The sequence below is a fragment of the Amblyomma americanum genome, chromosome 10 (genome assembly GCF_052857255.1).
Source record: "Amblyomma americanum isolate KBUSLIRL-KWMA chromosome 10, ASM5285725v1, whole genome shotgun sequence".
In the NCBI taxonomy this organism is placed as follows: Eukaryota; Metazoa; Arthropoda; class Arachnida; order Ixodida; family Ixodidae; genus Amblyomma; species Amblyomma americanum.
In genome coordinates, this window is record NC_135506.1 from 119,069,536 (window position 1) to 119,201,076 (window position 131,541).

Sequence of the window (131,541 nt, forward strand, 5' to 3'; positions counted from 1 at the left end):
GCCGCCCACCAGACGCATCGGATCACAGGAGCACACTCCGCGGGTATAGTTTCAACCTACACCGACGGCAAGGATCGGCCATCATCCCCACGCCATGCTCCACAGTAGGCCGGCGGCCCCACGGCAGTGAGTGCCCTGCAGCTTTTCACCCCGAGCAAGGACACAGCAGCGTGCTTGGCGCTGTTCCCACAGAGCGCCTCTTCGCATCGTGCACCAGGTACATATAGACCGCATAACGTGATCCGGCGCCGCGCTCGAAAACGGGACTCCTCTGGAAGCGCGATCGGCGTTGGCTCCGGCCTTCTCCCAGGAGAGGCGCCAACAGGCTGCACCGAGTGAAAGCGGAGTGAGAGGTCCCGAGTGCCTGGTCGCCTCCCATTCACCTCTGCTGCCGTGACCCACCCGACGAGCCATGCACGTGTCCGGGCTGTACCGCTCACTGGTGCGGTGGCGCCGCAACCAGCTGGACCCGCTGCTCCGAGGAGGAGCCAAGAAGTTTTCCGGAAAGCCAGGTAACGACGACGGCGCCGTAATTCAGTGTCGCCCGGCATACGCGAACGCTCGGCTCTGTTGCCCTGTGAAAGCGAAAACCTAACTCGTGGTCAGGAAGAAGTCAATATATACGGTTCCTTGAAGGTACAGTGAGGACCAATATGCAGGTGAACACTTCGGGCTTACGAACTACTCGGTTTAAATGGTTTTACCGCGCTCTGCTTACGCGGGGATATTAACAAAACGAATAGCTGTCCTCTTGCTTCCGCTATACGTCTCCGTAACTTTCGACGAACAGCAAGCGGCTGTTACCCCACCGGAGTTTCATTAGTACTCTTCGGCCTTCGAGTACTCTAGCCGAAGAGTACTCAGTACTGAGCTTATGTTTGGAAACGGGTCTCTGACCCCACCTTGAGTAGCAGAGAAAATCTTGTGCCATGGCGCTCTTTGGCCATAGAAATTCATCATCCCCAGGCGAAGGCCTACGGCCGGACCACATTTATATTTTGACTGTACAGAAAGAATTCTTCCCTGCACAAAATAACGCCCGAAGAGATGAGTGCTGATAGCTGCTATAGGAAAGCCAACCAGTGAAGCTAGCTTGTGGGTGTGACTGAACGCGCTTGAATTCGCTGCAGCAGCGAACACAACAGCTATGATTAACGGCATGCTACCAATCAGTAAATAGAAGCGCGCGTTAAAGAGTAGCAACTAAAAAGTTGACCACTAGAATTCAGCAATACCTGCACAATACACAAGAATCACCTCATAGCTCGCATACTTTTAGATTCCCGGCGGGTTTACAGGAACACTCCGTAAATACTAGCTGGTGCAATGAGAGCAACCTCTGAAAGAACAGGGCTTGTTGCGCTCTTCGCTGTTGCGTTTAACCCAGGGAATAAGTACACTACCGCATGAGCGCGGGTAGCATTCCGCCGCCTGCTGTGCGAAGGCCATGCTGCGATGACCATGCGCCAGTGGTTTCTGCGCGTTAGGTGAGATTATTCCGCGAGACAAAGCGAATGCGAGCCACTTGCTGCACTGAAGGAGTAAACGCTCCGGTGTTCTCGGTCGCACCGATAACGCCGTCATAACTGTCGGAACAATCTCGGGCAGCCGCCGCCGTCAAAACGTAGAGATCGCAAAAAAAAAAAGAAAACTGCTACCTTCAAACGCGTTCGCGCGCATCTACAGTGAAATGCAACTCAATAACGATCCCGCCAATGCGCCTCCAACCAGTAACCACCCAGCACAAGCTTGCTATAGCCTGCACCCGATAGCGGCCTTCGCAGCTAAGTTTCAAGGCGGTTGACCGTGACGTCGTGAGATCCGGTCCACGCCACTGGCTGAAGGGCCTCCTTTGAGGAGCATCTGCCGCTTCGTTCTTAGAGTTGCACTCGACTGTAAGCAGCAGGTAAGACTTGGTTTTCCCAGAAGTATACGACAGTCACGTGTGATGGCGCAGGCTTTCCTCGCAAGGGTGGCCAGAAGTCGGCGGTGACCAACTCGTTCGTGCTCTACTCGGCCGTGTTCGTGGGGGGCGCCGTGGCCACCTTCATGCTGGTGCTGGCCATCCTGACCCCGACGGGACGCTCGACCGCCGGCCGAAACCGTCTGCCCTTCGCGGCCGCCCAGAAGGTGGTGAAACGCCCCGTGCTCTTTATAGAGCCTGTAGCGATCGCGATCAGCTCCTCTGCAACTCGGTCTGACAGCCATATTAACAAAACCAGATGCTGTATAGGAGCGGGGGCACGCGGATCACCGACAGGCAAACGCGCGTTACGTCCATTATATATCTTCTCCATCCAAGGAATTCGGTAGCCACTTCTCCAAAAAAAAACAATCACTCAGAACGAGCTAGGAATCAAACGCACAGTGATCTCACGTGCTAACCTTACAATCAAGAGCAACACAAGAGTTGGTCGCGCCCAAAAACGAAACACGATTCGCCGACAACGTATGCCGAGGTTATCGCGGTGGCTCAAATGACACAAGTCACAAGTGGCACAAGTCAGTCGGCTACTAACCATCGAAAGTCCGGCGTATCACCTGTGGTACAGAGCGTCAAGTGTATAATTTTGGCATCTGCTCGCACATGAACTGCGAACACAACTGCAGGAGGTAATCTGGAAGACGTTCGTGCAAAAGCTAATCCAAACGGCAAAACAGGCCAAAATTTATGTAGTCGGAATGCTGCACTGGCAGGCGACGGAACACTTCCGAACTTTGCTCCTGAGTTACCGTACGTGCCTACGTATTTATGTACAGTCTTATCGTGGTTAGACATTAAAAAGACACTAAAGGGGAATAACAAACTGATAAATATGGAATTATTAAAATATCGAATTCTTCGGAAACAATGGGGACGTTTTATTTTTCTCAGCGCAAAGGTGGCCGCGTTCCTGAGAAAATCGCGAGTGAAAATCAAATCTTCCCGCGGTAGCAGGTCCGCTATTTCGTGTGACGTGGCTGGCTTGAGCGCAGGCCCACGAGCGGACCATCCGGCGCTCCCGCGGCATAGTCTTCTCTCGCCAGAAGGGGGCGGCCGCGAGGTCCAACGAGGAGGCCCCGCTACTGTGCCTCTACGACCGGAACACGGAACGCAAGAAAGAGCCGGTCCACTACCAGCTGCTCAAGCACCTGCCCGCCAGGCGAGTCGTCTTCACTGGCTCCGCACTGCAGCCGCGGCGGGGGCAAAGTCCAAGGACGGACACACATACGCACATCAAAAGGAAACGACGCACAGTTAGACAGGGACGGAATCGGCAGACTGAGTCTTTACATCCCCCGCCGCTACTCACGAACTCTTTTTCAGGCATTCTGTACAAATCTTCAGACTGGGGCACGGGCTACGCGGAAAACCCCGAGTTCTCGATCGGTACTCTTGCAGTTAGCTTGCTACTACGTCATGGCGATTAGAGAGACCTGTCTACACTTCATCTGACAAGTCCTTTGCAGCGCTGTGAAGGCTACGGCGACCTGAGCCAATGAGAACGGTGTGCGCTGCAAAACGTGTTCCTCCGGTCCCCTCATCCCACGAATGGTGGCTCCATCCCTGAGAAGGAAACAGCACCAGTGTCGAGCTGCAGCGCGCCGAGAACGCCACGTATACCAATGGCGGCGTACCACATCGCGTCAAGCCTCCGCAGTGCTTTGTTCGTGGGGACCTTCTCTGCCAGTTTGATCAGTGAATGAAGCTCTCGCTGTGCTTTCAAGACACCGTGCTTGACTACCTTTTCAATTACTGCAATAATTGTTTAGAAAATAGAACACTGCCCAACTATTCGAGGGACTAATCGTTGTCCTCCTGGCCCCGATAGGCCGAGAGGGCTCTATCCTTAACAGCGCTGCAAACAACTTGAGATGGAAGTGCATGCACGACGCGAAGCATGAACGCAGACATGCCCGTCCACGTGTGCTTCGATCAGCTTGACGCGGCACAAGGTCAGGTTGTGAAGTGTACAGCTCTTCTTCTAGGTTCTGCACGCACCTGGTGTACGGCTTCGTTAGCCCCTCGGACCTGAACAATGGCTCGTCGGGTGGCGCCTCCCAGGCGGGCTCCGTGGCCGACGCCGACCAGCGCATCCGCCAGATGGTGCAACTTAAGCAGCTCTACCCCGCGCTACGAGTACTGGTCGGTGTGGGAGGGCCCAAGGCGAGTATTCGCACGCGGCTCGCCCGTGTGGGCTTAGGGGCGAGACTACATAACTGTGCACCGTGCTTTCCTTGTGAGCTGAAGGCAGCGGGAACCGCTTAGAGAGGAAGCTATACACTCTAAACAAGAATTAGTCAGCCAAGTATATGAGAGTAAAAAGGGTGTAAGCTATCTCTCGCGCACTCCCTTTTAAGAGCAGGATATGCGGCCCAAGTGGCGGGGTAAATTTCGATCGCTAATTATACGGAATGCTTACCTTTCGCAACGGGGGCATATTCCAGCCGCAACTTGATATAGCAATGGGAGCTCCCATTGCTATCTGCATCAAGTTGCGGCATCCGGTGCTGCATTTAAAAACCTAGGTTTTTAAATGCGGCACCGGAAATCTAGCAAACACAGAAGACCGAAACCTAAGCTAAAATGTCAGTAACTGCTAGAACTTCCCATGTTTTCAAGAGGGAATTTGTTTCCGCAGCCAACCGTAAGTATTAAGTATTTTTTGTGATGGAAATATACCCCACGGCTTAGGCAGAACACCCTGGCCCCTAATAGGGAGGGCAGATTACACCTTTTCACTCCTGTATAAGGTAATTCTTATTTAGAGTGTATAGCTAGAGTTCCTAAGAAGCGAAATAAAAACTTAGACAAGCGCACTGGAGCAGACCACAACAGCGAATAGCTACGGTAGTAACGATACAGGCTATAATTGGCGACGTAGAAGGCAAATACTTAGCTAGTTGACTGGCTACACGCAATCTAGGGGCCCAGATAATGTGTCAGAGAAACGCAGGAGCAGGGCATTTCTGAGACGTCGGGGACACTACGCCACACAGTGCAGTGCATTACTCCCCAGGCCTTAGCATCGCGTCGAGGTCAGCCCGAGATCTTCGCTCTCTGCTAAGAAACATCCACGCAGCAAGACACACCTTGCGGCCCGCACGGAAGATACCCAGGACCGGTGTCCTTCTCAGCCATCGCGCAGATGGCGTGCAGTGAGCTCCCCTTCCGGAACCCGCGCAGGTGGACTCCAAGTCTTTCTCGGACGAGCTCATCACCGAGGGTCGGCGCGAGCACCTTGCGCAGCGCAGCGTCCGCTGGATGCGCGGCCGGCACCTGGACGGCATGCACGTCCAGTGGATGTACCCGGGAGAGGGCAACGGACGGCCCTCGGACCGAGAGAACTTCCCCAAGCTGCTGGCGCAGCTCCGGAGCGCCTTCAAGGCGAGTCGCGCACATCCGGCCAAAGGCGTGCACGCCCCCCCCCCCCCCCCCCCCCCCAGCTGTTCTATTCCTGAATATTTATCTCTTATTAGCACTTCCCCGATTGATAAACGACATAGAGGCGGCCATATTAAACAAAGGACTGGCGCTGCTTTCGTAACGCCCTTAAAACCGTTTCCTGATGAGAGCATATTTATGTCATCTGGTGTCAACTAGTGTTCGTGTATTAATGACTGTTTTACGACCTGCTCAAAGACCCTGCTCCTTGTCAACGATTCGATAATTAATGCATATTAGCAAGCGGCCATGGGAGGAAAAAAAATCCTCAAAAGTATTCACGTGACCTCACAGGCGCCATTTTTTGCCACTCCGAGCAGCGTCAGAGCAGTGTAAACGGGGGGGGGGGGGGGGGGGAGGAATCACATGATTAGATACGCCTGCAGTTTTTCGCGGTGCGTCATGCACCACAAAATGGCGCCCACTGTGACGTAGCTGCAAACTTCCTTCAACCTAATTTCGCGCAAAGGAAAGGACAACAGAAAAGAAGGTGAACACGGGCTTTTATCGTCCTGTCAGAATGCCAACTATAGCCCAACAGTAAATTCTTTGCAAGCACACTACCTACACTCTAAACAGAAAGGAGCAAAAAGTGAACAAGCTGTCTTCTAGCGCGCCCCCTTCTATAAGAGAAAGTGCAGTAGAGGACAGCTTACTCCCTTTTTACTCCCATTTAAGCGTATTCGTGTTTAGAGTGGATATGCAATGATTCTAGGAATTCGGAATGGCACGTCGGACATTTCTCTAGAAACAAGGGACACTCGCTAGGAAATGACAGGATATATAGCTGTCCACAATTGCCCCGGGGCAGTCGGAGAACAGCCGCTGGCACCTGACGCTGTACCTGCCTCACGAGGACGAGCGCGTGGACCGCGGCTACGAGCTGCGCAACGCCCTGCGATCGGTGCACTACGCGGTGATGGGCTCGTTCGGCTACGTGGAGCCCGGCCACGCCGAGGTGACCAGTCCGCTGTACAACCGGCCGCCCGCCGTCGGGGGCCGCTCGCCCATCAACAGCGTCCACGAGCTGGTGGTGCTGCTGGCGGACAGGGGGGCGCCCCGGAGCAAGCTGCTGCTCGCCGTGTCCGCCACCGGATACACCTACGCGCTCGCCAGGTAACCGCCCGCCAAGGGCCGGGGAGTGAGATAAAAAAGTTGGCGGTGGTTTAGCTCTGGTTAAACCTGGAGTGACGCGATAGCTACAGCTGGCCGAGTGCAACTTGGTCACGTGACCAACCATGTGATCAGCCACGGCGCCGCGCCGCCGGCAGCTGCTCCGCACCACGGGACAGCGTGGCGGCGCAGCCACAGGGCGGCAGCGCAGCCACAGGGTGGCGGCGTCGCCACGCTGAAGGCTCGAAATGCTAGTCTAATGTAGCTATCACTACAAAAAGGGCGAAGCGCTTTCATATTTTACTCGTTTAGAGTAAAAGGTGAAGGCTTTTTTGACATAAATTCTCTGCTCTCACGGGGAGGCTGAGGTGGCTTCCTAGAACTGAGACAGTTAAATACAGCGCCTTAAAAAAACAAATTTTTCGAGGCGTAGTACGTACAAACGAATAAAAATAATAAAAGACCAACGAAAATTAATCAGCCAGAGCTGACTGCCATTTCTGGCGCATACGCCTCCTCTCCCGACCGGCGCCTCTCCTCCTCTGCGGTTGATTATCGTTCTACACGTGGCTGATCAGGCGCCGTAAGCGTGCATTCGTAAGCGCCATGGTGCATACATAAAATTATTTGCTTTCCCCTTTGCCTTGCTGCGTACGAACTTAGCTAGTTTTCAGCAAAGTTGTTACTGTCACAATTATTGCAAGCTAACTATAGTCGGATATGACTACAAAACGAACAGGCTTTTCTCCTTCAAAGGACCCTCTTCCAGCCAATGGTGTCGGCTGATTCTCATGATGCTAGCATGACAATGCAAGGCAGATGAAAGGGGATGGTGCTCTTCCTCCATGATCGGGGGTAGTCCCCTCCTCGCACTGTCACGCTAGCAGGCTCATGAAAATCAGAGGAGTCCTTTGACGGGGGAAAGGCCGCTTAGTTCTTGAGTTGTATCCGACTGTAACAGTTACGAAGACTTTTAACGGAGGTTTTAACCTCCTCTGTTCGGTAACATCAAGACTTCCGGCGCCGCGTTCAAAACCTTCCTCTTGTTGCTAACTACATAAAGTTACCATGCTTTACAGTGGGAATATGCCTCGGTTACCAAGCGTAAGCATTCCGTATATTCAGTGATCAAAATCTACCCCGGGACTTCGGCAGCGCACCCAGCCTCCAAAAAGGGGTGCACTAGAGGGCAGCTTATTCCCTCTTACTCCCATCTAGACTTATTCGTATTTAGAGTGCAGTAAGATAAAAAAAAAGCGAAACGGGCCGACAAACGTGACCCAGTCTGACTTGCGCCACTGCTAGTTGCCGTCCAAGACCACCTCATTGCCCGACCGCAGTGAGGCACCATGTGAGGATCGACTCGTCAAACGAGCGGTCTCGCCTTGTGCGTGCAGGGCCGACACCGACGTGCGCGCCCCTCTGCGGGGCGGGGACGGCCGCGGCCAGCCGGGCCCCTTCAGCCTGACGCCCGGCCGGATGGCCTACTTCGAGATCTGCTACAACGTGTACCGGAACAGCTGGGCGCGCGTGTTCGACGCCGCCACGTCGTGCCCCTACGCCTACCGAGGTCAGGAGTGGGTCACCTACGACGACGCCGACTCAGTCAGGGCAAAGGTACCACGCACGCAAAAGATCTGTCCGTCTCGCTAAAGAAAATGACCGTCGGTTTAGCGTTGGTAAGCGCGAAATATGGTGCGAAAACACGGTTTTTTCGCAAGTGGACACCACTGTCACGTACCTCAGAGCGCGACTGAGGTGTCCACTGACACAGGAACCCAGCTATGCACCTCTACATTCTTCAAAATCAATAGAATCTAAACCTCCGCTCAGTGGTTAGGGCGCTCGGCTACTGATCTGGAGTACCCGGGTTCGAACCCTACCGCGGCGGCTGCGTTTCGATGGAGGCGACACGCAAAGGCGCCCGTGCGCTGTGCGATGTCAGTGCACGTTGAAGACCCCCAGGTGGTCGAAATCATTCCGGAGCCCTCCACTATGGCACCTCTTTCTTCTTTCACTCCCTCCTTTATCCCTTACTGCGCGGTTCAGGTATCCGCCAAGATGTGAGACAGATACTGCGCCATTTCCTTTCCGCAAAAAACAATTTCCTAAACTCTGCTACCCGCCGCGGTGGCTCAATGGTTAGGGCGCTCGGCAACTGATCCGGAGTTCCCGGGTTCGAAACCGACCGCGGCGGCTGCGTTTTTATGGAGCCAAAACGCTAAGGCGCCCGTGTGCTGTGCGATGTCAGTGCACGTTAAAGATCCCCAAGTGGTCGAAATTATTCCGGAGCCCTCCACTACGGCACCTCTCTCTTCCTTTCTTCTTTCACTCCCTCCTTTATCCCTTCCCTTACGGCGAGGTTAAGGTGTCTAACGATACATGAGAGAGATACTGCGCCGTTTCCTTTCCCAAAAAAACCAATTATTATTATTCTTAAACCTTGCTCTGGTTCTGAGAAAAGGAAAGGAGCATAACTGCCTCAATTTTTAGGTGGACACCACTGCCTACTCAAAGCGGGACCGAATTGTCCACTGGCCAGGCGACCGAATTAAACTAGCTACTCAGAAGCTTCACACAGACACCGCTGAAAACCGGGGAGCATGGCTAGAAGTGCCTTCGAACTAAATGTCACGCAGGTGCAAAATAGTTTGCAGTGATGGGGAGCGAGGTGCAATCTGGAGTCCTACACGAGCACTCCGGAGAAGTAGCGATTCTCACTAAGGATGAGTTGCGCACCATGTGCGGCCAAGGCTGTCTTTTTTTACGGCTACAGCTCTTCGTTTGTAGCCATATTAACTATCGTCGCTATAAAATGTGTGCGATAAGTGTGAAGCAAGACTGAACCTTTGCAAGTAGGGACGTCTCAAACCATTGCATATACTGTGTCTTGCGCTGCTGTTCCGAACGGCTCGGTACTTGACTGCATAGCCCCGTAGAGTTCGCAGAACTTCTTGCTAAGCGAGTTGGTACAGCCGTTAATCGTAAATAATTAAAGGTGCCTGTGCTCCTTGGTGCCTTCAATTATTTACAAGTTCGTAACACGTCTCAGGAACGCGTGCGGAAGCGGAAAGAGGCGACAGTTAAACCACAAGCGAGCTTGACTACATGCCTAAGGGCATAACGACCTTGCACCACTTTTAAACATCTATAATTTTAGTACAGAAGGTGCCGTCAAGAGGGTAACACTTGTCCTGCACATCGTTTAGTTTTTTTTTACTGGTAGTATGCCCCTGAAGATTAATAGGTAGAAAAGGTCCCAGCTGGCATGTTCTAAGGGGCATTTCGTACAGCATTCATATAATATGGCATAAATAATTATAACCTTCCACGTAAGCGATGCTGCAGCTTGATGTGTGCAACAAACTAACCGTACGTGCTGCAGAAGTCTACGGTATTTCCCGCTCAATTTAATCCAAACGCCAGAATATTTCATCTGAGTGCCATTCAATTTAATCCAGGTGCCGCAGAAATTAATCCAAGCGCTAAAGCATTTAATCCAAATGCCAGCGAATTTAATCCTCACGCATTCTCACACTGGACCACTCAAACTTAAAACGCGGTCTACAAATCCCAGACGTGTTATCGATGAGTTGTTACTGACGAAGCATTAGACACCAAAATGAGCAAGTAATAATAACAACTTTCTTTAATCATATCAAATATGGGCTGGGTATTTATACGACCCACCACATCAACCTAAGTGCAGGGTGAGCGCGAAGCATATTGCAGATATGCATCGGTGGTGTCCTGCAACTCGCATAATTATGTCACACCTTTGTTATCCTGATAAGATGAGCGACTCACTCTAAGGTTATGACTAAGATAAACTCCCTGTGATAAGCCGATAGTCCACTCACATGACTTCGCATCACTTGCAACCCACTGCACAGTTGCGATAACGTCCCGTCATGATGAAAGTAGGCTCCTTGTGATGTCACAACTTGTAATGACGCAGCGAAAGCGTTTAGAGTTAGCGATAGCGATAACATTGCAATAGCGACTTGATGTGATGCATGATACTGCAAGTCGCGTGAGACCGGAGAGTGGACTCAACGAAATAGCTGTGTGCAAATGATAGCCGTATTGTCCAGGGAAATCCGATACCAATGTTGCTGGGTCACGAAAGTGCCTCCCCTTTCCTGAAAGTCACGTGACTTTATGAGGGAAGAATTGCACATCTTTGTGCAGTTTATCAGTGTCATGTAGGAGCACAGTGAATGTGCTGGCTTAAGGTGTGTCAAAGTGATAGCGTCATTACAATTGACATAACGTTCCGTTCCATACCCCTCATGACTTTGGTTGAGAATGTGGGACGTTGGTTGCAAGTGATGCGAAGTCATGTGAGTGGAATATTGGCTTATCACAGGGAGTTTATCTTAGTCATAACCTTCGAGTGAGTCGCTCATCATATCAGGATAATAAAGGTGTGACATGATGGTGCGAGTTGCAGGACACCGCCGATGCATATCTGCACTATGCTTCGTGCTCACCCTGTACTTCGGTTGACGTGGTGGGTGGTGTAAATACCCGGCCCTTATTTGTTATGATTAAAAAAAGTTGTTATTATTACTTGCTCATTGGGTGTCTAATGCTTCGTCAGTAACAACTCATCGATAACGCGTCTGGGATTTGTAGACAGTGTTTTAAGTTTGAGCGGTCCAGCGTGAGAATGCATGAGGATTAAATTTGCTGGCGTTTGGATTAAATGCTTTAGCGCTTGGATTAATTTCTGTGGCACCTGGATTAAATTGAATGGCACTCTGATTAAATATTCTGGCGTTTGGATTAAATTGAGCGGGAAATACTGTAGTATTTAATTAAAATTCCTAAGCACAACGGCTGTGCGACCGTGGCTGCAAATGGGTGCCTCCATATGTGAAGCATCCCCAGCCTAAATATGTCACATGCATGGCAAAGGGCCCTCCCGCGCCTGTCCAATCAACCCTGTCCTCTGCCAGCTGCGACCACCTTAACCAAGCAAACTTCCAATCTCATCCGTCCACTTGACTTTCTACGCCCCCCCCCCCCGCTTTTGCGCTTGCCCGCTCTATGCCCAGACACCTGATATTCATTGGTGTGCGATACACTGCATTGCGCATACGCAAAGGTACAGTCGACCGTCTTCTGGTTTCGGGCTTCCAGTTGTCTAAAAGCTTTTTAAACATTTATTTTAGCTCAAGACATCTCAGAATGCAACCTAAAAAGGGAACTCACACCCTGAAGGGAAGGGTAAATTTTTTGCGTGTTGAGAAATGTTCCTGTAGGATAAAAAAGACCAGAAAAAATTGTTTGCGACACAAGGGGCAAGAAAAGAGAGAAAAGGTCGGTTACCATTAATGGGAGTCGAACCACTGTCCTAAGCGTTCAAAAACAACACCAACACCAATCCATCGGGCACCAGAACCAATGGAAACAGTCGCTTTTAACTGTACTATTATCCATTCTCACAAATGCTTTACGCATGCACAGTGCAGAGTGCCAGGTCCATCAACCGGCGGAAACAGCGCCATCGCATCTTACGTCGCAGATCGATGTCGGTCCATATACATGTGCTAGCTAACCTGAAGTATATATGCATGTGCACAAGAAACTGTTATTTGTGTTTAGAGTTAAAATATGAAGAACCTTTACTCCAGTACAGAAAACTACGTTTTTAGCTCTCTCAGTCATGTATAAATTGCGCTAAATATATATGTATATATGTGTGTGTGTGTGTGTGTGTGTGTGTGTGTGTGTGTGTGTGTGTGTGTGTGTGTGTGTGTGTGTGTGTGTGTGTGTGTGTGTGTGTGTGTGTGTGGTTGCACTATAACTGCCCCTTTAACCCTCAAAACTTAATCAGTTCGGGACACATTAGGAGGCAGCACACATAGGCTGCCCGCACTAAGCCTGTTATACCTAGCACGGGTAGCCCAAATGGCCGATATTGTCCGGCCCTGGAACTGCAAGGTAACTACATGTGGGCTGCCGACACCGAGCCAATACGACTGATCACTGCAGTCCCAGGTGGCACACGATGTGGACCCTTGTGGGTCCCTCGTGGGCACAGGCAGCCACTCAAACACCTATATCGCGACCCCTTGTGCGCAAGCCAGAACAGGCCTTGCCCTTGTAGAACCTACATCACTCCCATGTCGGTGTTGGATAGGCTAGCTAACATGCAAAACTGGTATTTGTCCTCATGGGGTGAGCTGGTAGAGTGAATCCCTTGCATGGGTCACTGTGCGCTCAAGTTGCAGAACACACATTAGTCCCACGTGTGCTGCCCACATCGAACGCACAGGGGTTCCCACTTCACAGCTCACTTTGTGCACGGACAACAAGTGATAATGTAAACAACTTTCGGAAGAAAACGGTTCTTTCTAAACTCGGTTCTATGTGTGTTGTAAAAGCGAGCATTTTTCCCTCCTTGTACCCAGGTGGCCTTCCTGCGCAACCAGACGCTGGGCGGCGCGGCGCTGGTGGATGTGGCGGCCGACGACTACATGGGCATGTGCGGGCCCCGCAACGTGCTGGCGCGCACCCTCCGCTCTGCGCTGAAGCACTACGCGGCCCCGCAGCCCCCCGTGGCGGCCCGCGTCAGGAAGGCGGCGCAGCGGCACCCACGCTCCGCCCGACAGCTCTTCAGGCATCGGCGGCGCTTCGGCTAAGCCACCACCACCACCTTCATCCACATCAGTGTTTGCACAGAGTACCTTCACCCCATTTCAGCTTTTTATTTTTTGTGTGTTCACATTTCGTTTCCTTTGCCGGAAATAAAGAACGTGCTCACTACTCACTTCATCGATCATCTTCATTAAAACACCTATTTCAATCAAGCACTTCTCACTGCGCAGAGACGAGGAAGACCACGTGCTTATCCCAAGGGAAATTGGCCAATGGTTTCTAAGTCGTCGGTCTTGAGTTGGTAGCCGATGTGCACTGCCGTCTAAATTCGGGCCAGCGTCGGGCGACGGCTGGCAAACTGCTGTGTCGGCCAATGGTTCGCAAAAGACAAGTAACTGCAACCACTGGCAAGTGCCCATATTATGCATCTAAGCTGGGGTAAAGACGAACCAGTGCGAACGCAGTGTAGCAGAGTGGTGGTGGTGGAAAACATATATTGTTAAACAATACAGAGGGGGGAAAACTCCCTAACATGGCACGAGGCAACCCTTAGGGGGCTGCCCTTACAGGGCAAAGGACAGCCCTTGGAGGGCTATCTTGCTTCAGGGCGCCAGTAATTATCCGGCGCAGATTAGCAGCAGCGGAGCTGGCCAGGGGAGTCCCCCAGTATGACTCCGCCGTGGTTGGGGATGGAGGGTGTGGGAAGGTAGGACATGTAAGGAGGACGTAAAGAAAGTGTTCCGGTTTCCCACAGAGCTTACAGGAGGACAGCAATTGACCGGGGTAGCGGGCATGAAGGGGAGTAGGGTAGAGAGCAGTACGTGTCTGGAGACCGCGCCAGTGAGGCCTCGGTTAAGGTTAGGGAGGGAGCCGGCGGTGCAAAAAGGCGCTGGGTATCTCAGTAGTGGGTAAGAATCTCTGAACATAAGCAGACGCTCCTGGGATGGCGGAGGAGGTCCAACTCCAGCGCGGAAAGTGAGACCTCAAGCGAGGGAGTGGACCTCCTCATTACCCGGGAGGCCTGCGTGTGTGGGGGGTCCAGATAAGGGTTACAGGGCAGATGGGTGCCAGAAGCGTAGGAGCCGAGCCGCGGTGTGGGATATCAGGCCTTTGGCGAAATTGGATAGGGCGGATTTTGAGTCTGAGAGAATTCTGGTGACACAGGTGGAGATGAGAACGAGGGCAATGGCCGCTTCCTCTGCAATTTCGGATCAGTCTGTGGTGATGGATCCTGATGCGATTAATCAGGCCTGATGGTTAGTGACGGCGAGGACCATGCAGGAGCCCGACGAGTACGCTGCCACGTCCACGTAGGCTACCTCGGAACTGTCGCCGTACAGCTTGTGCAGGGCTTTTGTGCGGGCTACCCTGCGTTCTCCGTCGTGCTCGGGGTGCGTGTTCTTGAAGATGAAATGGAAGCGTAGGTCTGGAGGTAGGGGAACCTCCTCGGTAGGGTTGGTGATCGGGGCGATGCCTAGCTGACAGAGTGCGGCCTGCCGCGGTACCCGACAGGCGAGTCAGCTGTGCTGTTAGGGTGGCTTCTGCCAGCTCCTCAAACGTGTTGTGGGTACCGAGGTTGAGAAGCCGGGCAGTAGAGGTGCTGGGGGGTAGGCGGAGGGCGACCTTCGTGCAGCTCCTGAGGAGCGCGTTTATGCGGTCCCGCTCCTTCTGCTTTAGGGGGAGGTAGGCGAATCGTGATGTAGACTTGCGTGAGGTGGCGAATGTTCCGTTCTCGCAGACCCGCGCGCCGGTTCGCCACGCGACGAATGAGAAGGGTGGCTTGCTGGGTTTGGGTCTGAAGAGTTTGAATGGCATTGCCATGCGCGCCGTGACAGTGAAGGACGAGGCGCAGAATGCGAATCTTGGAGACAAGGGGAATGGGGTGGTTCCCTATAGTGAGTGAGATGGGAAGGTTGGCGGGGTCGTGCGGCCTGGGGCGGTAAAGGAAGAGCTGATTTTGAAAGGGAACAGGTTAGGCCGCGCGCGCGAGCGTATGAGTCAATGATGTTGAGGGCCGACTGTAGGTTGTGTTCCATGTCGGCATCACTGGCTCGATTAGCCCAAACACTGATGTCGTCAGCATAGAGGCTGAAATGAATGTCGGGTACTTGGGCGAGTGGTGGGGAGTTACGTCCGCGATTTCCTCTCCGAACGCACAGCCACACACACACCAGGCGACCACCGGCTGCCCTGTGTCCCACTGGGGGCACGGGGAACTCCTCAGAGTGCTGTGCTTTCTCCTATGGTCTTTAACATAGTGTAGTAGAGTGACTTGAGGCCTTTTACGCCACAGCGTATACAGCTCGTTCAGAAGAAAAGCCATCCGCTTCATGTTCACGCCTCCGAAATATTCCTTTCGGGCGTCCACTGAGATGTGAGACAGGCGCGTCATTTCCTTTCCTCATAACCAATTTTCATTTCATTTCCCTTTCCTTATGGCACCGTTGGGGTGTCCACCGAGATATGTGAGACAGGCATCATTTCCTTTCTTTGAATTGTCCAACAGGCGATGGCATTCCCTGAACTCCTTGGCAACGCTGCAACACGCTCTCGCATCCCACTCTTGAAGAGGAAGCTTAAGCGTACTCCAATTTTTAACTGTTCCCTTATCATGGGGAAAATGACCATTTTTACAAAAAGCTATTGCATTCAAAATTTAATGCAACACAAAAATCTAAATAAATGTGCTTTTTAGGAATATAAGATTGAATAACAAACTGCGCGTTGCAACACAACTTCCCAAAAACGAGATCATAGGAAAAAACTGAAAACTTGTAAAGACACGATTGCATCTAAAAAGAAAAAGTTACGAATTTTCTTAAATATACAGAATGTTTGTTATTCTATTGGCCCCTATCGGTGAAAAATCAAACTTCTATCTTGAATAGTATTCTGGCTTGCGCTCTGCCATCGCGGAATGATACGTAAATAAAAGAGGCCACGCTCACATTCAGATCATGCTCCGAGTTATGAGTCCGGACTCACGTTCAGATCATGATCCGAGTTCTGGTGAGTCCGGGCTCACATTAAGGTCATGATTGAGTCGTGGTGAGTCCAGGCTCACATTCACAAAATGATCAATTGTGGTCAGTCCGGTCGAGTTTCTAGTGCACTCGTAATACTTACTACGCTTCTGATCAAGATGATGATGCAAAGCAATTTCATTGTTTCCTGCTATGTAATTTCTGCAGCTGTTGCACTCTATATTATTAAAACACGAGAAAAGTTTATTGGCTGCCACACTTGGTCTCGGATATTACCTGTGGCTTGCTGTAACGCAGTTGCTGTAGTTCTTCCTTTGCTGCTCCTTAATTGGTTGCGGAACACATATGCAGCGGCCTCAGATCTGTCCCGCGAGCGCCAGCTACAAGCCTCTAGGCTTCTTACTTTGCTTGTGCGAATACTGCGCTGTAGCCAGAAAGCCACGGCAGGCACGCGTGGCAGAATGCGTGGCAGAGACACGCCGCACGCGAGTGGCGTCATCATTATCTATGGGACTGTCTCCTTCCGAGAAGGGCATGGCGACTTCCGCGATGATGGAAACAGGTTTGTGGGCAGCCCCTCACTCAGACAGCAAAGCAGACCACGCTCAAGATGAGAACTGCTCGCCCCTCCACCCCCCACACCCCCACCCCCTCCACCGCATGCACCGAGCCAGCTGTGGCACAGGGCCACTGTCCCACTCCCATCTGATTTGATGTACATACATGTAAACAGTACAGCACATCGCCTCCACGGGATACGTTAGAAAATACGATGCTACATTGGTATATCCAAATAAGCGCAGCTATAGATTACAAAAAAGGGAAAATAGTCGCCGCCGCGGTGAGTTAGCCTTCAGTTGAATCGCTCGCGTCTACATCATGAGGCGGGACAGCAAAGCTGGCCAGAGGCAGCAGTTAACTGCCGAATAATCGGCTATTGGAATGACTATTGGAAGTGAGCTGACGCAGCAAAACAACATTCACCTCTCAAGTAAAATGAAAATTGGTTGTTGGGGAAATAAACCTGCCGCGGTGGCTCAGTGGTTAGGGTGCGGCTACTGATCCGGAGTTCCCGGGTTCGAACCTGACCGTGGCGGCTGCGTTTCTATGGAGGCAAAATGCTAAGGCGCCCGTGTGCTGTGCGATGTCAGTGCACGTTAAAGATCCCCAGGTGGACGAAATTGTTTCCGGAGCCCCCCACTACAGCCCCCCACTACGGCAACACTTTCTTCCTTTCTTTTTTCACTCCTTCCTTTTATCCCTTCCCTTACCATGGGGTTCAGATGTCCAAGGATATATGAGACAGATACTGCACCATTTCCTTTCCCCAAAAACCAATTATTATTATTATTATTATTATTATTATTATTATTATTATTGGGGAAAGGGAAGGGATAAAGGAAAGACTGAGAGAAGGGAGAAAGAGGCGCCGTAGTGGAGGGCTGCGGAATAATTTCCACCACCAGGGATCTTTAACGTGCACTAACATCACACAGCACATGGGCGCTTTAGCGTTTCGCCGCCGCGGTCGGGTTCCAACCCGGGTACTCCGTATCAGTAGCCGAGCGCCCTAACCACTGAGCCACCGCGTCGGGTCACCTCCCAAGTCCCCGACCACAATTCAGCAACAGTCAGTGCTCTCGCACTTAGGCATCATAAGATTGTTTAGGTGCCCGCATAATGGGGGCCTGTTTTCGGAGGCGAGCCTCTCTCTTACCTGCAGATGTGTACGAGCCGTACCGCTGCACAAGCATTTGTTTGTCTGTGGTGGATCGGTGAAGCTTGGACCCAAGGTGTTTGGTGGGCAGATCCCACATTAGAAGCCACAATTTTTACGCGCGTCCATGAAGTGCAGATAAGAACGAAAACTGCAGAGGACGCAACCCTAACAATGAGTCGTGAGACGAAATGAATGAGCCCGATGAGTCGTGAGTCAAAATGAGTGAGCTTAGCTGAGTCTTGAGTCCAAATGAATGAGCCCAGATGAGTCGTGAGTCTAAATGAGTGAGACCAAATGACTCGCGAGTTGAAATGAGTTTGTGAGCCCAGATGAGTCATGAGTATGAATGAGTCGAGCCGTTATAGGCTGTTCACCCCTGATTTGTGAATCTGAGTGAGCCCAAGTGGGTTGTAATCCTAAGTGAGTTTGAGGTAATGAGTTCGAGTGAGCCCATGCCTCGTGAGTGGGAGTTTTAATAAGCATGTAGGCTGACTAAATTTTTGTGAGTGAGCCTTGCCGAGGCATGCTCACCCATTTCTAGACCCCTCCTGTACCCCAGAAGAATCAGAGGAAGCTGCTATAGCATTGGCCATCGCCAAAACCAATACGGCTTATACAACTTTTGTCCGTAAAGTATCGAGGCTGATTTATTTTCTTCTTTAGAAATGGTTCCCTAAAACGAATGTTAGTGCATATGTGTAGAACCATCTTTCAAGGCTAACATAAGTTATTTATGATAATTGCTGTGGCAGCCACTAGATAGCACTACATGTAGAAAAATACATAATCACTAGTAGTCAGCGCATTCTACTGTGAGTGAATGTGTAGAGATGGACGTCCACCTTGAACAGCTTGTAAACATAAAATTCTGTGTGAAGCTTGGCAAGACAGCCACAGAGACGTATGAGCTCCTTCGTGACGCTTACGGCAATGAGACATTATCACGTACGAGAGTTTTTGAGTGCCACAAGAGGTTCGTTTCGGGGAGAACGTTGGTGGGAGACGACACAAGGCAGGGGTGCCCTTCAACTTCACGTAATGAAAAAAAATGTGGCTCGGATCAGGGAAATCGTATAGCAAGACCGCACTATTACGCTCCGCATGCTATCAGATGCTCTCGACATTAGTAAGACAACATGCCACAAAATTTTGTATGAGAACTGAATGCCAGATTTGTGCCGCACTCCCTCACACAGGACTAGAAGGACACGCAGGCATCAGTGAGCGCTGATTTGCTCTCCAAGGCAGAGAAGGATGCTGCATTCGTCAACGGCATCATTGCTGAACACGAAACATGGTGTTTTCAATACGATCCTCAAACAAAGAGGCAGAGAGCCGAATGGCGGTCCACAAGCTCTCTGGCGTCGAGAAAGGTGCGCCGACAGAAGACCAAAACAAAGACGATGCTGATAGATTTTTTCGATGCCAGAGGTGTCATGCACTGCGAGCTCGTCCCACAAGGGCAGACGGTGAATCAAGTGTTTTATATCCGCGTGCTCCAACACATGCGTGATGCGCTGCGACGCCGTCGCCCTGACTTATGGCCATCTGGACAATGGAGCCACCTCCACGATAATGCAAGGCCGCACACTGCTCTCATCATGACAAAATTTCTCGCCACAGACAGCATTACTGCACTTCCCCATCCGCCATACTTGCCTGACCTCTCCCCATGCGATTTTTTCCTGTTTCCTCATGTGAAGAGAGTCCTAAAAGGTCACTGGATGGGGAGCGTGGAGGCCATTCAAGATGCCAGGACAAAGGAGCTGGCAGCCCTGCCAAAGGAAGCGTTTTCCAACTGTTTATAAGACCTCATAAAGCGTTGGAAGCTGTGTATAGACTGCAAGGGGTATTTCGAACGGGTGCTGCACAGATGATTTCAATGTTAAATGTATTTTTTTAATCAACTCAGTCTCGGAACTTTACGGACAAAGGTTGTATATAGTTAGCGATTCCAAAACATCCATTCTTAACTTCGCCTGCGGACGCGTCCATCCCCCCGTGTGGCAGATATTGAGAATGTGCACACCAAATTCCGATAGGCGTATTGAGCTCGTGTGGGTACCGGCTCACTCTGGCAATCCCGGAAATGAGACTGCTGATAACATAGCCTGAGGACTTATTTGCCAAGCAAATGGCAACCCCAGCCGGGATTTCTCGAGGGAGCGGGCACACACGTTCTCACAACCCTCACAAGAAGCACGCCTCGCCCGTCGACTCTACCCTCTTCCCAGCCCCGCCTATCCCACTCCCAACAAATCCTCTGGAGGTGACACCAGACCCGAAGTCTTCTCACCCCTCAGGTCGTATCCTACTTCCTCCCTGTTTCCACAGAGTGCACTCTCTGCGGAAAATCGCATGCCACCCTGGACCACATCCTCTTCGGCTGCCCTGCCTGTGACAGCCCGCCATCGGAACATGGGAGGAATGGGAGGCCCTCCTTCCTTACGCTGCAGGAGCCGGACAACCAACTTCTCTATGTGAACCGGGGTGCCAGTGCCATGGCCTTACGTGGCCTGGACACATTCGTGCCATGTAAGGGCTGTGCGGTGGGAATGTGTAGATCGAGTTCCCGCGGTAAAAGACGAGTTCAGATTCCTCTTTAGTGCACCTTTGAGGGCATGACACGACAACGTAATGGATAAATTCCCACATCTGCAGAATGTTATTCTCTGCTTTACATTCATAGATCCCTGGGAGTCCTCATAACCCTCCTGGCACAGTGGTGCAGTGGTTAAGAAATGCGCTGCTGCCCTGTAATGGCAGGTGCTCCCAGCAGTGGGCCTTGTACCATACGGCCCAAGTTGCTCTTCCTGGGTGACTAATCATTAACTGCCACTTGCCACGGTGGGGAGTTTGCTCACTATCAGATTGGCAGGTTGTGATGGTGCAATGTCACGTGACCACCTGTCAGAGCCACATGCCTGTAATTTTTCACTCACAATGGCGACGCTGCAGTTTCTGAGTGACTGGGTCTTCAATGCTGTGGTATTAATACGAGCGCCTGGCTCTGTGCTCTGGCAACCCGCAGAACGCCAGAAGTTTATAATCAAAGAGGCCCATTGATTAAATGATGACAGGGTGCCAGACCTTGCTGTGAGTTGTGTTTTGGCGATGATGGTTAACTTGAACAATGAACACTAAAAAGCTACTCTATGCAGTTTGAAGAAATTTTGCACACTTAACAAAATATGCACATCCCACAAATGTGCGAAGTATGTATGTGTTTGGTCAATTAGACGGGAAGCTATTGGGCTTATAATACGCGTAATTTTAGTAATTTTTGGTCTTTTTGAGAGCATTGGTTCTAAATTACTATCCACTGGAGCTAAAAACCGGTCTCAACATATTGAGATTAACATTTCCCTCTTATAGGTGCAGTAGTTTTCCAAAACGAACCCTGCAAGCAGGCAACTTGAACGACAGCATTCTTTTACGCACTACGTTGTTTGCTCAGTCCACTCGTATCAAAAATTATTGCTATAACAAAGCACCCCACTGAAACGTAAATACATTTATCTTTCTATTAAGCTAAATCATTTTTTTCTATTATAAGCGGGAGGCCTACAGCGATCGCGCAAACATTGTGATGTGAAAAATGGCCCGTGGCTGGAAAGCATGAGGTCCCTGCTTTGAAAAAAAAAAAAAAAAAGTTTTTCCAAGCTTTATTCTTATTTGAGTGCATTTGCCGGCCACTCCTTTACTTGTGCAAAAGAAGCCAACTTGAAGTCAGAGAGCAATTTACCTCTTCAGCTGCTGCAGGAAAAAGCCGGGTTGGGCCTGGTCTTAATGCCGTGGGCCTGGGCCAGGCACGGGCTTTGAGTCTCAGGCTCAGGTCGGGCTCCAGCCTGAGAATGCGCGAAAAGCCGCTTCGTTCTGCAGGTGTATCCGACTATAGTTGCGTGACCACCATCCACGGCTAAGGATGGCGCGAACAGCGCAGAGGTACAGTGAATCAGGTGTGTCGCAGCGTCGCTGACATGCGTGAAGGACACAGCTTTCGGTTCGGACAGGAGCTGATGGTAACTGCGTGTCTCAATTTCAGTGAGTTGTATCCGATTTACATCAGTTTAGCTGCTAATGCACACACCTGACCTGACTCTAACCAGGCGCTATCTGGCGTGCATAGCTCAGAGAGGCTCAGAGCTCACAATTTGAGAGTTCTAGACAAGCATTTTGCCCTCTGTACACACTGAATCGGTCGGCTTTAAAGTTTTGAAGAGATGAATAGAAAGCTTTCCGCAGTGTTCGCGCTTTAGAACACAAAGTGTTGGCCATTGCCTTCCGTGAAAAAGAAAAGCAGACTGTAACCACAGAGCATTTAAAGCGTAGGCCTTAGGCATCTGCTCCTAGGTTGACCACCGGCATTGGCCTCGGCGCAACTGGCAGAGCGAACGAGCAGCACAGTGGATGATGAAAGTACGGCGATCACGAAGGAGTGCCAGAAAGAAAGCGAAGCAGCAGCATGATCAGGAATGCAGGGGAGGAAGGTACGGTGAGATTAGGAGAGAAGGTTGCAATGAAGGAGGAGGATACTGCGAGAGATGTGCTCCACCTGCGGCGAAACTCACCTCCTGATGAGGGGTCCAGCAGCGGATAAAAACCGAAGCCGAAACCCAGAGCCACCTCTGTTCGGCACTGCATGTTCTGCCTGCGGTTGCCTATGGTTCAGATACCAGTGTAGCTGCACTCAAAGATCGCATTATTGGGAACCGTAATCGTCATCGAATTTTTTTTAAGCAAAAAAAATCGGTGATCTCCCTGCTCAACTACTTCTCGTTTGCAGTTTGCTGCCTTCTTTATTCACATTCGTTTGTTTGAACATTGGTTAATTCGAGCTGTGATGACGTCCCTGGGCAATTCGAATTAACAAGCTTTTAATTATTAATGTGAAAGTATTATATGCCTCATGCGAAGAAAAATGGTTCACTGAAAGCTGTCCACTGAATGTGTTTACAAAATGTGTCCACAGCAAGTGATACCTTTCACGTGACCTTATTCAAAAAAAGAAATTCGCACGGCATTGGCGTTCGAACCCAGGCCTTCTGCATGCGAGGCAAGCACGCAACGCATATGCCATTAAGGGTCGTTGGTTCAAGCGTGTTAGAGGGGCATGAAGTGAACGCATTGTGGTGTGTACGGCGGTAAAGTGTGTTGGGGATGTGTACTGATGTTACACAACGATGACTTGCAAAAAAAGTTGCTGCTGTTCAAACCCAAATGCTGTCGCATTTCTCTACTGCAGCAGACTGCAGTGCTCTCAAAATTCTTTGGTTCTGCCTGTGTTTTGCAAGCAGGCATTGCAAGCAGGAGCAACGGACAAAATCTCTCTTAGAAGCAACTTGCCAGACATACTAGTTGTGCTGTGTTTGGCAGACATTGACACTTGCCGGCTTGTTAGACTGAAGCAAAAACAGGTTATTAGTGCACATGTTGAATATTACATGGGTTACATGGTTGAAGGCCGAATTCCCCCAACACTCTAAAAGTGTGAACAATTGCTTCACTGAGCGCTACGCAACGTCATGGTGATGCAGCCAGCCAGTTGGCACAGCACAACCCAAGCCAGCTTTATACCGTCAAACCTCGTTATAGGAAGCAAGTAAAAAATAGTAATATAGTTTGATATTGCTGAAATTAGTAATAAAAATTGCCGACAGAAAACTCTCACTGGTGAAGAGCAATTTTAGTCAGTCAAAGAACGGCAGCAAGGAGAGATGTTTTCCGCAGCTTAGGCGCTGTTTCAAAGCTGCTTGCGGCAACCGCAGGTCAAATGCTAGGTAGGGTGCCTTCTTCACATTAAAGCCGTGTCTCCTCGAAAGCAGCATGCCAGGCCAAACCTAGCGCCGGTTTCATTGCAAGGCTACAACCAACCATGCCGCTGGTTACGGGACAATATGCACAGGTGAGAGAGGTGTAAAAGGGTGCCGACTGCCAGGCTACCAACTGTTCACGCCACAATACATCTTCCGTGGCACTGTTGGCAAGTGCAAGATAAGGTGTGATCCGTGGCACAAACACTTGCCGCACTACCACCAGCAACTTGTGCAGTGAGGCAAAGCCTGCAACCTGGCATTCCACCAGGTGCAGCCTGGCGCTCGGCAGTCCGATATATCCATTTTATGGAAAACCATGTTTGATATATACAATGACAACTGCATGCGTTTGTTAAATATATTTATGAGTGGTTTGATATAGCCCATAATTTGTAATATCCGAGCTTGTTATGTCGCGGTCTGATTGGTACATCATAAGTCTGTTTCGACGTGCCAGAATCTAGGTATCTTGAACTACAGTGGAACCCCGTTCATACGTTTTTCACCGGACCGCGAAAAAAAAACGTAACAGCCGGGAAAACGCAACAGTGAGGAAAGGTCAGAAAATTAATGAAAACAGTGCAGCTTTGCCTTGAAACAATTTATTTCGACATCAAGTGAGCTTAGGTCTTAAAAAAATCGAGAATGGTCGATTGCCGTTTTTTCTGCTCGCTGGAAAACACCACGCGTTTCTCGATGGCCTGGAAAGCCGCATTGCTCTCAGCGTCGCTTTGAGGTGCGACGTACCTGCGGAGGAGGTCCAGAGCCGCGACGGCTTCTCCAAAGCTCGGGTCCGCCAACTCCCCGGAATCATGCGGCTCGTGCTCCTCGTCGTCATCACAGATGAAGCTTCACTCGCGACCGAGTCTGCAACGATCTCGGCGATACTCTGACACTCGGACGTCACGACAGCAGCATCCACGGCGACATAGCCGTCATACGTGACTCCCGTGGCACCCAGCGCATTCAAAGCTTCACTCAGCTCTTGATCATGAGAGGCTGCTTCCGTCTCTTCAGCTTCCGTGGTAGTTTCCTCTCCGCCGTCCATGCGAAAGCCACACCGCGTGAAGCAGTGCTGTGCAGTTGATGCGCTCACTGCAGTCCACGCTGAAGCGACGTAGTGCATAGCGTCCAGTATTGAAACGATCATAGGCTTCTGTCCGCGATCAATACGCGCCAGACAGCGCTTTACGATGGACTTCCTGTACGAGTGCTTTAAGTTCTTTATGACGCCGGCATCCAACGGCTGCAAGTGGCTTGTAGTGTTTGCAGGAAAAAAAAACAAGCTTAACGTTCCGAAGAAACGACGGGTCTCTCGGGTGGGCAGCACAATTGTCCAGAAAAAGGACAACACTTCTGCACTGGGAGCCTATCTTGTTGTCGAAGTAACAAAGAAATTCTTCGAACAAAGAACCCGTCATCCATGCACGACTGTTGCTTCTATAGTGACATGGCAGCAGGCGAATGTTCTTTAAGCACCGTGGGTTTCGGTATTTTCCGATTACCCATGGCTTCAGCTTGTTCGAGCCATCCATGTTGCAGCAAAGGAGCACCGTCAATCGTTTTTTGCTCCATTTGCCTCCGTGGCATGCTTCGCCCTTCAGGCTTAAAGACTTGGATGGCTGCACCCGAAAGAAAAGACCCGTTTCGTCGGCATTGTAAATGTCACGAGGCTCATACCCCTCAATTATGGCAGATAGTGTGGCCTTCCAATCGTCGACTGTTTTTAAGTTTACACTTGCTGCTTCCCCGGACACCGTCTTATACGCGATGTCGTGCCTCTCCCGGAAACGGTCGATCCAGCCATTTGACGCCGCAAAGTCACTGATGCCCAGTTGGTTGGCTATTTCCATCGCCTTCTCGCGCAAGATGCTGCCGTCGAAGTTGACACCGGCAGCGCGAGCTTGTTTAAACCAACTAAGAAGCGACTCGTCGAGGTTTCCATACTTGGCGCCATGAGCCTGCTTAGCATTCGGGCCGAAGAGCGCGGCATTCCCTTGTATCTCGGCACGCTTCGAGACGATGCTGTTAAGCGTCGAGGGTGGCAGACCAAGATCCTTGGCGATGTCAACTCTTTTCCGCGCTGGCTGCCTGTCGACTGCGTTGAGAACATCCAGCTTTTCCTCGAGGGAAAGCGCCTTGCGCTTGCGCGACGCCATCAAAGGACGACAAATTGCTCGCGGTGTTAGCGAGGCCCGACGAGGCGTAGGCAGCGTAGGTGTTGACGGGAGGACACGGACGACTCGGATGGGTTGAACCGCACAAACAAGAAAGACTGGATTAGCGAGGCCTGACGAGGCGTAGGCAGCGTAGCTGTTGATGGAAGGACACGGACGACTCGGATGGGTTGAACAGCACAAACAAGAAAGACTGGATTGCTGCGGGCCCACGGGTTTTACTCGCTTCGGCTGACGAGGCAGTGGCCATCTAGTGGCAATCTCTCCAACTCGCGTGCAGCTTTTTATGGCCTCCAAGATTACCCGCACGCGTGCAAGGGGGTGATCTCGGAGGCCATGGTCTTGTAGCCAATTCCGTAGCCAAGCCTGGCCAAGACTAGTCAAAATGGCGGTTGGCGCGCGTTGCCCGGCCGGGTTCGGGGTGCCAGGTTGCGACGTATCATGCGGGAACGTTTTCACAGCTACAACGTAACAGCGGGGTACCCAATACATTGGATCCTATGGGAGCTATGCCGGGACCGGACGAAAACGACGGAACAGCCGGGAAAACGCAGCAGTGAGGAACGTAACAGCAGGGGTTCTACTGTATATACCTTTGGCCTGCATTGAAAATAACCCTGTATTTTCTCGTGCCCTTGCCCAGAGATAGATTTCATATAGACACTCCGGAATTTCTCATATCGAGGGCTTGAAACCAATACTGCCAAGTCCGTGTAAGCTTGCGCTACATCACCCATAGCAATGGGAGGCTTGTCCAGACATTTTCATCCGTACCTACGAAGTACTCGGCTCAAACAGAGAGTGAATAAACTCACTTTCCGCCATCCGCAAAACGCTGCACACATTTCTTGGATGCAATGTCCCAGATACAGAGAGTCTTGTCGTCGCTACATGTTGCCAGCGTTCGGCCGTCAGGAGAATACCTGCACAGTGAGAAGGGTGAGCGCAGCAACCCATTTCAGTTACATTCAAATTTTTCCTTTTAAAGCCGGGCAGACTTTGTAGACTGCAAGATAGCATTGATAGCTTTGCAAGATTCAGAGAATCCGTGACATGACATGACAAGGCATGCTATAGTACACTTAATGCAACATAACGTTCAGTACACTCATCCGTCATGGTCGCTCAGTGGCATTGGTGTTCACCTCATGAGCCTAATGTTGAGGGATCAACTACCAGCCATGGTGACCACATTTCTATATGGGCGAAATGCAAAAATGCCAGTCTGCAGTGTGAAGTCCATGTATGTTAAAGATTTTCCCTTTCCTAGAAACAAATCTGCAGCCATCCACTGTAGCGTCCAACCCTTGTGCATGAGCTCCTTCGGGATGTTTAACATCACATAGCATGTCATAAAATAGGCGCAGCACATACAAAGTATTTACCGTCTTTGCCAAAAGCGAATGAGCAGCAGCCACGCCGGCGGCTGGAGCAGGCTTGCAGCCAAGCGACGGCGCTGCTACCTTCGGTGCCCTCGCACAGTATGACAGCACTCCAAAGGCGCGGAATTGTTCGCTGCCCACACTACCTGCTTATTTCTTATCATCCAAGGAAGGAGGGCGAGAGCGTGGTCCTACGTCACCCGGTTTACACTTGCAGCGGGGGAACAGCGGCCAGAGCCAGGAACCACAGTGCCGCTGCTTGGCTGACAGCCTGCTCCCGTTGCCGTCGCGGCTGCTCGGTTACTTTTAGCAAAGATGGTATTACTAGTATCGGAAGCAAAAGTTTATGGAACACGAGCATTCAATGCAATCACATAATCCAGTTCCCATTAACGTATGAGAGGACGTGCATGCTATATTCTCTGATAACAATACCATGGCAGCATAGAGCAGCAATATAATATTGGCCAAGTAAATGCATGCCGTAAAATTTTACTTCGATATAGCAAATCTCTGAACTGGCAACGTCTACTTTAGTGCAACAAGACGCTGCAACAGAATAAGAAACGGAAGAAAAAAGGCAAAGGGCAGCATACTGAGCAAAACCAACCCTGTGACTGTCAAAACTGATGCACCCTGAACAGATGCTCATGCAGCAGTTTGTTCACCTTTTTCGAGGTAACTTTCAGCTAATCCACCATGTGTGGCACATAAAAAGAGATGTCAGTTCTTGTTGCATTCCATTGTGATGTTACCCAATGGTCGGAACAAAAGGCTTCAGAAAAGCAAAAAATAAGGCAATCGGCTCCCCCTAAAACAGCAAAACCAGCACTGCATTCACTCCTGCACTGCCCAGTGGCAAAAATGCCACAGCTTCTCCCTCCCCTGTATCACCCAACATCCTGGAATGGAGCGCACCGTCCACTGTTGCCGAGCTACAGGAGAAGAAGGCACTCACCTGACAGAGTGCACCCAGTTGGTGTGCAGCGACACCATGTTCTGCAGGCTCTGGCGCTGCACAGACCACACCTGCAAGGAGAGAGAGAAACAGGAAAAGGAGAAGCAAAAATTGCAGCAGAGGTAGACCACCTGAGAACACACAGAATGCTTTGTCCCTGCTGGTGTGACAAGGGGAAGTGGTTCTACAGAATGCTCTGAAAGCAAAGATTTGAGTTCCATGTAATCAGTTGACACTAAGGTAGGAGACAGCACGATCATTCGAAGAGCTAGGAAGCCAAATTTTTTTTGCAGAGGAGAATTTGGAACTGTGAAAATTCAGAACAAAAACTTCACAGTACTCCGCTGGAGATGTAACATACGTAAAATGAAAATACAGTAAAACCCATTTAATTAGGATTTTAAGGGACTGGGGGGAAAATGTACAATCTGTTCGAACATCCAAATTACAAATGCCTCCCTGCCCTCCCCCCACAAAAATGCCAGAAACCGTTTGCATCAGAGTGAATTTATTTGGCGAAAACCAGGACGGCGGTTGTCTGCTTTTGAGATGAAAATTTTCTGAATAGCAACAGATGCATAATGCGTGCACATGGTCGTGATTGCAACACGCGATTGCACTAGATTGTAAAGGCCTCTGCGGCCTCCTTCATGGTGCATGCAACGCAGTAGCAGGGGAGACTCCTCACAAGTGGCATCGTCGCATGTGAAAGGATACCACTGCAAACTGCGAACAGCGCTCGACCAGTGTGCAGTTTCGGCCAAATAAAAGAATCGAAGAATTGTGCGGATGAAACGGAAAGAAATGCACTGGTGATGGAATGGCAAGACCCCTTCTGGCGAGAAAATGAAAAGAGCAGTGACGCACCAATCGGTGTCCGAAACTGCGCAAAACTGTATTCAGCTGGCTGGCTGATGCACGACCGGGCTGCCATTGCGGTGATCTGGAGTGAAACTTGGAAAAGAAAAACCGGAACTACGCAGCTGCACAATTTTTCAGCGCCATTCCCTGATGTAAGAGGTGAGCAGGCATGTCTCTGACGTGATATTTGGAATGACACAGGATATTAGCATGATCGCTCGCTGTCATTCGTGCAGCAACCCGGTCTTCGGTTGAGAGCACATCCGAGTTAACCGGTGCTGGACCAGCAGCGCGCAAATTAACAAGCATCCGATGTCATAGACTTACACAGGTGTTAGGCAGGGCAACATCGGCAGCCCGAATTGCCCAGATTTTAGAATTAACATGCGGTCAAATTAACAAGGCTCCGTTGAATAAGCTTAGCTAAAAAACATACTACACTTCCTCCAAGGTAACTTTCATTAGAACTGAATGTGGGTACTGCATTTCAGCGTTATATTTTCTCCTCTCGAAGAACGAGACCTATATGACACAATGCCCACTCAAGTCAATGAACTGCTCTCACAACGCCGTGGTGCAAAATCCCACACCTGCAGCAATGACCGTGCTTGTGAGCGGGACAGTTCTACACAATTCTGGCACCTGCACGAACCCCTCACTTTCATATTTAGACGGCCCCAATACGCAACAAGAGGAAGAACCCGGAATAAATGCTGGGTGCTATTAGAAACCAAAAATGTTTATTTGCCACTACTATTATCCTACAACCCCACTGTTAAGCTTCTCATCGGAGTGCACAAATACTAGCCGGGAAACACAGAACCCAGGAACCACACGTGAAAAAAATTTTGTACATCGTCATCTGCCATTTCTTTTCTTCTCCTAAAGTGAAGGCAACATGCTACTCTGGAATGTGCAAGGTTTTGTGAATTGTGAACTGTGGGGTTTACGTCCCAAAAAGATGCATAGGCTACCAGAGACGCTGTTGTGGAAGGCTCTGCAGGTCATTACATTGCAGTGTCCCTAATACCACCTGTGGCTCTTTAACGTGCACTAACATTGCAAAGTGCATGGGTGCCTTTTGCGTTTTGATGGTCACCGCAGCCAGGATGAACTCTGGTCCTCCGGCTCAATAGCCGAGCGTCCTAACCACTGAGCACCTGCAGCGGGTGCAAGGTTCTGTGGCTCTCGCGATCGTTAGCATGCACAAAGTGTCCTCAACGCTCTGTGATGGCTCTCCGTCTGCCTGAGAAGCTGCTGTTAGGAGAGAGGCAGCAGTGAAAAGGAGTGGCACTTGCTTTGGTAACACTGTATCTTCCTACAGTCTCAGCTTTAACACCCACCTTGACATTCGTGTCGTCTGAGGCAGTGGCAAGTGAGAGACCGTCGGGGGAGAAGTCGAGGGACCGCACGGCCGCAGTGTGCGCTCGCAGGACCCGGCTCTCGTCCTTCCTGGGGGAACATGAAACAAACAATACATTTTAAAGGCAGTACTACCACTTAACAACTTGATCCTCTAGCATGTGCACAACATGCATACCTATGGGCCCCACAAGCGCTTGGTGGAATGTACTGCGTTTATTTTGAACACATGTATACATGTGTTGGAGACTCTTCTAGCAAAAATGGCAATGATGATGGGGCTGCTAAGCAGACAATCGTAGGTGACAGGAAAGAGTGAGAAATGCAGAGTTGCATAACAAATACTAGACACAGAAGTACTTAAACTGCATGAGTACACATACAGTAGAGCCCCTCTATAGTAAAGTGACTTGGAGCAGCAAAAATCTTTACTACATCAGTTGTTGGTGGCGGCATGGCTCTGAGGACGCTCTCTGGTAATTCATTACCTAGTTTATAAACACATCGTGGGTTGTATGAAAGAAACACTCACAGATACCTTCCATCCTGCTCTTGTTGTCCCTTTATGTGATAATTATTTACTTTGAGTCACCACATTTCATGCTATCCTGTTTTCAATTCTGTTTACATCTGTAGGAAGTATCCCATTTGCAGATATAATGTGGCTACGAATATAACACGAGTTTGATTTCATGTGAAAACAAAAGTTAAAGCGTGAACACGGAGTCATATTAAGAGGCAAATTAATATAGTTATACGCGCGACACAGTCGAGGCGCGGCAGTACCGTTCACGTTATACCTTGCCGCCACCCATCCGTTTCTTGCCGCCGCTTCCCTGTGCTTCGCGCTGCTGTGCTACGAACATGCGCCCTCTTCTTCCCTTCACTGCATTTTTACTGTCTTCCTTTTTTAGGCGACCCACGCCTCCTGCTTTCGCATTCATAGCCCGCGTTACTTTTTTTTTCCCGTGCATGCCACGCGCTTTGCCTCACGGCCCCAAGGACTTTAAGAAGTTGGCTTCTCGCCATAGCTTCCAAATTTGGTGGCGAAACTATCTCAAAAAGCCGTTTTATCGTCTTTGGCATGCAATTACCTCCGAATATCGGCTTCGCGTGCACCGTGTTGTCATGATTCTGCGGGAGGTACATGCCAAGGCCAGACCCTCTTTACTATAGCCGTTTTATTTCAAAAAATGTTTACTGTAACCTAAAAAAAATGTACAGTAGTCTATAAGAGGTGAAATGGGACCACCGTTTCACTTTATTATATCAGAGTTTCAGTTTCACTGTACTTTATCCGAGTTTACTATAGTGGGGTTCTACTGTAGCATAATATGGCATACAACTCTACGGTCATGAAAAGAAAGCATGGAATTCTTAATATGCGCAGGCCACCATACCAGAGTTCGTTTCAAAGGAGTTCCTGATCCCAAAAAATCACGATGGGCTGCGCTCCAGGTTTTAAACATGAAGTCCCAGTACAGCCCCTAACAATTTTCTAGAAGTTGAAAATTCGTAAATCGCAATTATTCAGATTGCTTCATGGAACCACCCATTCAGTTACCAAAGGGGTGCATTTTCTTCTCTTGATATATTGCACACCATTCTTTTCCCCTCAAGTCACAAAAGTCTATCACGTCTTACTGCAGATTTTGCATAAAATTGTCAACTTATTCCAATTATAATATCAACCAGAAAGCTATGAACGTAAAGGGAAACCACTTTCTGTGGAAAACATGGGCATGCCATTACTAGTTACAACTTACGAGCACACAGAACAATGTCCTTTGGGTTGCCACAAAACGTTCAATGTAGTAATGTAACATAATAAATCTGAGCAGACATGAGGAGTGCCATATTGAAGGGCTGTGCGCTAATTGTGCGCTGAGGCCAGAAGAATGAAAGCCCCTGAACTAAACCATCTCCAAGGTCATCCTCTACTTTAAATTCAGAGATCTCTGGGTGTCCTCATAACCCTCCTGGCGCAGCGGTTAAGCGATGCGCCAATGCCCTGCGATGGCAGGTGCTTTCAGCGGTGGGCCTTGTGCGGCCCAGGTGGCCCTTTCCAAGCAACCAATCATTAATTTAACTGTCACTTGTCATGGTGGACAGTTTGCTCACTATCCGGTGGGCAGGATGTGATGGTGCCATAGAGTCACGTGACCTAGGTGGGCCACCTGCCTCCTAGGTTGCTCTCAGGGGACCACTTGCCACAGTCATGCCTGTGAATTTTTGCTCACAATGCAGATGCCGAATTTTCTGCGTAAAGGAGAGTTTAAAGCTATCGCGTTAATAAGTACTCAGGTGTGTTGAGGGAATTAAGGAACAGGATATGACATTAAGCAGACCTGAAAGTGTTGGGTGTGGTGATGGGCACAATGAAGGTGGCCTTCACTGGCTTGCCAATCTAGTGTGGGCACAAAGTCTTGCGTGAGGCGTGCAACGCTGACGCTATGATCGCAAGAGAGGATCTGTGTTCTTATTAACTCCCTGCACGAGTGATTCTCGTGGCCAACGAGAGAATGAGCCCACTGCCACTCACCCGTTCACCATCCAGAAACGGACTGTGCAGTCGCGGGATGCAGACGCCAGAAGCTGGCCCGAGGGGGCGAATCGAACACCGTAAACGTCGCCCTGAACACAGCAAAGAAGAATGGCTTTTGTGAAGATTCTTTCGAGAATGTGCACCACTAGCTTGAGTCATCCCGTGCAGATAAGTCAGCATAGACAGTCTTGTATACTTATACACAGTGCTTATGCAACTGACACTCAATGATTTGATCTTCAAGAAGACCAAAAATTTGTGCAAATAATGCAGAGCTCATGCTGCCTGCAGAGAAGAAAATGCACAAAAATTACTGCCTGCATCATTACTGTGGTGCTGTGACTAATTCCTCGCCACGCTGTATGTCCATGTCATGTTGTATGAAAAGGATTTTAAGAGCAGCCAGGGTGCCAAGGCATCATCAGGCACATCTTAAGCCCGCCTTTCCGAGACAATTCTCCATTCAATGGGCAAATAAGGAAGAGTGCTCCATAGCAGGACACATGCAGTGTGTGTACAGAATTACTACACTAACAAAAAAAAAATAATCACAAGAGAAGAACTTAAAAGGCAGAGGAATGACCAAATAATCGCTCCCAATGGATAAATACCACGTAACCAGCATTACAAGCTTCAACTACTGCTCAGCACTGGCCCAAGAACAGCAACCAAAACAGAAGTACAATGCAATTACCTTCACGGAATTTCATGAGAGGCTTAGGTAATGGCTAGGGGCTTTTTGAACACCAAAAGCAACATCAGGGGCAAGAGTGCTGAACACTATAGCGGAGGGCTCCAGATTCATTTCAACGACCTATAAGGTTCCTTAAATCATGCTGAAGTCTCAGCTCTTAGTATTCTTGCATATTGCCTCAATGAAACTGCAGCTGGGATGAAGTCCACAAGCTCACGCTCAGAAGCCAAATGCCACTAGCCCAACACAGAGCCCATGTATTGTAGGTCCTATGAGAGAATGGTACTTCTTTCTTTTAAAATAGATGGCAACTAAAGGAAAAATAAAACACAGTGCATTCCTATAAAGAACTCCCCAAATTTATCAGGAAAAAAAAAGAATTAAATAGGTCCGACTGTGAACGCCTGAACAAGAAGGCAGTGGAAGCAGAAAGATAAATAGGGATGAAGCTGAGCTCAATTCTTAACGGGCCGTAACTGCATTTGCGTTATGTAAGAGAAACTAATGCAGTTGTTAATTATTGTTTTCTGACAAGTTAAACCTTTTGTTTTTGAGTTTAAGTACCGTTGTCGTCATTTCATTTCTTTGGTACAGTGTGCCAGCTCATGCCTGCATTTTAGTGCACCGTTCTACAAGCTACCATCAACTAGAGCGGCAGATTAAACCTAGAAGCGACTTCCAACTGACATATTCCGGAAGCCCTGCCACCTTTGAGCTGTTGTCAAGCCCTATGGCTTACCTGCTGGCCTATAACCGCAATTTTCTTAATGCACTGAAGCAACCACCATTGTCAGTGACGACAGAGGACAAGAAACAACCACGCTCAGGTAAACGATCAGCACAGACAAACAGAACTATAATTAATGAATGCAAGCCTCATTAAAAAAAGTTGAACAGAACACAGCCGGAATTGACAAGCACATTGAGGGCCAGAAGAGAAGTGCCTTTCAAACTTTTCTCACCGTGTGTCCCTCGAAGCGCAGTGCTCGCTTTTCTTCGTTCAGGTGCCACAGCATGACCGAGCAATCGGCCGAGCTGGCCGCTGAGTGGAGAATAAAAATGGCAAGAGGGCAATTAGCCAATACACACAGACAACACAGCAGCTTGAGAGCAATAAGCAAGACATGATGAGAATGCGTTGAACACCATGTATATTGCAGCCAAAACACTTGAACGCTACACTGGACACCTTTTGTTTATCGAGATTTTCTGGGTAAGTTCAACACCCATCACTGTTGCCTTCTAGATGCTGAATGAACCCACAGCAAGCATCTAAAGGAAACATTTCTGGCTATAGCGCCTTCTGGTACAGAAATTTTCCCATGCTGACACTTGAAAGGGAGTGCCCTCCACAAAAACTATTCACAGTACAAACACAGCAGTCAGCCACCTTTCATATCCGTGACTATCCTTGCCCTACTGAGCTCTTCACACTCCAGGCTGGCTCCCAAGGAGCAAAAAGCAGCCACCTTGGCAGAGATTCAAGGAGCTACTGTGCAATTAAAGAATGACAGCTTTAAGTACATCATTGGTCAAAACTTCCCATGCCACAGGGTCTGCTTTTGAGCAATTCACTCGGGCAGTTACAACACTCCTGGAGTTCAAACTCTCTGCAGAGGTAAAAGAATGATAAGTGTTACGCGACCAAGACACGAACAGATAGGACAAGCACACATAGCACTAACTTCTAGCAATGGTTTATCGCACAAAGGAAATGTGGTAGTACTATATATTCCTTCTTATAATGTACCGACAAGCCCAAGCGTCTACCCTTTAGAAGTATCATACACATCTAAGAACCTTGGTGGCTTTAGTGGCAGCTTAAATTGCCAGGATATAAAGACGAAAAGCTGACCCTGTGGCCTGGAAACTTTTGACGCATCCTGTACATGCTGCATGTTTTCAGTAAGGTTAGAGATGAGAAAATTAAAAAGACTGGGCTGGCCAGTCGGTTTATCATTATGCAGTTTATCAGAACCACACTACGATGTAGTCATGAAGTGAAAGCAAAAGAAACATGGCACTCTCTATCCACACTTGGGCCCGTATCACATCTTACGTGCCGACTGAAAATGTCCCTCTCGGCAAACCCTGATCGGCCGAAACGCTGGAAGTGGTGGCTTGGATCCATCACATTTGCTTTCGGTGTTTCGACCAATCACATGTCTCCAAAAGGGAGATTTTCGTACTGGACGCAAGTTGGGATACGGACGCTACTTTTGTTCTATAAAAACTTTTTACATCATCATCTGCGGTAGCTGCTCTTGCCGCCACTCTCAACACTCCAGCAGCACCACAGCACAGCACTGAATAAAAGGAGACAATAGCCAGTGGACTATGTTGGGCCAGCTAGTCTGCCAAGGCTAGATTGAAAACAACACTCCTAATGTGTGGCCACTATCTCTGTCTTCTCCAGGAGAACTTTGTTGAGTCAACAGCCTGGGTTCAAACACTACCTGCCCAAGTATGACATGTGACTGCACGGGGGCATAGCTGACATAAGCCACAAGGCCATGATGGCACCGTAAAGGTCCTGGAGCACACTGGTGTGGTCCGCTGCTTCAAATGATGAATTCTGCCTGATCACAACATGCAACGTTTATCAGCACTAAACTGCACACAGCATGGTTAAACAAGGATTGCGTTGGGCTGCTCCGGCTCCTTCAATAAGCCAAAGTTTTGGGCTTTGCAAAAAAAAAATTTTGCCATCCTCCAAGGCTTCAAGACAACAGGAGGACCACGCAAAATATCCTTTATCGATCTTCACCTCCAACAAAGTACAGTCGTGCTGCGTTAATATGTACAACCCCCGGTAATACAGATGACTTGAATTATGGACAGTCTTTCTGGGGAGCACACTTTCCATTGCGTTTACGCCTCATTAATATGGAAACTTGTCCTGACAATAGACAGGGTGAAAATGCTCGGAACTCACTGGGGCCCATGCAATATTTTGCAAACATGGACAGCGATGAGACCAAACCTCGGTTATCCAAACCAGATATTCTTTTTCCTGCATTTTTGAATGCAGGGAACTAGGAAAAGGCAGCTTGAAGGTGCAAATGTCTGAGTAACAGCCAACATATTTTGTGTTTTAATGCTTTATACTGCTAACATGACTGCCTGCCGTGCGTTATTATTTGTCACACTGCATGAACAGCTGTCAAGAATATGCTCTCTACAGCTACTGCAATGTTGAGGGGCAAATGAGTGTACATATGCACTAGTGGTGTGCAGGGTGTGGAAAATCGTAGTATTAAATCAGCCACCACATCCATCCTCGGTTTTGCTAGAGAACCAAAGCGTCCACATTAATGAGGCACGACTGTACATTCAAAAGTTTACTAAGAGTTTGTCACGTGGAAGGCTTTGAAACTTTCAAGAACTCTCTGTTTATAGTGTGAACAAATAACAGAGACAGGAAAACCAGGAGAGGCTTTGCAATAGCTCTTAGAGCAGAAAATTTTGCATTCCAAAGCAGCTGTGAAGCCGAAATATAATAACGCTAAAACAGTAATACAAGCATTTCGGAACACCTCGGAGCAAATAAGTAGTTGAAATTTGGTTCAGAGGCGCTCTCAAATTCCTTGAAAACGCTTCTAAAAAAACTCAGCTAGATGCATCATAGCACAGCCGTTCGTGAAGAAAATAAAAGTGTCGATAAGAAAAGAGTTTACCACAGCTTCAGAGCAAAGTAAAGAAGCACTATTATTGAGAAAATAGCTCTGAGGTGCTTTAGATAACAGAAAGGGGGTGGAAGCTACGCCTTGCTGAAGGCACGAGCGCCATGGGGCTCCAGAACTGAAGCCGCTGTTGCAGGAGCAACACACTGGGGTAGTCAGTTGAAAGCAGCAGAGCGGGACGACAAAGAGGACGATAGGTCCTGCATCATGGGCACTGCCACGAGATGTTGCACTCTTTAAGATTAATGGGAACGTCTCCAAGAGCTTAACGTGGAATGGTGCCACTTCGGTTAGCACAAAGGGTGTCCCCTGAGGTTCAACATCTATCCTGTTTTCGCATAAGCCGCGTAGCTGACGACCACAGCTATACGGAAGTGAGTAAAACAACTTAATTACGATGTAGTTAAGTGCCCAAGATTATTTGCTCCAGGGTCACCAAGGTCAACTGGTCCGTGATAAAACACGTGCGGAGGTGGTGCTGAAAACTTTCATTGTTAATTGCGGTGGGGCGGTGACCCGGGCGAGATGATGATCTTCTGCAAAGCCTGGATCCAAGCTGAGCAGAAAGGCCTCCAACTGTTCTTTTCTGAGAGTATTAGTTCCCTTGGGAGTGGCATTTTACCACGAGTAGTAGATCATAAATGTTGCCGCATATTCATGACAGACCGGTGATGGGGCCAGGTGAGGCTCAGAGAATGAAGGGGGGATCGCGTGTTGTTATTTTTACATTCATATTTTACTAAACAGAATCGCTTACAGCAGCAAAGCTATAGAACTGCGGCCAGAAACTCGTGTCGAAATCGCGTGATTGGCGCAGCAAAGATCCAAAAAGCAAAATTAGCGCAGATGTCATATCGAAATTAACGGGGGGCTAAAAAATATCACTCGCAACATCAGTGCGCGCGTAATCGGTGCTTCAATAAAAAAGAAATTACGGACTCACACAATAGCGTGTCATCGGGACTGAAGTGGACGCCGGTGATGCGCCCCCTCAGGCCCTTGAGCCCGCGTTCCAGTGAAGGTTCCATGCTGCTCACAAGCTGCGGTAAAGAAACGTATACGCTGGAACACCGCTCGAGACGCATCGAACGCGCACATTGATCGAACAATACAAACAATGTTTTCAAACCTTGCTGCATGCAGATTACATGAGAGATTTCGCGCCTCCGCGTTTGACTTACTTTATAAACTCGGGTAGAAATGAGAACACAGGCCTCACGTTGGGTGAAAATAAAGAGCTATCGAAAAACAGAGCTGCTCCCTCCAGATTTCAAATATGCCGGCAACGAAACTTTCATCCGCGCAAAGGAGGTATAAAATAGAACAAAAAGCAAAAGCTGGCTTATGTTGACTTCTAGTAGCTTCGTATGGCAAATCCCGTAAAACTTTTTTGGAAAAAGATGGTGAAAGAAGTAAGCGCTTTAAATCGTTTAATCTGCTGCAGCTCGGGAACAATGAGAATGAGTGCAAAGCATGGAGGAAAGAAGGATACAAAGCTATTCTGAATGTAGAAACCCATTTGCTTAGCCACCCAGTCGAGGCAAACAAACCGATTTTTACAGAAAATTGTTTTCGATTCATTTTTGATATCAAAAGTTTCTTTACAACAATATTCCTTGCGCTGCGCTTGTCGCGCGCGCTGATAAAAACACACGCACAACAAAAGCCAGTTGGCGCCCGACGGCCTTTAGAGCGGAGAGGCGGCGTATCGCTATCGCCTCGGGGTCTTGTCGTTTTTGGTTTTACGGCGCAAAAACGATAGTCTTGCGTCGCTTGAGAGCACGTCTATATACTTCTACAGCCAGCCGAGTGCGGGAGCGGAAGCGAAAATGATGCGAGCGATCCAGGTGCACAAATTCGGGGGGCCGCAAGTCCTTCAGGTGGCGACCAACGTGCCGATTCCCAAAGTGGAGCCCGGAAAGGTACGGCTGCGTCGTCTGCTGTAACATGCAAACTGCGTCTGATCGTTTGTTGATCTATCGCTTGTAGTTCGGCGCTTTAGTGCGATGAATGTGCGAATATGTGAGCTTGAACTGCGCAAATTACATTGGTAGCGGTGAAATAGGGTGACACACACGCATAAAAAGACGAAAACAGCTGTGTGCAGCAGTTGCTCCGTGTGCGCTGTAACAGGTGCGCATGTCCGAATTGGTGTTCTACGTATACGCCCGGGTTCGAACCCGACCGCGGCGGCTGCGTTTTTATGGAGGAAAAACGCTAAGGCGCCCGTGTGCTGTGCGATGTCAGTGCACGTTAAAGATCCCCAGGTGGTCGAAATTATACCGGAGCTTTCCACTACGGCACCTCTTCTTCCTTTCTTCTTTCACTCCCTCCTTTATCCCTTCCCTTACGGCGCGGTTCAGGTGTCCAACGATATATGAGACAGATACCGCACCATTTCCTTTCCCCAAAAACCAATTATTATTATTACTTGCTCGCGCGCACGCGCAAAAGTAGTTTGCGTGTGTCAGGACGCCAGCGTACTGCAGCTTTTGCTGCTCTTCTGTTAACTTAAGACTTGAGGTTTTGGTGTTCTGCTGCGCTTTGTCGTTAATAGGAGCTCGCGTAACGTCCGACATATGCATTCGATTGTTTTGCATGCGTTACGTTGCCCACATTTTAGTCGGCCCCTGAAATCTGTTTTCCGTATCCACTCACTCAAAAGTACCGGGCGCTGACAGCCATGCAGCAGTTGACGGCCCGGGCGACGATTAACGTCGTGCGCAGATCGCTACCATGTACGAAAATTATTGTACGAGCTGGTACCGAAAGTGTTTTAAACTACATGGTTTAAAGGACGCCACCAAAACGGCTAGGTCTTTGCTTCGGGCGAGCTTAATAATCGGACTCGCAAGATTATTCCCTCGCTTGAACGCCCTTCTGATGGGAAGATTTTGCGGGATTTTGACAGCGTGTACCCAACTTTGAAAAGTAGATCTTGTCATCGCTACGTTCCTAATATCTCTGTTTTGATATGTACCTGTTTTTCATATTAATGGCCTAGGTGTACTGCATTATGTAAATTAGGCAAGTAGCTGTCAGTACCTAACACTTGTGCCTAAAGAAGAAAATAGTGCAATCAGATATAGTAGATGGTGAATGCAAGCTTATGACAGTGCAGTATATATGAAGTCACATCACCATAAATTACAGGCTCTCCATGCTTGCAAAATTTCACATAAAGAAAGGGGCTGCTGGCCCGGAGGACGCATATGTTCAATCCCACTGCCACGGCTGTTGCATTTCTATGGAGGTGAAATGCTAGAGACCCTTGTATTGTGCGATGTCAGAACCTCAGGTGGTCGAAATTTTCTGGAGCCCTGCACTACAGCGTCCCGCGTAGCCCGAATCGCTTTGGGACGTTAAGCCCCATAAACCAAATCAAACCAGTTCTTAAAATTTCGTGACATATCTGACTAAATTGTGGTTTGTTGAATGTGTTCCCATTCAAGGTCAGGCTGCATATAGTAGTACCTGTTTTCGTGTACATATGCAGGTCCTGGTTCATGTTAAAGCAGCTGGCGTCAACCCTGTGGACACGTATATCCGTGAAGGTTCCTTTGGCTATTCCTACTCGGCACCCTACACGCCGGGAAAGGATGGGGCTGGATTGGTGGAAGAAGTTGGCGAGGGAGTCACCAGCGTCAAGGTAGCATGGTAGACAAAGGACTTCAATTAACGATACAATGCGCACTAAAAAAAAAAAGGAAACGTAGGCTATTGAGACAGGCTAGAAAGAAAGCTCAGTGATCCACTTGTTTTTTCAGCCGCACACATGGCTGTGTAAAACCTTGCATTAGAAGACTTCCTAATAGGGCCGTCATCCTGACTGCAACTGTAGATAAGCTGGCTGTCAGCTTTCTTTTCTTTATTTTCACTGAGCTAGCTGCATGAAGGGTGGTTTGCGAGGCACATGCCACTCTGACATGAATGCAGCAGGGAGCACGCACTCCTGAATTGTCGGCCTTGAACAACGAATGCAATCTAAAGTGTTACGGTAGTAGAGTGTCTGCCAGCCTGCAAGCTGTATCAGTGTCCATATTGGAGTAATTCATCTGAGGCACCTGTATTGCCTCACATTCATTTCTGAGGTGTATTAATATTGACTTCTCAGTTTGAATGTGTTTTATTTTTTGATTTTCTATTTTCCTCTTTTTAACAGCTGTAAACATATTTTTTTGCAATTATTTTGCTTGTACACAAATGTATTTTTCATGCATTCACCCGTGCATGGGCCCATAGTGGCTATAGGAGCTAATACGCAACCTGTGTAAGGCCACCGTGTTCTCATGGTCCCCAAACCTTGTCAACAATAGTAAGGTGTCAAACTGTGGCTTTTTGACTGTGCTGTAACATAAAACATGAAGGACTGCGTAGCTTTGCTGCAATGCACTCAACTCAACGAACACAAACTCTGTCCTGAAGAAAGGTTGACATGCAGTGTCAATAAACCTGAGACACTGCTCTTTGTGTTCCAACACAAATATCAGCCCACCTTCTAGCACAGGGCTTCTCAAACTTTTTGGCCTTGCAAAATACCACCAGTTATCAGAAAGTGCCCAGGAACCGAGCATGCCATGACATCTTTCCCTTCCTGCCTAACATGCCTGGTAAAAACATGTGCAAATTTACAGCCCTTAAAAGAAACTGCCCATATTCAGATATTAATGACTGGCTGCATAGGGGAACAGTCTGCTTTTAACAGTTCCAGTGTGATTAGTCTCAAATTAAAGCAGATGAAAGGAAACATGGTGATGTTGAGGCATGCATGGGTTCTGGTGCTTGGGGAACCCACAACAGCACACCTAGGAACCAAAGGGTTCCACACAACCCAGTTTGAAAACCCCTGTTCTAGCTCTTTTTTTCAGGGCTCCACGCGCATTATCTGGGAAAGCACTTCTTGACTGAAAGGTTGACTGAGAGGTCGACCTCATGACAGCAACGCCCATGCCTTTTTTTCAGCTGAGCCATTTGCGTTCTATGCTTTCCTACCTTCACAGCGCGGTGACCGCGTGTTCTTCTCCAACCGGAACCGGAACAATGTGCATGGATCATACGCACAGTACAGCCTGCTGGACGACGTAGATGTCTGGCCACTGCCGGAACGTGTGTCCTTTGAGAAAGGTGCGGCCCTCGGTATCCCATACTTCACCGCCTACAGGGCGATCGTGCTCAAGTAAGGCACCGTCCTTTTCGCACATGCATCTCCCAATTTGTGGCAATTTATTACATTAAAGGGACACTGGGGACTACTCATTGTTTGCCTATTGAAAACATGTGAAAGTTATGCAAGTGGGATCAGGATGGCTCTGCTCCTTTTGGTAGCCACAGCCAGTACTAAACCAGCAACAAATAATGAACGGCTAAAATGGCTGCTGAGGTTCGAGTCTCTTCTGTCTCTCATCTGTCTGCATGCAGGAAATGCTAATGTCAAGAAACTCTGACAACATGACTTAAACAGGAAATAGCACAAACCTACGGTGCTAAAAATGAGACGGGACATGAAAACGCAGTGTGGGAGCTTCAAGTTTCACCTGCCTTTCCTCAGTGCTACCTGTGTCAAGAGATCAGAAATGTGTGCACAAAATCACACAGTGACCTGCTGAAGTAATCTGCTATATCTTTTCCTCTTCAGCCTGCTACCTATTTCCTTCTTGAGATAAGGGCACTAGATAAGAGTGCTCTCAGTTATCTGCTTTCTTTGACATTTCCTTTCTTTGTTCTCTTTGTTATTTATAAACCTGCCTATTGGGAGCATAACACCAGCCAGAAATACTCTGCTTATTATCCTGCTCAGGGTTCACTGTGCTGCTTGGCAAGAGTCTACTTTACTTTATCGTTTAAGTGAGGGCAGCCAGATTGGAGAAGATAGGCTGGAGTGTGGCATGGTTTTGCCCATTATCAGATGCCTTCCTCCTTTTCCAAAAAGTGTTGTATTTGCAAGCATCGTTTTTGAGTAGGGCGGAGCCAAAAGTGAGTTCAGCACTTGTGCTTTTGGTGTCCTCTGTTGGGCATGTAAATCTTTTTTTCTGTGCTGACTCTTAGTTTTGTTAACTTGAGCCAGAGCTTGCGAATAGTGGCTTTCTGGTTCAATATGAGTTCGAAGCAAATACCATACTAGCAATTTTTCTCGAATTATTTGAAAGTGAATATTGTGAATTCTTCTGGCACACAAAAATGATCGAGTGCCAAAATAACCATTTTTGTGCATTTTTGTAACACACAAGGAGAAAAAGGGCTGTGGGTGCTGCAATCAGCTCAGACGCATACCATAAAAGTCAGGGAAGGGAGCCATGTCCTACAATCAACGCATGCTGTCGTGCCAGGTAATGCGGGTGCAGATCTGGGCGCTGTGCTTACTGGAAGCATCTGCCGGTGTATGCAGTGTATGCCGGATCCGGCCTGCTCCCGAGCGTACGCATAGCTGGGAAACTAGCATCACTGCCAATTTATTTTGATGGAGAGTGGTAGTTCTTTTTGCAAGTAAAAAGACTTTCTCAGTTCCCACTTCAGGCTGTTTCCATAAGTAGACAAGCAGATCTGAGGCAAAGACTACTCGGTTTCATTTCTCTCTTTCTGTTCTTGTAATCACTTTTAGTGGTTGTTGCATTTTTTTTACTAGTTTGGATCATACGACCCCTTCCCTAGTGGCTGCCTATCAAACCAGGCAGCGCTAAGAATCAACAGTTATTAGCGTTGCCAGCATACAAACATATGTCCCTTTCATTGCCCCGTACTTTGTAAATTTGTGCAAGCACAAAAATCAAATTTTTCAACTGGACAGTTTGAAGTAGAGAGCTATTTTCGGCCTGTCAAAAGATGCATGCTGTTCACAGTTGCACCTATTGGGCCTCAAAAATTCATGTACATAAACTGAATGCATCTTTCATGATGGCACATTCAGATGTTCCTCTTGCAGCGATAGCTACATTACGGTAGCATTTCGAGCCTTCAGCGTGGCGGCGCACCACCTTGTGGCTGCGTCGCCACACTGTCACGTCGTGGTTGGTCACGTAGTGCAAAGCAGTTGCCGGTGGCGCGGCACCGTGGCTGATCACGTGGTTGATCACGTGACCAAGTTCCACTCGGCCAGCTGTAGCTATCGCGTCACTCCAGGTTTAACCAGAGCTAAACCACTACCAATTTTTTTCCCTCTCATTACCAGTGAGTGGGATCATCTGGATCCTGCCATTACTAGTACCGAATTGCCATCTTTGCTAGTAGTATTTGTTCAATATTTTGCCACAGTATGATAATACAAGAATACTGGTGATCAGTACTGAAATTGCATCTCTGGAACACTGTGCAAGCATTTTATGATGTTGGCTGCATTGGAATTCACACTTCTCTTCACCAATTAGTTTCTTGTTATTATTGCATTTTGAAGCGCTAATCTGCCTTCTTCGTCTACCGTTCCAGGTCAGGTTTTCTGTTTGAGAAGTATATTTGTTATTGATCTCGTTTCTTCCTTTTGTTTTGTATTGATTGCCCCTTGCTGTGGTCTTGCAATGAAACTAGCAGTATTATGACTGAATAATTCAAATAAATATATAAATAAATGAATACTAAATAAAGGTGCTTTGTAATATTTATTTGTGCAGCCAGTCATTGCAGTGCCTGTTCTCTTTGCACTGAGTTTCGCAAACACCAAAGAGGTTGAAGACAGAAGATGACATTGCATTCAGGTGACGACAGCTGTTTAGCATTTCACACGCAAGGGAGACTTTCAGCAAAACAAATAGAATCATAAGGCACTGCTGGATTACCCAGTGCCAATGTCATCTTGTTTTCTGACTGCTCATTTTTCTCTGCTCTCCAACTTTTCACTGGTGTATCGTCATGTTTGGCACTTTTGTAGGTAATTTTTTTTAAATGCACTGGAAGGTTTGGGTACTCTTTCTGTGGCACCAGGTTGCTATGGGGTGTGCTAGGTTTCAAAGCCTCAGGAACTGAGTCTTTACTTGAATACTATACAGCGAACTCTCATGACCTTGAACGTGCTCAAAAATTGACACCAAAGGCTTGTAGCTTGTAATTTTAAGGTGTAATTACATAATTACTTATGAACTCTTCTTAGCTATTGACGAAAGCAGCTGATGTCTATTGGGTGCATGCACTGTCCATACTGTAGTCTATTCGAATGAAAACTAGACCAGCATTATAATGGGTGCTTGCTGCAGTCTGGTTTGTAGTGTCAGGTTCTGTCATCTCTCGCTCTGTGCCAACACCCTGTGTGGTGTGTGCAGGGCCAAGACGCAGGCCTCCCACCACCTCCTTGTGCACGGTGCAAGCGGCGGGGTGGGCACGGCCTGCATCCAGATCGCCAAGCACCTGGTTGGTGCCAAGGTGGCCGGCACCGCGGGCACCCCCTACGGCCTGGATCTGGTGCGGAGCCTGGGCGCAGACTTTGCTGCGTGCCACCGGCAGCGTGGATACCTTCCAAAGATCACGGTGGGTTTCCCTGCACGCTGTTCATGGTGCGGATGTCAGACCTGGGCAGATTTCACATTTCTACTGCGGTGCCAAACTGAAAGTATGGAATGCAGGAATTTTGTTTTGAGGGGCAGTCGGGACAAATTAAAGTTAGCTAGATAGATCACCTTAGATCTGGGGAGATAACCACATTCTAGTATAGTTACTTTCACTTGAAACGGTGCTTTCATGGGATAGAAAAGGCCAAAGAAAACGAAATGGATGTGTCACCGCCAGCACAACCAATGCTCGTTTTCGCAAGCAGACTGGCTAGGGTGCACCGCCATCCACTTTCAAATAGTGATCACAGAGTCCCTTAGAAGTTTAAATGAAGTGGTGAGAAAAAAATGTTCTATTTTTAAGTTCAATTTTCTCAGCAAAAAAAAAAACTGATGCAGTTGTTTTAGTGTCCGTATAAAAGAGTGGACACGCTAAATTTTTGGCTAAATGCTTTCTTCTGTGGTACAATATGCGACATGGTATGCAAGATGGTATGCATGGATCACCATGTAAAATTCATGCATGCTTGGTAGATAACTTATTATTTAATTGAAAAATTTATTCTCTCATGATGTTTTATTTTGGGATTCAACAGCTGAACGTTGTCTATGCCATCAAAGTTGGCTTCAATCTTCTCACGTGACGCTTAAGTAAATGAACTATAATATAATTGCTGCTTGATCATTTGAATTCACTCCAACTTTTAAACCAGGCTGCCTCAAAAAGCGAGAATGATAGCAAAGGAATAAAGAGCTATGGTATTGTATATTTTTACGCCTCATGTGAAACTGATATCAAACTTTATGTCATAGCTGCTGTAGGGTGCAGTTTCGGTTCTAGTTTAAAACACAACAAGGCTACCGATGCAGGTACCAATAGCTTGGATTGCTGGGAGTCAGGACGGATCATGCTTGCAGCAGCAGTTGTCGCATTGTGCAGTGTGACTGGCTATAACCGAGCGCTCGTCATCATCAGCAGCAAAGGCCCCTCTTATATCTCTCCAATTAAGTCAACGACCGATTTTTCGGACCCTCTAGGGAACGTAAAAACGTTCGAAAATTCAGGCAGTCCGAAAAAATGAATGCATGCAAAAAAAACGCACCTTTTTTCTTTTTTCCTCAGATCTAGAGGGTAAAGGGTGAAGTACCGGGTTTCCGAAACCCTGCCAAAGCATCAGTGAAGTGGCTATAAAAAGAGACGTTCAAAAATGGAGCCGACTGCCGGTTTATTATGTACATGTGTACTGTCAGGGCAGCCGGTGTTATTGCTGCAGTGGCTTGAAGAACTTGTTTATTGTCGTTTGGGTGGCGTTCCGCTTGCATGCGATCATATTTTCCTCAATCTGAGCAAGGGTCGTGTCAGCACTGTACACCGATGACAGCGTCAACAGTGCTCGCGTCAACTCTGCGCTCGTAGGCGGTGCAGGCATTGGCTCCTCCTCATTTTCAACATCGGAGTCATCCGAGTTCCCCACAACCTGACGGACTATTTCCTCGTCAGTCAGTTCTGCGCAGAAGTCGAGCCCGTTGTCAGCATCAACAAACTGCTCAAAAGTTATTTCTGTGGGTATGGAAACCCCAGCAGAGCGGAGGTCGTTGATCACGTCGTCCAAGGGCGGACTCACGTCGTCCAAGGGTGGACTCACGTCGTCCATGGGCGGGCACACGTCAATCGCTTTGTTGATTTCAGGAATGTCTGCTGCCTCTGTGGCAAGTACGAAGCCCGCGTGGCGAAAACAATTGCAAATAGCGTCTTGCCTCACTGCCTTCCATGCGTCAGCAAGCATTCCAACAGCAGACCGAAGGTCAACGTTGTAATCTTTGCCGTTTTCCACACAGCACCCTGCGGTGTAGTACCCGTGAACGGTACAAAAGCTTTAAATTGCGGATGACGCCTTGGTCCATCGGTTGGAGGACTGCAGTCGTGTTGGGTGGCATGAATTCCAGCTGGACAACCTTCAAGTTTTTAATGTGTCCATGAGCGGCGCAGTTGTCAATGAAGAGCACGACACGTCTGTTCTGAAGTTCAAACTTCCTGTCCAACCTGCGGACGTAACTTTTGAACAACTGCTGAGTCACCCATGCCTTTCTGTTGGCTTCGTACAACACTGGCAGCTTTGCCCCTTTAAAACACCTCGGGTTCTTTGACTTCCCGATTACTAACAAAGGAAGCTTCTCGCTGCCAGACATGTTGCTGCCGACGAGAACGGTCAGCCGTTCTTTACTATGCTTGCCACCGTGGCATGGGTCACCAGCAAAAGCCAGTGTTCTTTCTGGCAACAACTTAAAAAACAAACCAGTTTCCTCGCAGTTTAAAACGTTGTCAGCAGAGAACTGCTGCAACGAAGACTGAAGTTTTCCGTTGCGGTACTGCTCAATAACTGCACTGTCGACGGCGCCGCTCTCACCGCACATCTTCTTGAACTTGAGGTCATTCCGATGTTTAAAGTTCCTCAACCATCCATCACTAAATTTAAAATCCTCAATGTCCATTTGAACCGCGAGAGTTTCCGCTTTTTCTTTCAAGATGCAGCCCGAGACCGGCAACCTCTTTGATATCATCGAATTAAGCCACACGACGAGAGCTTCCTCGAGCTTTGGATGGACACCCTGGCTTGAATTCTTTTTTTGGGCACCAGACGGTTTTTCAGCCGCTTCCAGGATCTTGCCCTTGTTCTTGAGGAAATCCGATACTGTTTGCTTTGAAATACCGAACTCCTTGCCTACGTCAGCCTGCGATCGGCCGCTCACGACTTGTTTAAAAATGGCGGCTTTCTTCTCCATCGTTAATCGACGGTACTGTTTTCCGCGCTTCGATGCCATCGGCGAGGACGACGAAGACGGAGTGGGGGCCATCGCAGGCGAGCGAAATCCTCAAGTTGCAAACAGTGCAGTTCGCTGACGAGCGTCGAAGCAGCTAGACCTAGCGTCGCAGAGCGCATTTGACACAACCAAGGAGGGACACAACAGCACAACCACGCACCACACACCACGCTAGCCAAAATGTGGCCTGCGCAAACGAACGAAATGGCGCCGCGGCGCCTCCGGAAACTCCGCCGGAGGCGGGAGAGCAGCGTTGAACAGAGCCAGCATGGCCAGACCAAATCGCTGTGTGACGGCTAGATTCAGCTAGTTGTGGTTCAGAGCGGTGATATGCTTCGGCTGCAAGTCGATTTCCTTCGCAAGGGTGCTGCGCAAGAAGCCAAATGACCTTCCGTCGCGTCAAAAAGTCCGGAAAATTGGACGGTGGAGGGTTCGAGCGTCCGAAACTTCAGATGTCCTTATACATTGATTCTATGGGGCTCGTGGCGGTGCCGCGAAGGCGTCCGAAATATCAGGCATGTCCGAAAATTTGGGCGTCCGAAAATTCAGTCGTTGACTGTAATCCATTTCTGTGCCAGCTGTGGCCACCTTATCCCCGCAGGCTTCCTAAACTCATCTGCCCCCCTAACCTTCTGCCGCCCTCTGCTACGCTTGCCTTCTCTTGGAATCCACTCCGTTACCCTTAAGGACCAGTGGTTATCTTGTCTTCGCAGTACATGCCCTGCCCAAGCCCACTTCTTCCTCTTGATTTCAACTAGGATGTCATTAACACGTGTTTGTTCCCTCACCCACTCTGCCCGCTTCCGGTCTCTTAATGTTACACCTATTATTTTTCTCTCCATGGCTCACTGCGTTGTTCCTAACTTAAGCTGAACCCTCTTCATTAGCCTCCACGTTTCTGCCCTGTATGTGAGTACCCGTAAGATGCAGCTGTTGTACACTTTTCTCTTGAGGGATATTGGTGAACTACAATTCATGATGAGAGAACCTGTCTTATACGCTCCACCTCATTCTTATTTTTGAAGTTATTTCACTCTCGTTATCTGGATATCTGGTCACTGCCTGCCCTCAGCAGATGTACAGTTAAACCTGGATATAACAAAATTGAAAAAGGCCGAAAAATATTCGTTATAGGGAGGTTTTCGCTATATGCAGTTTCCGCAAGAAAGTTTGAAAAATAAATACAGAAACGAAACCAAGGTGCAAATCAAGGCCATTGAACTGGCCCAGAATGCATTTATTGCACTGAAAAGAAACGAGTGATTTTGCTCTGCTGTTTGTTGATGAGGGTCGGCACCACTGATCGTTCGTAGCACATCAAGGCACCTAATGCTGTACCACCATCTTCCAGCGAGCCCGCGACACGCCGCAAAACGTCGATGGCATCCAACACTTCATTCGTTGAAGGCGTATCGCATGGTGACTCGACCTCTGGAGATCCATCATCGTCGGTCTGACATCGGACACTTTCAATCAGCGCCTCATCCGACATCTCTTCTGTAGTTACGGCACAGTCGTCCGCATACAAAAAGTCACAGAGCTGCGCGTCATCCGGGGCTGCTCCATTCGCGTACAGCAAACGCAAACCCCAAGCTTCGGCGAGATCGGGCGGCCCTGAAGGCTCCACTCCTAAGTGCTCCTCTTCGTCAGTTTGCGCAGCCTGAACTTTTTTCGTTATGCGGGCTTTTCTGAAACAGTTGGTGATAATGTCCGCACTTGTTTCTCGCCACGATGCTTCAAGCATCTCGACTGCTTGGAAAATGTCCTCTTTCATTTCCCGTTGAGGACGAATGTTCAGAAGCAGTTTTTGGATCAGTGTACGCCGGTAGCTGCACTTCACGCTGTTGATAATTTCTTTGTTGAGGGGCTGTATTAGTGAAGTGCAGTTCGCGGGCCTATACTGCATTTCGATATTTGTAAGGTCGAGGCCTTCAACATGGTGCGCAGCACAGTTATCTAAGAATAAGCAAATTCTGCGGTCTTGCTTCTTGGCATCTTCATTAAACGCTCTCAACCAGTCACCAAATATTGCCCGTGTCATCCACGCTTTCGTGTTAGCTACGTATTTCACGGGCATCCGGTGTGTTCCTTTGAAGCACCTGGGGCGGCCACTGTTACCGATAACCAGTGGGACGCGCTTGTCAGTCCCGTCCGACTTAACACACAGCAAAACAGTTACACGAAGTTTACTATGCTTGCCTCCGTGGCAGGTGTCGCCTTTCAGGCTAAGGGTGCAGTTCAGAAGCAACTGATTAAAAAGAGCGGTCTCGTCACAGTTGTAGACTTCGGACGCGTCGTAGCGCTCCAGAATTGCTGGAAGTTTTTCTTCAACCCAAGAATTGGCAGCGTCGCTGTCCGCAGAAGAGGTCTCACCACTTATTATCTTTCCAGCAATGCCATATCTGCGTTTGAAGCCTTGAAGCCATTCATTGCTCGCTTTTAGGTCATGAAATCCCAAGATACAGGCGTAATCCCGTGCCTTTTGCTGCAAGAGAGCACCGCTAATCGGAAGATTTCTAGCCCTCATGTCCATGAACCATGTGAACACCGCCTTGTCCACGTCGGTGTATGTTGATGGCTTTAGCTTCTTCTTTTTGCCACTAATAGTATCGGACTCCACTGCACCGCGAATCGCATCTTTTGCCTTGAGTATCGTAGAGAGAGAGCTGGCTGGGATTTCAAACCTGGCAGCTACATCCTTCTTTTTTTCGCCTGCAGCAACGGCGTCCAGAATAGCAATTTTGTCCTCAAGAGACAATATTTTCCGTTTTTTCGTAGACGCATTCATTCTCAATGTGTCAAAGCACCAACGCGACCTGATGCACAGATATACGAAGTCGAGAATAAAGTGCACACACCGGCACGGCTAAGGGAACAAAAAAACAGATTCGGAAAGCGCCAGCTTTTCACACATAGAATCTTCGAGAAACGCGTGTAGTGCCGCTTAGTGTCACGCGTACGAAGTGAAGTGGCTTCTCCAGCAGCTAAAGAGTGGCACTGCCGGCGCGAAAGCAAGCGGAGCCTGTGCATTATCATCATCACCACCGGGCGGGCGGGTGATGCTGCTCGCTTGCCGCCGCTGCGAATGTTTTTTTTTAGACGTTCATCGTTCTTGATCATTAACTAACGAAGAAATTTGGCACAATTTAGCTCTATGTTCTTAAAATACGGGGAAAAAAAGACAAGGTGGTCGACGGCGCAAATTCGTTATTTCGAGGTTCTCTCCCCCGGCCACTTTGTTACTTTGAGGTCACAAATACATGGGTTTCTATGGGACTGGCGACGGGGAATAGAAAAACTTCGTAAAATCGAGGAATTCGTTTTATGGAGTTTCGTTATAGACAGGTTTAACTGTATTCGCTTGCGACTTCCAGAGCTTCATTGCATATCGTAAACTGCTCTTCCATTCAGAGTGCGTTGAACATTACTTTTCTTTATAGTATTTTTAGACACACTATTCCGCTTTGACTAAGTGCTTTGACAGCAATGAATGATATCAGCCACTACAGCGTCCACTCAGCTGTTGAAACCGAAGCAGCTTGGTTAAGACGCCTCCAATATGGGCTCAATAAAAGATTTACTCTATCAGTCAGCATGAGAGAGGACATTCAATCATACATGTTATTTGCCTGGAGCACGGAATTACTCTGTGGCAATTAATTTTTACTACTGCCCTGTGCGTCATTACAAAGAAAGAGCATACAACCGAAGTTTGGTTTCTGTTGCTCTCTAACAAGTTGAAAAATGGGGAGAACGGGGGAGGGGGGGTGAGGGGGAGGATGAAGGAGTATCGAACTATTTTGGAAGAAATGAGTCTAAAGGTTCTAATCTTTTTGATGTTGACATATGTGATCGTGAATCACCACTGTTAGAATAGTGATATAGTGATGGAATATAAACTATACCACATGTTGTCTGGTTATAAATACGTACCTATTTGTGTAATTTGCACGCTTTCTTTCTTTAAATTAATAAGCCTGCAAAAAGGGTGTGTGGAAATTGCGTGAAAATTTTGTGAACAAATCTTAAAAACTCACCAAAGGCCATAATGCACAATATGTACTGTATATTGTCACCTATACATCAACCCCCCAGCTCGCACCCCTCTCTGGCCATAAAAACCAGTTTACTCCAAATATAAGATGTATACCACCTACAACCCTGCCCACGCTTTGTAGTTCCCCACGGGATGGCGTGACGGTGCAGGTGCAGCTCAAAGCAATAAATGCGCGCCGGTATTATCGTGAAGCCAGCAGTCAAAGTCAAGTGGAGATAACGGACAATAAAACGGTGCCCTCGCGTGCAGCGCAGCTGACTAACGGCAGACCGATTGATCAGCTAATGGTTCAGTAGTTTTGAATTCTGGATCACACGCAATTCTTTGTCTGGGAAAGCGACCGCCACCGCGAGCGAGCCAGGTAAACGGCGCTCAGTTCATCTCCTCACCGCTTGCACCTTTCGCAGCCACGCGTGGCAGCGCGGTGGCGCTGATGTTCCAAAGGCTGCCTTCGCACACTTGCGTGCATGTTGGTGGCCTGGAGCAGCAGGGAGGGCAAAATATGCGAGTAAAAGATTTTTCAATAAACCCCGGTAATAAATTACGGGTGTGCAAATTACACAAGTAAATAGGTTATGCATTGTTTTTCATAAAATGTCATGACAGCTTGGCATTTTCAAAAGTGAGCAAAAGGAAACATTTTTTTTAGAGAGAAATTAATATATACTATAGCTTGATACAACTCAAGAACAAAGCGGCAGGTGGCCCCAAATAATGCTCTCCAGCCAATGGTGTTGAATGATTTTCGTGACGCTGTGGTTAATACAATTAAGTCATAGGTAATCTTTTTTTCATTTATCACCGCCTGGGATGTTATGATAGCAGGGCCAATCGGATGAATTACGACTTGATGAAAATCAGTCAGTGCCATTGGCTGAAAGTCTTCCTTCGAGAGGCATCTGCCACTTGGTTCTTGAGTTGTATCCGACTCCGACTATAGGAGCTAATCACGTGTGCAAGAAAGTTATTGTAGAAATGAAACCTTGTATGCTTTCTGTGTGCGTTGAGATTAATGCTTTTGGTTTGGGCAATGTTGTTTCAGCTAACATTTTGTCACAGGAATTCCTACTGTATGCTGCTGTGGTATTTGAAATAAATTCAGGAGAATTTGAATGCATATGGGAGAAAATCTATTTTGTTGGAATAGCTGATGATGCAGTTGGGTGGTATTGATACAAGCTGCATTAAAGAGCAACACTATAATTGCTTTTTCTGACGTTAGTGAAAATCTGTATGTGGAAATAAACGCGGCTTCAAGGTATGTATCAAATGTTTACAGCCTGAGGGGTCTGCATTCAAGCTGCGTTGTTGCATTCGTGGAAGACCTTGCTCGGGGGAGAGGACGAAAGTTCACACCTTCCAGAGATTTGGAACACTGACAATGCATATAATGGGCTGCTCAGCATGGCCCAGAAGTGAACCCTTGGGGCCCTGTGCTTGTGACAAAGGCTGTGCTGTCGCACTTGGTACAAGCTACAACATACAAGGAGTACTAAGAGTTCATTTTCTGACGCAGTGGGAGCACAGTTGTGAAGGAAATTGATGCGTTTGCTGTCGCTGCAAAGAACAAGGTACCCCGACTGTTTGTGCAAGTTGGGTGTTCTGGGCAAAGGATCATTTATTTGCTGTAAAGCGAACTCCTCAGTTGAATCACTTCAGACTCATTGCAAGCTGTACTGAGTGCAATAGGACATAGCAGTACTTCCTTGAGGCAGCGTTCGGAGTGGTTTAATCAAGAAAAGTGCTTTAAATATACTTTGTGGTCCTTCGTGAGAAGCATATGCACAATTAGAATACTATGTCATAAAAAAAAAAGAGACACAGTTTGCATGTACTAGCCCTATTCTCTGATTACTCAGTTTCTGTTTAATCTGGTGGTTATGGTAACCTTATTAGCAATTTGATTGTTTGCTTTATTCCTCTGTGCAGTTATCTTCACATATATCTACATATTTGTATTCAATATGGATGATATCAATTAGAGTATTTTATATGGCGTTTATGTGAATGATAATACTTTGTAATTTATTATTTTATCTTACAAGTTTTCTTGTACAGGTCTGTTACATAGCTAGTCCGTGCATTGCGCGTGCCGTGCTTCCCTGGAACACAGACGGACGCTCGGGATAGAAAAGCCTTTATTCGTACCAATCAGCCAGCTTATATAGCGTGACCGGTCGAGGGTAAGGGGAGGAAGGAACGAGGGAAAGCGTGAGAGACATGCGCTTGGCGTTCGTCAGTGATAATGCAGAGCGTTTACAACATTTCTCTTCCCTTAATGATAAAGTCGCTGTATTGGCTTCTTTTGGCGCGTGGAACGTTGCAGTGACTGCGGCATGCATGGTGGCTGCACCGATGCAGTTTCTTCCTGCTGCTGCTGCTGGCCTTTTTCTTCTTGCGCTGCTGACGAATTCGCCGGTGATGTAGCCACTGGAGGTGGGGTATCTGCTCGAGGGATCGCACGCTCCACTCCTTTTTCGTGCAAAACCGGCGATGGTGTCTCTGCTTGGACAGCGTTGTCTTCCACTGGGCCGTGATCCAGCGCACGTGGGGGAGTTGTGTGTCAAACACGCCTGACCGGTCCGGCTGGTGTCTGTACGGTGACCATTCGTGACCCTCCAGTAGACGTGACTGTGCCAGGGAGCCATTTTCATCTGGCTCCGAGACGGAATCTGTAACAATGGGAGGGAAGCATGTGTCCAGTCGAGACCGGAGACAATAACCAAGAAGCGCCTCTGAAGGAGACTTGCCCGACCTGTTAGGTGTCCTTTTGTAATTAAAAAGCAATCTGTAAATGTGGTTATCTAATCTTCCGGCCCCCATCTTCTTGAGGCCATCCTTTATCGTTCTGGGCCGCCGCGGTGGCTGAGCGGTTATGGCGCTTGGCTGCTGGCCCAAAAGACGCGGGTTCGATCCCAGCCACGGCAGTCGAATTTCGATGAAGGCGAAATTCTAAAGGTTCGTGTACTGTGTGATGTCAGTGCACGTTAAAGAACCCCAGGTGGTCATTTGCAGTTAATTGCCTCAGTTCATCAACTGGCACTGTTCCGTCTTGGAATCCTGCTAGAGCAAGAATGCAGTCAGGGGGATCGTCTGATTGCAACTCTGTCGTAGGTTGTGGCAGTCGACTCATGGCGTCGGCATGCAGAAATTGCTCACCCGGCGAGTACTGGAACTTGTAACGGAAACCTCCAAGGAACAGAGTGCAACGTTGTATGCTAGCGGCTGCCAGTGATGGGGTCGGTCGATCTGCCCTCAGCAATCCCAGGAGAGGCTGGTGGTCGGTAACAAATGTGAACTCTCAACCTACGAGAAAATCCTGAAACTTTGTTACGCCAAATACAAGGGCAAGGGCTTCGCGTTCGAGTTGAGAGTAATTCCTTCCAGCCTTTGTCAAGGTTCGTTAACAGAAGCCTATGGGCTTGTTGACTTTGCCATATGTGCGGAATAGCACGCCGCCAATCCCATGTTGCGACACGTCACACTCCAGCTTGAGGTCTGCAGCCGGATGGAAATGGGCAAGTACCCCTGCCCGACGAAAACCTTGCTTAGCTTGCATAAATGCTGCCTCCTGCATTGTTTCCAAGATCCACCGTGTGTTCTTCTCTAGCAGCTTGTACAAAGGTGCAAGGATGGATGATAAATTCGGCATGAACTTTGTGTAACATGTAATCATGCCCAAAATTGCGCGCAGCTCCTGCACGTTTTGTCAACAAGGAACTTGCATGATTGCTTCCATATGCTGCTCTGTTGGATATAAGCCCTCAAGGTAAATTCAGTGGCCTAAGTAGGAAACCGACGCCTGGCGAAATTTACAGTTGTCCAGTCTGAGCTTAAACCCCGTGCTCCTGGAGACGCTGGAGCACAAGCCTTAACGTACCAGTGCCACCGTGTTTTTCCGATATCAGTAAATCGTCGAGGTAAGCCTGGACACCTGATATGCCTTGCAATACAGTGTCGATTTTCCGTTGAAAAATTCCAGGCGCGGAAGCTATACCGAAAGGTAAGCAGAACAACCCCCGGTGCATGTCGATAACGCATAGTTTCTTGGACTTGTCATCGAGAGGGATCTAATTATAGGTGTCACGCAGGTCGAGCGTGCTGAATTGCTCTCTGCGATTCAAAGACTCAAAAATGTCATCGATAAGAGGCAGCGAATATTGCTCCAGCTCGCATGCAGGGTTTAGGGTTACTTTGAAATCTGTGCAGATTCGAGCGGTGCCATCCTTTTTCAGTACCGGCACAATTGGTGTAGCCCACTCTACGTGTGTTACAGGGGACAACACTCCGATGGTTTCAAGCCTTTCAATCTCTTTGGATACCTTGTCGCACCAAGCAAATGGAAGAGAACGGGCCTTACAGAATCTTGGTGTGGCTCCTTCTTTAAGTTGCAAATGCACTGGTGGTCCGTCTATCAGGCCCAATTCTGTGCTGAAAATGTCTTTGAAAAATCCGAGATCACATCGTCCACAGTCGATGCACAGTTCCTCCCGAAGCTCCGCCCCAGCTTTGCCCCGATGTTGAGGACTGACGCCCCGGCATTGCTGAGTTTTGGTATCAAGTCACGTCCGCAGAGGCTTGGTCCCGAGCATTCGATAACAATTAATGAGCCCTCGACAATAGTCCCATTGTACGAGACTGGCAAGGTCCCTAGGTAACAGGAAAATTTTATGTTGCATGGTGACAATGGTGGCCACTGTTTCTTGTGCTGCTCGAAAAGTTGCCTAGGTACTACACACACCGCTGAACCGGTATCGACAATCATCGGTATATTGCTGTTACACCACGTGAACGTTCGGCGAATCGGAGGTTCCAACTGAGATTTCCGAGATGCAACCAAAGTCCAGATGTGCATGCTGTCGGCCGCGTCATCCAAGGTTTCCTCTGCTACATTTAAGGCTTGGCTTAACCTGCTGTAAGCATGGGTTTTCTGGCGTTCCTTGCTGACATTGCTAAGGCACTTTTTTGCCAGGTGCCCGAACCTGCCGCAGCGGTAGCATCGAGCTTTCATCCAGCTACACGCGTTTCCATTGTGTTTTGTGCCTCCGCACCATCCACACACTAATACCGGCTCGTCGCAGGTCCGTCGTCGCGCTTATCTTCATTACAGCTGTCAAGTCCGAAGAAATCGCGTTGGAATACTTTTCTGCTGCCTCAGAGCTAAGCGCTATCGCTTCGGCTTCCTTCTGCGTGAGGTCTGTTTTCGCCAGCAGCTGCTTTTGCAGGGCACTGTACCTGACGCCTCATACTATCCTGTCGCGAAGCATTCTATCGAGCATGCTTCCGAAGTTGCAGCCATCTGCTATTTGGCGAATTTTAACAATGAATGTATGAACAGACTCACCTTCAAACTGGCGCCGGTTGAAAAAGCGGAAGCTCTCCGTTAATTCGTGGCGTTTTGGGTCAAAATACGCACTTAGGACTTCAATTACTTCTTCGTACTTCAGCACATTAGGCTTCTTCGGTGCAACTTTCCCTGAAAGTACTTGTACTGTGCGTGTGCTCAGAGCAGAAATGAGCAACGCCCTTTTCTTCATTGAATATTCGATTTTAGTTGCTTTGAAGTAGGCTTCAACTTTCGTAAGATACGTCCTCCAATTGTTCCTGCGGTCATCATACTCGGGAAGCTGGTGATGTGCCATGGCCGAAATGTTTATGTCCAGTGGCTCTGTCTTGACTGTCATTTCACGGTGGCTCTCGTCATGGGTTCACTATGAGCTCGTCGCCACTGTTGCATGGCAAGTGCGCGTGCCGTGCTTCCCTGGAACACGGACGGACGCTCGGGATAGAAAAGCCTTTATTCGTACCGATCAGCCAGCTTATATAGCGTGACTGGTCGATAGTGAGAGGAGGAAGGAAAGAGGGAAAGCGTGAGAGACATGCGCTTGCCGTTCAACATTGTGATAAGGCAGAGCGTTTACAACAGGGTCGTTACGAAGTTTTTTTTTTTAAGAATGCCTTTCTGGAGGCCCCTAACATATATGTAAATAAAAAAATTACAAGGCAGCACTTCAGTAATTTACATTCAAGTACTGCAAAAGCATTGCAATTCTATTCCAATTTTATTCCGATTTTATTCTAGTCTCATTCTAATTTTATTGAAATTCTGTTCCAACGCTTTTCTAATCCTATTCTATTCCGCTGTAGTTGATGCAGCTGTAGTAGTGTCTATTACTGCTTAACATTGCATATTCACCGCAGCAACGGCCTAGTGGTTTGAGCATTCGTCTGGCATGCGGGAGGTGCGGGGTTCGATTCCCAGTGCCGCCGGGTATCCACCGGTGACACTATAGGACAAGTTGTCGGGCTAGTTGGTGATGATTCATTCTTTTGTTGACAGCGCTTAAACAACACGGACAGAAGACATAGACATCAGCGCCTGTGATGTCGTCTTCTATGTCGTCTGTCTGTGTTTTTAAGCACTGTCAACAAAAGAACGGTGACACAATGTGTGCAAGCTTTCCCTAGCCCAGTGCGCGTCTTTTTTAGGGTGAAATGCTTGGGAAATGGGTCTTGGACCCCACCTTGAGTAGAAGAAAAAAAACATTGTGCCATGGTGCTTTTGGCCACAGATGCCCTTGCACCATAAAAATTCATCATCATCATCATCAACATTGCATGTTTTGCTGCCTTTGATGATGTCACACCTGTTTCACTAAACCGCGAATTTTGTAATACCACCACTTTTTTGGTGACGTCAGGTTTTCATGTTGATGAGGAATCTAATGCTTTCACAGTAATAAATAAATATTTAGAATCAGCTTGGTGTTGAAAAAGTTGTGGTTTTGCAGCCCCGTCACTTGGATCTGAAAAGAGGACTATTTATTTCGATTTCTTTTCATCTGACAGTGGAGGACAATGAGAGTCCCATTGTTCGTGTTCTGGATGACTGGCATAATATTGTTGTAAGGCCCACTATACTTTGTCTCACAAGTTGTTTGCAGCACTGTGAAAGGTAGAGCTCTCTCGCTCAATCAGTGCCAAGGAAGACAACAAATACTAGTCCCTCGAGTATTTGGACAGTGTTGGAACTATCTTTCAAGCAGTTATTGCAGCAATTGAGAAGGTAGTTCAGTACGGCGTTTTTTAAGTATAGCGAGCGTTTCATTCGCCGGGCAAATTAGCAGAGAAAGTTTGCATGAATGCAGAAGTGCAGGGGCCTGTTGCAAAGTGGTGTACCACCATTCATAAACATGGTGTCCGGCAAGTCAGCCGAGTCACCTGCGTGAAGCAGCTGGACAGTGGTGCCCTTTCCTTCCCAGGGGTGGCACAACCAGTTGCAGGGTGAGGGGCATGGAGGAACATGTTTTGCAGCACACAGCGTTTTGATTGGCACGGATTGCCGCAACCTTCAGAGCGCTGTGAACAACTTGTGAGATGGAGTATAACTCATTGGCCTCCTTTTACCACTGACAGGAGTGGACTGAAGGGCACGGCGTGAACGTCATCATCGAAATGCTGGCCAATGTCAATCTCGAACATGACCTCACCCTCCTGGGCCAGAATGGCGTTGTTGTTGTGAGTATGGCCTGTGCTCTATGCTGGACTTCTGCTTCTGCTTTGTAAATATTGGCATGCCAGGAGTACTGAAATACATGCACCTGGAGACAGCCTTGAGGGCAGGTTTTGAATCTCTTCATTTTCTTTGTAGTAAATGCTATGTTCTCGGTGCAGACTGGGTGTCCTTGGATTGTTGCTGAATGCGACTGGTGGAGAACACTGAAAAATTTATTTTTAATCTGCACAGAAGGCATTTAACCATGAACATGTACCTTTAAGAAAAAAAAAAAAAAAGAGGTCATTCTCTATTTAGAACTTCTTTTAACAAATGTGTAAGGAATCTTACCACGTTTATTCATCATCTCATGTATTTGCCAGATGTGCGAAGAAGAAAAGCCTGCAGGAAGTTCCTACTGTTCACGAATTCCAAGTAATATGCTGCATCTTATCTTGACTGGTATTAAGTACCGTATATACTCGCCTAATGAACCCGCCTCCCACTTTTGTCTTCCAGAATTTACTTTTTTTTTTTTCAGCGTTTAGCTTTTTGTAGCTGGCTCCTCAGTTCTCGTGCCGTCCGCATCGATTACCTTGGAAGTGCGCCGAGATTCGACCCGCCATCCATAACATCACCACTTGTTTGTTTATTTTTTTGAGAACTCCTGCCAGAGAATCGCATTACACACTCTTCACTGTCCTGTGTTTTTTTTTTTAACCTCTCGTAAAAAATGCGCGCCTGATCTTCAGGGATGGTGTTCAGCATGTTTGCGTTATCTCGCCGCGATAGGACGGCCGCCGCCAGCTACCACCACAAAATTGCTGGGTCATGTCAAAGTGAACGATGCTAAGCACCAGTGGCACGAATGGTGACTGCTTGCGTTTGCTGATGACGGAAGGACGGACGAGCTATGAGGATGACATGAAATCTTGACCCTTCCAAAAAGATCTGTTGAAACTTTTTTTCCCGCATAATGAACCCTCCCCCACACTGATGTCAACTTTTCTGGAAAAAAAGTGGATTCATTAGGCGAGTATGTACGGTATGAATGCTTTTAGCTCCAGTTGTCGGCATGCCACGGGGGGTGAACTTCACACCAGAACGGAGGGAGAACATGGAGTGAACGGAAGGAAGAACACAAAGGCGAGCCTAAATGAACTTTTTCAAAACTTTCCGTCTGTCCCCTGGAGCCTATGTGCTGCACTGCTGCCAGCGCAGCACATGCCTCAACAACTGCGTCTTCCTAGTCCCCTAGTGGGCGAAGCCAGCGAGTAGCGTGAAGTAGGCTATACTTTGCCCTGCAGCCCGAGCAGCGTCTGCGCACTCCTCGCGATGTGTGAGCAATGCGAGAGTGACACGACTATTGTGTAATTGGTACATCTGCGTGCAATACCTTCTGCCGCCACAACAGGTTCTGCTCCACACCGAAGGATGTCTCCGCGACTCCACACATGTTGCACTTTCTTACCTGAGCAACGCTGCGAATGGATGGTTGTGCTTTGCCGATATGAAAGTTTGCCTTGGAACAAGGGTCAGCTTCTAGAATGTGCTACGCTGGTTCGGCAAAGCATTTCATGCTTATGTCTACTAGCTCTCAGCCATGAGAGGGAATGCATTTTTTTCAGTTCCCTTTTACTTTGGGGAGACAGTTGTGCCCTAGCATGTATCACGCACAGGTTTTAGGAGTGGTTAGAAAGTAGAATATCAGAAAATGGAACACTGAGTGCTGTTTTGGGTGCTGAGTTGTGAAGCTGCATGAAGCAGCCATGATTGCATGCTAAAATCACCGTATGAGACCGAGCTCCTTTCACTTAGGAGGACATGGAAAGTGACCAGCAGCAAGAGAGTGGACTTCAGAAATAGGAAGATACTAGTTAAATGTGTGGCCTGGTCACTGAATCTTCCAGGACCACCACAGATTGGTGGAGAAAAGAAATGAGCTTGTGAAAGCAGATCTGTGTGTGGCTGGCTGTCAGTGAGAACTGTGCTCCTGACTTAGGGACGGCAGCTACTTGCCCAAATGCATTCCTGAACCATACAACAGTTTTGCAACACAGCAGTCTCTATTTGGTCTGTCATGGATGTAGTATGTCTGAGCAACACAGTTGATTTGCTTGGCTTGCAAAGCCTTCCAAATGAGCCACAGTTGTTGCTAGCCATGATGTAATGGAAAAATAGAAAGGACAAAAAAACTGGACTTGAGTGCATCCATTGAGGAGTATAAAGCACAATGCAGTGATTGATGGTAATCTCCTGAGTGTTTACTGAATGCAGTTATCCTAAAGTGTGTATGCATATGGAATAATATGAGTGTATAAACAGGGCCAGTATGGCAGCATCTGCCATCTGTTTGAATTAGGGCAATGTATAGCAGTGGTGAAATCACTCTTCTATTAACACCATGTTATAAGCCCTCCCCTCATGTAAAGTCCTCCACCGAAAGGATCTTTAATGTATCTGAAATAAATGTCTTATTACTCTAATTACAGTAAAACTTCGTTGATACTTTTCCGTTTCTTACAGTTTCCCGGTTCGTGCGCTCCAAATCGCGGACATTAAAAATGTCCCATAGAGTTGCGCTATATTTTTCCCGGTTAATACGTTCCCGGAAGACACGATTTCCCGGCTACTACGTTTAAAATTTCGACAAATTGTGGCCGCAAAATATGTTTATTGACCAACCGCACTTCCGCAAACATACAAGTGAGCCGAACGAGCGGGCACACGACATGTTTTTTGCGGAATTCACTCGCTGTGGTGGCTTCCCTGCAGTGCCTTGATGCAATGAGGCGAAGCACCACCATCATCACCACTATCACCATCACCACCAAGGGAGAGAGAGAGAGAGAGAAACAACTTTATTGTAACACCAGTCAATGAACGCCAGGAGAGAAGTCCATCTCCCCTGTCGGCCCTAGCCGTCGGCCGGGATCCCTTGGGATACAGCAGCAGCAAGGGCTTGACCGATGATGTCTTGCTGGACGTTGGGGTCTGGGCTGCGGAGCAAAGCCTCCCAGGATTCTATAGTGCGTGAGCTATCATATTTAGCCGGGCACGTCCACACCATGTGGACCAAATTTGCTGGCTGATCGCAAAATTTGCACTTTGACCTGAATACTGTAGGATGCCACTTGCTGTAGAGTACTGGGTTGGGAAAAACCCCTGTATGTAATTTCCTCCAAAGAACCTCCTCTTTTTATTGAGCGTTTTGTCCGCTCCCGGATAAATCTGACGATTTAGTCTGTAGTAGTGTGTGATTTCCTGGTATGCGCGCATATCCTCTGTGCTGTTTGTACTTCCAGAGATTTGGGAGGTCCCAGGGGTCGACCGGTAAGTGAGACCTCGAGCGACCGAATGAGCCTCCTCGTTCCCTTTAAGTCCTTGGTGAGCTGGTGCCCAAACGAGCAGAACCAGTTCTCTGGGTCCTCCTTCCCTGCTTAATATACGGATGGCAGTCTCCGTCACCCTCCCCGATTCGTAATTTCTCACAGTGTTTTTTGAATCGCTAATCACCACCTTGACCCCTCCTTGGCTGGCGGCTAAGGCTATCGCCACTTCCTCAGCTTCTACTGTCTTGACACCACCGGGGTTCCGTCTTCCTTAACCGCCACAGCCGCGTGTGCGGCTTTGCTCTCATATAATGCAGCGTCCGTATACAGGACGTCCTGTCGACCTGTATACCTAGCATGTAATGCTTCTGACCTGTCTTTGCGCCTGCCTTCGTGAAAGGCGGGGTGCATGTTTCTGGGCAGCGGAGGGATTTTAATCTTGTCCCTGATTTGTCGTGGTATGTCTCGTGAGCGGGCATGTTCATGCTTGGGCTCGTAGCCCAATCTCTCTAAAATTTTCCTCCCCGTTTCAGAACCGAGTAGCCTTTGATGCTGAGCGGTAAGGGCAGCCTCAATGAGCTCCGCGAGAGTGTTGGAGACCCCTAGCTTCATAAGTCTCTCGGTGGATGTGTTCGGGGGTAGGCCGAGTGCGACCTTGACACTTTTCCTGATAATTATTTCGAGCTTGTTCCGTTCCGCTCCGTTGAGTTTCAGGTAGGGTGCCACGTACACTATCCTACTGATTACGAAGGCTTGCACGAGTCTCAAGAGATTCGCCTCCATCTCAGCGTGCCTGTTCACTATTCTTCTGATAAGACGACACGTCTGATTTGTACTAGCTTCTAACCTAGCAAGCGTTTCATGATTCTTCCGATTCGCCTGAATCCTTAGCCCGAGGACGCGGATACTGTCAACCGCGGGGATCTCTCCGCCATTGACATACAGGTGGATGTCTGCCTCGTGCTTTTGGTGTAGCCGCCGTTTTCCAGGGGACATCAGGAACAGTGCTTCCGACTTATCGGCCGAGCATTTAAGTCCCTTGGGATTCAGGTACTCTTCAATGATGTCAATTGCTTTTTGCAGAGAGCTTTCAATTTGTCCGTCACTCCCCTTATTTATCCATAATGTTATGTCATCCGCGTATATTGTGTGGTTTAAATTCTCAATGTCCGCCAACAGTTCGGGGAGTCTCAACATCGCAATGTTGAAGAGGGTCGGTGATAACACCGAGCCTTGCGGCGTTCCTGTGTTACCAAGTATAATGTCCTCGATGGAGTCTTCCCCTATCTTGAGAGTGGCTTTCCTGTTCGTAAGAAAGTCCTTGATGTAACTATACACTCTCGTACCTACATTTAGTGAGTTCAGATTCTCTAAGATCGACACGTGCCTCACGTTGTCAAATGCCTTTGCCACATCCAACCCCACAATCACTTTCGTGTCTCGGGTTTGCTGGTCTATAATTTGGTCCTTGAGTTGCAGCATCACGTCGCATGCCGACAGCTTTGGTCGGAAGCCGATCATGGTGTCTGGGTATAGCCCATTGTCCTCTATGTACCTACTGAGCCGCGTCTGAACGACATGTTCCATAAGCTTACCCACGCAGGAGGTGAGCGATATCGGCCTGAGGTTCTCGAGGCCCAGTTTCTTCCCCGACTTGGGAATGAAAATGAGATTTGCGAGTTTCCACTCCTGTGGTATCGTCCCTTTCTCCCAGCACTCCTGCATGTACGTTGCGATGTTGGCGATGGACCTGTCGTCTAAATTACGAAGCATTCTGTTGCTCACTCTATCCGGCCCCGCTGCTGACTTAGTCCGCAGGCGATTAATCTCCGCTCTGACTTCTGCCAGGGAGAGCGGGGCGTCTAATTCCGAATTCTCTCCCCCTTCATAGTCCGGGAGGGGTTCGGGTCCGGCAGGATTTATGTACCTGTTGCGAACTTCTTCTAATAGTTCCTTCTTAGTGCCTTCAAACTGATGCGCCAGTCTTTCCAGCTATTGTTTGGACACTGACTTTGTGCTATCCGGATCTAAGAGGTGGCGAAGAAGTCGCCACGTTCGTGCGGTACTCATATTCGTCTCCATCTGATCGCAGACGTTCCCCCAATTCTGCTTCGTGAGTGCGATTGCGTGCTCTTCAATTTCTCTGTTTAAAGCCGCTATCTGTTTCCTGATATTCCGATCCCACCTCCTTTGTCGAAGTCGATCCTCCAACCCTTTCTTTTTCCTCCTGAGATTTATTAATCTCCTGTCTACGGCTTCGTTGTCCCCCTCGATTTCCACCGCTTCGGTGGCCTCTTTAGCAGACCGTACCACCCCATCGCTCCATTCCGCAATGTCAGAGACGGGAGCCGGGTTGTCCCTGAGTGCCCTGAAAGCGTCCCAATTTACGGCCTCTACCTTCCGTTTCCCGGAAATTGTCGGGCCTCCTTCTACCACCACTTCTATGATCTTGTGATCGCTTCCCAGATCCTCGTTTGTATTGCACCACGTGGCTCTAGTGCCGCTCCCCGTCAAGGTGAGGTCGGGTGTTGTGTCACTCGCGACACTATTTCCCTTCCTTGTGGGTTGCAGCGGGTCGGTTATCAAATCCAGATTATGAGTCTGTATGTCGTCCCACAATTTCCTGCCCTTGATTGAAGCCTGTTTATATCCCCATGCCGAATGGTGAGCATTAAAGTCCCCCACGATCAACAGCGGGTTGTTCTTTATCTTACGTCGCGTCGTTGCGAAGAGATCCCCGAATTCACATTTCCTTTGTTTGGGAGAACTGTAGACATTTAATACGAACAAGCTACTTTCTCTCTTTCTTCGCGGTATCAGTTCTACGAGAGCATGGTCTATTTGTGTACTCCCGATGTTATGCTGCACCGCCGTGATGTTTCGTTTGACTAGGGTGGCCACCTGCGTGTTTTCACCCTCGCCTACGTATGATTTGTACCCCGACAATTTTGCTTTTCTGCCGCATTCTTGTAGTGCTATTAGCTCCGGTCGGTCCCCGTTCCTCAGGAATTCCTGCAAGACAGCACGCTTGCGCGTGAAGCCTCTACAATTCCATTGCCAAATGGTGGTTTTACTGGATCTGTGAGCCATGATTGCCAATCAGCTGATTCATCTGGTTTCCTAGTACTTGTTGGGTGAGGTGTTCGTACGCCCGGTCCCTTTTCGCAAATTCTTCCTTAAGTTGTTCAGTGAGGTTATTATCCCTCTGATGTATTTGCTCTGCGACACTGTTATCTCGTTGATGCAGCTGCTCTGAGAGGGTTTGGAACATCCCTAACATGCGTTCTTCAAAAGCCTTGCGCCATTCATTGTCCTGTCTAGATTTGGCCTCAAATTTTGCCTCCAATTGTTCTATTTTCATGTCTATCACTTTCTCTGTGTCCATATCTATTATGGGCTTCTCTACTTCCTTCGCCCTCTTCTTAGCCGGCGGCTGAGCCGCACCCTGCTCCTCTGATGCTCTTACAACTGGATTTTGTGGCATCTGCGATTGTTTCGCAGGTGCTGCATTAGGCTTAAGCGCTATTCTAAGCTCCTCAATTTGCTTGCTCATCGCTGCGAGCTGTGCCTTAAGCAATCGATTTTCTTCCTTAATCTGGAAGATTTCTTCATCGCGTTTATCCTGGGAGGCTTCGCTCACCCAACCCACCTTTCGGCTCGGAGACTTGGGCCTCGCTGGGTTGTTGACGACAGCGCCTCCGGAGGGGCCCGCAGTCCCGGGTTGGGCCTTCTTTTGCTTCTCCGCTTCCCGCAGATTCGGTAGACGCGGGAAGGACTCTGATTTCCCTCTCGACTCGCTCTGGTTTCCTGACTGACTCCTGGATCTCCCTTGATGCTTTTCGAACCGGCTCCTTCCTACTTCGGTCTCCTTCGCCTTCCGCGCTTCCTCTTCCATGACTTCCATAGCCAGCTTGGACTCCCATTGCCTCTTCTTTATCGTATAAGGGGTCCTGAAAGCTTCCTTGCATTTCCGGTCTGCTGTCAAGTGACCTTTGCCGCACAATTTACACTTGGGCTCGCATACGTGATCCTCGGGTGGGGCTATGATTCCGCATCCCAGACACTTAACTTGGGCGCTGACACATACGTCCGATCTGTGTCCTAGCTCGCCACAGCGGTAGCACACCTCGTACCGCTTCTTGTAGAGCACGCACTTTAGGGGTACGTCGTAACAGTACACCCACCTCGGCACTGTCTCGTGTTTGAAGATGACGATCGCCGAACTGGATTTGCCCATCTTCCTAACGCCAAGTATCGGCGGGTTCCTCGGGTTGCCGAAGGCCTCTGTCAGTTCCTCTATGGTCAGTTTCGGGTCGATGCCGTGCACCACACCCCGCCCGCAGTCCTCGTGCGGCGCCAGGTACGCTGTGACTTCGTACTCGTCGTCGTCGATATGGATAGACTTAATCTTGGTCACCTTCCAGACAGTGTCCATGTCTGGGGTGCTGAAAATCAGGGTGCCTTGTTTGTTGTTATGAATCAGCACGTCCTTGTCCTGCCCTTTGACCCATGGAATTTGCGCTGCCATACGCACCGCCGCACTCAACCTCGTAGTCGGAACTTTCGCGAGCGCCAGCCCATTCTTCGGCCGAATAATTATCTTGTAGTCATTAGCTGGCAAACGCGGAAGGTACGACGCAATTGAGCGCTCCGCGTTCTTCTGCCCCAGCTTTTTATATGCGGCGTTTGCCTCCGCCGCTATCTTTTTGCCCTCTCCGGATTCGGCTCCGCGTTCCAATCTGGCGTCTCCATCTGCCGCCTCTCGTGAGGTCCTGCAGTTCTTTAACATGTTTTCCCACTTTAGTGATCCAATCCGATGTTCTCAATTCTTCGGGTGTAATCTCCGTACCCTCTACGGTCACCTCCATGGTCATGCAACGGTGTTTCGAAGCGAGCGCCGGGGGCTTCGGCTGTCGCCGAGCCGCCGCGTTCGTTTACCGCTAGCGGTCGGCTTAGCTAGGCGGGAAACATGGTCGACACAAAAAGGCCATAAAATGTTCAGACGTCCACTCACGCTCATGAAAATGTCACCCAGATGACCCATGTGACTTTCCTCAGGTGATGGCAAACAATTATTCCATGAATCGGCACAATTTCCACCAGACAAACCAACTTTCCACGGAACCGACGTGAGTCACGTCCGCACTCCCTGGCCCCCTGGTGGCACCCACCACCAAGGGAAAAAAATGAAAACGGCACGCTAGCATTCGCGACGGCCCTTTCTGCAGGGACGCGATATGAAGAGGAGAAACGCTGAGGTTTCCTCTCAGTGCATGAGGAAAAGGAGGCGAAGCTTCTGTGAACTGCAGCGATGCGTATATACACGAACTGCCCGTGTCTGGGACACTCAGCTTAAAAAGCATCCGAAAATGACAGGGAAGAGATTTTGGTTACTTTCGTCACTGCCATCAAGGGACCGGATGCGTTACGAATTTCCTTCCGCGCTAAAGACAGCGTGAACGCGGACTGAATTCAGCGAGCACTGAAATAGGATCTTGTGCCAAGAATGCCAATTGACATTTTTGTAAAGTGAAATTGTCAACAAATTTCTTTTTAACTCATTCAAGAGTTACATTTCTCAAAACCAGGCGGTTTGGATAATACGTTTTTCCCGCAATTAAAAACGAAACGTATCAACGAGGTTTTACTGTATAGCCTTCCTGTGTTCCTAAGTGGACACTGAACGCCAGCCTTTGTGTGGCCTTCTTAGAGTAGGTCATGAAGTGAATGCTCCGGTTTTTCTCTCTTTCTATTTTATCACGAATTGTTCCTGTACTCTAGTTTTTACTGTCTTGTTTGTTTTTAGTTACCGTGGTAGGGTTGACTGACAAAAAATTTTTTGTGACAAAACATTTGTCGGGAGCTTTTAAGGAACTACTTGTGAGTAATATGAAAGCATTGACATTCTATTCCCATTCTATTCTATTTCAATTTTATTTGGATTTCATTCTCATTTTACTTCAATTCTGTTTTGATCTATTCTATACCTTCGCAGTTAATGCAGTTTAAAGTACTAGTACTTGCTATTACTGGTCAACATTTCATATTTCTCCCTCTTTGATCATGTCACACAATTCTGACCAACTATGAGTTTGGGAACGCTGCCACTTTTTGGGCGACGCCTGGGTTTTTGTGTTGATGAGCCATCTTATGCTTTTGCATTAATAAACCGTGCTGCTTGATTTATTGAAGCTCCACTGATCCTCTTAGTGCTGCTGATTTGCCACCAGAATTGTAATTAAAAGTTTTTGTCACAGTTACTTTGGCGAAACGAGCCACTTGCACTGCAGAAATGTTAGCCCAAGGAAACTGAAACTGGGCGCACCTTGCATATTAAGTTTTGCAGCTACAGTTGCATGAGAATATGGGTGCAGGCTGCATTGCAGTGAGCTGCAGACTTATGTGTCGCCTTCTCGCTGTGCAGGTCGTGGGCAACCGTGGGTCCATCGAGATCGACCCCCGCCACATGATGGGCAGGGAGACGTCCATCATTGGCACCGCTCTTTTTTCTTCTACCCCTGTGAGTCATCTCTTGTTCGCTTTTAGCATGGTCATGTATTCTGCCTATGGTTGTCCCTTACACTGGCTACTATGGTTTTCTTGCAAAGTGTTATGGTGCAATAGTCATGTTTAACTCATGTGTAGCACAGTATCTTGGATTGTTCGCGCAACTTGTTGTTTTTTGTTTTTTAAGACTTTTTGTTTTTAAGCATCTAGAGACACTTTCATGAAGTCAGTAATGCTGGGTGCACTTGAAATCGCTTCTGGACAGAATTTTAGGGCCATTTCATGCCTAGAAAAAAAAGATAGCTTTTCAAAAACAAGAAATAAAGATGAATGCAGTGCAATTCTGCGATGCTCCTAGGAAGTGCTGTCTGGTGATGTAACTTTTTTGTTCTCTGATGTGGTGGAACGCTTTACTTAAGGATACTGTAGCTGAGTTTCCATTGGGAACAGTGGATGATGAAAGAAGAAAATAAATAATTTTGCAGCATAAATGTGTTTTCCTGATGGATGGCGCTAAAATTTCAGGAGCATCACAGTGTGCAGCATGCATAAAAAGTTTCTTAGAAATTAATGTTATTTTTGTGAAACAAGAGGCTTCAATATATACGCACATAAATTTTAGAATTTTTCTCAATACTAAAATATGGCGGAAAATCTTCAAGCGCCGACCAATCGTTAAAAAGATGACGTTTCGGCTCCGGCTTACGGGGGCCTTGTTCACAATGAAAGAAAGACAGGAGTGAAGGTAAGTTATATAGGTTTCGTGGTATGATGCAAGCAGCGGGAGTATATCGGGGGTAGATTGCCTTCGTTGCGATTAAGCGTGTTTGCCATCGTCTGAATATAAAAAGATTCTAGGTAAAGCCTTGTCGTCTTGCTCTTTTCTTTTCCGATTATCTTCGAGCCGTCCCAGTCGATGTCATGGCCCTCGGAGATAGCATGATCAGCCAGTGCGTTTGTTGCCACACGCTTGTTCTTGACATCATTGTGGTGCTGCTGCAATCTTTTCCGAAAATCACCTGTTTCACCGATATAGACATGCCCGCAATCAGCGCAGGGAACCCTATACACGATGCCCAGGAACTTCTCCTCCTTTATCTTGTCTTTCACTGTAACCAACGCGTGTCGCAGCTTCTGCGTGGGTACATGTGCGACGTCGACTTCGTACGACTGGAATATGCGGGATAAACTTTCACTTACTCCGGGGACGTAGGGTATCGGAATCCTTTTCTTCTTCTCTCGCTGGGGTTGCTGTGGCGGCGGGTGAGCTAGGCGATTCTCGGATTTTCGTATAAAAGAAACGTCAACTTTTTAACGATTGGTCGGCGCTTGAAGATTTTCCGCCATGAACATACCCGACCAGACGGGTTTCCGTCGAACCCTGGATTTCATTGCACTTCGTGAGGCATATGGCCAACCGATCATCACTGAGATTCGCCGCTTCATTTCATTAGAAACCCGTGCATCAGCATTTAAAGGTCATCTTCAATTCAACTTAACCTGCAAGGCACGGGATGTGATTCCTCGCTCCTTACGCCTGAACAGGCCCGTTGCAAGCCGCTTTGGTGTTCACGTTGTTTCGAAAGCCGAACGCCTTCTTCTACAAGCTAGGATCATGGTCTGCAGAGAACAGGTCCGCTCACTAAAAAACCAAGCCTTCTTCGCACGCCGCCGGCTCGAGTACAAGTGCCCCGATGATTTTGCCAGCATCCAGCTGCACGCCAACTTCCATGCTGGTCTCCGCTCACGTCGGTACGAAGCCGTGCACGAGAGAAAGCTTCAAAGGCTACTACCTCGTCGCACGGACATTTCCAGAACTGCTAACTGACCACTGTGCACAACCTTTCGTCACAGAAACTGGACGACGCTGAGCTTTCAGTGTTGAGCCTCGGTCTCAGTTTCAATTTGGGACCAGAGCCGGACATAAAAAAGATGGTATGCGCCGTGGAAACTGCGGTCAAGAAATGTGGAGCCGTCCCGTCGCGACGAGGCACGCACCCGTGTCGTCAGCGTGCTGTCCAAGCTGAACCGGCATCAAGGACTTGATCCTCTTTTGCCCGAAGAAAGAAAGGCACTAAAAAGATTGCATGGCAATGAGAACATCGTGATCCTGCCCGCGGACAAGGGAAACGCAACGGTCGTCTTGGACAAACGAGAGTATGTGAACAAGATGACGAGCATGCTGGAAGATGAGAGAACCTACATGCCACTTAATCGGACCCCCACTTCAAAGGTGCAAAGGGACTTGCAGAAACTTTTGGCTGATGTCTTCTCCTTTGTCCCGCCACAACACAAGTCCCTCTACTACTTCCTCCTCTGCCACAATGGTTCCACTCCTGCTCTGTATGGACTGTCAAAGATCCACAAAGAAGGCAACCCAATGCGCCCAATCGTCGATTTCACCTGCTCCCCGCTTCACAAGCTGTCGAACTATTTGCATCGTGTTATCTCCCCTTTGGTTGGTAAAAGCGAAACGCACGTGCACAACTCACACGACTTCATTGAAAAGGTTCGCAACATGGTTGTAGAGGACGACGAAATTTTGGTGTCATTTGACGTGAAGTCACTGTTTACGAGCGTGCCCACTGACCTGGCCGTGAAGGTTTGCACAGATGCGCTCCAGGCGGATGCAACCCTACCGGAAAGAACACCCATTGAAGTTCCAGACCTCAGCAGACTTCTTCAGTTCTGCTTGTCAAACACCTATTTCACGTTCCAGAAGAGCATATATAAACAGGTTCATGGTACGGCTATGGGAGCATCAATTTCTGTGACCGCTGCGAACTTGACAATGGAGTCACTGGAGTCCCGCGCCCTTTCATGCTTCACGCCGCGCGCCCGAAAGTCTTTCTTCGTTATGTGGACGACTGTTTCTGCATAATCAAGAAATCGGCTGTGAGTACATTCCGTTTGCACCTGAACAGCATGGAACCGGCCATACAGTTTACCACGGAAGAGGAAGTAGATGGCCGTCTGCCTTTTTTGGACGTTCTGGTGAAACGCGACAGCCCTGGAATATCATTCAGTGTATTCAGGAAGGACACGCACACTGGCATGTACCTCAACTTCAGTTCCGTACACCCGACCTGTCACAAGAAGTCCGTTGTTGCCTCGCTTGTCCGCCGATCGGAGAACCTCTGCTCTATGCTGGAAGAGAAAAAGACAGATCTGGACACCGTTCGCCGCGACCTGATGGCTTCGGGCTATCCCAGTTCTTTTATACGAAAATCCGAGAATCGCCTAGCTCACCCGCCGCCACAGCAACCCCAGCGAGAGAAGAAGAAAAGGATTCCGATACCCTACGTCACCGGAGTAAGTGAAAGTTTATCCCGCATATTCCAGCCGTACGAAGTCGACGTCGCACATGTACCCACGCAGAAGCTGCGACACGCGTTGGTTACAGTGAAAGACAAGATAAAGGAGGAGAAGTTCCCGGGCATCGTGTATAGGGTTCCCTGCGCTGATTGCGAGCATGTCTATATCGGTGAAACAGGTGATTTTCGGAAAAGATTGCAGCAGCACCACAATGATGTCAAGGACAAGCGTCTGGCAACAAACGCACTGGCTGATCATGCTATCTCCGAGGGCCATGACATCGACTGGGACGGCTCGAAGATAATCGGAAAAGAAAAGAGCAAGACGACAAGGCTTTACCTAGAACCTTTTTATATCCAGACGACGGCAAACACTCCCGCTGCTTGCATCATACCATGAAACGTATATAACTTACCTTCACTCCTGTCTCTTTCATTGTGAACAAGGCCCCCGTAAGCTGGGGCCGAAACGTTATCTTTTTAACGATTGGTTGGCGCTTGAAGATTTTCCGCCATGAACATACCCGACCAGACGGGTTTCCGTCGAACCCTAGATTTCAATACTAAAATATGCGTATCTGAAAGGGTTAAGGGGGGGGAAAAAAAGCAGTTATATAAGCTCTTAGTGATTTGCTTGGTTATTGATATTTTTATCGTCCTCTTTAAAATTTGTAACAGCCATTGACTGTTTTGCTTAGATTTTATACACTTGCTGACTTATTTACTTCCATAGCGTAGGGATGGAAGAATGGCAGTCACATACAGAATGTTGCAGAAAAAGCAATGCAAGCAAAGTGGGCTGTATAAATGAAATAAATTGTAATGATTTGTTTCCTTTCATCAGTGTTTCTCATATAAAGCCCTTTGAAATGTTTTATCTGCCAGGTAGCAGCAGAAGTCATGGTTCATGGTAGCACAAATTCCTTCAGAGCTTGTAGTGAATAATGAAAAGACAGAGTGAAATGAAAGTTAGTACGATTTGTTTTTGTCTCTCTGATGGCCTGAGCCAGCGTTAGTGCAAAGGACGTTGCTAATTTCTTTCTAGCTGCTTACCTGCCAGCTTGGCTGTGTCATTTGGGTTCTGAATGCGAAGTACGTGTGTGAACCAAAGCAAGCAAGCACAAACCAAATTGTTAGTTTGGGAATCACCTAGTGCAACATTAAATATTAAGCTGTGCGCCCCTGGATCAAAAGAAGCTAAATTTATTTGCAAAGCAGCATGCTGTCAACGCTTTATGGCAGACGCACAAATGGTGTTGCATGTCGGATGGTAGACAGAAAAATTTCAGTGTCGTGTAGCCTTTTGATAGCTCATCAGTGCAAGACAGCACATTGTGTTGAATGCTCAAGCAGCATTACCTCTTGGCTAACTGTGCAGACATGTGCGGGTAAGACTGTGTTTTCCAAAAGCTTGCACATGCCCAGAGGTAAACAAAAGGGCTGAAACTTATTTTATTCCCCGAGGCTTTCCACGACAGTCGAAACTAAACCTGAAGTGAAAATGAATTTAAGCGATCGAGCGTATCATACATTTGAGATACTGGTCTGTATACTTCCTTACTCAGCACCTACTGATAAAATTTGGGCATTGTGTTTCTTGAAGAGTGCTTCGGATGCTTCTAGGATATTTTGTTGTCCAATGGATGCGTACACATTTTGCTGCCTGAAGTACCAATCACAGTGTGCCTTCTTAATTTGCAGCATCCCTCCTTTTTCTGTGCAATTCACTCTCTTTTGCAGGAAGAGTGGCAAGCCACAGCCAAAGCCATTGTCCAGGGGCTTGAAGCTGGTTGGCTAGACCCCGTAATGGACCGCACTTACCCGCTGGCTGAAGCCAAGGCTGCTCATCATGATATTATGCATTCAAAGGGTGCCAAGGGCAACATGGTAATCAACCCAGATCTGTGATCACCAGCACGGGAGCTGGAACATAATCATACGTCGCATATGCCACTGCCAGGTTTAAGTGTCTTCACCACGTTTTGTCTGCTACGTCTCGAATTGGTGAAGTGGCTTAAATTTGACTTGCCAAATTGTAAGTGCTATCTTTCGCAGTGTTGTTTGCCACTCTTTCAGTGTGAAAAATGCTATGGCTTAACTGCAGTACTGTATAAAACCAGTGTAAGTGAATCTGAATTTATATGTCTTTGAAAAAAAGATGTGTGAACTGTGGAAAAATTTTTAGCATTAAGGTTTTTAGGTGGGCTGTAACAGTGCTTTAATTGGGTCAGATTTAGAACATGTGTGACGTTTGTAATTTTCTTTATTCATCGAAACAGGCAGCACCGGAAATGGAAAGTAAGTATGTTTCCTCACTGAGCTGTATGCATAGCCTCAGAAGAAAAAGCGTTGGACCAGTGGTTGCAACGCTGGGAGTGTCATAATGGTGTGAAAACTACTTTAGCACTATTTGCCGCTTGTGGTTGATGAAACTCTGTTTGAAATAGTGTGAAAGTAGTGCATTGTAACTGAAAGCTTCTGCGCTCACGTTCTGTCCACTGAATATCTTTTAAGGGATTGAAGAGGAGCTGTGTCTTACCAGTACTCACCTATGGGGCAGAAACTTGGAGGCTAACGAAAAGGGTTCAGCTTAAGTAAGGACGACGCAGGAAACTATGGAAAGAAAAATTATAAGTTTAACGTTAAGAGACCAGAAGCAGGCAGAATGGGTGAGGGAACAAACAAGGGCTAATGACATCATAGTCAAAATCAAGAAGAAAAAATGGGCTTGGGCATGGAATGCGATGGCAAGATTACCACTGGTCCTTGAGGGTAACGAAGGGGATTCCAAGAGAAGGCAAGCACAGCAGGGGGTGGCAGAGAGTAAGGAAAATGGATGAGATGGATAATGACGATGATTAATTTTTGTGGTGCAAGGGCAGCTTTGGCAAAAGAGTGCCATGGCACTCTTTTGCTCCTACACAAGGTGGGTTCAAAGACCCATTTCTCAAGCATTTCACCCCAGATAAGCTGAGCGTCCGATCAAAGGGAAAGCTTGTACCCATTGCATCATCAGCAGGTGCTTAGAGGCACTGGGAATCGAGCCCTATACCTCTTGCATGTTTTCTACCATTTACTGGGTTTTACTACGTGTGTACTTCATATTGTGATGTAATTATAACTAGGGGTGTGCAAATATTGAAATTTCGAATGCAAATAAAATATGACTAAAGAAAAAACGCCTTGGACTATCAAATTTAATATCGGATATCTGTTCAGCATAAAAATTGCAGAAATGGATTAATAGGCAACTGTTACTGTCTTTGTTTTTTCGAAATAGAGGATGGCCTTTGCAACCAAAATTTAACAAAGCTACATTTGCTCAGCACCATGCAGAAACAAAAAAATGGCATGCACAGGAACATATACAGTATGACTGGTGAGCGTAACAGTATACAACCTGTAATGCGGAACAGTATACAACCTGTAATGCGGTTGCAAAACATGAGTAAAGAAATGAAATTAATGAATTGACATATCACTTACAACTAAAATAAATGGACATTATGAGTAGCAAAAGCTCATTGATTTGGAGTGAAAGGGACTGGAAGAAAATGCCCAAATTATCCGAAGGCCAAGTTATCAAATACCCCATGCCTCTCTACCCTGGAAAAAAAAAAAAATGCTGAAAATGCGGTGAAGGCTTGCGAGGAGGGCACAGCAAAGTGCGAACAGCTTGTGACGAACACGCTGCTTGGGCGGGCTGGAAGAAAAACGGAGCCGTAAGCAAGGAGGATGCATTTAGGTATAACGGCTAGGCTGCTTCCAAGATGAAAAATTGACCGCCGATGTGCCAGTCGGTCTCTGGATGTGGCACGCAGCTGCGTTCAGACGGCTGAAGGGGAAGGTCAGAAACTGAAACTCTGCAGCCATGCTATATTTTTGGGGCCTCATGACAGGGGTCCTCGTATTGCCGTGGCGCCTTTCGTTACGCGAATGTCAGAAGTTCACGGGCTACAGTGCATCATGCAATAGGCAGAATTTTTGCACGGTCGCTTGACACCTCTACTTGGTCCCCTTTTGGAAGCCCCATGCAAAATTCCACAAAGAAGCCAATGCGAGTTGGCGGAGCTTACGCCAGAAGAGTTGTGAGGGTGACAAGATGAGCGCCGTTAAGTGTGAGCATTTTGTCTTGAGCGTATTATAGAATGATCAAACGAAGAAAGCAGCACGCTTTTGCGTTCATTGCTCGAAGCAGGCGGTCGGTCATCTTGTTCGCATCGAGTGTGGTACGTTGGAAAGCCCACTTGCGGAATTTCGCACAAGGCCGAAACGCAATAGCCTCCAAGTGTGAACAGTCCATGTGATAAAACAGTGGTGAAGAGAGCGAAGAGGACACCTTTGAACTATTTCGTGATGATTTAAACTCTATTGTCAGATTACTTTTGCAGATATTGGGCTCTTGCCAAGGGCAGATTTCAGAAATTTAACACAGCGTTCAGTTGCTGCCCAATATTCAGAAATTTTCGAATATTCATAAATTTATGAATACCTGTTTTATATTGCCGCGTCTACAGCAATAGCCGCTCGGCGGCCGTTCGACACGCAGCTCGTGCGTTTCTGTAGAAGAAACTGACGTTCTGCTCTGGCCGTCTCAGTGTGCTGTCGCAGCTTGTCAGAGCTTCTCAGTGTTGGCGTTTCCCTGCCGTGTAGGCGCTACTAGCACCAACTACCAGTTGGAGCTACCAGCGCCAACTGCTACGTGACAATATGAACAGAATAACAAACACATTCGTATTCAAAATTTTGAATAGTCACACATCCGTGAGCATAACTTGTTTCCTTTTGTAATCCTGGCATCATATATTTTTCAGAAGGGTAGCGGATTGGGCTAGTTGGTGCAGATTTGACATTTTCAGAAGCGCTAAAACACCGAGGACGCAGAGGGAACAGACAGGGACGAGCGCTACTTCCAACTGTTTATTTCGTAAAACCGCAAGTGCTTTAAACAGTTCTCGAACGCTTTTATGACACGGCAGTAAACTACACGTGCGAGAATACACAGTACAGCTACCGAGACTAAAAGAACCAAGGAGATAAGTGCACGATTACGTTGATACCCTGAGGAAGGCAAGTTCTTTTTTTGACAATGAAATGGACGGTGAGCTTACACAAGTGCTACCCAGTGATGCTATGTTCTGTGCTTCTATAATCTCTCGGGTTAGTTGATCACAACTACGTCCGATGATGTGGCACTGATTTAACAATGGAGCACAATTGCGGCACTTACTGCAGTGAATGGCTAGGTTGCTTCCGAAGGAATTTTTAACATTGTTGTTGTGCTGGCGTAGCCGGTCATTGAGACAACAGCCCGTTTGCCCAACATACTTTTTGCCACAAGATAGAGGGATGCAGTACACAACACAGTCTACACAGTCCACGTACGCTGTTTGGTGTTTGATACCACATAATTGTTTGACAGAAGAGTAGGGTTTCGTCAGCTTGCAAAGCTTGTTTAGCTTGTTAGGGGCCGTGAAAACAACTCTAACATCTGCTTTCTGCGCTACCTTTTTTAGGTTGTGTGAAACAGTGTGCACGTAAGGGAGCACAGCAACCTTTTTTCTCTCACTAGACTTATTTGCGATTTCGTCGCGACCGTTCAGGTTCCTAAGGACGCGTTCTGCTACCGAGATCTGAAGTGGAACCGGATAACCAGCGGCGGATAACCGGTTCACTTGTTTATGAAAACTACGGGGCATGCAGTGGTGGCAAGATTTCGTCAATGCATTCCTGAAACAAAGTGCAATCACTCCTCGCTTAACCAGCTTAGAGTGGGCGGAGCGGAAAGCTAAGAGGGGTTTATTGCCGCGAGGTTCGTAGCTCCAGCAAACGTGGTTGTCGGTGAGTGAGAAGTTTATATCGAGGAAGCGGATTTCCCCGCCAGATGGTAGTTCATGGGTTAGTTTTAGTGGGCTGAGATTATTCTGGAAGGCTACTAAAGTCTGGCTAGCTTCGTGTTGAAGGGATTTCTGGTCACAGTCAATAAAAACTAAAAAATCATCTACAAATCTAAACACCTTAAAAACCTTTGACCCCTCCAGGTACCGCTGGAGGGCTCTGTCATGGTAGCTTAAAAACATCGCTGAGCACCGGTGCTATACAGGAGCCTATACATACACCTTCCTTTTGTAGGAAGGGTTGGTTGTTCCAGGAAATAAAAGTATTTTTCAGGCAAAACTGCAAAAGTTCAAGAAAGCCACTACATGAAACCCCGGCATCATTTTGGAAGGGGACAACACCGATGTGGTCGATGCTGTCTTGAACATATTCTAGTAAAGAAGCATGTGGCAGTGAGTAGTATAAGTCTTTAACATTCGTTGAAAAGGCCTGAAGGCTCTTGTCGGGATGGGATGAAACAAAGTCTAATACTTCTTCTGAGTTCTTAACCACAAAGGGGTCGTCAATATGTTCAAGACAGAATATGTTCAAGACAGCATCGACCACATCGGTGTTGTCCCCTTGGTTCTTTTAGTCTCGGTAGCTATACTGTGTATTCTCGCACGTGTAGTTTATTGCCGTGTCATAAAAGCGTTCGAGAACTGTTTAAAGCACTTGCGGTATTACGAAATAAACAGTTGGAAGTAGCGCTCGTCCCTGTCTGTTCCCTCTGCGTCCTCGGTGTTTTAGCGCTTCTGAAAATGTCATATATTTTTGTGGTATTCACCCACAGAGTTTTATTGAATTTTCTATTTGCACTTAATAGCGGCAGGTCTTCCAGGCCTTTTCTACTTTGGGACATCCTTTAGCACTAATATTTTTCATTCAGTTCCTTCGTGTTCACTTATTCTTCAGTAAACCTGAGCCTGGGTATATTTATAAGGTTTATAAGCACCAGGATAAATTGTTTTGATTCAAGTTCCAAGTTCCAACCAGATGTGCTTGTGTTGTGATCATAAGACGACCTCTGTCAGTGGAGTGTTACCCAGGAGCAGAAGCATTTACACTTTAATGCGATGCAAAATTTGTCCTGTTTTGTTGCTGTAGATATAGAAGAATTAGTGCTGCATGTATTGCAGCAATGTGTTACCAAGAAGTGTTGTGTTGTGGGCATTGAGAAATAAATTCATTTTTCAATAAAATTGTTCCTTGGGAAATGTTGCTTTGTAGTGTAGCTGCATAGCACCTACTAAGAAATGCATTTCACGAATTTGGGCTTGTGAGCAAGGATTCCAAAGTACAGTGTAGGGACAAGGATGCTGAATAAACATAATTTATAAAAAGCTCGCTCATGACATAATAGATAGATACAAAATCTAGAAGCAGAAGAGAGCTTGCTACATTGCTTGCTTGTTGCTATGGAAGAAAATCTTTTTTTTTAATTGCAAAAGTAGAAGCAGTTAGGTGTCGAGAGCTGTTGCTGTTATTTTATACAGTAAACAACCGATTTTTCTTACTCTAATGATTCAGACATTATTAAGGAACTGCCACGCGCCTTATAGAGGTGTGTGCACATTCACAACTATTATTTTGTACTATGTGGAGTACAGCATTTCGATTTTTTGGAATAAAGTGGCTCTGTGGAGTAGAAAAAGACAATTTTCAGCCTAACATGGACCCGAGCGAGCATTGCTTCCACTACCAGTCGAATTTTGCCATCATGGAAGGTGTTATCTTTGGCTAAAAGGGTTCATTTGTAGAAATTGGTGTGGATAGGCTTCGCAGCTTCTGTTCCTCATTGTTGCCACTTTGTTCCAGTCCAAATGGCCCCTGAAAAAGAGCGGCGTGCGATAGCGCTGAGAACGGCACAGTGGCAATGTCTGCTGTTGCTTAGACCAAAAGATGGGAAGTGTTGGGGGAGAGGGAGTCGGTTCTCTCTCGGTATTCGCAACCATCACTGTTCTGAAATGGAAACGGAGCATGGTTTGTGCTATGGCTCCGTCGATCAAGCGAAAAAATGAAAATTGGCTTTTGGGGAAAGGAAATGGCGCAGTATCTGTCTCATGTATTGGCGGACACCTGAACCATGCCGCAAGAGAAGGGACAAAAGAGGGACTAAGGGAATAAAGGAAGAAAGGTGCCGTAGTAAAGGGCTCCGGAATAATTTCAAACGCCTGGCAATCTTTAACGTGCACTCACATTGCACAGCACATGGGCGCCTTAGCATTTTGCCTCCTTCAAAACGCTGCTGCCGCGGTCGGATTAGAACTTGGGTACTCCTCATCAGCAGAGCGTGTGGAGGCTACGTGCGGACGAGCTTCCCACAGATCTCCACTAGGGGGCTGGATGGCGCATCGGGTGCTCGAAAGTGAAGCCACCGGAAGTGGCCCCAATATAGTAGCCTTTGGCAGTGCACGAAATCGGACTCCAGCACGGTTTTAGAGCGAAAGCTCTATTACTACATGTCTCCCAAGGTCACTCTTGATGCGCGTTTCACCTTGAAGCCCCGGAGCGCAGGCAAACCACGTGACTCACCAAGCAGAGGCACACCTGCACGTGCTCGCCGGCTGTGATACCAAGTGATTAGGAGAGGGCAGGCTGGGAGAGGCGCGCACAGCTGCGTGCGCTAGCTGGCTTCGCTGTTATACCATGTACGTGAGTAAGAGAGGGTGTAACAGCTGCTACGATGGCAGTTTCTCTTTCAGTTTCGCCACTTTCATGGCGCCAGTTTCGCCTGTGCGCGTCGGACACAGTGTGCTAACTCTTAGGCGACGCCGTCAAGCCGCGTCCGATCATCCATTCGATGTAGCTCGCCGAGAAGGTGTACTGCAGAGGACGCGAGTTAAACGAGCCGCTAAAACCGAGGAGCAACGAGAAGCTAGACTTGTGAAGCAACAGAACAGAGCTCTCGCTCTGTATAATTAGGTTTAAACGAGCTAAACCTCACCAAAGTTTTCTAGTCTGGGTGTCTCTGAGCTTGGGATAGGATTCGGAATTTTGCTTGAAGCGTCATGTGTGCAGCGCGTTATAAGTGCCTAGAAATGCATTTTCAGTTTTCGTTTCCCTCCTGGCATTTCGTCTTTTCGCCGCTCTCCTCTTTTTCCACGACAATGGCTACCTGTTGTGCCATCAGCTGCATGAAGAGACCAGCAATGTCAGCGGGAAAGACGTTTAAAAAATAAGGCTTTCTTGCTTTGCAATGAGGCGACACTAGCAGACGACAGGACGTCGTTACACACAGAGCAAACGGAGCCTTAATTGTCTTAGCTCCGTATCGTGCGCTCTAAACCCAAGTTGTACCACCAATGGGGGATAAATTTAAGAAAGTACAGATGGGAACTTTACCAAGCAGCCGACTTTGCAGTAACCACTGTACCGAATTATATGTTGTATCGAATCGGAGTGAGGGCGCGGCTACTATCAGTAAGGTGCCGACAGTGTTCTGGTTCATGCCCCCAAAAGGTATGCTTTTCCAACAGTGTGTATCAAGAGCTGTTTCATACTGTGGTCTTGCATTTCGCGCCCGCGACATAACTCATGCGGATGAGGTCGCCGTTGCACTGCAGCTGCTACCCACTCTGATTCCAAACCAATTATCTCCGGCTTGCGAGGGGACTGTCGGTACGTCGAGCAAGGCTGGGCCCCATACTTAGCCTACCGAGTACTTCAAAACTGCACCTATACCGGAGACCCCGATCACCGGAATATAGTACTGTGGGCTCCTGCTCATATTTATCTCTAGGGAAATGATCGAGGCAGCCAACACCATCGACCGCACGCTCTTTTTCCAGGTTTCCTTTCTTGACCTCCTAGATCAGGATCTGGAATTCAGTCCCGCCTATTCTTTTAAATTTGTTTTCCTTCAGTATCAATCTCGCCATAGCCTTTACCTTCACCCAAATAAAGGTCTATCTGAGACGGAGGAGCGGCTTCAACTCCGCCCAACACGCCGCTGTGCGTGGCAGCGCTGGATTAAGGGAAGGGGGGGAGGGAGGGGCTAAGGGGGCTGCAACCCAGGGGGCCTCACATCGGACAGTAGGAGAAGGGGGCCCATTTATTCTAACCTGCTTAGTATAATGAACCGTGGGAAACGGAACTTCGAGCGACATGTATGAAACAAGAAAACCGGAACGAGCAGACGGGGCCCACCGCCTAATGTGACAGCATGCGTTTAGCCTGATCATTTGGGGAGAGCTTGTCGAACTACAAAACAGGGATCCCCCGCCACCCCGGCGGGGCCCTCTTTCTTACGAAGCGAGGCGTGTTTGCTTGCAAGAGTTTTCGTGGTTTCTTGTCAGTATGTCAGTCCAGTGCTGTCTGCATAGGAGGGGCAAGAGGGAAACACCTAAAACATGGAAAGTGGGATGAGGACCTAAACTCCTTTGGCCCTCGTCATCACCACGCCACCCTCCACCTCTGAAATAGTTCCGCCGCTGTCCTTCTCATAGAAAGGATTTGCTGCAGTACCCAACAGTGCCTCCGATTCGACATTTCTTTACCGTGATGGTAATTTGGGCGGGGGAGGATGGGGCCGATAGCATATGATGATGAGTCTGATGGCCCAGTCTAGGCATGAAAGGAAAGAGGAAAGAAGACGTCACACGTGCTGTTGTCCGCGTGCCGTGGGGCATGGAATGTTCAGGTTAGGGTTGTGGAAGAGTGAAGGGGGAAGTTGGAGAGCTGGACACAAAGGCCTGTCTCCAGGGCCCATTCCTGGCTAGTGGCTGCACACCCTCACGCGCGCTCGACGGAAAAAGTAGGTCAATATATGCTAGCTAGTTCCCACTTCTGTAAATGTACAAATTTCCTATGGTGCATCTGAAGAATTCTCTTTCTTTTGTTTTTTACCTTTGCTTTGCATGCACAGGCTCTAGTAATATGAAGTAAAAAAACTGGCAGGCAGGGACACCGAAAGACGGTGTCCCCCCTCCCAACATTTTGGGCCCCTATCCAGTCTCCAATTGCTTGCACTTGGATCAGATTTCTGACAACTGAAACACTTCAGTTCTAGGACTCTAGTGCAAAGCACAGTGGAGTTGAGATAGTTGGCTTCGTATAGCCAGTTGTAAAGCATTTCGTATATTCGAGTAACCTAAACCATGCAGTCATGTCTCAACAGAAGCCAACTGTCTGACCCGTGTACATGATCATGATTACCAGAATTTAAACATACTGCGCACAAACTTTTTTTAACCCATTCACTCCTCGTGCGCACATCTATAAACCTGCCCATTTTAGTTCGTTTTATATTGCCGCAAATCTCTGCACCGTTTGATCGTTCGCATTCAACACCGCCGGCACACGGCTTTATCTTTTTGTTTTCTAATGCTAGATGCAACCAGATCTCAGTTGATCGTGGCCACGTGCAAATGCTTCTACATTTTTCCAGATTATTGTAGTTGCTGTTGGTTTGATCTTCATCTCGAAGGTTCCTTGCTGGTTTTAAATTGAGCGCGGCCAAGAACTGCATGCATTCAGTTCGATGACTGCCCAGCGTGCTTGTGATTATTGCCGCTGCCGAGTCATTCAGTTCTTAGTGGGCGGGAGTCAGCCCCTCAAACAGCTTCTTTTGGATGCCTTTTTGGTTGTCTTCCTGACTTTTGGAGTGTGATCACCACAATGTGACAGTTTGCATTGAAACATTAAAGAAATAAATAATAATAATAAAATAATAAAAATAATATTAAAAGTTATGTAAAGGAGCATTAAATAAATAACACAATAAACTTGAAGTCGTACCCCCACTCGAAAAAAAGTTCTGGAGTCCCTGCTGGCAGGCACTCGACGGGGCCGATCTGATCAAAATGCGTAGCATTAGACTGATTCCCTGTGCATTACATGACACATCATGCACATTACTTTGCATCCACCTCTACTGCACTCTTAGTTGTCTTTGTGCTTCTTTTTAACTTGCATGCTTCTATTTGTTTGCTCCTCAGTAGTACGATCTCCCATCTGTTGCTGATGCGCTGTCCCGCTGCATGTCTTCGATGCTTTTTAAACTGCTTGTGGAAGGTCCCATTTTCATGAGACCCACCCACCAGCATCACACAGCACCGTTATATCATCAAGGGAGTCTTGCACTCAGCCACTGCAGTGAAAGAATAGTAGTTGGCATGCGCACACTGCTTTGACATCTGTGCTGAACAGATGGGCTTGACATCCCGTCTGTTCTCCGCCAGGTAGTAACACACAGTGACCGAACACTGCGCGAGTGCTACCTTGGACGGTTAACAAGTGGACGCCCCACTCCAGTTGCTGTGCACGTGTGTTTTTATTGCTCCAACATGAACTAATCACGCGCATAACCTGTACACATTTCTTTTTGTGTAAGTAATTTTTGTATATTACCTCTCCCCCTATGCCATCACCTCTTTCACTTGATTTCTCCATTCTGCCTGCTATCCTTTACTTCCGCTGCCCCAGCTCAGGTGCTTCAGTATCGATGGCAGATGCCGGGACTAGCAAAAATCTTTTACTTCCTTTTTACTATTATTTTAATAAAAAACCACTACTACTACTACATCTGCGCTCCTTATAGCTCACTTTGCTCCTCACCGTGCACCTTCCACTGTGGCCACCTGCAATGTAGTTCCTGTGGCAACCACCCTTAGGCTGTGCACTCCTCCACCCAGGTGAGAACATTGCACTGTCCATGGTAGTCACCCTGTGGGTTCTTCCCGTGGTAGCCACCTTCTGGCCTCTCCTGCCTTTCAACTTTGCCACCTGCTAACCATGGCAGGTGGTTCTCAGGCTTCAGAGAACATAGGACGCTAGACAGTTTTAATGCGTCAACACTTTAGATGTGCCAACGGCAGAAAATGTTGTATCTGGGAGAGAGGGAGAAAGGAATTTTAATGAGAGGAAAGGAGGAGAGTTCTTGGTATCTGTGTGTTTCATGTGACTTGCCACCTGCTACCTGCCACAGTTCGTACACGCAGGAGCAACCTGCCAAGGCTGGCAGGGGGTTTTTATGTAAAAAACACCGTCTCCCACAAAAAAATGACTGCAGAATTTGTAATAACCAGTAATGGCTCGAAATAACTCCGCAAAAATGAAAGACTAAGATTGACAGCAACAGTGAAAATGTCTATGAATGACTCAAAAAAACTTAAAATGACAAAGAATGGTTCTCTGCATAGAGCTTAGCAAGTTGAGAAAAGTATCTTTGATGAGCAGAGGAATACACACCAATATACATAAGAAAATATGAGGAGAAGATAACCAGTATAAGAGAAGCAATTAAAAACTAAAGACCTAATGCTAAGACATTGCATAATAGAAATTAAGCACCTACACTATTTTTTCCTGACAAGGCACATAAGAGGGAACATGTATCAGTGACACATCTTAGCCATGCATTTAGTGTACTTAGCACTGGTTTTTAGGAACCACATAATGTGGCAGGGCATGTGTACCCTTGTGGAGGGAATAGCATAGCAGACAATTCTTGCAACCTTGCTCACATGCAGCATGGTGGACATTGGCATGATATTAAAAGTCGGGGATGCTGTTCATCGGGCTTCACCACTTCCTTTGTTAAAACTTTTCTAGTTGCCTAAACAAGAACCTAATCACGCAAAAAAATTGTAAGCTCATGTAAGCTCAAGAATTTTTATACCTGGCTCCTTTAATAAAGTAAAACATGAAAAAGCTGATTTCGTTTACTGTCGTCATTGCCTAGCGGAGTAATAGAGGACGGTGCGGACCGTGGCCCAGATGTTAACAGCTGCTGTTTTTTTTTATTTGTATCCTGCTATAATGCGCTGAAGCACAGCCATATGGCTGCTATGGAAAGGTATGCAGCTTGGGGGCTATGCCTTTGGGAATTTCCCTTAGGGTCTGTACTGGGTAATGCTGCTCCCACCTATATTTGATCAATTGAGCCGTGGCCTGCCAACTGTTAGCCATCTGGGTGAGCTTAGTCTGAAAGCAACTGTACCAGGTGTGCCACTCAGCCGAGATGAATTTTTTAACTATAAAGTTCTTGTGAGGGCTGTGTACCTTCCCTCCATAGCTGTATAGCTACACAGGGGTGGATGCTAATGAATAACTACTGCCTTATTTTTCATCTACTGTTCCTTGAGAGATTGCCTCAAACGCAGTGGTCTAGGCAATGTGCTTTTCTCTCTTTACGTTAGTTATTGTTAATAATTATTGATATCTCATTGAGATGTTCAAGCTCTTTATAAAAGGTCACTAACTTTGAGAGGTTCACAGTATAATGGTGTGTTATCATTGCAGTCAGCAAGGCTGATCTTATTGGCAGGATGGCGAAACGCCACAAGTCCGTGCGTGCGGTCATTATTGAATCGGCGGCTGCAGGTGAACTGCCTCGGAAAGAGCATTCCAAGGTGAGGACTGGCACTTCTTAACCCATGCATTGGAGTGTTGGTAAACATGCCAGTGATTCTTTGTTTGTGTTAATGGTGTGCATTTTATTTTTCGTTCTTGCATGGTCAGGCACAGCCAAGAAAATAAAAAAAACAAAAAATGGAGGCTGCCAAAAAGTGCATGATGCGTGAAATCATGGCGAAAAGGTGTAGAAGTACAGACACTTCAGATACCGACGATGAAGTGGGCCCGAAAAAGCACCTCAAGGAAAGTGAGGAGACAATTTTGTTCCTTGAACAAAAACTGGAAGAGGCCGAGAAGGCTTACAGAGAAGAACAGGAGAGAAATTGAAGCCTTCAAAAAATGGTGGACGAAAGATTTGGTGAGCTCATCGTTCAGTGTTTTACTTTTCTGTTTGCTTATGGTTGTGGGTTGGGCTGTTAGTCTTTCTTATGAATGCTCAGCAGACTCTGCTCCTCTTGTTTTTTTTTGTTGCTAATATTATCTTTACAAATGAATATTTTTTTACCAGTAATTAACGCACATACGGTTGTGCTTGCCAAAGGAAATGATCATCATCAACAGCCTGATTACACCTGTTGCAGGACAAAGGCCTCTCTCACATCGCTCCACTTTAACCTGCCCTGTGCTGTCCGTGGCCACTTCATCCCCACAAACTTCTTAATCTCATCTGCCCACGTAATTTTGTGCCACCTCCTGCTACGCTGAATCTGGTTCGTTACTCTTAAGGGCCAGTGGTTATCTTGCCTTTGCATTACATTCCCCGCCAAGCCCATTTCTTCTTGATTTTGACTACGATGTCATAAGCCTGCATTGTTCCCTGACCCACTCTGTTCTCTTCCGGTCTCTTGATGTTGCACCTGCCAGTTTCCTTTCCGTAGCTTGCTGTGTTCTCATTTTCAGTTCAATCCTTTTCGTTAGCTTCCACTTTTATGCACGAGAGGTGACTACTGCTAAGATTAAGCTGCTGTATACCTTTCTTTTGAGGTATGCTGGCAAACTACCATTCATGATCTGAGAGCACTTGCCAAATGTGTTCCTTCCAATCCTATTCGTCTATATTTCAGTCGCCTGATCCGGACCTGCGGTTATGTTCTACCTGCCCTAAATAGACATATTTGCTTACCACTTCCAGAACCTCGCTACCAATCGTAAACTGCTGTTCCCTTGTGAGGGTGTTGAACATTACTTTGGTTTTCTGCATATTAATCCTTAGACCCACTGTTCAGCTCTGGCTGTCTAAATCCTTGCTCTTGATTTGTAAATCATCCCCTGAGTGACTTAGAAAGGAAATTATATTGTCATTTCAAAAAAGAAAAAGAAGGAAATGATGGAACTGTCATACTGAAATTCAAATTTGTCTCTTTTTACAAACTTAGTTGTCATGCCGTAGTTCAGCTGTTCCTGTTTAGCAGAAATGCTTGAAAACGTACAGATGCGCTATTTTATCTGACAGTATCATCATCTGACTGTGCCCCTAGCTCCCATATGGTTAAATAGCAGGTTTTTTTCTGCTGTCCCAATTTAGCCAGAGCCCAACAAGAACTGCCGAGTTTCTATGGGCAGCTGTGGTACAACTTCTCGGTCAGAGTGCGGCCTGTCATCATGGCAGCCATATCTGTTCTTTCCCATTGTCTCTCTGCTTCCACTGCATCTCCTCAAAGCCTTCTGTTCCCCTCGGATTTCTCCTCACACGATAGTTCGTTCATCGCTTCTGCTGATGGCAAGTTGCAACGGGCGCCTGTCAAGTTCTTGGAAAGCTGTGGCCATTAGTCGGACTTCCCTCACTTTGCAAGCAGGCTGTTTCCGTTGGGGTTACTTGTGGTGGATCGGATGCCCCTTTAAAGGGGCACACACTTTGCAGAGAGCATCTCTCTGCTGCTAGCTGTCCATCCGGTACCAGCATGCTGACGCCATTGCCGCTTCGTAGTGTTTTGTGGCATGTAGTGGCCACATGCACACACAGACACACACAGCATTTTTACCGCCAACTTTTGAGGGTAATGCAGCCCCGCGCATAACGCATACCTTATTCTTTCCTTTAACTGCATGCGACTCTTACTCAGTTGTCAGCAAGCAGTGGTTTGCATTTGAAAATACTGAACTTTTTCGGTTAAGGCCAAATTGTGAGAATTAAAATTGGTGTACCTTCATCGTTTTTTTGGCTTCTTTAAACCAAGAAGTCCAACCATTATTCTTGATATTTATTACGGATGCATTAAGCACAGTATTCTGTAGAATATTCAATAGTAAAAAATCGCAGGCATCATTACCAGCAATTTTTTTATCGGGGAGGGTAATCAGAAACTGCATGTAATTTTTTTTATGCGGCTGTGTATTATCAGTTTGTTGTGGCCATCTCTTTTTTTGCTGCTTTGTATGCAATTTTGTGAAATGTGGTCTAGGCCAAGTTTTCATTTCTGTTACTGCATTCTTTTCTGTATGTCAGTGGGCAAATGTAAGCTCATGGCCTTTCTTGAAAGATTGTTGTTGCTTGTCTTTCTTTATGCAGGCGCACTGGAGGCAGCCATTGCTGATCTCTCAGCAAGCAGACAGCCTTCAGAGGTATGCAACCAGTTTCTCCTAAAGGAGGATGGACACCAAATTTTGGTTGCGTTTTCTTTTTTTTAAGCCATTTGTAGTACTGTTTAGCTGACATCCGCTACAGTCGCCGCAGCTACTGCGTGCACCGCAGGCAATGCATGCATGCATCTGACAACTGCTCGTAAGTGACACGCTACAAGTAGCTTAACTGTTTGTAAAGAGAATGGCTTCATTTTGTGGAGGTTATACAGCAATGTCATCCAAATGCGACTGATGACCCTATGAGAAGAAAACAAAAGCAATCGGGATGGTCCCTTTCATGCTGCAAGCAACTGCATTCAGGGCACATTCTTCCTGCCATGCGTGGATGCATCAGATATCCACGAACTCGTGTTGTTGAGAACAAGCATCACCACGTGTAAGGAACTGAAGCTGCAGAAGGCACTGGAGGCCAACCGTAGTCACAATAGCAAAGGTAAGGTGGCTTCTTTTGCACTTTAACACATGCTCACTGCGAGTTTTATTGCAGGTAAACTGTTTCAAAGCCTGAACCAGGCTCCGCTAACAGTGGGTGCTGGCCAATAGTGAGGGCGACCTAATTGCAGTGTACTTCACCTGCATAGCACCGAGCGGCGAAGCCTGTTCATGTTTCTGCCATGCTTCTCTTCATCGAGAAGCATGTAATGCCCTATGTAATGCCCCCTTATGTAATGCCCTAAACCAAGGGTCTTTAAGGGTAAATAAATGATGAATAAATGATGAGTATGGTCTAGAGTGCTTGAACAGCGCTTCAGGGAGTGCGCTTATTCATTTACGAGAGGCCTAGCTGGGGCTCGATACATTTGCGTGCCGTACATACACAATCCTGCAGATTCTACTTCACTCATCGTGACAACTTTTATCGGGTCTGACAGGCAGTGGCGATTATCATAAATGCATAACAAAGCATGCCTTTCAAGTGCTCTAGACAAGTGTGTGCAAGACTGTATGTGTGTGGACAAAGCGTTCTTGCACGGACACTGTGAATGCGTAGCTCCAGGCCATGTACAAAAAGGCAGGTGTGGTTCATTGCTGCCTTGAATTTTGCATCCTGTGCACTGAAGAAATGCAGACTTTACAGTGACTTCCACTTTTTGTATGGGGGCTGGAGCCTTGCCCGTGCATGCACATCATACTCGACAAAAAAATCCATGGCAGCAACATGGGAACAGGCTCCGCCATTTCCTCCCATGCAGGTGAAATGCAGAGCTATTACGTCCCCGTCACTCTTGGCCAGCACCCATACAGTTAGCGCAGTCTAGCTTTGCAAACGGTTTACCTGCAAATAAAACGCAGTCAGCACATGTCAAAGTGCAGAACAAGCCACCTTACCTTTCTTATCGTCACTACGGTGTTGACAGACACTTCCTTCAGCGATGGTTCTTGCACCCAGCCTCTTGTTACAGATCTGTGGGCCCTCCAGTGCCTTCCATGACTTCAGTTGCTTACACGTAGTGAGGCTTGTCCTCAACACCAACAGTTTGTGGATGCAGGAATCAATGCTGTTCTCCTAACTTTTTTTTTAGAAAAAGAACAAAGTACACATCCTTTCTGTGTATTTGTCAGTTTTTCACCCACTCATCATGAGGTCCTCCCAACTTGCTCAGCTTTCTGTTTTGCAGAGCTGAAGTTCATGGGGTTGTTTTCTGCTTTTGCAGCTCCATTTCTGTGAAAGCATTGTGAAGTCTCCCAAGTAACCACATTAAATAACATTATGTTGTCGAATTTCATCCTTGAACTCCAGTTATGTTGAAAGCATAGGATTGGCTTGCAAATATCTAGTGTAATCTAATAGCAAGTCATTAGCTCTGTGCTAGATTGTAAGCCATTAACACCCCCACCCAATGGTAGGCAGTTATGATTTTTTGCGACAGTTTTGGTTGCATGGCACGTGAAGTGTAATCATGCACACGTTTGCAAAAGAAATCACATTAACCCTTTCACAGTGCCCAGTGTGAATGGAAGCAAGTATGGGAAAGGCACTATGAAGACCTGATGATGGGAAGAAAATATTGTACTGTACAACTGTCAGACAAAAGAGCAACTGTACGAAATGTTTGAGCATTTTACATATTGTATAGCTGTATATTGGGCTACCCATGCCCATTGTTAGGTTCTATTCGGCACTGTTTGCTTTGTAAGATTGTGCATTTTTTCTCTCGACACAGCTTTATGTCCAGCCAGCAATGCTAGCGTTCTACTTTTTGGCTATCGTCGAGTGCAGTACTTCCATTATGAGTCCTAAAGATGCTTATTTTAGCCACAGTAGTGTGGTTAGTCGCAATTCGGAATTAGTTGGCCTGTTGTTCCAATGCGCAAGTCTTCGTCTTGCCAACACATTGTAATGGAGTGTAACAGCTGCTAAATAACAGCTGCACCATGGTGGACTGTAATGCATTGTCTAATAAAAGCAAAAGAAGCTTGGAAAACAAGTTTATTCCAGTGAAAAACTGATGGTATTGCAAAAATTAAAACCGCACCGCAGCGCTAGTGGTATACAGTTGGCACAGGGAATGGAAACTGATTGTAGTGCAAAGCTGTCAGTAATTGTGACTGAGGCAGTGAAGTTGACAATAGAGCCTGTAATGGACAAGAGAGGTGGCTATTGTGTGCCATCTTTTTGATGAATGGCCTGTTTTCTCCTTGTTTTGCTTTGTTTGAAATAGATATTTATCTGTCTGTCCACATGCTGTGTTCCCAAAAATCCTCTCTTGTTCCTCTTGCACTCTGCATCACAAACTGTAGTGAGAATAGGTTGTGCCAATGCATAGGGATTGTGGCACAGTATCAATAGTTGGAGATGCAGGAAAACAGAAGGTAGGCAGCTGAGAACCAGGCAAAAAGAGTGCCATTGTGGGACTGGGCGGGAAATGGAGGAAAAGAAAAATAAATGAAAAAAATAAGATATAAACAGGGAGGTCCCTATAGGTGGTCGATATTATTATGAAGCCCTCCACTACAGCACACCTTGCTCTTCTTTCACATCACCTTTCTCCCTTCCCTTACAGCATGGTTTGGGTGTCTACCAAGATATGAGATAATGACTGTGTCATTTCCTTTCCTCAGAAACCAATTTTCATTTTAGTTTTGTTATCTGCTGGTTTTTCTCCTGTTCAAAGATGGGCTAAACATTGCCTTACTGCCATGACATATGCTGAAAACTTAAAAGATAACTGTGTCAGCATGTGTTCATTTATTCTCGGTTATTGAAAAGCATTGTAATCATTAGCTTATATGATATATGATGTGGTATTATCTGGATATTGATTGTTTCTTGGGATTATATGTTTCTCTTTTTGTTTAATTTTTTTCTATATCTCTGCGGTAAACCTGGCATATGCTGTTGCCCTTTCTCGATGTGCAAGGAAGTATGTGCAAATGCACTGCAGGGCAGCTGTATGGCTGAGGCGTGCTACTGTATCATCTGAAGTAGCACTATATGTGAAACACTTAATATTTGGCTAATTATTTTTTTTTTTAAACTCGTCAGCAGAATGTGTGTGCAACATGTGTACTCAAACACAAGAGAAGCAGGCAGTTTCAAGAGTGGAGAGACCACAGGCGTCAACACTAAATGAGGTGCTCAGTCACTCTATATACTGTAATTCATGTCTTGCAGTCAGGCTAACTATGCTCTTTTTTCCATGCTCATCAGCGGAGCATGTCAGTGCCAGTGCCTGTTTTTGTCGCGGAAAGGCAGCAGCCACAAAACGAAGTGCAGGGGCCAGCAGCAGCACGAATGTGGAATGACGTAATAATTCACTCCACATGCAGTTAGTTATGACTTGCAGGGTACCTATAGTCCTGCTTTTCATCTTGAAAAGAACCGTGTTCAGCCGGTTGATTCCAATTTTTCCACTTCACTATATTGATTCGGCACTGCGGGCATATGCCTTGTTTTCATGTTTGCCGGCATGACTTGCACTCTGATTCTTTCATTACGAAGCATTTTCAGCCTTGCCCTGCTGTCATATTTTGATGCTGTACTAGCGTGAATATATGCAGGTGTGCCAGTGTCGCATTACTATTTTCCTTTAACAAATGTTTGCATTCCTGCTTGTGGAATGGAGCATTTTAATTGTAACTGACTCATGCTGCAAATATCTGCAGTGCAGACACTGAAGTTTACTTAAATAACTATTTTTTTTTCTCATGTTGTGCATGTTGTGCAGCATAACTGATTTGCTGGCATTTTTACTTCAGGACAACGTTCTCGATTTCGACCTGCCTGAGTTGCAGGCCAAAATCGAGACAGACCCCACACACCAGCCTGGCACTCTAGGCCCCAGGCCAGTGGAGATACCAGCTCAACCTCTGCAGCGTGGGCCATCAAGCAGAGTAAGACAGTTGTTTACTGAATTTTGTTTTTTTATTCCTGCTTCACAGTGGACGTCTTCTATCGGAGGGCAAAAATCCGTAATGTTTTCTTGAGACATGTTGGTTATTTAATGCACATAAAATGTGCATTTCAGTAGTCACTCTGATTCCTCCATTACGAAACATTATCAGCTTTGCCCTGCTGTCGTATTTTGATGCTGTACTAGCGTGAATATATGCAGGAGTGCCAGCGTCGCATTACTGTTTCTTTTTAACTTATGTTTGCATTTCTGCATGTGGAACGGAGCATTTTAATTGTAACTGGCTCATGCTGCAAATATCTGCAGTGCAGACACTAAAGTTTACTTAAATAACTATTTCTGTGCAGCATAACTGATTTGCTGGCATTTTTTCTTGAGGACAATGTTCTCGATTTTGACCTTCCTGAGTTGCAGGGCGGAATCGAGACAACAGACCCCAGACACCAGCCTGGCACTCTAGGCCCCAGGCCAGTGGAGACACCAGCTTGACCTCTGCAGCCTGGACCATCAAATAGAGTAAGACAGTTGTTTACTGAATTTTGTTTTTATTCCTGCTTCACAGTGGACGTTTTCTATCGGAGGGTGCAAATCCTTAATGTTTCCTTGAGACATGTTGATTATTTAAATGCACATTTATTTTTTGTTAGTGAGCTTTTTTCCAAATGATGCATTAGACTTCAGTATGCATAGATCACCTCATGGTCTTCCCCTTTGACCGCTGAATAGTTTATAATTGAAATTTCTTATTATGCTGCTTCAATTTTAAGAACCAAATGCTGGCTGTGACACATAAGATGTTCAAGTCATGTGAGGCAACAAAACTACAATATAGTCGATGATGGGTAGTTTTACTTCACTACGATGCTTAAGGCAGCCTGCTTCAAGAGCTGAAATGACAACAAACAAAAAACTACGTATCAGCAGTTATGTAGGTTTTTTTCGTGCCTCAGCACCTCTTAAGTTCCTCCCGCTGCAGCCGCCATCCGCGGATGGTTGACTCGTTGAGGTCAAGTCTTCGAGCTGCCGCAGAATTCCCGACCTTTTCAGCTAACAGGATCGCTTTTCTCTTAAAACGACCGTCGTACTGAGTATGACACATTGCCATCATGCACATTGAATCAATACACCGCGAGCGACGCCACAAGAACACGATGTAATGACGAACTGAGCACGAGGTCGCAACAAACACAAAAAATGACAGAAAAAAAATACTGACTTTGACTTTTGTGGTACCCATGTTGCCAGCATAAGATCGCAAAACTGCGGAAACCGAAACCAAGCTGATTGCTTTGAAATGGCTTAACCACGGTACTGCTTTAGGCCAATCGAAGTGCGATATTCGATTATAACGTGAGGTAGACTTTAAGGGGAAAAAATATGGGAAAAAACTCACGTTACATTCAAGTAAATACGGTACATGCGTGGCTATATTCACATCATTGCCTCATCAGTGGGAAGTTTTCTCCCGGCTGCCAGTCTGCCGAGAACATGAAAGATGATCGGCCGTCGTTTGGATCTATCATTGTGTTTGGCCTAAGAAGCATGGTACACTACAATGATATGCTGCTGTTGATCCTGGTAGTGTCAGACTAATGTGATGATTACCGCTGATATCATCGTTGTACACTGAAGTTGAAGCTTTTGCACGTGTTTCGAAAATCTTGTGCATCACAAACCCGTCGAGTCCGAATGCCATTAAACTTGGATGCCATTCGAACTACCCAAGTAGCATAGGTATTAACTGTGTCAGTCTATCATCTTTTCAATAGATGAGGAAGCGTAACCAGAAAGGGAAGGCGCAGGCATTGTGTGTGGCAGCTGCATGTAACTGATAAAGTTCAAGATGTGCATGGGGCGGTTTCGAAAGAGTGACAGTAGTATGTGTAATAGTGAGGGTTTTTAGCGAGAGGAACCTGGATAACTGGAGAAACTGTGTAGTTGCTAGGAGGTACAGGTATGAGGCGCAAGAAGGCAGATTATGGTGTCAGGTGTGTGGCAGAGAGAGTTGACAGTACACAGGCGATGCACGATAGGATCAGGCAGTTTCGATGAAAGTGGGAGGGCAGGCTGTGCTCTCAGAAGGAATGAAATGCAAACAAGATAGTTGAGCTACGAACAGGAAAATAAGAAGCTCATATTGAAGGGAAGCTGAATACTAGCTCAGGTTACTTTAAATTCGAAGGTGTGAAGACTCTTCTCCAGAAGTGTTAATCAACCTTGCTTGTATTTGCTCTCGAAGAGCTAACATGTTGGTGCTTTTGTGTTGACACCTCAGCTTTCGTGTTCGCATTTTCATTCGTTGCTGATAGTATATTTTTCTGCCTGTGAATGCCATGCCAGTTTTTAGAAATACGCTGAAATGTAACAATAATTGATTTTAACTGAAAGTGCAGAAACTTCTTGAATATACAGGCACTGAAATTCAAGAAATTTTTGTTTTGGTGGACAACGTGCCTTCCCTTCTTTGTAAGGAAGTGCTACTGTTAATTTCAGGAACCTGCTCCTGCTGCCTTTATGGCGGATTACCTAGATGCTCCTTTGTTCATGGAGGTGAACAGCAAAGTAACTTTTCTTTATTCTGCCTGCAGGCAAACTGTCATACTTTACATTGCATGTTCCTCTAAAGATTGCATTTTCACTAAAACCGTTTCTCATTGATCGAATGAATTTTCCTCTGCAGGTCCACATAGGCAGTGGATATACACTTTCCACCATTAGGTGGACATGGATAAACGCGGCAAAAAGTGATAGTATGTTTGCCAGAGAAATTATGCGCTGCCTATGGCCATTGGCAACCCTCAAGAACAGGAGCGTCACGGGGAAAGTCTGCATGAGAAAAGCGAAACTTGGTGCCCAAGCTAAGCCACCCCTCACCCCTGAGAAGCTTGTTGCTGTTCGGAGTGAGTGGCCTATTTTCATTGGTTTCCTTTAACTTGCCAAAAGAGATTAAAGACTCTGAACTTAAAGCTGTCTAGACTAATTGTGGAATTTTTTGGGGGGCCAGCTTGAGCCGTTGATTTGCATAGTTGATATTTTTTCATTTCTTAATGAACGGTTAGTGCTTGCATGTCATGGGCGCTAATTGTAATAGTAAGTGGAGCTTCATGTGCTTTTGTGTTGTTTTTGGAAGTGACCTGAATTCTCGCTTGACTGAAACCAAAGTGTAATTTCAGATTGCATATTAAAAATTCAATATTCAGTAGTTTGACTTCTTGTAATATCAGCAAGAAATGAGACGTGAACAAGACAGTTCAGCCACGAACAGCAAAATAAAAAGCTCGTAGCAAGGGGAAGCTCAACACCAGCTCAGGTTATTTAACTTTGACGGGGCAAAGGCTCTTCTTCAGGAGTGTTAATCAACCTCGTTGGTATTTTCTTTTCTGGAGCTAATATGTTGTTGTTTTTGTGTTGCCACATCAGTTTTCTTGTTCACGTTTGATTCGTTGCTGATAGTACATGGTTAAAGTGGATAACCATAAAATATTGCTATATTTCTTTGGCAGTGGCACAAATACATTGTGTGCTGTTTTATTGATTTAATACAGTATCATTGTTATTCATCTGAAAAACACTAGATGGCAGTCTTTCATAACAGTGCTTTCATAACATTGGAAACTGCACGTGTGAAAAAAGTCCAGATGATATGCTGGAAACTATGCAGTCTCCACTTTCAGCCTGTAAGTGAAATGATTTCTACAGTTTGCCTTTAGGGATGGATACATTCAGTTGCTATTATTATTTTCACACGTGAACTTCTGTAATGTGTTATACATGAATGTGTGGCCTGCTAGTGAAATTACTTTAATGGAGGCAAAATTCTAGAGGCACAATAAAGAACCCCAGGCGGTAGAAATTTCCGAAGCCCTTCACTACGGTGTTCCTCATAGCCTGAGTCACTTTGGGATGTTAAACCTCCTAAACAAACTAATTTGCCTGTTGAGACTAATGTTTTGTTTCCATGTGTGAATATCTGTAATGTGTTATAAATATATATCTACTTTATTGTTTTTGAGAGCATTGACTGACTTCTTTTGGTTTTATTTATTTTGTGCAGGTGCCTATGGCCAGTTTGTCACGAAGAACGCAGACCCAAGGTTCACTGATGGTGACAGGCTCAAAGCCCTGAACAGGCACCTGTCTACGCTGCTTCGCGACGTAGCCAGGCCATGAGCTCTGCACTACCAGGGGCAAAAGTAACTGACCCTCCTTCCAAGCCTTGAACCTCCACATTTCTTGCTGTTATCCGCAGCGATGTTGGCATTTTAAATGTTTGTAGCGTTCCAAATTTTTTAATGTTTTCTTTTTTCCAGTTGCTGTACTTTTGCATTTCCTTCTGTTCTTTTCGTGCCTAATACATGCACTGTAGTATTTTATACCTCCGTTATGACTAATCTCTTTCTTTAAGCCTATAATTTGTATTATATTTTTTTTTATCGCCTGCTTATTTACTCTCTGGTGCTTAATTATTTTTGCTATGTTATACCTAGCCTGTTTATTGTTCCTTTGTTAATGATGTTCCTTGTACACGTTTTTACACTGACCCCCCTCCAAAGAAGGGCCATTAGGGGTATGCTGAATAGATAAATAAACAAATAAGTTACTTTTGCTCCCAACAGTATTAATTATTCATGTCCATTGAACACACATGCTGGGAATGAATTCCAAGCACAACTGTGAATGATTGTGGTGCGGCTGGTCTGCAAAAAAACAGCGTGCATATGCTCCATTCATTTCGCAGTTCATGCTTGCTATAGCTGAAACTGATTTTATTCCTGCATTGTGCCCTAAACACTGCTCTAATCTAGGAGCTTCTTTGACAGTTGCAACAAATAATGGGCCTATACAGCACAAGGAATCTGCAGAAAATCTATGGGAGCCTAGTAGGTTTAATTAAGGAACTGATTACGAGAGGCATACGATTAGAGTGAGGCATACGAGTAACATGAGAGGCATATGAGTACGTTATCCTTGAGAGACTGACGAGAAGGAGGGGGATAAGAAACATGAGCAAGAGAAGTATGAGAGACATGAGTAAATCGTATCAATAACGTCGTACCCAAACTCGTACTAAACTCTGTTTTTCAGAAGGGCCATCACTGAAATGGACAGTCATCCATTTGCCTTTGAAAGATTGAAAGTAATTACCCATTCGTTTTGTGTATCATCATTGGCAGCCAAGCGATGATGCATTAAAAAAAATGGTATATTTATGTGATAACGCCACAACAAGCAGCGCGACTGTCCACCGGCCCCTCGACCATAGCCGCGTGCTGTGCGCGACGGCGCACCAGCTCATTCGGCCCCAGGAGTCTACGCCAGCGCTGCGCCGCGGCAACAATTTCTAGAGCCTCACGGGGAGAGTTACCAAGCCTTCTGGAACGCTGTAAACACGTTCAAACCATTCGTACGTAGGTGCGTTGTTTGTGTTTGCACTGTCGCAAAGCGGAGGATGACAGACCAGCATTCCAATTTAGATTTTCGTGTAAGCAAGGCGGAGGCAGAGTTATCCCGACTGGTACTTTGCAATGACCATTGGAAGAAAGCGCACGAGAAGATACCTGCCGTCATCGCTGAGGTGACACAGCAGCTCGACGGACTGCTAACTCGTAGGTCAGCCGACGGGACAGACTAGTTTCTCAATGAAGGTAAGCTGAAGAACTACTTAAATGCTGAAAGAAGGTTATGTGACAACCTCTGCAGAGAGGCTGGGGTCAATTCGACTTCAATGCATCCAGTGTGCTCCACGGAAAGCGCTCGCGTTCCGTCGACACCGAACGTTGAGAAATCCTCTATGGACGATCTCATTGCTGCCATCCTGGCGGACGGCGAAAAGCAGTACTTCGTCGCACATGGGCAAGGAAAGCTATGCGCGGACCTTGTTAGCACGTTAATCGGCAACAACTCAGCTGCTAAAGACCTGAAGGTGTGGACCGCCTCTACGTCCAAGGCGCGAGACGCAGCGTGTTTGTCTGAAGGAGTCAAGGGACTCACCCTGAACAAGCTCAGCGCGGTGTATGCTGCTCTTCCGCGCCTTGTTGAGGAACGTGTTCGCACGTTCCAAGAAAACCGCGGCGACGACATCGAGGCGTCGCCAACGGAGCGACAACTCACCAAAGAGTTGGCCGAGCGCGTGCTCGAGTCAGCATGGCTTGACACGATGGACGCCAGCGTGTGTTCGGACATACTGGACACTACTGGAGCTGTCGGCAAGCTTCGACAAGCGAGTGGCCATTGTGCGCCAACTGCTGGACCAAAATCGCCGCCTGCGTGACGTCGCGGTCTCCGAAGAAACGTGCCAGTTGCGCGTCGATGATCTCCTTAGTAGCGTTTCCCGTCTTCGCGACTTCCTCGCATCGGAACACGAAAGGTGCAAAGACCTTGCGATGGAGCTGCAGCAGCTACAGCGCCACGCAAAGAGGCAAGAAGTGAACTGCCAATTGGCTACGGTGCAGCACTGGAAGAACGCTGCAGGAAGCTCCTTATTGCTGGCCGTGCCAATGTCGGCACGATCGAAAGGATGGAAGAAAGACAGGCGGCCATGCACTAGCGTGCCAAAAGCCTCGCCGCTCAAATCACTCAAGACTGCCAGGGTAGCCCGGAAACTTGGTACAAGGATATGAGGGCCAGTATGGACGACGACGATAAAAAGAGGAGTATGATACTGCGTGAGCTGTTCAAGGAGTTCCACAACAACCCCACTCACTTCTCAGCGCGAATGAAGAGTGCGATTAAAAGGAGAGGTGCTGTCGGCGAGCGGCAAGAAACAGAAGATAATAAGTGTACACACGTACGCTACATGAAAACTGCCGCGGGGAAATTGACAGAAGCATTTTTCACAGCTGCTTAAGCTGAGCTTCTGTTCGTGCTTGCCTTAACTTTTTTTTTCAGCAGTGTGCACAACTTTGTTCTGTAAACAGTAGCCATAATAAATGTGCTAAAATATGAAATATCTCCATTGTATTCAAATCATGCCCTGTCTTGAAGCAAAACACAGCACAAGCCTGACCTAATGCAAGCAGGATGTTGAAATATATGCATAATGCACAAAAGTGTTGTCTAGGGCATCAGTGTAGTTGTGAGATGTGCTGTTTGTTTACCGCATCATCAAGTTCATTAAAATGCAGCCTGTTATGAGGTAAATTTTGGCGTGTGCCTTGGCCCTGCTATGCTTAGTTTGCTCTATCGTTTCTTACTGCAATACATGTTAACTCAGGCTAGTTGATGTGCCATAGTGATGAGTACATAGCATGAAAGAAACTGAGCACAAGAGCAAGACATGGGGCCGGATCCATCGGCGGTTCCTTTGAAGAACCGTTCTTTTGCGAGGTGACGTCAAAATGACGTCAGGAGGAAGAGGGGAAAGACACCGGCCAATCGGCGAGCGCGCCAGCTCGCGGAAGTGCACGTCACGACTGTTTGGTCTCTTCGGGGGTCATATACTAGTTAATAAGTTGCGCCAAAAATGAAATAAATATATGAATCAAATAGCAATATATGTTATTTAATAACAAGTTGTAATATTTGTGAAAGATCCCAATTAACAACCGCCGAAACGTTTTCTTGGCTCACGTTTTCTTTTTTGGTCGCTAGACGGTGTCGCATGTGCACGATGTGGCGGAACGAGGAAGCAAATATTCCAAGATGTACGTCCGCAGGGATCGACGAAATTCCAATCAAGCTAATTAATGAACTTGGCCCAAGAGGCAAAGAAACGTTGATAAAAGTATTGGAGGCAGTCATAACAAATCAGTAAATTCTGCACAGCTGGAAACAGTGTAAAGTGAATTTGATTTATAAAGGGAAAGGCAATAAGACGAACATAAAATCCTTCGACCGATTACGATAACATCAGTTACATACAGGCTGGCGATGCAGGCGGTGAAAATAAAAATGCAGTCATGGGTAGAAAGTATTAGAATACTCGGAGAACTTCAGAACGGGTTCAGAAGTGGTAGGCGCTTAGATGATTGCCTGTTCATGCTTACCCAGAGCATAGAAATATCTAAGGCGGAAAACAGACCTTTGTATTTAGCCTTCCTGGACATAAGCGGTGCATACGGCGTGAACAGGGAGCTCCTGTGGAACATATTAAAAGATGAAGGTGTCAGTCATGAGGTAATTAATTTTCTACAGGAAATATATCGAGAAAATGAAGTTGAGATAACATGGGAAGGAATTAAGAGTACAACTGTCCAGATACACAAAGGATAAAGGCAAGGTTGTCCTCTATCACCGCTGCTGTTCATGCTTTATATGATAAGTATGGAAAGAAGGCTACAAGGAAGCAATCTAGATTATGATCTGTCATACACATTAGGCGGAAAGGTACGTGGTTGAGCAACGACTACCGGGTTTAATGTATGCGAACAATATTGTACTGTTAGCAGATAGCCAGGAAGATTTGCAAACTTTGGTGAATTGCTGTGGAGACGAAGGAGACAGTCTAGGTTTCAGTTTTAGCGCAACTAAGTCAGGTGTGGTGGTTTTCAATGGCACAACTTATTAGGAGCTTACAATACAAGGCCATGAAATACCCCGAGTGGCCGAATACAAATATCTCGGGGTATGGGTAAACAACGGGCATATGTACACGGAAAAGCACAAACAGTCTCTCATAGCAAAAGGGCGAAGAGATGCCGGGATAATGAAACATAGGGCATTATGGGGGTACAACAGGTATGAAGTCCTCATAGGTATTTGGAAAGGAATAATGGTGCCAGGGCTTACTTTCGGGAATGCGGTTTTATGCTTAAGGACTGAAGTTCAGTCGCGATTAGAAGTAAATCAGAGAACTGTTGGAAGATTAGCACTAGGTGCCCATGGGAAAACCACAAACGAGGCAGTACAGGGGGATATGGGCTGGGCAACGTTCGAAGCATGGGAAGCTCAGAGTAAAGTACTATACGAAGAACACCTGAGGAAATTGGATGATAACAGGTGGGTAGCTAAGGTATTTAAATACCTGTGCAGAAAGAGCGTTGACACACAGTGGCGGAAACGAACTAGAAAGCTGGCCAGTAAGTTTGCCAGAGACAAGGAGGGAGAAAGAAAGAGCATTAAACGACAGGTTATAAACGTCGAAGGTAAAAATTGAATAGTTTCAATGGAAAAGAAGCATAGTGTAGAACTATATCGATGCTGGAAAACGCAGATCAGGAAGGAAACGTTTTATGATAACTCAAGAGGCAGTGCCCTCTTTGAAGCTAGGTCAGGGTGTCTTAGAATGCGCTACAGAAAAAATTTAACGAAGAACATGACACATGTGCTGTGTGTGGTAAATCTGTTGAAATAATAGAACACCTCATTCTAAAATGCGATGTATCCATCCCGATGTCGATGCAGGCAGTCACTCTTTCTGAGGCCTTAGGGTTTAGAGATAACAAAAGTCATGTAGAAAAATCTGCGGTCAAAATTAGCAAAAGGCGATTGGAGGATTGGTGGCACAAAAGCAGAGAGGTGACATAAGTTTTAAAGTGTAGGAAGACGTTTTTTTAAAGGAAATGGCGAATTGTATTAACAACTTACAGCAGAGTAAACAAAAATAAAGGGAAAAAAACAGCATAGTGGCAACAACCACTGCCCCGTTTCAAAGGGGACGCTCCTACCTTCCATCTATTCATCCATTCCATCGTGGTGTCGTCTGCTACTTTCTGCTCGTCATTTGATTGCCGCGTATCTAAAGTTCCGGAATGGCGCAAGCGCACCATATCGGTCTCCTGCAGGTCTTCATGTTTCGCCACAGCAGCGCCTTATCCTAGTGGAATTCATGGAGAGGCATCCATCTCTAGTTAAAGGATCTTCGATGTTAACACCAGAGATAACGAAAGCTGGTGAGGATCGCTGTTGTGGCGTGAGCTTGCTGCAGCTTTGAACGATGAGGGGCCTGCGGAGAAAACAGTGGAACAGTGGCGCAACTTCTGGAAAAAGGAAGTTTACAACTCTCGCCACGACGCAGCCGTCGCGGCCGCCGAACACAGGTAAGCTCTATGATCGAGTATGGGCCTCTGCTGTTGTGTTACAAGCGGCTTGTTGACTCATAGGGGCACCGGCAACGGACATTTGTCCGGGCTACGGGGCCGCATTCTCGCCCTCGTCGGCCGCTGAAGCGCCGTAGGTGTGTGCGGCGGATTTTTTGACGAGGTATGTTCAACAAAAACTGCATGTTTCCTGATGTCGATCTTGGCTGATTAGAAAATTGATTTCTTAGGTCTGCAAATCATTGCAAGGCCCCTGCATGCTGAGCCCGGTGGCGATGCGTTGACCATTTGATTAGCATGACTAAAGTAGAGAAACTTAGTCAATTTTCTCAGATCAGAAATCTGTATGCACGAAAACAAAATTAAGACAGACGTGAGCACATCAATTTTGGATATATAAAAACATGAATAGTCCAATCGTTAATTATGCTAGCTGTGAACAATGGTCAAATGTATAGGATACAGTAAAGAACACATTAAAAAGGTAAGTGTCCAAAGCCCGGTCGTAAGACAATGCATATAAACAGCAGTACACATTTTTTTAATAGACTATTGAGGTCAACATGCATTAACTTCATCTGAATACATAATGAACAGCGTCAATTTTCTGTTTTGACAATCCACAAAAAAGGTTACCTGCTAGAAGGTCTGCAATTTATATTGTGTGACATGTTTAGAAAATGCTAAAAATATTATCTGCTCAAAATATTCCCACAAATATGGCTTCAATGCATTACATTGTGAAATATTGTGAACGTTCATGGATGTACAGTGAATTTGTCTGGTTCTCAGATGTAATCTGTTTGTGTTTCATTTATCATTTGCTTTGCTGCAACACTTATGTGACTAGTTGAGATTATTTATGATGAGATCAAAATCAATACTGATATTCATTGTGGTCATCTTGTGTATTCAGGATAGCAGCAGTCCACCATTTTCTGCTGCGCAGTCGCTGGATGGGAGCACTTCACATCCTCAGCGAGCTTCCTCATCAGCTGCTGGTGTGCAGCCTGTGGTGCGCAGCGCACAGCCTGCTGCCCAAGTCACGCCCTCTCGGCAGCAGTTCCCGTCCCAGCGTATTTCTGTTGGGGAACAGCCAGGGACGAGTGGCTTGTCACGTAAGTTCAACCATGCATGTGCATGATTTGTTACTAGTGGTTTCAAGCTTCCCTGCTGTACGTCATTGTGTACATTGCCATGAGATGAGATCTACTCTGCAGCAATTTAGTACTGCAAGAATGTCTTTTCTGTGTATATTGTTAGGTTCAGAACAGCAGGAGCGGCGCACGCCAGCACGCAGACCAGCTGCAGAAGATTTTCTCCCTGACATAGCAGCTCGATATCAGAAGTCTTTGGAGTTGGCTTCCGAGATTGTCATATATAATAAGGAGGCTAAAATAAAATTATGAAGGAAAGAGGTGTGAAGAAGACGTGGATTGACCGAAGAATAAAGAAGAAGCATTCGGTGAGGTGGAGAGAGATGATTGGTGGAGAAGAGAAGAAGACGGCGACAAGGCCTACGTGGACTAACACCGAGGCTATAAAAGGGCGAGTGAGGGCATGGCACTGGGGGGAACAGCAGAGAAGCGGAGGCTCCGGCAGGTCAGGGACACATCGGCTGGAAGAGAGCGATGCCGGCTACTGCTCCGGTGAGCTCGCATTCTACGGCTTCGCATCGTGGAATTCCTGCCGTGCCTGAGCCTGTTCCGGAGAGACAACAGAGGACGCTACCACCTGCTACAACCAGGGGTGTCTCCAGCGCTGTTGCCACTCATCCGGGTGGTGCCCCCAACGCCAACAACACTGGCATCACCTCCACGGGTGCTTGGACCGGGAGCTTACACGACGCCGCCAGCGACGCCCACCTAAGCACGTCGAACGCCGCCTCGACGCCGGCTACTGGATCCATACAAAGCCGCAGCTGCACCGAACCAACCGTGAGCACGAACTCCGACCACTAACAGTAGAACACTAGTAGTAGACGCTGGTAGCAGTGTGCCCGGGTCGTGTGTATTTATTGTCTGTGTTTTGTGTTAGTTTTGTATTCTAGTGTGTGTGTCACTTAGGGTGTATTAAATGTGCGTTTGCGTGGGTACACCTGTCGCCTAGTCCATTCTTTCGGTCTGAGTGTTATTCGGGGAGATCCGTGACAGAAATCAAGTCTTTACGTACACGTTTTCCTGTTTATTACATTCTTGTTAGCAATGAAGGAGAATGCAAGGCCAGGCGATGCTTAGGCGGGTGATATTGTTTTGCACTATGCACTATGTGCCGACGTGCTATGCAGAGTTCACAGAGCACATTAAATAAAGAGTTAGCTGGGAGCGTCGTTCGCAAGACACATTAAATAATGTGTTAGCTAGGAGCATCAGCCTGGCTGCAGTTTGGCACATGCTGCGGATCACGATGTTGATGATTGGTGTTGATTGATGTATTTATCTGGAGAATAGCATGCAACCCGTGTATTAGCAAACTTTTGCACTACTTTTCTTGCATATGACTGTGAGCTAATATGCTGGTCCATGATATCGGCATTCTTTTGTAAACAGGAGCTACAGCAGCTCAAAGATGCTGTGGCGATGGTCGCCACAAGCTCGCACCAACTGGTCGAGACTGCCGTGGGCCAGTCTGCTGCCCTGCAACGCTTGGCAGCCGCAGCAGAGGCACAGGCTGAGTGCCAGGTACACCAGGCTGCTGCGCTGGAACGCTGGGCAGGAATTGCAGAGCAGCAGCTTAGCAGCACGGTTGCATCCCAGGCACGACTTGTTGCTGCAGCTGAGCGGCAAGTGATTATAGGGCAGATGATTGTGCAGCAACTACAGCAGCTTGCCGCAGCTCCTCACTGATGATGCTGCACCTTCTGGTAGGCAGCAGCTGTAGTTAAACAGCAGCTTGTGGTTTTGGTTTCCCATTTAATTTTTAATATGCGATATTATCCCAAAGAAAGTTAGTACAAATACTTGTTATATATGTATAGTCAAGAGTCACTACCTAATTATTTTAAATTATCATGTTACTACTCTCATTTTACTTCAGTATGTTGCTCCAGTTGACTGTGATAACTTCACGGTAGTGTGTTGCAAAGAATAATGACAATTCATTCATTTTTTTTAACTATATCTTTTCAGACAGACACTGCAATGATTTCGTAATGATGTGTATTTACAAAGAGTATCTTTGTTCATTTTCTTTTTATACACACCCCAGATTTCATCTGTGTACAGTGCAATAATTTTTAGTCATGTGTAATGAAAAATGACTGCATTTATTTCATTTTACTCTACTGCTACCTTAGTCAGACACTGTTATAATTTCATAATGATGCCCACCCAGAATGATTACCTTCTGCTCATTTTACAGTGCTATTTCATTCTACTTACCACACAATTGTGCCCTGTTAATACGACCCCCATTAATATGCCTTACCTTATTTGTCTTAATATGCAACAATGTATCCCAGAAATTATAAGCATTATCCACACAATTGTGCCTTGTTAATACGACCCCATTAATATGCCTTACCTTATTTGTCTTAATATGCAACTATGTATCCCAGAAATTATCAGCGTTATCCTATACTGGTTCTGTGCATAAGGGAATCCCCCAAGGTGGAATAGATTTGCATCCCCAAAGGGCGTCCATGTGATATGCCACGTGATATGCGCTCAATTGGTGCAGTGTGATGTTTATTTTCATAAGTTGAATGTTTGTGCCACTTGCTAAGGTTTCATTTTTATTGTTGTATATTTTGCTTTTTGCTGCCCGAGCTAGCTGCATCTAGGACATTGCTTTTTGTGCATTTATCGCTGCTTCCACTGCCTGATAAGTGGGGCCAAGGACAACTCAAGCCGTGCTTGAATGACTTTTCCCTTGGCTCTTTTTTTCACTGTATAGTGAGAAAAATAAATAAATAATGAATGAATAAAAGAATTGAGTAAGGAAATGATGTAAATCAAACTTTTTGTTAGATCTCATTACAAGAGCAAGAAAACATCACATTTGGCTGTTTAAGTGGAAGGGGCACATTTATTTCTTTATTCAGATGCCTACAGTATTCTTGTGGGCATTATTGTAGGGGTGGGGCAAAGAAACAGGCTTAAAGCAGATAAAGTTAAGCATGTTTACCATATTTGGAATGCATTGGGTGCAAATCAGGCCGCTCACATAGATCTAGAGCTCGCCCAAGCATATAAAAATGAAATTCTTGGGTTCAGACACATTTCAGCTTAACAGCTGCGGGAAATTTCAAAGAAAAACATGGCTGTGTCTTGTTCCTTATGTTCACTACTGCAGTGCATCAAACTGCATTTTTCCGTGTGTCTCACAGTTTCCTTGTTTGCACTGCTTCATTATTGCATGGCTGTGTACATTATTTTTGTTTCACGGAATTCACAAAGTGTACTTTGCGTAGGTTGCTAAATGACTGGAATCATCGTAACTGTGATATATTCCAAGTACTGACAGCTATGCGTCCTGTCATGGATTGCCAGCCAGTTTTACAAGGCTGCACCTTCATGTAATGACCTTTTACCGTGACAGTACAACTTCTGCTGTGATAGAGGACGCCAAGACGAAATCCTCGGACGAGCTTGACAAGCTTCTGGGTCCCATAACATTTCAGATCATAACAGCAGCAAGATTAAGATGGCAATATGCAGAGAAGGCAAAAGGAATACAAGCACACATACTCAAATCACAAAATAATTTGTGATAAAGAAAGTAATAATAACGTTTATTATCACCAAAAAATGCATTACAACACAGACAGGCCAGTCTAAGCCTCTAACTCGCTTGCATGACCGTGCCTGAGTATGACACACATGGTTAATAGAGTACTACAGTGACTCATAAGCATATCGAGGTCAAAGGCGGAAAAAAAGGTGACAGGATATGAAAACACGGTTACACTTGCAAGTCTACTTAAAACAAAACAAACAATTAAAGACAAAAAGTGTTCAAGTTCACTAACTTCACCATTGCTGCTTCAGTCACTTCATATTCTCATATTCGTAGGTCTCATCCACTGAATAAAATCAGTTATTATTTGTGCTTGTCGTGTCGTGTTCTTTTTCTTGTTTCATTCTTTTTTGTGCACAAATTACCATGCTTTTACCAAAGTTTTCCTAAGACCTCAAGGCGATCATGGTGTCCGGGTTTCAGGTCTTAGAAAAATTTTAGTAACACCTTAAGCCCACGTTTGCAGTGTTGTGCCATCTGTATACTGATAACTGTGTGCTGTGCGATTTTGTTAAGGTAACCAATGATCGTTAAGAGTAACAGAGTGGATTCCAAGAGAAGGCAAGCGTAGCAGGGGGAGGCACAAGGCTACATGGCCGGATGAGATTAGAAAGTTTGTGGGGTTAAAGTGGCAGCAGCTGGCACAAGATCGGGTTAATTGGAGAAATATGCGAGGGGCCTTTGCCGTGCAGTGGGCATAGTCAGGCTGATGATGATGACAATGTGTGATGTGAGTGTAGTACATTAAAAAATTCTAGTAGGTCAAAATTAATTTGGAGCACTGCACTACGATGTCTCGCATAGTCCATGTGCAGCTGGTCACCTGAGCTGCTGTCGTCATCACTGCTATTGTCATCGTCGCTGCTCCACGAGCTATCAACAGCCCCACCCTCTTCGAGGCACAAGTTGTGGAGCGCTGCACATGCTGCTATTATGGGAGCAGCACGCTTGGGGCTGTAATGCAGAGTTCGGTACCGTTGCAGGCACCGAAACCTACTTTTCAGCACCCCAATACAGCACTCCACAACCGACTTCATTGAGGAATGGGCATGGTTGTACCAGAGAGACTCTGGTTGTACTGCCCTTCAGGTGTTTGTAAACTGGGATGCCCTGCCACTGGAGTCATTAGCCATGGCACCAATGGGTAGCCGCTATCTCTTGCAGAAAGAAAAAGGGGCATGCTCAATAACTGTGCTTGCCTGTGTCACGTAAAGACTCACCAAGCAAAAACTCCGTGGGACCAAGCAGCCCCTCCTCAGAGATCCGACGGCGAAGCGTACAATACTTTCAGCCAAATGAGTCGTGACTGGAGCCTGGTCGACACGGGTCAATGGCCAGGATTTTGGTATTGGCATCGCAGACCTACGAAAAGTTACAAATGTAGCATGAAGATCGACTCATGCAGGAGATAATTACTACCTCCGAAAAACTGACTATAATGTGCACTGCAATTTACATATAATGCAGTGTCTTGTCAGGTCCACCTTGTAAAGCAAACTTAATTGGCTGTTCATTCAAAGCTTCCCCGTGCAATGCTGTAATGAGGTGATAACTACTTTAATAGCAAACGATGCATGCACTAGCCTTCCTGAGTGCACAGTGACAGAGATATTGCCAATACTAATTTAATTAGAACACCCTCCCTGGGTGTTCTGGTTTATATAGCTGCAGACATAACATATTCTTATGCACAACGAAACACAAAAATGTAAAGATTCTTGCAGTATCTATTTGATATTGAGAGATAAATTCATGCACAACACTCAGTATAAATGATTTCTCTCGCCGCTATAGGCGGCGATTGGTTATACATATACGTACGCTAAATTCGTAGCACAGTATATGTCTGCTATCATTCTCTGATACGCAACTTTCTGCTTATGTGCGCAAACAATGGGAACTTCAAGCATTCGTATGTATGCAGGCCACGCGGGCTGTTCCCACTTGCGAATCTCGAGTACCATTCTGGACGCATATATGAATGCAGACGTGAACAGCACTTACAACCATCGTGTTGAGGGCATAGTAGCCTTTCCTGGTCATGAAACCCTGAGTTTCGCCCGGGCTGAGGCCCCTCGGAGCGCTGATCGCAATCAGCGTCCCATCGACGCAGCCCACAACCCCAGGGATCCGGCCGCGCTCCAAGAAGTCGGCCATGGCGTGTTCCCTCTCGGCTGTAGTTGAAGGAAAGGACACCTACCCTTTGCGCTTGCCAACGCGGATGATGGCCTTGGCCACAGCGTGAATGCTGCGGCTGACCGAGGATTGTGGGAGTCGAATGGTGACTTCGCTGCCGACAGATGTCTGGAAGCTCCCGGTCGCAAAGAGGCGAAGCGCACAGAGCACTTTCGCTTCTGTCGTCAGCCCGATCGACCCCTTCGTTTCAATCTCTCCTTCTAAATCAGCGCACAGCGTGCACGCAAGTGCCTTCGTCAGCCGAAATAGCCGGCGAAAATCCTCCTCCGGCATGGCAAATGCGTCGTCCGACTCTTCATGTCGCCTCTGTCGATCGCGGCCGCAAAGTGCTGCGAAGAGGAACGGCGTCACGGGCGCCGCCATGTTTGTTGACAAGCGGTTCGCCCCGAAACGAGCCTTCTGTCTGCAATTCCTGTCTCGGCCGTCAAAACGGTTCCTTTTGGTTTAGTGGCCCCGCCCCGTGACGTAAACGAAAAATGCGGACCCGATCCTCCGGATGTTACGCGTCACGCCGGACATGACGGCAACCGGCCAATTAGGAGCGACGAAAGGAACCAGTTCCTGAACGGAACCATCGCAGGATCTGGCCCCAGACTGGCCGCCGAACTTCCCAGAAAGGAGAAAAAGATGACTCAGAGGCGACGGAGGGTGCGTAACTTCGCCCGCGCTAGGAGTCGCCCTCTCTCCTTTGTTCTCGCGCTCGGCGTCGACGGGGCGAAAGAAAAATCGAGAACCTCCCAGAACAGACGATTGCTCCTAGCCAATAGAAAGACGAGACCGGAACGGGAGAAGGAGTGAGTTTGTACGGAGAAGGAAGGAATTTGTACAAGGAACTCTATGCGTATGTTAACGCCTGCTTTGGCGCTAGTGACAGACGCGGCGCGCGTCTATGAAAGGAAGTTGATCGCGGGCTGCGATTCTGCCCCGAGCCACCGGTTAAGCTTGCATAAGCCCGCCCGCTGAGGAGCCCCCGGGGGACGCACCACTCTCGGCCAGCCACGGACCATCCAGGCAGCGTGCGTCAATCATCGGGACGGCCACCGTTGGACACCTGCGGTCGCGTCGGACGGACGAAGTGCCCGGTGCGGTGAACAATTAGCATCCATTCATGCGAAAGGTAGTTTAGAAGAACTTCTTGTTGGACTAGTTGGTGCATTGCTCTGAAGAACCACGTTGCGCATTCAAAAGCGACAAACACAGGAAAAAGCCAAGAAGATGGAAAGAGCGCTCTTTCCGTCTTCTTGGCTTTTTCCTGAGTTTGTCTCTATTGAATGCGCAACGTGGTTCTTCAAATTCATGCGAAAATGCTAGGTCGGAAGCAGCAAAGTGGTACGTGTAAACGAAAGGCGAAGTTAGAAAGAGAAGAGCGCGAAAAGAAGCTACCAAAGATGACAAGGTACCTACTGAATGCAGCTTTCGCGGAGCAGTATGATCGCTCTACCCAGAGTCCGCGTCAAACTCCCAATAGTACCGGCTGTGCTTCTGTGGAGGACTTGCCAACTCCATCACCACGGTTCCCTGGCAAGAAGCAAGGTTTGACTCATCTTCGTTGTCTGGATCCTGTGAAACCGGTGCCAACCTCGGTCGTCTATATTTCTGAGCAACCGGCGCTAACCGAGCCCTGTCCTGTTCATGAGTCAGCAACGTCTATGCTACTCGGCCGGGCCTCTGCCACAGAGCTCCAGGTGTCCGGTCAGCCACGCCCGATTTCTACTACTGCTGATCAACAGGCGCCAAACCTCCCCGATGAGCCTCCTTCTACTGACGAGCGCCAGGAAACAATTCCACTCCATGGAAGAACCGACACACTTGTTTCCTGTTAGTTTGGCTTCAAATAATCATGTTCCCACCCTCAAAGTGTGTCTCGAGAGGACGAATGAGACGGCTTCTCGTTGCGGCAACAGAGAAGTACAGACACCCCCGCAGTAAGAGGTACGTTGCGAGATTCTCCGAAGTGACCCTACTAAGTAACCAGACGTTATTACTGACAGCTTTCGGAGTGTAGGCGTTGAGAAAGGGCCACTGTATTTTCAAAATCGGGCAGAAAATTTTCCGTCTTCCGAAAGGCCACACAAAACTCAGAAACGTGTTGTTGATGACCTGCTTAAAAATGGCCCTAAGTACAGCCTTACACCAAGCTTAAGGGGCCATGAGCTGCTCGCCACCGTACACCGGCTGGCTGACAAAGTACACAAGAATGAAAAACAGCGCTGTTTGTCTGAAGGGGTTGACGTTCTTTTGAAGGTGAGGGCAAGCAGTTAGCATGCAGACATCGCGCACTTAACCCTGTTGTCGACCACTTCATCGAAAATGACCTGGCCCTCCTCCAAGCGGACAAAGAAGGTGGCTTCGTGGTCCTCCCGACAAGGTCTTTTGGAGAGAAGGCAATGGTTGCTGTAGCGGATAACTTTGTGCCGACCATTCGGAAGCCCTCAAGGTTAAGGGAGACCGCCTGGGAGTGTTTTTTTCCGCAAAACACATAAGGTGACTTGCCCTCTGAGAGCCATCATCACGGAGACTGGTTCATGGCAGAAGGTAGTGAGCCAATTTCTTCAGCAACAGTTGACGGCCCTCAATGTGCAGGACCCTTTCAGCGTGGCCAGCTCGGCAGCGGTTGTTGACGCTCTTAATAGCGGTATTCCTGGTGCCAACATGGCTTTTTCAGTTGACATTGAGGACCTTTTCTACAGCATTCCCCACGATGAACTCTTTGTTGCAGTGCGTGAACTTATTGATCATTGCAGTACTGTGAACTTTCAGAACGCATGTGGCATGTCGGTTGATACCTTTCTGGAGTTATCTTTTTACCTGTCATCAACCGTTGTTGAATTCAAAGGCTCCTTGTTCCTTCAGAAAAGTGGAATATGTATTGGCTCTAGCGTTGTTCCAGTGCTTTCTCAGATATTTTTAGCAAAATTTGATAGAACACTTCAAGAACTACTTCAGGACAAGCGTGTGTGCAAAGTTTTTCGGTACGTGGACGATCTTTTAGTACATTTAGAGCTATTACCTAATGACACTCTACCTGCAGCAGTAGACGACGTTTTGAGTGCTTTTAAAGCTTCTTCACGCGCCCTTAATTTCACTCATGAGCTCCTTAACAATCATTCTATCAGGTTCCTAGAAATAATAATTGGTTTTTGGTGGAATGGAAATGGCGCAGTATCTGTCTCATATATCGTTGGACACCTGAACCGCGCCGTAAGGGAAGGGATAAAGGAGAGTTCCTAGAACTGCAAATAACCTTCTTTGACGATGGTCATTTATGCTGGACGTTTTTACCTAGAAGCAAGAACGTTCTGTTACCGTTTGGTTCAGCGCACTCTAAGATTGTAAAGAGAGGGGTTGCGATGAATTGTTTCCGCAATGCACTAGAAAAAAGCTGTCACCACGCTATCAAAAGGAGCCTTGATAATCAGTTCCAACGTTTGGAAGACACGGGGTTACCTAAGCATCTTTTGAAAACAGTGGCTGAATCGCTGCTTCAGAAGCTCAAGAAAGAACGGGTGAAGCGGGCTGATGGTGGAGCAACTGAATGCAAGAAACTTGAGGTCAAACCGTACGTGCATAAAGTGAGCCACAGCATCAAAAAAGTTTCGGCCAAGAAGGGAGTGAGTGTGGTGTTTTCTGCCTCTTGCAAGCTTTCGGGTCTGTGCTCGCGCATTTCTCGAGGCAGGGAAAGGAACCACGTTTGCACAACGCAGCACGAGAACCGCTTCACGGCGCGTGTTGCTCAGGTCGTGTAAAAGTTCCCCCTCACATGTGAAAGAGTATACATAGGCCAAACAGGTCGATGTATTAATGACCGGCTGCGTGAGCACCACTCCTCCCTGGGGTCTGATGACGGTGCCAACTTGCCTCACCATTGCAATGAATGTGGGTGTTATCCACTGTTCAGCAATGTAATTATTCTTGGTAGAGGCAAGGGTAAGCAAGAGCGAGAAATCTTGGAAGCATACCATATCAGTTTGTCAGGCCAAGATTGCATTAGCACGACCTCGGTGCGCTTACTCGAGAAGGAATTAGCTTTTTTAGGCCGGTCACGGTAGATGTGTATCTTGTGTGGCCTATGCGCTGTGAGTTGTGATGCGGCTTTTGCGCATGCTCTGCTGGCCTTGCTGGGACTATGTTTTGCCTAATAAATCTCAGTTGACAGTCCATTCGTTGTGGCGTGAATACTCCTTCTCTTGTCCCTTGTCTTTTGTGACTGTTTTTTTTAAATTTACTATGAACCAACTGGCCCGAATTTCAACCCTTCCGCTACGTGAACAAAGGAAAAGGTCACCCATCGTATCTGTCAAAAGCCATTTGTGGTGAATTTATCGAGCACTTGGCAATGGCTGTCTAGGAACGTCTCGTCGACTTTAATTGGTGATTCGACTCCAGACCTTACTCACGTTGATCAGGTGTCAGTTGTTTTACAATACTATTTAAATGGGAAAGTGTACGAACGCTTTCTTCGATTTGTTTCAATCGAATCGCATACCAGCTTGTATCTTTTCGATACCGTGATGCCCCTCTTGACGACCAATGACATCTCAATTGATGATTGTAGGGGCCAAGCTTGTGATAATGCGAGCGATATGTCAGGAAAATACAAAGAACTGCAAGCTCAAATCAATCACCTGCACAAATTTGCACTCTACGTCCCGTGTGCTGGTCATTCACTGAACTTAGTTGGCGCGTGTAGAGTTGACAGTAGCCTTGAGGCAGTCAAAATTTTCACTGTAATTAAGAGACTGTATGTGTTCTTTGCTGCCTCACCTAAGCGATGGAGGTATCTTTTGGACATCATGGGTGGAACTGGCCAGCAGCTTGTTTTGAAAAGTCTCTCTGAGACCAGGTGGTCAAGACACGCTGCATCATGTAAGGCCATTCTGAAAAATTTTAATGCAGCCTTGTGTTGCCTTGAAGCTATATCAAAGAACGAGGAAGAAAACGGTGACACTAGGAACGAAGCGCACTCTCTCTTCAAGAAAATGACAAAACTAGAGACTGCATTCATGGCGATTTTCTGGAGTGAAATCTTGGAGCGCTTTAATAAAGCGAGCGTAGCACTTCAGAAACCAGGCCTAGACATTTCAACTGCTGTAGACCTGCTGAGCTCTCTAGAAGGCTTTGTTAATTCTTTGCGACCTCTCTTTCATACCTTCGAAGAGAAAGCACGCACGCTAAGCACGAATAAATGTTATCAGGATGAGGGCAAACGCATCGTTTTGAGTAAGCACCCGGATAGAAAAAGCAATAGTGCGCTACAAGGTAGAAAAAAAGTTTATCGTAGAGACCTACAATGTTGTCTTTGACAGTCTAGGCTCTGCTTTGCGAGTGCGAAAGGCTGCCTACACTGAACTCTGCGAAATGTTCGGTTTCTTAAAATTGCTGACAGAAGTTGGGAGCGAGGCCTCTCTGGCACAGCAGGCTGAGAAGTTGGTGAAAACCTGCTAAAATGATTTGGAGCCAGCATTTTCCGCTGAAATCGTTCAGTTTCGAACTTTCTACACAACTCTGTGTGCCAAGACACGAGTCCCCTGGGAATAATGAAGTTGCTGCACGAAAAAAAGGTTATTGGTGTGTTTCCGAACCTTTCTATTGCTTTGCGAATGTACTTAAGGATACCTGTGGCAAACTGTGAGACCGAACGATCGTTTTCCAAGTTGTCGATGATAAAAAAACGCCTTCGTTCGAGCCTCCTTGATGACAAGGTGAACTCGCTTGACATCATGCCCATTGAAAGTGACCTCCTGCGCGATCTGTCCTTCAAACAGACTATATGTGATTTCGCCAAACCGAAGGCGCGAAAGATGCCATTTTAAAAGAGGACTGTCTGCGCTATATATGAATAGTTCCAATAAGTTCGTTGTGTCGCCTCCCAGCCTGTACGTTGCCAACGAAACGCCGAGCAGTGCAATTCAAGATATGCAAATCTTCGTTGTTCATCCCTTGTATGTTCTTATTGTGATATTTAGCGTGTTTATAAAGAACTGTATTTTTGTTGATTTTGATAGTGCCACGTTTATTCGGTTTCGTCCTTTCTTGTCTTACCTTTCGGGAAAATATTTTCAAATAATGTTTTGTAATTACAGTTGGTAATTTTCATCTGCATTCTAGTGCATTTTTATGGTGTTTGTATTGCCTTAAGTATTGTATATATCTATTGCATATTTATAGAGTAACGTGTATAATTATTACTCCAGTCTGATGCTTAAATTTTAATAAAGAATGTTTTCAATACAACCATGCGCCTCCTCACGGGATTCTTTGTGATGCAAACAAAGCCTATAGCTTCAGAAGGATCGACATCTCAGCTGTGTTGTATTTTCTACGTTCTTGTTCGTCTTGAGTGCACTAAACTTTTCCCTAAAGCCTAGCTTTTGCTGAAAACAGAATGCAGATTAATCACAATGTGAACATATGTGTTGGTGTTTACAACAGCACGCGTTTCAAGCAAGTTATGCGGTTTTCCTTATAATGATAACAATAATAATAATCCGGTTGATCGCACTTCGTTCCTTTTAATTTGGTGGAATTAAAATGAAACATGGCATATTTCCAGTAGTGTAGCAGGCGACAGGGGGGGGGGGGGGTCACTATAGGAAAAGGGTATCTGCATGCGCATTAACCCATGGCCCCCATTTTTCTTAATTCGGCCCTGGTGCGTGGCAGCACTCAAACGTTTTAGAGCATGAGCTCTATACTCTTCTCACTACAACACCCGAGGTCGCTGGAGGATGTCCTTCAAACCAGGAGGAGCGAAGATGTGTCTGTGACGTCATACCACGTATGTGACTCCTCGCATCAGCGCCGCGCCGCTGACCACAATTTCGCTCGCTCCGACTCCGAGTCTCCGCGCTCGCTCTGCGCCGCTGACTCACCGCATCAGCGCCCGCCGCAGCTGCGTCTCTGATACCAGGTGACTCTCCGCAGCTCCGCCGTGCTCGCTTTTCAGTTGCTTCGCCTACTTCGCCGCCACTCAGTCTCGCCATGAACGACGGGCCGAGTGCGTCGTCTCTTCGTATACAGGCTTTACAGCGCCGCACCATGGGTAAAGTGTACTAGTGCACTTTACCATGGGGCTGCCAGCCCCCATGGTAAAGTGACTTCAAGCCGCCATTACACGCTTCCTGACTGCTCGGCGCGAGCCCCTTCGCGACGGCTACTGCGCATGATGGTTCGGTTCCGAGAGGCAGCGTTTCGGCTGATACGGTTGTAAAGGAGTGGGCAGACGACACCATGGTTTGGCCAAAGCTTCAAAGGACTTGTGAGAGCCCTAATTTGATCACTTGAGGCGTGAAAACGTGATCGGGCTTCATGTCGCGAAGAGCCGCTCAGCTCTCCCGCTTCGAGCCAAGGGATGGATCGCCTGAATGCTTGTCTTTGCATCCACGGAAGGCTTTCCTGAGTGAGTGAGTGAGTGAGTGAGTGAAAACATTTATTGATCCATTCAAGAGATTCGCGGATTCGAAAGCTCCGTCGTCTTCGTTCTTGGCCATGGCGATCGGAGTCTTCTCTTCAGCATGGGTGGGCCCCTATTCCAGGGCTCCACTGAGCCGTGCTGCATCGCTCGCGTGCCTCACTAAGGCCCGTTGGGCCGTGAGCTCGCTGCTGGTGAGACGGCTCTCCCATTGCTCCGCACTCGGGTGTTCGTGTTTGTGGAATGCTTTGTTGCGTTCGCACTCCAAAGTAATGTGATAAAGTGTGGGTGTGGCTCCGCACAACGGGCAGGTGGCCCTGTATTGTGATGGGAACATTTTTTTGAGTATGTGTAGGTTGGAGAAGGTGTTTGTCTGTAGTCTACGCCAGATGGTGGCCTCCTCCTTTGCCAGATCTTTGTGTGGTGGTGGATATTTGATTCTGATCCCCCTGTGTTAAGTTTAAAAGTTCTGCGTATCCCCCCTCACTGGCTTGCAGATGGAACTCCGGGGCGTTAGACTGTCCTGCTCGGATTGCTTCGCCTCGAGCTAGGCTGTCTGCCCTTTCTTTTCCCTCTACCCCCGCGTGGCCTGGGATCCAAATCAGATTGTGTCTGGGTTTGTTTAACTCGGTAGGGGCTACCCCGCTGAGTATCCTGAGGGCCGTTTTGCTAATTCTGCCCTTCGTGTAGTTTTTGCACGTTTCATTAGAATCTGTTAGAATATTTAGGGGGCGGCCGGTCCTATAGCCTTCTGCTGCCGACAGCGCGACGGCAATTTCCTCGGCCTCCGCTGCGCCAGCGACTTTCGCCGTGGCGCTCGTCACTAGGTTTCCTTCGTTGTCTATTACCACCATTGCGGCTGTATGAATGTTTTTTATTATGTAAAACGACAAGGTTTAATGCTGCTGCGGCAGCGCGGGCCGTCGTTGTGTTGTGCACATGCATGCAGACACACCGCTCTAAAACGCTCCCATGCACGTCGTACGCATTTGTTTACAACCTGCTAGCGGTGCTTAAGAAACCTAAAATACTTTCTACTGGTTTGTTAAACAGCACAGAAAGGTGACAGAAATAAATAGACAAACAAATGTAAACTATCATGGTAGTAGTACTATGCATAAAACAGTCTTCACGAGCTGCCGTGCGTCTCGAAGGATTCCGCACATTACTGTTAGAACACGAGCATGGAAACGCGTTAATACTACACGAAGTTCACAATTATGTCAGCCTCACAAAAAAAAAAATTGGCGTACGCTCCACGTTCGATATGCGGACATGAAAGTGCTCGAGGTCTCGTTGGTGGTAAGTAATCAGCTTCACTGTGAGCGCTGGCCTACGAGGTCACTTTTGGCGACTGTCTCGCATGGACCGCGAGGAAGGGAGAACCACCCGGTACGCCAGCCGTAGCGCAAATGCTTTGTTCCGAATGTGGTCGACGAAAACGCGCTACTTTGAGCGAAGTTCAACAGTAGCACCAAGACGTCATGCAATACACGGACTGAAGGTAAGCATTGTCCGCTTGCGCGGCTGTGCACTGCATAATCTGGAGTAGCGGTATGTAGGAGCGTAAGTCATCTTTTCTGTTCCTAATTCGTCCTCGGGCGCTCCTGTTACTAATGGCCGCACACCCTAACTTACGAGTGATCGGGTCTCGCTACACACGCAGACACAACTGCACAGCATCTGAAAGCACGAAGTGACGGTTCCAGTGGCAGAACTGCAGCTTGTTCATGCGGATGTAGTGCACTTCTGTCACAAAATTCGGCGCATTTTCGAAAAAAAAACTGGCGCTACGCCTAAGCAATCGCGCCCGCGCGAGGTAAAATAAAACAAAAACAGCGGGGAAGGACCCTCGGAAGAGTGCGTAGCTTTGCGGGTAATGCTGCAACTCAGCTCGCCGGCGCGGCGCCGAGGGAGGCATGGCCGAGCACGGCGTCGATTTTTCGAGAATGTCGGAGTAGTTTCTGCTCGTTGTCGATGGAAAGGGGGAAACCTTTTCCGCGCTAAAGTGATACTCTCTCCCCTTCGCTCCTGCGCCGATGACTCAGCGTGCCGAGAATGACCTAGATTTTTCTGGACGGTAATTTCCGCTCTCGACCAATGGGGTCGCGCGCCCGGCGCGAGAAGGAGGAAGAGTTTTTGCAGTTGAAGCTGCGTGTATGTGCGCGCCTGCCTTGGCACGAAGAACAAACAGACGCGGTCTGCGCCTATAAATGAGGGGCTGCAACCGCTGGAACACCACTCGCCCAGTCAAGGACCAGCGAGGCAACGTGCGCCAACCTGCGGGACGGCCCTGTCGAGCTCCTCAGGTCGTCGGACTGTCGCAGTGCCCGGTGAACAAATTGTGTTTGTTTGTTTGTCTCTCTCTGTGTTTGTCTCTCTCTGTGTTTAAAGTGCAAAGATTTTGTTGAATTGTAACCTCTCTCTATTGTTACATTGCACGAGTTGCATTGTACTTGTTAATCACTTCGCATGTACTCGTACGAGTGATGGTGAAAGCCTCTGTATCGTCTCTCTGCTGTATAAACTTTTTGTTTTGTGAACCTTTGGCTCCGACCCATTCTCTGGCTTGCGACCGGCGAAAGCTGGGCACCAAACGACCAACCCCCTTGTCACTTGGTAGCTGGTCTCCTGCTGAGCTTGCCACGCTTAGTCGAGAGCATCTTCTCTGTGACCGAGACCGCTAACCCCCCCCCCCCCCCCCCCCCCCACACGCTCTAAGGGTGTCTGGGAGCGCACGCAAAAGTGCGCGAAGTGGAGACAACTTCCCCTTGCAGATTTCACAAGATCGAAACCTTTTTTCCTATATTGGCTGTCTAGCGCTGACGAACTTGTTTGTTGTGTTCGCCCGTTCGGAAAGGGTGCATGCCGAACAGGCGCGACAGGGGCAGTACATCCTTGTGCACTTCGGTTCCGTGATGATCGCAAACGATCGCATCCCGCACCTTTAACTCTCTCTCGCAATTCTTGCAATCCACAACACAGCACTCATTTTCTCTTCCTTTCCACATATCCGTAGAAAAAACACAATCGGCAGCCGCCCGCGATATTTCCACTGCTGCGTCGAGGCGTACACGCTGGCGACTTACGAGGCCCGCAATGACGGCGTGCTCCTAGCTCACCTGTGGCGCCATTTGGTCTCAAACGGAAGACCTGCGCGCTGTAAATGGTCTGGCAGACGCCAGGCCGAGTCCGATCATCCAGTCGATTTAGGTCCCCTGGCGGAAGTTCTGAGAAAGAGACGTGCTAAGCAGGCGGCAGTGACGGATGAAGAACAAGAGTTAGACAGACTTTTCAGTGGTTGAATAATAAATATTTAAAACAAGCAAAACCAGTGTATGGCCATGCTTAACAGAGCTTTCGCTCCTATATCTAGGTTTAGCTGACCTCAGCCAGTTTTGATCCATCTTTCTTGGGCAGTTGTCCGCACTGCGTGTAGAAGTCTTCGGACATCTGCCACGTGGTGTGGGCCTGCCCGTCAAACCCAGCTATTCCCCCTCACCCCAGACCCACTCGGGAGGAGGCGACCCTGCTTGGCTACTATAGACCTGCAGGCCCAAAAGACCTGGGGTCGAGCGCGCCCCGGGCAGCGATCGAGGCCACTTAGTATGTTTGTAAGGCCGGACTCTTCGGCTCATGCATACCTCCATGTACTTCTCTATTGAAAGGTATAAAAGTTTTTCACCACCACCTATACCAAATTCTGCCTGAATGGGTTTTTGTTCGTGATGCTTGCGCAGTTGTTGTTGTTGTTGTTAGCCTATCAAAAGATGGCACATACCCACTCTGGGGGATCGGCCAAGAATCGGGTGGCTATTCACCTGAACGCAGTAACAAAAAGGGAAAATCACGTGGGAGCGCAACACCGGTGAATTTTTCGTCATGAACAGAAAAGGGATGAGTGTTTTGATTTTAAAATTATAAGAATAATAATAAAGAGGGGGATGAAATAATAATGATTTAATCAAAATGTAATAATTGATAGAAAAGAAAAGTTTGGAACACTCGGCAAGGCAGTCGGTGAGATTCTATCAGGAAATTTAGAACAGCGGTACAGACAGATCTGTGGCTGAACCCAAATGTGGTGGCGCCAAATGATAGCAAGAGCGGGCTGCTCAAACTAAGGCCAAGATGCTGCAAGGGCTCCTCCAGCAACCTTTTTCTCAGTGAGTTGAATCGGCGTCAATAGAGCCAAAAATGTTCAATAGATTCAGGCTCACGGCAAAATGCACAAAGGAGAGAGAGCGCCAAACCAGACTTGTGTAAATAGAAATTTAGAGGGGGGGATGCGGCAGCGCAGCCTCGTCAGTGATACTTCAAGCTGCCGAGAGCAAGAAATTTTCCTGTTCCAATAATATTTAAGGTGCTCATAATCCGCCGATGTTGAAAGTGATGTGTCTTGTGTGCTGAAAAACGCACGTCGCCGAAATCTAGATGCTGTAATATAGGCTGTAGCCGGGATGATTGGCAACACGGGGCCGCTGAGGGAAGCCTTTGCGAGATTATCAGCAATCTCATTTACTGTCACACTGCTGTGGCCGGGAACCCATACTAAATGAACAAGGCTCAAATGCGGAGGAAGTAAGGATAAAAAAGTTGTTAAAATGGGACCGTCAACATGTGCAGCGAGGGACGAACACAAAGATAAAGAATCAGTAATTATTGCAACTGCTGTAATAGAGGGGTCTAGCTTGCGTAGAGCAAGTACAACTGCTAGAAACTCTGCTTGAAAAATAGGGGTGAAATCTGGAAGGCGCAGCGAAAAGGACCAGTCTAAATGCGAGCAAAATATTCCCACACCTGCTTTTTCATTGCATTGCGATGCGTCAGTGGCTATTTCTATATATGTAGGTAGGGTCCTCAGATGATCTTCTAGAAGACCATTTAGAATACTCGGTGGCAAAAGTTTTGCATTTTTTGGGAATATGTCGTCGAAAACAATGTGGATAGTGGGCCCATTGCGAAGCGCAGGAAGGATATCATAAATGTTTACATCTAAAGGCTGAAGTAATCTTTGCACAAACACTACCTGAAGGGAATTGAAACGAGACCAGGGGACACCAAAAAAGGAGGTCGGCTGAGAACAGAAAATGCTTTGGGAACGGTGGAAATGGGATTCATAGATACTGAGGTAAGTTTTCACAGTTAAAAATTGAAGTCGTGAGCGACGGAATGCGGGCTTCAAGGTACAGCACATTGATAGCCACAAATTTTGGAAGGCCGAGGCACATGCGAAGTGCTTCCCTCTATAAAAGGATGAGAGGGCGAAGTTTATATGTAGCCGAGCCTGAAAACAACACTGGTCCAAATTCTAAAATTGGCCTGACATACATTATGTAGATCATTAATAGCGCACCTCTGCGCATGCCGTACCGGTGATGACATAATCTCCGTAACATGCCCACGGCACGAGCCCCTTTCGCCGCGACATGGTCAATGTGAGGTCGCCAGGTGAGTTTGTTGTCATAAATGACCCCTAGGTATTTTAGGGATTGAACCTGCGGTATTATTTTTAACTGGCAAGTGAGAGAGACCACTACAGGAGTGGATAGAGGGAAAACAAGAGTGGCGCACTTGCCAACATTTAACTTCAAGTGTAATGCACTCAACCAGTGCTCAAGTGTATTAAGATATGACTGCAACAGACCATACAGAGAATGTATATCCGGCGCAGCAGCAAAAAACGCAATGTCGTCCGCATAGACGTAAGTGCGTACATGGCGGTGGAGAGGAATTGAGCTCAACAGAATATTAACGAGCACAGGAGAAAGAACAGCTCCTTGCGGTACACCTGGCGTTTGTCTGTACCTCTCTGAATGAACACCATTATGGACGCAAAAGAATTCCCTGTTATAAAGAAATGCAGATATCCATGTAACTATATAATCTGGAAATTGAAGAGACTGTAGCCTATGTATCAGGATGGAGTGTTCTACACTGTCGTAAGCTTTGGCGACGTCTAACGTAACCAAAGCGGCGACCAGGCGTTGACGACGAGCAAGGAGAATTCTGCTCTCAAAATCAGCATGTACATTCCATATCGAACACCGTGGTCGGAAACCGAGTTGGCACGGGCTGAGTATAGTTTTGCGGTCCACAATGCCTGACACCCGAATTAGTAACACCCTTTCTATCAACTTTACCACGTTTGATGTTAAAGAAATTGGCCTAATATTATCCAACTCATAGCCTCAACCCTGATTTTTAAGTAAAGGGATCACCTTGGACAGCTTCCACTCAGAAGGTACCCAAGCGTGTTTGAGAGAGTAGTTTATTAGGTGCAATAAGGAGTTGGGAGACTCTTCAAATAGAATCTTGAGCACATTTGGTGCAGCAGCTTGCAATCTTTGGACAACTTGTGAAAGCTCTGATAGATTTACTTGTGAGGCATTATCATTTGGCACGACTGATGCAAACATCAATGGTCGCAAAGGTAAAGACGAGAACCCCTTTTGCAAGCCTGTGGCTATTAATTCAACCGCCTGGATAGCTTCTACAGGTGACATAACTAATGACTGAAAATTATGAGAGGACATGAGCTGTTTCCTAGACCGTAGAAAACCGAATAGTGCACGTCGGTTGCCCGCCTTTGAAAGATAATTGAAGTGTTCTGAGTCATATTTTCCTTCGCGCGAAAAACTGTGCGTTTAAAGGTGGCTGCAATAAATTTATAATCACTCCAGTTATTCGGACGTTAGTTATGAAGAAGCTTTTTCCATGCTGCCTTCCTCCGCCTGTAATCTCTTGTACAGTCCGCATTCCACCAGTTAGAAGAATTCCCTTTTGTTGGCCTCACCAGGAATTCCGACTTTTTACGGCTTTCCTCTATAGCCAGACATATGCTTGCTGACTGGTGGACCTCGGCGATGTTAGACACTGAAGCAAGGGCAGAGCGCAACGCCGTCTGAAATCTGTCATAATTTACATGTGACCGCAACTGAGAAGACGCCGGAGTAACACGACATATGATATCAAAATGAATAGGTATATGGTCACTTGAGGTGCCGCTATCAACAGTCGACCAATTCGTTACGCCAATTCCAGGACTAATGAACGTGAGATCTAAAACAGATTGATGTGCGAGCGAAGATAAGTGGCCGATCCTGTATTTAAGCACATCAGGTTGTGATCAGAAACCCAGTCCCAAAGGCGCTTGCCGCATGTATTAGTCCTAAAACCCCACGACACATGGTGAGAATTGAAGTCCCCAGCCACGAGAACTGGGTTTTTACAGTTAGCGAGTAAAAAGTCTAGAGGTCTAACGTACTGGACTCCATTGGGGAAATAACAATTTGCTATTGAAAATGGAGAGCACCCAGGAAGTACAAAGTCTAGTGCCAAAATCTCACAGTCAGGAGACATTTGTTGAAAAGATACCACAGCCCTGTGGCAAAATGTTGAAGAGACTAAAGTTAGTAAACCCCCGCCTCTTGACTGGCGGTCTAGGCGAAATGAACGGTAATTTTTGATATGAAAATGTTTGTCGGTTGAAAGCCACATTTCTTGCAAAATTATGACATCCGGATTAAGCTGGGTAGAAATACAGTGTAAATCTGTGGAAGCGGAAAGAATAGAGCGACAGTTCCACTGCAGAACTCGCAACGACGCTATGGTTGCGAAAGTCTAGCAGCAGCAACTGCCTGCTCCAAAATGGTATCCTTGGGTTTAGTGCCAAGCTGCTTCTTCTTGGATTTGGGCTGTGTGCCCAGAGAAGACAACGAATGAGACATGGGGGACCCACTGCGCTTAATAAGCCGCGCATCAGGCTCCACCATCTCGGATTCATACATTATATCAACATCCCTCGAAGTACCCGAGGTAGGTACAGCGGAAAGGACAGAAGTTTGTTCCTGGGGTTGTGATGCTACTGGAATTGGAGACCGGATAAGAGGAGAGGGAATTGCTGTCGAAAGAGGTGCCAAACTAGCCTGCACGGCATGTGTAATCTGAGTCGCTAGAACATTTGTAAGGCACTCCGACACACTTGCGACAATCTTTGCTACCATTTTAGACATCGAAACCTCCACAGCAGCCGCAATTGCCTGGGACAGCGTTGAGTCTAACATGACACCTTGCCGAGCGGTCACACCGGCATAACCGTGGGCACGTTCTTTGACCTCTGAAATAGCGTCACGGCGCGAACAGCGTTTCCTGTCAATTATCTCCAGAATTTGGAATTCCTAAGCTCGAGATGGACAATTTGAGTAGTTTGCAGAGTGAGCACCACCGCAAAGGCAACACTTCTCATTCTTCTCAGTGCAGGTGCTCGTTGAATGACCATCCCCACAGTTGTAACACCTCAAGTTGGATTTGCAACCGCCGGCGCTATGTCCATAGCGTCTCGGCCTCTCCAGTGTAACAACTGCTGGCGCTATGTCCATAGCGCCAGCAGTTGTTACACTGGAGAGGCCGAGATGATAACGGGTCTACCCGAAAAATTAGAGGCCATGTCTTGATTTCAGAGGGGCAGGAAGTGCCGGAAAAGGTAACAATAACCCGGCTACAGCGGTGCACAGCAACAACACCTGCAGCCGACAGAAGCTCAAGAGTCTCTGCCGGAGACAGGGAAGAGTCTACGCCTCGTACAATACCTTTCGTGCAAGCCAGATGTGAAGGGATGAAGGAACTTACCCGAAGGGAGGCAAAGGATGAGGAGTTTAGTAAATCTCTTACACAGGCGAGGTCTGGCGATCTGCACAGAATCCCGCCGCGTCCAAACTGGCGAACCTCTGAGATTGACTCATAATGAGAAGTCGCCGACTGGAGAGCAGCCCGAACAGCACCAGGGTTGTTCATCTTGATTGCACCACCATCCTTAGGCACCAGCGCGACAGGGATACTGCCGACACCACTGCGCAAAAAAGCTTCCAACGGTAGGAGATCAGCGGACAGAGAAGCCGACCAGAGGGAACTCCCCTGGCCGGGAGACTGGGTGGACATAGCCCGGGCTTACTGCTTTACCGCGCAAAGACGCAGAGAGAAAATGCCACAACCAGCCACACGAAACTTAGCCGATCGTTCCCAGCAGAGCAGCGATTGTAGCCACTGGAGACCGGTCGAGGCGAGGCTGCTGATCGAGCGGCGTTCGAGCACGGCTGATACTGCAGAACACTGATACTGCGGCTGATACTGCGTCTTCTTCTTCTTCTTCTTCTTCTTCTTCTTCTTCTTCTTCTTCTTCTTCTTCTTCTTCTTCTTCTTCTTCTTCTTCTTCTTCTTCTTCTTCTTCTTCTTCTTCTTCTTCTTCTTCTTCTTCTTCTTCTTCTTCTTCTTCTTCTTCTTCTTCTTCTTCTTCTTCTCCTCAAGTAATATGGCACATACCCACGTGGGGGGGATTGGCCAAGGTATACAGTAGAATGCCAAGGAAGCATTTGCGCGGGGAAGGAAACGTCAGAAGACTGAATCAAGATAAAAAAAAAATTGGAAAAATAAAATGAATTCAAGAGGTATGAGTCATCCGGAATAGAATCAATCTAGCCTTTTTTGGACATGCGAAAGAATTTTGTATATAGCTAACAAGATAATCGATTAGTTGCACTTATGTAATCGTGAAGGTAGCCGCATACACTGCTTAACGGGAATCCCTTGGCGCTCGCACCGAACGATAGAAGAACTGTAAGAGACAGAGGCAGTCCTAGCCTCGAAAGAGGAACCTCCAGATATTGCTTTCTCTGAACCGCGAACCGCCGGCAAGAGAGGAGAAAATGATCGATTGATTCAACTTGCCCACATGATACACAAAGGTTTGTCGCAGCGAACCCGCACCTGCATAAGTACAGCTCTTGTGCTCCTTTCCTCTTTCTCGTCCACAATTTCTCTCGCGCTGTGCACATCGAAAAAAGCACGCGCTGCAGCATTCATCTTTCTCATTTTTCTCTTGAGCTAGCTGTGCAGGTCACAAACGTGGTTGGGCTATGCAGTTATATTGAAATCACGTCTAGAAGGTCTAAAGCGATAAACATCATCCGCCATCGATGAGACGAGACGTCGGCTGCCTGCAACTCGAGACTGAAACCGCAGCGGCTCTTCGAGGGATGAGTGTCCAGGTTTCCGCCATTGTTCGCCTTTTCTAATTGCTGCGAGAAAATTCCGTTTTAATATGACCTTAGCCTATCGTCATTCCGTTACTGCTCCTGTACGCTCGGAAGATAAGAGCGTAGTGCTTTATGCACGTGCTCGATAGCCACAGCAGGGTGAGACCTGCCTGCCTATTTGCTTCGGTTTCTATGAAATTACAGGGTTCTCCATACAATGCCGACATTTCTCGCGTTTTAATTGCTTATTTTTTATTTATTTAACAAATACTGCAGGTCCTAATTGGGCCCTAGCAGGAGGGGCGCAAAAAAATACAGCATTGTGAATATCAATTCATCGCGCGAAACATAAGTATTCCTTATTCATTTGATATGAGAGCAGACATTACACGAGGACAACGCAAAAAAAAACAGAGAAAGGCAAAAGACGAGGCCCGCCGCGGTGGCTCAAGTGGTTAGGGCTCTCGGCTACTGATCCGGAGTTCCCGGGTTGGAACCCGACCGCGGCGGCTGCGTTTCGATGGAGGCGAAACGCTAAGACACCCGTGTGCTGTGCGATGTCAGTGCACGTTCAATATCCCCAGGTGGTCGAAATTATTCCGGAGCCTAATACTACGGCACCTCTTTCTTCTTTCACTCCCTCATTTATCCCTTCCCTTACGGCGCGGTTCAGTTGTCGGCCGATAGGTGAGATAGATACCGCGCCATTTCCTTTCCTCAAAAGCCAATTTAAAGGCGAAAGACGCAACTTTTTGCACTGAAATACACAGCAAACGCCGGACTTTGGGACATCCGTCCAACTTCCGGTGGCTTCACTAGCCCCTGCTTCGGAAAGCCGAAATGCGGCATCCAGCATCAGTGAGCAGTACAAAGACAACAAAAAGTATAATCTTGCTCAAATGCCATCTATATTATTGTCACTTTCTGGCGGTACATAAGGAAATGGCGAAATTCCCGATTTTTCCAGCCCTTGTTCGCGCAATGACCTAACGCTCCGCGAGGGCTACCTTGGACGATTAACAGCCGGACGCCTCACTTCAGCTGTATACATAGTGAACAGAGTGCTGTGCGCTTGTGTTTTATTGCTTCATCATGAACTAATCACGCCCGCAACTTGTACATATTTATTATTTTGTAAATAGTTTTTACGTATATTACCTCTCCCCCATATGTGCTATGACCGAAAGAACGAAATAGGCCCGAAAACGGACTGCCGAATCAGGATGTCTGCGGGACTCGCAGAGGAATTCCCTCCAGACACATTTGGAATGCGGTCAAAAAGACAGAATTGACAGAAGCCGGGCGCCAGGTTGATTCACCCTACGGCGTGCACAACTACAGGGCCTAAAGCGGTTGCTTTTTAGCTGGAAAACTGTACGAGCTAGAATTTAGATTTTTCCAGACTATTTGCTTTTAGACAAGCAGACATTTGGTATATTGGAAATTCACTTTAAAAATTCTTGTTTAATGCATGCATATCTTTGAAAGTTTTGTTCAAGTTTTCAGCAAAAATCTTGATTTCGCAATTAAAATTTTGTGAGGCATGAAAGAGTTAACAAAAGTGATATTATTAAAAATAGTGTTAATTGGCATTATTTTAATGTAGTGCTCTAGATTTTGCACCTCATCGAACCTCGCCATTCTTGGCTTGAAAAGTCACAAAAATACGGCCATTTTTCCCACGGTTGAGAGAGTTTAACAGAGGATTGAAGGTGTAGTTTTTGCGCCATGTTAGAAGGCAACTCCATTCCCACGAAGAAATCCTTCATGGATGGCCCGCGTAATTAAAGAGGGCCAAATAAACCACCACCTCTGCGACGTTCCCATGCAATCTAAACGTCTATGTCCTGGGGTAATATCTGTTAAACACAAAACTTACGAACTTTCACGAGGAGAAAACTGAAGAGGCACTCGTTATGCTGTAGTTACATTATATTAGACTGCGCGTAGGTATAGACTAGTAATGTCCAAGGAATGCAAGGGAGGTTTTCCACCCCTACCAATTTTTTTTCGCCATATTTTTGGGTCACACACTGAACTTGGGCAGAGTTTTAAACTAAAGCGGTTCTACTTCGCTGGCCTATGCCTGTGCATTTTTTCTGCGATTGATTAACGTACTGTACGAAAAGAGTCGTTTGTAGTAACATTAAAAAAATAACCGATTAGTGCCTTGCCAATCAATTTTTATATTAGGCGTAGTATTACGACGCTCTTAAAAATTATACATTGAAATATTGTTTGATGGTCTTTGTGTGTAATATTCGAACGCGACTAAAATGAACCCAAATTACATCCAAAGAGTTCGCGCCTAAGACGTTTCTGACGTTCGTGCTTTTCGCATAGCGGATGTGACAAATGCACACTTGATCGAATAATGATATTTTGGTGTTACGTACATTCGATCACATTTGTTATTGAACACAAGTGCCCAGGCCGCGTAGAATGGCCGTGTCTTCACCATGCTGAATGTCCATAAATATCTCGCCTGTGTTTAGTGCATGTTGTGACAGGAACTGAGAGTTAGCTTCGGTGTTGTGTGTTTGTAGATTAATGTAGACGAGACTATATACCTGTTGGAAATGTGAAATGTCAGCTCATCTCATGATGTTCATGTGATATGATTGATGGCTTAGTGGAGAGAAGTTAATTGCCTTTTAACTACTAGTGACTTCTTCCCTATGTTTAATA

General features: G+C 47.1%; 3 protein-coding genes and 1 pseudogene across 5 annotated transcripts in view; 3 read left to right on the forward strand and 1 right to left on the reverse strand.

The window, feature by feature from the left end:
• The window catches only part of LOC144108847 (chitinase-like protein 4), a 14,584-nt gene extending 1,268 nt beyond the window's left edge, over positions 1 to 13,316 (forward strand). The window contains exons 1-9 of the mRNA XM_077642067.1: positions 1 to 217; positions 311 to 512; positions 1,958 to 2,130; positions 2,977 to 3,143; positions 3,970 to 4,147; positions 5,168 to 5,368; positions 6,237 to 6,541; positions 7,936 to 8,155; positions 12,958 to 13,316. The exon at positions 1 to 217 is cut by the window's left edge and continues 1,268 nt beyond it. Coding sequence (XP_077498193.1) covers positions 413 to 512; positions 1,958 to 2,130; positions 2,977 to 3,143; positions 3,970 to 4,147; positions 5,168 to 5,368; positions 6,237 to 6,541; positions 7,936 to 8,155; positions 12,958 to 13,188 — 1,575 coding nt within the window. The 5' untranslated portion in view covers positions 1 to 217; positions 311 to 412 and the 3' untranslated portion in view covers positions 13,189 to 13,316. The remainder of the gene's footprint in view (positions 218 to 310; positions 513 to 1,957; positions 2,131 to 2,976; positions 3,144 to 3,969; positions 4,148 to 5,167; positions 5,369 to 6,236; positions 6,542 to 7,935; positions 8,156 to 12,957) is intronic.
• A 25,689-nt stretch (positions 13,317 to 39,005) lies between these two features.
• LOC144107491 (quinone oxidoreductase-like) lies at positions 39,006 to 80,405 on the forward strand. Its single transcript, XM_077640507.1, has 7 exons — positions 39,006 to 39,248; positions 40,823 to 40,975; positions 42,327 to 42,502; positions 45,573 to 45,777; positions 60,094 to 60,195; positions 69,929 to 70,024; positions 75,066 to 80,405. The coding sequence occupies exons 1-7, from the start codon at positions 39,156 to 39,158 to the stop codon at positions 75,231 to 75,233; spliced, it is 993 nt and encodes a 330-aa protein (XP_077496633.1). The 5' UTR covers positions 39,006 to 39,155; the 3' UTR covers positions 75,234 to 80,405.
• On the reverse strand, positions 66,575 to 68,372 carry LOC144107489 (uncharacterized; annotated as a pseudogene).
• A 6,432-nt stretch (positions 80,406 to 86,837) lies between the features above and the next one.
• On the forward strand, positions 86,838 to 110,224 carry LOC144107492 (uncharacterized). Of its 3 annotated transcripts, XM_077640509.1 has the most exons (8): positions 86,838 to 87,556; positions 87,666 to 87,918; positions 90,070 to 90,122; positions 94,344 to 94,478; positions 94,913 to 95,014; positions 97,179 to 97,398; positions 98,553 to 98,691; positions 99,584 to 99,709. In XM_077640509.1, exons 2-5 carry the CDS (start codon positions 87,900 to 87,902, stop codon positions 94,985 to 94,987), a joined length of 282 nt encoding a protein of 93 aa, XP_077496635.1. In that variant the 5' UTR covers positions 86,838 to 87,556; positions 87,666 to 87,899; the 3' UTR covers positions 94,988 to 95,014; positions 97,179 to 97,398; positions 98,553 to 98,691; positions 99,584 to 99,709. The 3 variants fall into 3 exon arrangements, with proteins under 3 accessions (XP_077496635.1, XP_077496636.1, XP_077496634.1); XM_077640508.1 differs by lacking the exons at positions 86,838 to 87,556; positions 87,666 to 87,918; positions 90,070 to 90,122; ... (1 more) ...; positions 94,913 to 95,014; positions 99,584 to 99,709 and adding exons at positions 104,221 to 104,475; positions 104,539 to 104,638; positions 105,392 to 105,593; positions 105,739 to 106,412; positions 107,025 to 110,224 and having other exon boundaries at positions 96,380 to 97,398; XM_077640510.1 differs by lacking the exons at positions 97,179 to 97,398; positions 98,553 to 98,691; positions 99,584 to 99,709 and adding an exon at positions 93,634 to 93,719 and having other exon boundaries at positions 94,913 to 96,309.
• The last annotated feature ends 21,317 nt before the right edge of the window (positions 110,225 to 131,541 follow it).

Excerpts from the sequence above, each read along its gene's own strand:
- LOC144107491 (XM_077640507.1), top strand. The coding sequence starts at position 39,156 with ATGATGCGAGCGATCCAGGTGCACAAATTCGGGGGGCCGCAAGTCCTT. Across the intron at positions 42,503-45,572 it reads TACAGGGCGATCGTGCTCAA|GGCCAAGACGCAGGCCTCCC; the intron begins GTAAGGCACCGT and ends TGGTGTGTGCAG. Across the intron at positions 60,196-69,928 it reads GCCAGAATGGCGTTGTTGTT|GTCGTGGGCAACCGTGGGTC; the intron begins GTGAGTATGGCC and ends CTCGCTGTGCAG.
- LOC144107492 (XM_077640508.1), top strand. The coding sequence starts at position 106,107 with ATGCCGGCTACTGCTCCGGTGAGCTCGCATTCTACGGCTTCGCATCGT. Across the intron at positions 106,413-107,024 it reads GCAGCTGCACCGAACCAACC|GAGCTACAGCAGCTCAAAGA; the intron begins GTGAGCACGAAC and ends TTTTGTAAACAG.